The following is a 133,476-nucleotide window of genomic DNA, read 5'->3' as shown; positions in this document are numbered from 1 at the left end:
ACATTCATTTTGTCCCTCTGCATGCCATTGTACATGGAAGGAATCTTCTCATTTCACTCCGCAAGATTTTTCTCTGGCACTATAAATTAGTGTAACACGCCAATTCTCCTTTGAATACCCGTTAAATGTTTGTATGCTTGAATTGTTCTGTAGTGCTGCACTGGATATAAACGTACATTTCCCAGTGTGGTGACTCAAGAGTTCACTGTAGCCAGCAGTTATAATCTGTGTTACTGTTTGAAACCATGTGTTGATGTATTACTTCACTATATTTTATTTTCCTGACTCAGTCCTCGGGATTCCTTTGCCCCTTATGGAACTTTTAATCAGAGTGCAGTTATTAAAATGTACCTCAATGTAGAATGCATCTCGAAGTTGTGATCTGTGCCAAGATGCTGTTTGTATTCCCTTCTTTATTGTTCTCTTTGTTTTTGTATTACAGTTGAAATAGTGACATGAGGGAACAGAATAAGTGTATTACCAACTGACAAGGCTTTTTTTGTTCCAGATGAGGAAAAGATTGCAAATGAAAATGAAGAAAGGCCATTTTTACAGAAGAGTGAACTGGAAGTGGTGCTACAATATGTACAGTCATGGACTCAGAGGTTTGTTGTCATCCAGTAATATTCAGGGTTGAAAAACAAATAAAACAGTCAGAGCTTTAAAAAAAAGTTTTATTTTCCTATAGGCAGTGCATGTGCTGCTTCCGTGAAGCTAAAAACTACGAGAGGTTTGGTGCCATCACTCAAAGTATTGTCCTTATGGCCATAAAACAACTGCGGGACTTAAAAGATGATTTGTCTCTAAAGCTGAAAGCTGATAAGTCTTCTGAAACACCTGAAAAGAAGCAAGGTAATCTTGTTGCTAAACAGTAATTATCCTTAATTGTATGTCTTTTTCATGAGTATAATGTCTGTCATATTTGAACACAGATGTATCAGATGCTGCAGAGAAATCTGAAGATAAAAAAGTAGAAGATAATTCTCTCTTAACTTCAGAGCGGTCCATACCAGTTGTAAATGGTGAAAAGAGTGCAGAGGGTACTACTGATGTAAAGAAAGATCAGGTAGACCAAAATTACTCTGGCTCAGACAAGATACCATCTTCCTGCAACCCTCAATCTAATCCTCAAGAGAAGACTGACACCTCTAGTAAGACTGACAATTTGAAGCCTGTAGTAAATGAAGACCAAAACAAATTAAATGTCCAAGAAAAATGGAGTTTTGAAGAAATAGAAAAACTGCTGAACTTTGTTTCAAAGGTAACTATTATTTATTAAAATAAAATATTGAAATTCCACTTTTTATCCCACACTTCCCTTCTCACTCACTCCTTTGCCCTCAGTCAATCATCCCCCTAATGATTGACTTTAATATTGTTTCTAAAACATTTTGTTGTTGCAGGTGTTTTTGTTAAATTTTCCTCTTTATGTAGTTTACAAGCACAGCTTGCAGGCCAAGCTGGAGGAGGTCAGCACTCAGGAAATGAACTCAATAACAGTTTTCTGCGACCTTCATGACACTGAAATCCCGCTCCATTTATTCCGCAATGTTTGTGTCTTCTGTCGAGCTGGTGGCATGCTTGCCATGACGCAGCTCTTTGAGCAAGTTGAAGGCATGCAGTTGCTTCCAGTATCCATTTCTCATGCTCTGATTGCAATTGTATGCAATTTAAAGTTGTGGCTCAATTTTCGCTCTGTAGTGCAACTGTTTGTTCCTTTGCGTGCAAAAGTCATGCGATATATGTGCAGTCTATCTGACAAGGAGCTGCGGCTGCCTAGTATTCGCACCATGGCAGGTAGGACCTTAATTTACTGCACCCTTAACTTGAATGTGAATAGCTGTTTTGGATATGCATTATATTATTATTGTATGTGCTTTCCAGATTTTATGTGGAGTGCAGTGAAGGATCCAATGGATTCTCCTGTTACATTTGATGTTGATGGCCTCAACTTAGCATTTAAGTATTTCACTAGCCCTACCCTGACCATGCGCCTGTCAGGTATTGCACAAATAAATAGTCATATAACTTTATTTAATGAGGTGTGCAACAACGAAAATATAATTGAGATTGAAAATGTGGGACAGAAATTGTCTGAGTGGTTGATAGAAAATCAAATAATTGCTCATATCTTTGGGCCCAATTTGCATGTGGAAGTAAGTCTGACTATGTGGTTTGTTTGTGTGCTTTCTTCTATTCTTTACTATTAAACTTAATTCTAATTTTCTAGGTGATTAAGCAGAGCCATATGATTTTAACTTTTCTTGCAATGGAATGTCGCATTACGAATGAACACATTGACATTATTTGGCAAGCTGCTCAGTTAAAACATTGTAGCCGTCAAGTACATGATCTTCTACCACCACTCATCAAGCATTTGGAAGTTGGTCCAGTGTTGCACCTGTACTCATTGCTCTGTCGTTTAGAGCCAAAAGAGCACAGTGAACAGGTAAGCATTGTTTTTAAAATATTAAACTGTGTTTTCGTTTGCTTTGCTAATGTGTTTGGTATTCCCTATGTTTCAGAGTCTGTACTTAGCATCTGCCCTTATAAAATTTATTTGGTCCAGTAGCACTGGCACAAACCCACTCCATGGCACATCTCATGTGGGCCACTTACATGGTCATAATCACGGTCATGTCCATGGGCTCCTGTCAACCGATGGTGTAGTTGGTAGTGCAGCTGGACTCCTTGGACTTGGTGGGCTCACAGACCTTAGTAAAGTGCCCATGCCTGGTTTGGATTGCCGTGTTGTGTCATCACCTTTCAGTAGCTGTGACAATAGTGCCAGTATGGAACCCTCAAATTCGGATGATGATCAGGTAGTTAGGTTTATCAGTAGTTTTATTAGACAGACATGTATATTTTGTACCTACGTTAATTTGTTGGTCTAGGGGGAAAGTTCTGCACAGAGTGATGGACACAAAAGTCAAAGTGAAACAAGTGATGGTCCATCACCTTGTAAACAACCACGCAAGCATAGGAAGCATGTGAGACACCGTCACAGCACGGGCAATGGTGAAGATTCTTCTGATGGTAAGTGGGCCTTTTTCTTTTCCATAGCTTAGTCTGATTTTCACCTCATTCAAATGAGTCTCTACGAAGATTTAGTAAACATAACATTTGGAACATGATCTAATATGTACTGTATTATATATTGCAGACAGTCTAAAGATTGAAGATTTGGATGAGGATGAAGAAGAAGAAGAGGAGGAGGAGGATGAGGATCATTCCACTGCTGTGGTTTCTCCCAAAGCAATGTCCCATGCACCAAAGCCTGTTGATCTGTCAGAAAAAACAAAATTAATTGGGAAAAATGATCTTGAGGGGAAAGAATTAAGGGCTGAAATTAGTGATAGGTACAGAGATTATGTTGTCATTAGTCTAAAGTAAGCCATTTTCATCAGTTGCTCATCTCACTTTTTCCTTTCTTTCCAGAACATCAGCAAAAATGGACAAAGATCCTGAAGAATCTACTTTAACCAATAAACTTAACAGAGTAGGAAAATGTAGCGACAATGACATGGATGCTGATGTAGAAGATGAAGTAGTGCCTGGAACCACACATGGAACCAATAAGAGGAAAAGAATAGTTTATCCTGGAAGGAAGCGCCCGCGAAAAGCAATTTCAGGTGATTAACCCCTGTAAAAGAGTGTTCATATATAAACTGTAGACCTTCAGTATTTCATTTAATTTTTAAAAATTTATTATCATGTAGGCAAAACTCGTAATGTTGAAAAGATGAAATCTGACAAAGGCATGGAAGTGATGATGTGCTATGAAGATGAGCTGGATGAAGAGGATGATGAAGAAACTGGCACCGATGCTGATGATGACTGCAGTAATATGAGTACTTCTATGAGAGAGTCTCCTGCAGAAGCTACCACACCTGAAAAGAGTGCAAAAGCACTTGACTTAATAAGGTGATTGAACCACTTTTGAACAGTTCTCAATAGTCTGTGGAATAGGTTGGCAGGAAATACTAAGTGTGGTTTTATTTTGTCATAACATTTTAAATTATCTGTGCATTCCAGACAACACATGGGCCATGACCACCATCCAGACGCTTCTCTGACGCAGGGTGCAGTCATGACTGAGTTAGCAAGCCTTGTAGAGGGAAGTCAATACACATCTCCTCATGAAATCCATGAGTGTCGCCCTTTCATAAAATCATTTCCACAGCGGCTGTAAGTATCATTGATATACTGATGCATGAAATTTGGGAGATTCATCTGCTTCTAACTATGAAATTAATATGAACACTTGAAAACAAGTGTTTATTCCTTTGTTTTCATTATGTATGTTTGACAAACTGGTTTTTGTCTGAGGTGCTGTGTAGCAGAGTAATTGTAGGGTGATGGTTTTGGTTTAGTCTATCTTGAAACAGCTTTCTGCCAGGCAACTGTAACTTATCTGACTGGTGAATTCTATTATGTTTATCAATATAACTTATCACAAACAGGTACTTGTGGCTCACTCACTCCACATGCTTTTAAAGCTTGGACAACCCTCAAAAAGTCAATGTTTGCTTCAAGTTATTTTGATAAACATTGTAGAATTCATGAGTTAAGATAAGATGCAGATGTCTGCTTTCTGCTGTCTTCTACCAGAAATTCAAAACTTGCTTTCTATTAACAAAGTGATGGGCCTCTCTTCTTACTTTGATCATGCTGTCATTTTAAATTGTTGCGAGTGTAATTGGGCTCATGCTTATTGGTGTTGGTGTCCTTGCACCGCAGCCTGGCTGGATGCTTGCCCACCTGGCACTTTTCTGCTAGAAGACTGTAAGTATCTGCAGCAACCTTGAGTGAAGCATACTTTGCATGAATCTGCCCTTACTTTTAGAATCTATCATGTATGTTTCTTCCCTGTAAAGGTTTAGTGATGCACCTAATATAATGACGATGCCTGTATGAAATGTCATGTGTGGTTGGTGTTCTAATAACTGAGTTGGCTAGATTTGCGCTAGATTTGGGAAAATAAAATAACATATGTCTTGAATGACTACTTACAGCTTGTTTTGTATTTTGTGTTTAAAATCCGTGTTTCACTAATTTTCAACTAATAACACCTAATAAAAAATATTACCACTGAACTGCCAATTTCAAGGAGAATTTTTACTGTATCTTTAATGTATTTGTCAGTCTCCTTGTGTTCCAAAATTGTTATAAGTCTAATTTAATAATAATTTTTTAGTGACATGATGGATGATCTGCTTAGCGAACCAGAGGGAAGCTACTCGTCCCGGATGAGCACCAAGTCGGAGAAAAACCTGGCTGACTTCGAAGGGGAAGAATCCAACTGTGATGAAGAGCTGGCTCAACTAGCTGCAAGAGCCCATCAAGTTAGTGTTGTTGTTTCCTTAAACAAGTTTTTTGCTGTGGTATGCATCTTACAAGTTCTGCTAAATCTGATTTGAACAGCTTTCACAGATGGGCATGCAGTGCTTCAATCAACATTCTCCTAAGCTTTGCAACCGATTGGGAATCCGTGAAGGTGCACGAGACCAGCGTCTCCGCTCTCAATTTGATATGGAATGTGTTTGCAAGCCTGGCAGTACTTTGCTGTGGGATCTTCTTCAAGATGATAAAATTGGTCAACTAGGGGAAGGTCTTGCCATTGAGGCAGAGAAAGCCCTCTCCAACCTCTTGTGTTTTAACACTGAAAGGCTAATTCGCATGAAATTCATTGAAGGATGTCTACAGAATATAGCCAATAACTGGTGAGATTCTGAAGAATCTGAAGAATTCTGAAGTATCAAAGATAGAGGAGCCATATCACAAACTGTGCTTTACAATTGTTTTTTTGTAAATTTTTTTTTTAGGTCTGTGGTGGTTTCTCTACGGATGCTACCTAAGTTGTTAACATCCTTTCAACATGTGAGGAACATGGACACACACCAAGTCGCCATGTGGGCTGAACAAGAGCACAGCATGATGGAACATTTCTTTGCCAACCTTGAACACTATACAAATCAGTGCAATAAGGAGGGTCTCTCAGAGTCACTTTATTCGCACCAAGTTCAGATCCAAGTTAGGCTCCAATTCCTCACTTCCCTATTCTCACCTCATGGTTCACCTATGGCATTTAGGTAAATTTTTGGTTAAGTGTCCGATAAATGTACAAATTTACTTGTATTTTCTATGGAGTAATTAACCACTGTTATTTCTTCTGTATTTTCAGGTTAACTGTCAACCAGCTTGATGTTCTCTGGAAATGTTTGGCAACTGATGAACATTGCTCTGATGAGCTCTTTGCATGGCTATTGAGGCAATCAAAAAGTAAAGACTTACATGCTCTAAGCACGGAGTCACTCAAGCATTTGTATTTGCATAAGCTTCCCTCTTTGCCACCAGATACGATAAGTATGACCGCTCTTAGTTTATACCAGCAACTGTGCAACATGGCACGTGTAGCCGCTCAACATTTTGATTCTGAACCAATTGGCATGGAGTACCTGTGGAAGATAGCTCTTCGAGCCAACAACACTGATGTTAGCATGGCTGCCATCCAGTACTTAAATTGTTATTACATGGGAAGACAACTTGAACAAGAATGTGAATTTGTTTCTCAATGCATGGCTCACTTAGTAGCAGCCACAGCTGATTTGGCTACTGCTGAGGAAGCAAGCCTTCTTTGCATTCAAAGAGCTCTGTTGCTTTTAAAGACACATCTCGAGACATTCAGAAAACGGTATGCTTACCATTTGAGGCGCTGGGCTTTGGAAGGCAGAGGAGTTGGCAGTCACGTCCAACTTTTGAGTGGTGAACGCGGCTGTCAGACCATAAAAGTGGTCATACAACCGGCTGGTGTGGCTGAAAAAGTGACATTAGAACTCCTCTCCAGTGATTATATTGCAGATTTACGTGCAGAAGTTGCCAAGTGGTGGGAATCTGTTCAACCATCCCCTGCATTGGGTACATTGTTATCTGAAGGGCCTTTGCGCATGATCACTCAAGGTCAAGAACTAATTACGGACTTTGATGAGAAGACTCTTCAAGAAATGGGCTTCAAGGACATGCAGATGGTCTTCATCTCAATGGGTGCCTCTAGGCCGCAGAAGAAGAGAGATTCTATTGATTCACCATCAGTTCTGCCACCTCCACCTAGGGAATGCTTACCCACATTGTTACTACTTCAACCTCAGTACTTTGAGCACCTCTTCACGCTCATGCAGACATTAAGCAGCATGAAGACGTCTGACAAAGGAGGGAAACAGATTCCTCATACTAAGGCTCAGGTGCTTTCCAGAAGAGTATGGGATATTCTCACTCTGCTTCCAACCAGTCCAACTCTCATGAGAGGTTTTGAGTCATTGGGGGAGCTTGTTGATGATGGGAAGAATGGAGAGTCAGGAGAGCGACCATCACTAGAAACATTGCTTGATCCAAGCAGCCCACAGAAACTCATGTATTCATTGTATATTGTTGAGAGCTTAAGCAGATCCAGTGGTTCCATTTCAAGTGCTAAGAACAACGTGAAACTCAGTGAAGGCGAGAATGAAGCACCTACTTGTGTCAATGGAAAAGGATCTTCGAGTCGCTCCTGGAGTCAGGTGTATGTGAAGCATGGAGGACTTCGTCACCTTTTTGACATCTTTATGTCCGGTGTTCTGCAGCGGTCAGGTGGTGACGGTAGTGAATGGCAGCAGGACTGTCTGGCATGTCTTCTCAAGTTATTGTGCCATCTAGGAATGGCACACCCCGAGGAAAATGAGAGGGAGCGTTCCTTTGAGTCACAATCAGACTCGAAGGAAACAGTGAGAGGCACAAAGAAGCAACGAAGGATGAGGAAGAGCAGTGCAGAAAAGTTAGTAGTGCCCAAACTAAATGATACCATGCTTCAAATGATGAAGGTTGATGTGGTTATGCCACAACTTACCACCATTTTGCACGAGGCATCATTACCAAGAGATCCAAACCATTACAAAACTGGTTTTTGGGGCCGAGCTCAAGTTGTGCATTATGCCATGGCTTTGCTGGTATCTTGGGTTCATTCGGAGGATGGAGCCAGGCAAGCACTCTTTCAACAGCCTTACTTTGCTTCTTGGCTCCAGAGATTGGTCCTGGAGGATCCAGAGCCTGCTGTGAGAAGAGAAGTGTGCACTGCTCTGTACAGACTCTGCCTTGGATCTCCAGGGAGTCACAGTAGCAGTTCATCAGCGCCTACTATCAGTGCTCCAATGCTAGCCCAGCTGTTGCAATTCCTACCGATTGCTGAATGCATGCGCCCACCAAGAATGGAGGTAAATTAATTCACATTGCTTCTGGTACTCATACTACCATGAGGCAACAAAGTTTTAATAATGTGTTTGGTTGGCTCCCTTTTCTTTTTAGAACCATCCAGAAGATGGGAAGGAGCCTTATGGACCAGCTTGCAGGGATTACTTTTGGCTTATGTGCCGCCTTGTGGACAGTCTTCCTGAAGAGTTTGTTCGAGGTTTGTTCAGGGTTATGTATATTGCATGATATAAACAATGTTATAACTACAAGTATTCTAGCTGACATTATTTTGTCTTTGCTGTACATTTCAGAAAGTATTGACGATCCCAATAATTGTATTTTTGGAATTGATGGTCTTGCAAGACAGTTAGTGCTGGCTGTACTTCGAAGAGACTTCCTTGAAACCCGACATAACACAATAGAAGATGATGGCTTGGTTGGTCTTTTGAACCTTGCAACTGTAACATTCAAGCACCGACCTCCTTTGGCTTCCAGCAAGGAAGGACAAGAGTTTTTATCAGAGGTAATACTCAATAGATCAGTATTAACTGCCACTTTCACTAATACCTTCTTTTAATATAAAACAATTTCTTAATATATTTTTTTTTAATTCCTTTTAATTGTTTCAGGTCTTTGAATTTCTCTTTGCCCTACCCAATCCAAAGAAGAGGCACTTTCCGAAATGCAAATCCCAAACTTCACGCTCAGCAGCTTATGACCTTTTAGTTGAGCTTGTTAGGGGCTCTCCAGAAAACTACCATATACTTCATGAGAAACTTCTTGAACAGCACAAACCAGGTACTTTCTTATGAACCTTAATTGTATCATTTTGTGTAATTTTGTCATACTTACAAAATTGTTTCAACTTCTCAATATTAGGTCCTCACTCACCATATCCCTGGGACTATTGGCCCCATGAAGACGGTCGGTCAGACTGTGGCTATGTAGGTCTTACTAATCTTGGAGCAACTTGTTATATGGCTTCATGCATGCAGCATCTCTATATGATGCCCCAAGCTCGTACATCCATCTTGGAAGCCTTGCCAACTAATAGCAAGCATGAGCAAACGCTTCGTGAGCTACAAAGAATGTTTGCGTACTTGTTGGTAAGTTAATTTTAATCTTGTGCAGGCTTTTTCATATAATTATAATGTAAGTTGATTACTATATTAAATTAATCCACAGGAAAGTGAAAGGAAAGCTTACAATCCACGCAGCTTCTGTAAGGTGTATACCATGGACCACCAACCACTTAATACTGGAGAGCAAAAGGATATGGCAGAATTTTTCATTGACCTAGTTTCCAAACTGGAAGAGATGACACCAGAACTTAAAAAATTAGTCAAATCTCTTTTTGGTGGTGTAATCAGCAATAATGTTGTATCTTTGGTAAGTTTTCTTATCATGTAAATGTGACTGTAATTAATATTTTGAGCTTTTATTTGTTATTCTGCTGTGTCTTTTCAAGGATTGTGATCATGTCAGTCGCACTGTTGAGGAGTTCTACACCGTTAGGTGTCAGGTTGCTGATATGCGCAACCTTTATGAATCTCTTGATGAGGTTACTGTGAAAGACACTTTAGAAGGTGACAATATGTACACCTGTTCTCAGTGTGGGAAGAAAGTTCGTGCTGAGAAAAGGTACTGATTTATAAGCCTTGCCAGTAAATTATTATTCTCTGTGGTCGTTGGTCTAATTTTCCTGTATATTTTATCCTCAGGGCGTGCTTTAAGAAACTTCCTCATATTATGTGTTTCAATACCATGAGGTACACATTTAACATGGTTACAATGCTGAAAGAAAAAGTAAACACCCACTTCTCTTTTCCTATGAGATTAGATATGTCTGGCTATGTTGAACAGAAATTAATGCCACACCGCTACCAAGGTAAGGTTTGCCTGAAGTTAAGCATTATGACATGAACTTCTCCAAGTACTTATAATCAAAATGCTTAATACATTTTTTTAAAAATATATTTTAGAAGAAAAAAAGAAAGCCAAGCAGCAGAAAATGGAGCAGGCGCTTGGTGACGGCCAGCAGGCTGAGAACTGTGACCAAACCAATAAGGCTGAAAACTGTGATTCAGAGAATGAAGAATTCAGGGAAAGGTTTGTGATGCCAAATAGCTCTATTGTCAAGATCTCTAAAGGAGCATTTTTTCCTAAAAGCTTTATCCCGTTGTTTTATTTTGTTGTCACAGATATGATTATGATCTCATTGGAGTTACTGTGCACACTGGAACTGCAGATGGCGGCCACTATTACAGTTTCATCAGAGACCGTACAACACCTAACAAGGACAAGTGGTTCTTCTTCAATGATGCAGAAGTGAAGCCATTTGATCCAAACCAACTTGCCTCAGAATGTTTTGGAGGAGAAATGACGGTATGGATAAATTTTGCTTTACCTTCCTTCTCTTAATTTCCTCTTCAATCATTTTCTTTCTTTTCCCGCTTTGTTCTGAAACTTGTTGTGCACTATCCTAAATTATCTTTAAAATTTCAGAGCAAGACCTATGATTCAGTCACAGACAAATTCATGGACTTCAGCTTTGAGAAGACAAACAGTGCATACATGTTATTTTATGAGAGATGTAGTTTGCCTGAGGCGGAGCGTCGTTTCTCCAAAGAAAGTGATGTAGATGCTCCGGAAACATCATCACAAGCCAATCAAAGTCCACCTCCTGCTTCAAATTCTTGTGATGCAATGGCATCATTTGAACTCAACAAAGAACTAGAAGACTGGATATGGCAAGATAACATGCATTTCCTAAGAGATAAAAACATTTTTGAGCACAATTACTTCAAGTACGTTGGTTCTGTTAATGACAAGGCCTCATGTAACTAGACAACTTCCACCGTATTTTACTCAATTGCTCATCTACTTAATGTTGAATTATTTTTTTTTCAGTTTTATGTGGCAGATTTGTGGTTATATCCCTCAAACTCTGATCAGTCTGCAGTCAGATATTACAGAAATGGCAGCCCAACTTTCCACAACCTTTTTCTTAGAAACATTTATACATGCCAAAGAAAAGGTACGACATTTTCTTTTTTTTTTTCTTCTTGTACTTCTTGACTTGTGTCACATGTTTGACTTATGTTTTTTTTTTTTTGTCTCAGCCTACAATGGTGCAGTGGGTAGAACTTTTAACCAAGCAGTTCAATGCATCCCAAGCAGCTTGCGAGTGGTTTTTGGAGCATGTAGCTCATAATGATTGGTGGCCAGTTCAGATTCTCATAAAGTGTCCCAACCAAATGGTTCGTCAAATGTTTCAGAGGCTTAGTATACATGTTATTTCACAGCTTAGGTATGTATGGTTAATATATAGGAAGATATTGTGTTATGTTTCTCTATTATTTAACCAGTGAATCATTTTCTAAATGTATCTCCAGGTCGAGTCATGCTCCTCTGTACTTGAAAATGGATTCTGATGATGATGGGTCTGAAGAAATGGACCCAGACAAAATTGGGTATTTGTCTTGTGTCACTAAATTCATTCGTATGTTGCTGTCGCTAATGGAACATGGTGCCAAGACGCATCTGAAGCACTTGACTGAGTACTTTGCCTTATTTTTGGAGTTCAGTAAAATGGGTGAAGAAGAATGCCAGTTTTTAATATCTGTTCATGCAATTTCTACTATGGTCAATTTTTATCTTGGACAGAAAAGTCATGAATATGTGAGTTCTTCATGTTATTACTGAGTATTATTATTACTATTGCATTTTTAAATTAATCCAGTTTTAACAATAATCAATTATGTTTAATTAATGCTGAGTTCAAATTAATTTTTTCCCCAACTAGGTGGAGGTTGTAAGTGAAGAAGAAGATGATGAGGATGTAACTCCCTTGCCTACCGACAAATATAAACCTGCATCTTTAGAAAAGATGATAACTCTTGTTGCTACACTAGTTGAAAAGTCTCGTGGCTTAGACCGGAATCTGCAGTTGTCAACTCTTGACTTCAATGCTTTTGCTGGAGGAAAAGGATTTCCATTCTTATATCAGCAAATCAAAGATTGTATAAACCTTCAACAAACACGCAATCTTATCCATTCATTATGCCGATGGAATGAACGTCTTGCTCAACACATAGTGGGAATGATCTTCCAAGCCATCATGAAGCATTCAGAGGTATTTTCTTCTTCATTTTTCCATGCTTTGTGATCAACTACATATTCTGTAATTTTTACTTTTGTTTCAGATATGCCAGCCGTTCTTCAAAATTTTAACTTTGTTAGTGGAAACTAATGGCACTCCTACTGGCCTCCCTTGCTTCTCTCAGCTAGTGCTGGCACGCATTTGGGATGTTGCCGAATATTGCCCTCAGGCAACTTTAGAGTGGTTATCTGCACAAGTACCTCGTAACAAACTTGTTCACAATTGGGTCCTTCAAGGATTAGATACTTGGGTGGAACATTTTCTAATTGGGCACAACAACCAACGAGTTCGCTCTGGCAAGTTAACATTTATGTTGATGCTTTTTTTTCTTTGTCCGTGAGCTGAATTTGCCTTTGATTCTAATTCCCTCTAAATTTTACCCTTTAGCCGCTGCATATTTGTTGGCATCATTGGTGCCTAATCAAACATTCCGACAAGGCTTCCGCACGGCTCGCCCCATGCCAAGTCAATACAAAGAGATACTGAATTCCCCTGAAGCTTTGTCGGTACTACATAAAGTATTGGGAGTTCTGTTCCGTCTTCTCAAACCTGCTCGGCACTATGCTGACTGTCAAACCCATGGAACAAACAAATTGACTGCATATTTCACTCTGTTCTCCTATTGTTGTGTTTCAAATGATGAAAAGCTTATGGTAAGTATGGTTTTAATTTGCCAAATTATAGTTACAAAGTCCTAAAAGCTTTTACCATGATGATTGTTACTTTTCCAGCTGCAACCATATTTCATGGATCTGTGGAACCTTTTCCATCCCAAATTATCAGAACCTGCTGTCCCCATTCACCACAACAAACAGGCTTTGTTGCTTTTCTGGCATCATGTTTCTGAAGGTTGCCCTAAAAATGTTGAGTCCATCTTAAACAATGCTTCAATCTTAAAAAATATAGCCTTCAACTATATACTGTAAGTCAACTGAATTTAAAATATAAAATCTGAATTGTGTGCCAAGTTTTATATTACAAGCATACTTATTCTATCTCCAGAGCGGACCATGAGGATCAAGAAGTGGTTCTGTTCAATCGGACCATGTTGCCAGCTTACTATGGCCTATTGAAGCTCTGCTGCCTACAATCTCGCTCTTTCACACGCCAGTTGGCAGCACATCAAAATGTCAACTGGGCGTTAAAGAATATTACCCCTCATCCCACACAATATACCTTGGTATGTAGTGTTTGAAACTTAACACTTCCTTAAATAATATTAAGCAATATGAATTTTTATCTTGTTTTTTAATATGTTTTGATAATCTTCTTAAAAATTATAGGCGGTTGAAGAATTATTCAAATTAATGGAGCTGTTTGTGATGAAGCATTCAGACAGTACAGAGCAAGATATTCATGAAATTAATACATTCCGTAAACATACCATCCAACTCTACTTGCAGGTTAGCATTGCAGCAGTTTTTACACTTTGCATGAGTCAATGTTTCTGTTTTACACATGATAATTGGTTTTCTTCTGATGCAGATTCTAGATGGGCGCTCAATGTGGGCAACATTAATTCAAGCCTATAAGATACTAGTTGAAAATGATGAGGATCGATTAACTATATTACACCACAATAATGGACTTCAGATGTTCTTTGAGGTAGGTTAGCTTTTATGACGCACTCTATGGTGGCTTCTTGAAATGTGCTACAGAATTTAATAACTTTTTCAGGCATTCCACACATTGCATGTGATGTACCATGAGGCGACAGCTTGCCATGTGTCAGGTGATCTTTTGGAATTGATGACGGCTCTTCTTGAACTCCTTAAATGTCTTCAACTGTCTCGAGACCAAAGGGGAGGTCAAGAAATGGAACCACCTAATCCTGTTCAGTTAATTTTAGGTTGTAAAGAGTGGATGGATGTGTTGCGAAAACTTGCTACACTCTTGAACTCTTACAATTCAGATGAAATGCGAAAATTGAGTTTAGGTTTGTTCGTTTGTTTGATAAGTGGGGCTAACTTTTTATTCTATATTCTGTACAATTTCTCACTGGTATCAATCTCTTTGCAGATTTACTTGCTCAAATGGCAATCTTAATTCCTAATGAAGTCACACAAGTTGTAGGTCCACTTCTCCTTCATTGCCACTCAGCAGTGCAAGAAAATCACAATCCTGTCCCAATGGGGCCCTTTTTTCCTCGAAGTGGTGGCAAACAGGCAACGTTAGTAATGAAGGCATCCTCTAGACCAGTGAGGCCAATGGTGCAGATGTCTGTGCCACATAACCAGCTGGAACCGGCAAGGGTAATTTTTAGAAATAACAATATTTCTCCCTATTAGTTTGCTGTGTTAGTTTTGAGTAACATTACTTATTAATTTTAGGGAGTGGACCCGGTCTATGACCAAGCCTTAGAGGACTATTTTGGACCATATCACAATTTTCTTGACACGTTGTGTCGAATAGCTATAGCAACAGGCTATATGACTGATCAACTAGTGGTTCTGAGTGCCATGGTGGGTTTTGAAGCAGTTCCACTGCACTTCACTCGCTTTCCAAAATTGTGGCTGGATATTTTCCATTCTCAGGTAAATTATGTTGCCTGTATGCTAGTTAAGAGTTTTGAGTAATATTATATGGTATAAATCACCTTTTGTTTCCTTTACAGCACATAGATAGAAAATATATTGTAAAGCTTGTCAACTCCAATTACTTTGTCGACTATGTTGAAGCTGTACTTTTAGATGAACGTAGCTCACTCAACATCCCTGTTATCTATAACTTTTTATCTACATATTTTCCCAAGGTATTAGTTATTTAGATATGAAACTGCTGACTTCAAAATTGGTCTTCAGTATATTTAGTTCATTTGTATCTGTTGCTCAGGTTTGCAAGCAAGTGTTGACGGATCAGACACTTCGAGTTCTTCAAAGCATTCCAGGCCAGTTGTCGGAATTGGTGGGCAATATGGATGTTATATCTGATGCAGCTAGATTGAATGGCGACCTTCGTGCATTGTTGCTGGTGCAGCGAGCTGTTCCCCCACAACCAAATGCAAGCACTTCTCAGGCGGTTCCCCTCTCTACAACGCTTTCTCTTTTGCTGAAGAAAATTCTGACTGCAAGGAGCAATCATCTTTCTGATGACAACAGGCCTTCGGGTATGTGTAGTAGCTCTTCGTCAAGGAACCCATTTTAATTCTACTGTTTGAGCTCATATTACATGACCCTTTTTTTTTCTTAACAGATCCTCCACCTAAAAGAAGAAAGATCAGCAGTGGAGAAGAGCCATCTGCAAAATTGGAGGGTTCCCAAAATGATGTTGGTGCAGAATCTGCGCCCGATAAGGAACTAACAACAAGCTGTCAAAATGACTGCAGCAGCAACAGCGACAAAGAGTCCACAGAGCCGGTAGACAAAGGAAAGGCTGTCTCGGGGGACAAACAGATCGCTGGCACCACCGCCAAGGACAGCGACGGCCTTAGCGGCCCTGCAAGCAACGCCGAGGAGAACGGCGGCTCGGGCGGCACTCTCGCCAAAGAGAGCGTCACACCGAGCGACAAAGCGAACGCCGGAGCCACGGACAAGGAGAACGCCGGAGCCGGCCCGAGCGAGAAAGAGAAAGAGAACGAAAACGCAGCAAGAGGAGCCAGCCCTGTCGCGGGCGCCACCGCCAGTAGCCCCGTCGGCCCTTCCGCTGGCTCTACTAGTGGCTCCTCCGTTGGTCTCACAACTGGCTGCAACGTTGCCACGAACGTCAGTAGCTGTGGTCCCAGTTGTAATGCCGGTAACGGTCCTAACGGCTCCTGCAGTGGACCTAACAGCGGTCCTGTCGGTGGTCCATGCAATGGCCTGGAAGGGTTGAAGGACAAGTCACCATTGTTTTGGCTGGATCAACTTGAAAAGACTGTGCGGGATATTCTAGACATGTTGGAAGTAAAAAGTTGAGTCTTGTCTTGTACGAAAGTTGCTGGTCTTTAGAGGCTTCTATGTGTTCTATAATTTAACAAACACCGATAGCTAATACTGGTGTGAAACAAGGAAAGACCTTTAAGTCACTGTGAGTGTTTTGTTTTAATTGTCATTTTCATTACCATTCTAGTTATTGTTGCTCGTTAAATTTGTTTCAATCCTTTGTTCATAATTTGTAACTTGCTGTTCTCATACAAACTATATTTGTGTCTGCTTTGTAAATAGCCCTCTGTAAGAAAGAACACAATGTAAAAAAGGGTCACTAGGAAAGTTGTGATGTAACTGTTAGTTTAGTGCAGTTCAGAGTAAGTGGTTTTCATTTGTTAAAGAGATTTTGTAGAACATAAAGAGTAAATGAGTTTTGATGTTTATGTCTCAAGCCTCAGTTTATATTGTTTCCTTTCAAAGCAATTACTGAGGCTTGGGTACTTTCTTGCTGTGACATATTATCCCATGTTCTTAAAAGAAAACCGCTAGGTGCTTGCATTACTGGAGGATTTCTTAAATGTTCCTCAATGTGTTGTTGGAAAAACTAAGGTGACATTTGTGTGTAATTGAATAACTTGTTATTTGTCTTTACAAGAATCTAACTTCTATATTTTGATGTTGGTTTCTCACATCTATCAAACCAAAGAACTTGGAAAGTGCTAAAACGTTGTTGTTTTTTGTTTTTCTTTCCTGCTGTCAGTCTGAACAAGTGTGCTCACCAGACTTTCCAGGGTCCCATCTTGTATTTGTGGCAGTATTTCTGCCGAGATTCAACTTGTGACAAGTTTACTGAGTTTTTGCTTCAAGCATAGGAAACACCATGCACCTTATTTTTCTCTTTTGTTGTATCTTCGTGTGTGTGTATGTTTATAAAATGAACTCTCTCATTGGGATACTTCTGTACTCATGTTGTGAATTTCTCTTGTGGTGATGCTCAAATGTTGTCATTTCATGAAGTGTTCAAAGATCCAATGAGAAGTGCATTTAGTGCATCTCTAGCATTCATTGACACTCTGTTTCCTTGTCTTGTTGTTGTGTTTTTAATTGTGATCTGAAACATTGATTCTGTTTTAACTTGTAAACGGCAATTTTCATCCCCTTCTGAATCAAGTTTGGCTTTGTGTATTTCTGTCTTAGTTGCCTTATATTTAAAAAGAGAATGGTAGCACTTTCATTAAAAAGGCTTGTGAAATGAGGCTGAAACTGAACCAAGCCTACCTAGTTTGCCTCTCTTGTGGAAATGTTATGATGCATCTTAAGTGTAAGGTAATTTCTGCGTTTACTACAAATTTTACATCTTCATTATGCCTTGAGGGGCTTATCAAATTCATAATTATGATATCTAACTTACCTCTAATATTGTTTGTTCAGTGGACTTAAAGTCAAGTGTTTGTGATTGAATTTAGAGTTTGCTGCAGATTGTGTATACAGCATACCTGGTTTCTATCTATATTTAATTTAATATTGTATATTGGAAAACAAAACATTACCTGGTGTCCTGTATAAACCATCTACAGACCTCTGTGATGAATTTCAAAGTCTATTTTATTGGATTAGTTTTATAAAATTGTGTACATATCATTTAACTTGGGAAAAAACTTGGAATGTTAACTTGTTTGTATTCTTTACGTTTGCATGTATGAATGGCAAGCATAACTTGTTAAACATAGGTAGACCTTCTTTTCTTTGGTGCTTTGTAGTATGTAGGTGGACACATGAACTTTGTCCCACAATTATCTTGTCTCTCAAACTTCTCATATCACAAATCAAGTTAGAGTGAGGGAAGAATTTATTATTTTCAGTGACATAAAGTTGACATGGGGTTTAAATGTGGTTCTTCGTGACGCGAGTGTGTTTCTTGCCACTTTAAACTGAATTGAGTACTAACTTTGGTTTTACTATGGTTTCTTTTTTTTAGTACTTGCCATGGGTTTGCCATGGTTTATCCTTCTTTTAAAATAGTAATTATGGATTTTTGACTGCTTTGGTCCAAGCGCTTGTTTCTCATTACTAATGAGACTGTTGCATCCTGATATGAAGTGTCTACTTGGTGCTGATTCAGATTTCCTTGTCATGGTTTAACTTAATAGGCAACATTTTATCTTTGAATCTTCACCTCGTCATTCATTATCATTCATACATTGTACTTGTACAGCCTTATTCCAATGAAGCAACTTTGGTGGTTTCCAACTTACTTTTAAAACTTGTAATTTCTTGATTTTCAAATTTCACTGTAGATTAGGGGTTGCATCTTACGTGCCAAATCTCAATTACTGTGGAGTCTCAGATTTCAGATGTGCATACATAGGTTGCCGAATAAGTACATTTCTGTAACCTGCATTCAAACTAACTTTGAGCATCCATTTATTGTGATTTCATTAACATTTTTATTTCCTGTGATTCTCTAGTTTCCTATCCAATAGTTTATTCTGAAAAAGGTGAAGCCTTGGCGATAAAAGAAGGACTTCTTACTTAGTTATTTTTCTCTTTGTGTGTCTACCATCTATACTATATGTCTGAAAGTAAATCTAACCTATGACACACTAAAGTTCCCTTCTCTTTATTGATGATTGGCTGATATGTGTGGGTTGTGATGAGGAACATGCCTGTCGATGTTTTGAGGTTCTGAGATTTTGTATGTCAGGCTTCATCTCATATTATGTTTATGTGTATATGTATCACATTAAATTATACTGTTATAAATTATGCTTGGCTTCAATTACGTGTATGTGCCATGGTATCTGAACTATTGGGGCCACACATGTGTGCATTCCAAACTTTTTCTATTATTGTCCTTTTGAATAGTGGTAGTAAATTCTTTTTTTTTTTTGTGTGTTTTGTATGTGTAAATAGATGATTATTCTTAACTGTATTGCATTTCCCCATTTGATATGTCCCTCTGTGATACCCTGCCTAAATCGAAATGGTGGATTGGAATTAATTAGATTTTGTAAAGTAGATTTTGTGTTAATAAACCTCGTTTTACAATTAACGTAACTACATTAAATAGGGAAGGACGCATCTTAGTAGTGTCAGAAAATCAATTATAATAGGTTAATAGTGTCAATTTGCTGTAATGTGTGCATTTAAACTGAAAAGCTATTGTAAATATGATAAAATGGGATCTCAAAGTGTCCCAAATAAAGAAGCTTTTTCTTTAATTTTGTGTTGTAGCTTTTAAAAAAACCTCTCATCCTTTTTGCTTTCGTTTCCCTGGCAACTTCGCGGACTGCACAAACTATTTCCACCGACTGATTGTGAGGCTGCTCCCTTCACTTGATCTTGCCTAAGAAGCTCTCGAATTCCGCTAGGATGGCTTGTGGTCTCCCGGGTGCGAATGATGATTATCTGTAACATGACACCTTTGCCGGCTAGCCAAAGAGGACTAGGAGTGAGAATGAGAAGTGGAATGAGAAGGCCAGAATTTGCCTTTAAGGCCGCGAAATCCCAAACGTCCCTTCTAAATGGAAATCATTACACAATGGATCTTGGGGTCAGACAAGAACCAGAGATTTACCTAGTTTTAATCAACATGCAGAGCCAATACTGCTCAGGAGATTCTAACAACCCATCGGATGCCATTTCTCCTCATCCCCAGTCAGATCTGGCAGAAGTTAATGGGTTGCCTACCTACCAGGAGAGCAAATGGGAGTGCACAACACACCCCAGCATTTGAAGTCATGATATGGGCTGAAATCAAAAGCCAAGGCAAAAGTGGCAAAAACATATATCAAAAAATATTGTTTGTTTGATAAGAATAATTTATTGGCTAGGTAAGTATCACCAAGAAACAAGGTGAGTATTTGTCCCTTCTTTTAGTAAAAACATGGAAATTTTAGTTAAATAATGGAATCCAATCATGCAACAAGCCCAACCCAACGGAATTAATGACTAACATTTGTATTAGTAATTACTGGAAAAATGTTTCAGTAACATAACAAAAGTGTGATGGACACTTGAAAGGAATGCAGTGTATCACATACTGTTACCACAAGTATTTATGATGCATCTTATCTACCATACTACTGAACCAACTCTACATAGCTGAAAAATAACTATCAAGGGAAAGTTCATAGTACAATACCTGCACTCATCACTTTTTATCAGCTCAAATACTGAGAGTCAAGATATCAAGGTTACAAAAATACATTTTCGATCAAAGCTTAAAATAACACTGAAGAGAAAGTCCAAGTACAGGGAAGTATATATCACACACATTGTCAGATCTAGGCAAGAAAATCTCTTTGTCATCCTTGGAAAATTCTCACCTGCAGTATTAGATTCATGACTAGTTAAATGGAATTTTTTTTAACAAAGAAAAGCATGAAAGAAAAAGCCTCCAGATCAATGGTTTGAAAGTTGGCATCAGAATGATACTATGGTAATGAATCAATGTAAACAGTAATTGTGAATTCACTGTCTGCAGTTCCGAGCCACAGCTCCAACAGAAAACCTAAGAATAATTCTTGAGAATAATAATATACAATCTATTTGTAGAATATGGAATGTATGCCACATATACAACCATTCAAAGACAAACAAATAAATTTTCCAGTAAGCTGGAAAACTATTGTGTCTCTAAAGGTCAAGAAAAGACAAAACAAGAAGAAAGGAAAACAGGAATAGACAAATTATCCACAAAAAACATGAACAATTTTCCATGCACAAAAGGTTGAGGTTGACATTTATCTAACATTAATGTGATGCAATAAAGACTAACGTCAACTCCTGTCATTTTCAGTAACTACGCAACAAACAAACTTAAGTCTTTTCTTTCCCCAATAGCTGCCAGTTTTAAAAAGCTACTAATGAAGAGAACAACTAATTCCTCCATTTGCTAATTCAAATTATAATACTTATAAAAATGAGTAAAGTATGACTGACTGACCAATACAGAATAAATAAATAAATGTCTTCAAATCCCTTCAATCTGCCTTTCATAAATCAACTGTCTTCAACAACATTGAAAAAGAAACAAAAAGAAAGCTTAAAATTGATTGCTAACACCTAAATGGGAAAAATATATGAGAACGAACAGTGCAATAAAAGGTTGTCAGTCAACAGCATATTTCCACTGAAAATAATAAATATAAACTTCATATAAGTTATAAAATACCACAAACTTTAGCTTGGAAAGTTCACAAGTAAAAAAGGCACCGTCCTCTATCTCACAGAGACTGTTTGTTCATTCAGATAAAAGTGTTTGCATAAGCTCTTGGAAGCTTCAGCACTACCCATCTTGTCTGAAGAAACGTGGCACATCTGAAATGAGAAAAGATTCCCTTGCATTAAAAGGTGTCCCATTTGTAAATCATCATGACACAGCAGCCTAGAGATGTAAAGAAAGCGCCATCAAATTTAATGTCATGCGAGTCAACAAAAATACAAACCTTCAACTGGTTGTAGCGACAACCTCTGAAAGAGCTCAGTCTATTCTGAAGGCGAGGCCTCTTCCTGCTGCTCTGCGTCTACTGTCTCCGTCACTTCAACAGGATTCTCAACTGCGTCCTCAACAGGATCCTCGATGGGATCCTTGACAGGGCCCTCGATCTCTTCCACGGCCTCCGCCTCAGCTTCTGCCTCCACTTCAACGGGTTGCACAGCAGCCTGGTGGTTGTGGTTGACGCCTCCCAGGACGGGGGCGTCCTCGTCGGCGTCCTGGTCCCTCTCTGGCTTGGGCCTGCAGCCCGTGGCCAAAGCCTCCAGCTCCTCCTGGATCTTGGTGTGGAAGGCTGGGTCCATGCTCTTGATGTGGCCCAGGAGCTGCTCGCGCTCCGCCGGGCTCCACGTCTCGAACCAGTCGCGGAACAGCTTGACACGACACTGGAAAAGGCTGGGCGGCCGGCCGTTCTCGTTGCAGGACAAGGTTTCCACGCCGGCCAGCAGCCCGTTGACATAGCTACCGGGGGCCAGCTTCTGGGCCAGGACGGGCAGGAAGTCGCCGCGCTGCATCTCGCTCCACTCGTGGAACCACTGGACGGTGTAGCGGAGTTGCGCGTCGACGGGCGGGCGGTAGCACTCGTTGGCCGTCATGGTGGCGGCTTAGTTGGGCCTTCCGCGTCGGATATTCGAGGGAAAGCCGACCAAATGGACCAACTCCTAGCCTCGTCTGATCGTCTGTCTGTTGTGTCAACCGCTAGCCGAGCCGGCTCGGCACGGCACGGCGCGCTACTGCGAATAGTGCGACCACCGCCTGGTGGAAACATGGTCACAGTTGTTTCATTATTCGCAGATTTTGTGTTTTCTTTCCTGACACCGCACAGAAGACTTCGGTTCACGGTTAATCTGTCAAACCGCGGCCAAATTTACTCAACCCTCACAAAATAGCGATTGTCAGCGCGGGTTTTCCTGCCGGGCTGCCTCCGTTGAATCTCCGGACCTCGAGACCGCGGGCATGGCATCGACATCGCCGGTGAAAATGGACAAAGTGGTTGACGTTGACTGGAAGTTTGGGGTGACAGCGTCCACGGACCAAGCAGACAAAGTGGGAACGTCTTACCTCCACTTGAAAATCACAGTGGAGGGTGAGGAAAAGGAGTTGAAGAACGTTTACCTTGAAATGTCTCTGTCTCAGTTCTACTCGTTCCTGCACGAACTAGAGAAGGCCAAGGCAAGCCTGGACTTTTTGACGTAGGAATTTGCACCACTAATTATAAATAGTTTTGTCGTCATTGTTATTCTGGTACCCTCATATTGTGGAGGTTTACTCTGTTACTTGTGTGATTGTGTCGGGTAATGTCTATTTTTTGTATTAATTTATAACAAATGTTAGATTTTATACTTAAATGTATTTTTGTTAACTTTTCCATTTGACAAATCACTCTTGACAGTATCTCCAGTTGACATTCTGTGTACCTTTCCATTTGTCGTAAAATGTGTTATAAGTCCCTTTGGATATTGGTTCTACCCTCATGTAAAATTAAAGTGGTGGTACCATTTTATTGAACCGGCTTTGTTTCTTCTCCCCTGGTTCCTTAGGAAATTGAAGCAAGCGTGGCCTTGAGAGAGTAGCACAGAGACTCCCTCTCATCCACAAGCTGATGCTAATCATCACCTCCTCGTTGCAGCTCAAAAGGACGTCTTGGTGACCGGGTGGGGGGAGGGGAACTAGGAACGGTTTAGAATGTTTTATGCATAAGCGGCCAAGTAAGAGAGGAGTCCTTTGGACCGCGCTCATTGGGATCCTGCGCTCCTAGGACCGCGCCGAGAGTGTGGACGCTCGTCGCCGAGGGCCCCTGGCAGCCTGGCAGCCACGTGGAGACGAGAGAGGCGAGCGCCCCGCACCTGGGGTCGGGTCGGCCGGGCCGCGTCACCACCGGCCCGGCCCGATAAATATGCGCATAAGTGCAACATGTATAGATTTTGTCGGGCGGCAGGGAGGGAGGGGGTAGCGGCCGCGTGACGGCACGGCGGCACGGCAGTGACGGGACGGACGGGTGCAGCAGTAGTGGTGGTGCCCTATGCCCGTGCCAGTCTCTCTACGCCCCTCGAAGCGGCTCCGGACTCCCCGGACTGCACTTCGACGGCGACTGCGGCAGGCAGTGGGCCGGCGAGCAGTGGAGTCCGAGCCCCATTCTCCTGGACAGTGGCCATGTTGACGTCCACCACGAACACGGCCGTGGTGGCGGCCGCGGCGGTGGCGGTCGGCATGGTGGCCATGGTCGGCGTCGTCGGCGCCAAGAGGCGGAGGAAGAGGCCCATCAAGCTCACGAAGGACAACATTCAGTCCTTCATGAACCAGATAGATGCAGTAGTGTCCGACTGTGACGGTGAGGCTACAATACGATACAATGTCTGTCGTCACATTGGTAACAGATTTTCATTTTTAATTTGCCCGCTGCTTGGAAGGCGTCATCTGGTCTATTGGGAAGACTGCGGTTCCCAATTCGAGGGAAGCCATGGATTGCCTTAAAGCCGCCGGAAAGAAAGTTCTTTATGCCACCAACAACTCTGTATTAGGACCGTTGGAAAAGTTCAGAAGATTTGGTTACGACGTCAAACCAGCAAGTTTATTATTTTTTTAAAGTTTTTTTTTTTTTAAAGTAACAATTTTGTTGCCACACGCAATTGTCTCATTGACGCCTAATTTCAGAATGAAGTAGTCCACCCGTCCATGGCACTCACGAGCTACTTGAAGAAAATCAACTTCCAGAAAAAGGTGTTTGTCCTGGCCGTGGAGCGCTTCAAGGATGAAATGCGTCGGGGTGGCATCCGCGTACTACCGGACACTAAAGTAAGCAGTATGGACGTCAATCGATCGACACCTTAACATTTATTTTGTTTAACCGCCTTTACATACATTCAGACCGGTACGCTTGTAGAGGAAACCTTGGAAAGTATTTTAGAAAACATTGACCCCGACCCTGATGTTGGTGCCGTCGTGGTGGACTTGGATATTAATTTGAGCTACACGGATCTCAACAAGGCTGCCAACTACCTGCTCAAACCAGACTGCCGTCTTTACGCAGGGGCAACCGACACAGCGGTCACATTCGATGGGGGCAGGGTGGTTGTTGGTACGATCCGCAAAATTGATTGTCTTTTGTCATCAGAGAACACATGCGTTTTGAATGCGTCGTTTTCAGGCCCTGGTCCCTTTTTGCAAATTCTAGAAGATATTACCGGTAAGAAAGCCGAAATGTTTGGCAAGCCCGGACCCTTGATGGTGACACACTTCCTCAAGGATGAACACAACCTTAACTTGCATCGGACGGTGTTTGTGGGCGACACGTAAGTACCTCGGGCGAGGGGGAAAGCACTCGCGTAATAGTCGGGTCACTCTGTCCGTAATAGCACGCGTAATAGTGCGCGTAATAGTAGCGTAATAGATGAAATTCTCAAAATTTGATCTATTTTAGGGGTTTTTTGGTCTGTTTTCCGCTAAATCGCTGTATTTTGAGGCGTAATAGAGCGTTATAGGCGTAATAGTCGGGTCGCAGGTTTTAAGAGTGATTTCCCCCTCGACCTCGGGTATAAATGGATTCCTAAAGTTCCGTATAAAGGCAGTCCCGGACGCAGCTGCGTCCTCAGGGTAGCCCTGGCCAGTTTTGCCGCATAAGTATGCAAAATGTCCCACGATGCACCCGGTAGGGTTGCCAACCTCGCATGTTCATTAGGCAATATCTGGGCTTTCCCTCTCGAGCAGTTGCCTAGCAGGCAGGCTGGTTGCGTTGCCAGCCCCCCACCCTCTCCCACTCCCCCAAACACTGGTGTATCGTGGGATACCTATTTGATTACCAATGTGGTGTGGCAACACTGGTTCTGGCAGTCCCGCCGGCTCCAGTTAGCGGGCATTTCACTCAGAATGTACGGAAAACCAGCATCAAATGACACATTTCTTACAGCCTGGTGCAGGACATGGGCGTCGCAAACACGTGTGGGATGGTGAAGCTGCTGGTCCTCACCGGCATGACGAAGCTGCGTGACTTGAACACGTGCCCGCCGGAGTTGATTCCGGACTACATCATCGACTCGGTCGGCGATTTTGTCGAACTACTCAAGAAGGATTAGCGGTGTGCCGGCGTGCCCCCAGGAGACCGGCAAACAGACAACTGCCCGATACCAAATATCTTTTCCCTACTCCACTCACAGAACAGAAATGTCCAGCTACGCCTGATATTGGAGCCTTATTATTTCATTTCCTATGTGTATTTGATCAAAGTACAAAGAAAATGACATTAAAAAAAATATTGCACCGTGAGCACTCTGCTTGACCTCCTGCCACCTGCACGTGTCGTTGGGATCGATCCCAGTGTCCCAGAGCGGAGCCGAGCGAGCCGACTGCCGGGGCGGCCCCTCCCCTCACCCGCCTGGAGTGACTCGGCGATTCGCAGCGAGTTTGTCTTCCACGGAGACCGGCCCGGCACTCACCCACACGGGAAGGGCGGCGGGGCGCGACGTCGCTCTGTCTCTCTCGCATCCCTCACGAACGGCCCGATGAGGGCGAGAGAGACAAACGACAGCAGCTTAGTGATTTGCGAGACAGTGGTGAACTCAAGCCCGCTCGAGTGGGACCCTTTCCATTCATTCCGAGAACGCTTCCTTCTCCTTCTCGTCCTCGAGACTCCAAGGAGATTACGTGCTGAGTTTCACTTGAAAAATTGCAAATGCCGTACCGCTCTTCAGCGCAGCACGAGGGGTACTTTGGGTTGCCTACTAGCAGCGCGTGCCGGCGGCAGGGGACTGCAAGGGACAGGTGAACGTAGAGTTGCCTACCCCTCATCTCAGAGACACCAGCTGGGAAAGTGCGTGGGTCGGGCGGGCGGCGGTAGGCAACCCTTTCGACGCCGACGACACGTTGCGACACGAGGCTTTTTGCACCGGGCCCGCCAGGCCCGCCAGGGCGCGGCCGGGGCGCGTGAACCCCGTGCAAACGTGCTCTAAAAAAGTAAAAAGCCGCGCGTTATCTGCCTTGTAGTTTGAGCTCGCGACTGGTTTTGGCGCGATGCGCTGGGACGCGGGGCGCCCTCACATCCGACCTCTAGAGTCTGCCGGCGCGTGCGAGGCCGGGCCGGGCCGGGCCGCGGGACGGAGGGGCAGGTTGCTGCGAAAGCGAAATCGATGACCTCCGAGACGCAGCGCAGACCTGCCGCCGGTGCGGTCACGCCGGTCACGGTAGCTGTGGCGTGCTCCCTTGGAGCTCCCTTGGAGGTGCCTCGCTGATAAGGCTGGAGGTGACTGAACCCCGCGGGTGACTCTCTGCCGTCTGAACGGTGCTTTCGCCGCTCTGCCTTTCTCGTAACCCCACGGGGCGCCATGCGTGCGAGGGAGACGGAGCGACGAAGGCACTGTTCGGAATCCAGTCTGCGGGCGAACCCGTTCCCGGCATCCCGGCGCGCCCCCTGATGGCATTCGAGTGGTCGCGGCCGTCCGACCATGTCGCAGCCGTCGCAGCCGTCGCAGCCGCCGCAGCCCGTGCCCGTCACGGAGGCCAACGTCGCCCAGTTCCTGCAGGGCGTCGACGCGTTTGTGTGCGACTGCGATGGTGAGCAGCGACAGCGTGCTCCGCATCACGCAAGGGGGCGAAAAAAATGTAAGTCATGTTTTTACAGGCGTTTTATGGACGCCTCAGGGTCCGATCGAAAACGCCATGGCGGCGCTGAGGGCGCTGCGGGCGTGCGGGAAGAAGGTTTACTTCGTCTCCAACAACTCGACACTCTCGATCTTGGACAAGTTGAAGGCCGAGGGCTTTCCAGTGGAAGAGGTGCGTGTTGTCGTTGCCGGCGAATTTGGCTTCGCGGGCTCCTCGTTGACTGGGCGGCGTACTCTTGCAGGATGAAATCGCCGTCCCCGCCACCGTCATCGCGCGCCACTTGCAGCAGGCGGGCTTCACGAAGAAGGCCTTCGTGTTCGGCGTCGAGTTCTTTAAAAACGTGCTTCGCAGGAGCGGCATCCACGTGGTGCCGGAGGAGAGGGTGCGTACTTGCAAGCGATGAAACCGAATCGGGACTGGGCAAAGGTCGAGAGTTCTTGTTTCAACCTTCCCAGCCACCAATACGAGGTGCACTGAATTCAGTCGGTCATGGGCTGCCAGTCCCAGGGCGATAACCGCCGCGGCCTGGCGGTTGAGTGACCTACAGGGAAGTCCCACTCGAGATATAGAAACATGAGTGAGGCGGGCTGGCCCGCCCTGGCCTTTGGAATTTGCTGCGCCTGCAGACGGCCAGGGTAGGCTGCCCCACCAAACCTCGCGGTTGTACACTGTGGCAAAAAGCTACGGAAAATTCTGTTAATTTTTTTGCCAGGATTCTCCGTAGCCCTCTTATTAGTATTCTCCGTAGGCTCTTACAGTATTCTCCGTAGGGCCGTACAGTATTCTCCGTAGGACCGCACAGTCTTCTCCGTAGGACCTGGACGACTGTATAGTCCTATGGAGAACACCGTAGGGCCCTACGGAGAATACTGTACGGTCCTATGGAGAACACCGTAGGGCCCTACGGAGAATACTGTACGGTCCTACGGAGAATATTGTAAGAGCCTACGGAGAATATTGATAAGGGGGCTACGGAGAATTACCACAAGCTGTTCACAGAATTTTCTGTACCTTTTCGCCACAGTGTATGCAAGTGGAGCACCCTGCACTGCACACCTAGAGCTCTGGGACTCTAGCATTATCTTCGCTCCGAACCACGGCCCAGCCTGCCGCCCATAGAATCCAATATCTAAGCCGTCTGCATCCCGCGTACTCCATGGTAAATGAACTACCATAAGCAACGGTCCCGTCTCTCCAGACAGCGGCACTGGTGGACGAAAACATAAGCCGCTGCGTGGAACAAATCGACCTCGACCCGGAAGTCGGAGCCGTGGTCCTCGACGTGGACGTCAACATCCGCTACATAGACCTGTGCAGCGCCGCCAGCATCCTCAAGAGCAGGCCGCAGTGCTTGTTCCTCGTCGGGGCCACGGACACTCTTTTCCCTCTCCCCAGCGAGAAGATCGCCATGGGTAAGACAACGAAAGAATTAAAAATGCACAAAAAAGGGGGAAAAGCATGCCATGCGACAATAATTGACACCACTCATGAAAATGGGTTGTAAGTTGTAATGATGTGAAAGTAGTACCCATGATGGCCAATCACTCAGTCAGCACTGCGACGAGTGGCGTGCCAAATTACCCGCGGCCCTTCCTGGTGGGCTGACTTCCCCATACTGATAGTACATCGGTAGATAAGCAGGGTTCTGGTTACGGCAGGTGGCCCTCCCCGTGATGGGAAAAAGAGGGCCCCGTGTGCAAAGAAAAGCCATAGAAACACGATCCTTGCACGTTCCAGCTCCGGGCCCTTTCCTGAAGCTGCTGGAAGACATCACGGGCCGCAGGGCCGAGGTGTTCGGCAAGCCGAGCCCCGCCATGGTGACCGACTTCCTCCAGGCCACGCACCGATTCGACTTGAGCCGGACCGTTTTCGTGGGCGACGCGTAAGTAAACCACGTACACACTGGTAATCTGATTTCGCGCAGCGCCCGTTGCACAACAGCGGCGACAGAGTGCGACAGAGACAGAGCGACGAAAACACTGTTTGCAATCAGCAGCCTCGATCGCTCACTGTCGTTTCCCTGCCCTGTCAGGTTGAAGCAGGACATGGGGATGGCCAACGCCTGCGGCATGCAGAAGCTGCTCGTCTTCACGGGCGTCACACGGCCCCGGGACCTCGACTCCTGTCCCGCGGAGCTCCTGCCCGACTTCGTCATGGACTCCATCGCGGCCTTCGCTCGGCTCCTCGAAGCGCACCCTGGAGGCCCGCAAGGCCCGCAAGGCCCGCAAAGAAAAGACTGAGCGCACCAATCGTTACGCATCCCGGCGGCGCGTGCACTCGCTTCAAGAGGAGAGAGAAGACAGACGTGCGAATAAACAGAATAAACAGCTCAGCAGAGAAAAGACAAGTCGCGAGTGTGCTCATGGGCAATAATAAACATTCATACATGACTGCTTCACCGGCTTTGAATACCCTTGTCACATTACTCGCTTTTACGCGAACCGTGCCTCGTGCGGCACTGCCGGGCACTGCCCTAGCCGATTGGAACGATTAGTGACACACCACTGCAAGGAATGTGAGACGATTCACGTGTATGAACGTGACGTCACGCTCCAGAATTCCCATTGACTTGTCACCTCGCTTGTCACTGTCATTCTTGTTTATTTGACTGCTCGCTTAGACCGATTAATTAATTGATGGCATTCCACCCACACCACACTCCCATTCGAAATCGTTTCAACACAAACACTAAAAAAAAAAGAATAAAAAAATTCACGTTTGATTTAGAATTGCAAAGGGAAACACAATGTTGGAACACGTCCGTGACCGTGGTGCTTTTTATCTAGCGACTAGGAGATAAGGTACAGTACAGGGCCAGGCCACCCAGTGTGGGGCCCGCCCAGTGGGGCCGCCGCGCCGCGGACTGACAGACTGACACTTCAGCGCAGACCATGGCGGACGCAGCAGGCGCGGCACCCAGGCGCAAGCCTGTCAAAATCACCAAAGACAATGTCTCGGACTTGATGGCGCAGGTGGACGCCTTCGTGCTGGACTGCGACGGTGAGTACCTAGCTCTAGTGGTGGCCACAGGACGGATTTTACCTATACTAGGTTGTGTTTGTTTTGAAAAGAAATCCAGTCTTATCGTACCGGTGCTCTGGTTTGCCTATCGGCGTTTTGCGCGGGAAGTCCTCTGTGAGGGTGTAGTAGTCATAGGGGGATAATGAATGTGATCCCGTCCGCAGGTGTGATTTGGACGCCGTTGGCGACTGGAATGTATCCGAAAGCTGAAGAAGCCCTGGACCGGTTGAGGGGAGCGGGAAAGAAAGTTATGTTCGTTTCCAACAACTCATTCCACCCGCCGCAAGAAAAGTTTAAGCTGATGGGCTACCCAGTCTCGGAGGTAAGACAAACAGTGTAAAGAAGCATATTTCTGCAGAGCAGCTTCAAATTCTTTAGAAGTATTCGTATTTGCTTCTTTGAACAAGACTTTGCTCTTAAAGAAACTTATTAAATATGGACCTCAGAGTAATTCTCTTGCCCTTCCGGTCTCAGGACGAGGTTGTCGTTCCATCCACAGTCATCGCAAGGTACCTGAAGAAAAGGGGCTTTGAAGGCCAAGCCCTGGTCCTGGCCTCCGAGACGTTCAAGAGGACCCTTCAAGACCAGGGGATCGACGTCGTGCAGAGGGTGAGCAGACGACAAGAGAGAGAAAAGGTGTTTAAATTCAGCGGACGCTTTCGCTATAGCTTGATGAAAAATCGGTTTTATTTTCTAGACGGCGGAGGATCATCCTGAGAAAATTATCGAATTCTTGCGCTTGGTCGGGAAAGATGCGGGGAAAGTGAAGGCCGTGATCGTGGACTTCGATCTGTATCTGACGGGCCTGGACCTGGTCAAGGCCGCCAACTACCTGCGCGAGGACCCCGAGTGCCTCTTTTTCGCTTGCGCCACTGAATGCAACATTCCCGTGGGCGGGAAAATATGCCTAGGTAAGTTACACTTTTATGATTCATGAATCGTCGAGCGTGCTCTGTGGGTCTCGTCGACCACCGAGTGGAGAGTATCTAAAATGACTCCTGGACACGGTCGCAGGCCCGGGGTACTGGACGGAGATCGTTGAGAGGGCGTCCGGGAGGAAGGCCCAGTGGGTGGGCAAGCCTGCCCCGATGATGGTCACCGAGTTCCTCAAGGACGCGCACCAGCTCGACATGGCGAGAAGCATTTTCGTCGGGGACTCGTAAGTATCAAGGCGACAGAACGACACATTTTCCGTCATTATTTTAAGACATTGCTTCCGAAAGAACACGAGAGGAAATAGAAAAACCTTTTGCTTCAGCCTGGAGCAGGACATGGGCATTGCCAACAACTGCGGCATGAAGAAGCTGCTCGTCCTCACGGGGATGACGGCCATCGAGGACCTGGAGACGTGCGACCCGAATCTCATCCCCGACTACTACATCGACTCCGTCGCGGACCTCGGCAGGCTGCTGCCGAAGGCATGACTCGCGAGTGCGCCGAGCACGCGCACCAGAGCAAGGATGGACGCCGATGGGCAAAGCCGGCAAAGCCACAGACCAAAGTGTAAATGTAAAATGTAAAACACCCTTTTCAGTACTGTTTTTGTTTATAATAAAACGAGATCGAGTATCTGTCGGCATTTCCTTTCACTCTGGCGAGTGGTGTCTCCCCGCGGCGGCCTCGACGCCCTCGGACTGCGTGGGGCGCAGCCGGAGGCCTCGGGGGATGGCGCCGGGGTACCAGCCGCGCCGGGGCTGTGGCCGAGGGAAGGGAGCACCATCACTGCCCTGTCTCTCTCTCGCCCCTGCCGAACGCCCCATGAGTGCGAGAGAGACAGGGCGAGGCCCCTCACCTGGTGGTCGGCGGACGGCTCGGGGCACCACAGCCACCCCTGATTGGCGGGCACCAGCTTGGGAGGCGCCGCGCAGTCCGTGTGACCGTACCGGCGGAGCGGCGCGCTCAGGTTCATCTCCAGGTCGACGTCGACGGCGCGCGGGGGCGCCTCGCGCATCCGCCGGAAGTTTGCGGCGATGCTGTGTTTATTTTTTTATCAGTGCAGGCGATCCGAGGATTATATTTTTCCGTAACGCGCGACGAGATTAAGTGATAGGGCGCCGGCGGCGTTTGCGTGACCCGCGAGGGAACACCGCTAACTCCCTTATCTCGCTGCTCCTAGCATTTATTCCCCGAAAGGGGGGCAGTCGGCGACAACTACATAGTATGGACGCACGTGGCGAGTCCACACGCCGATTCCGCGCAAAGCTCGCGCCGCTGTCCCTCTCGCACCCCTACGACACACCCCATCAGTGCGAGAGAGACAGAGTCGCGTGGAGGGCCTTACCTGTCCCCGTCTCTGGCCGCGAAGTCGGGCAGCTTGAATTGCCTGTCGGTGGCGGTGGCGGGGCCGGGCCGCTTGGCCGCCACCAAGTGCGTCTCGCCCACCCACACGCACATCTCGCGCTTGGCGCGCGCGCCGCCCGCCGCCCAGGGCTGGCCCTCCTCGCTGGCGGCCAGCTTGTCGTCAGCCGCGGCCCCGGTGCCCGCCTGGGCAGCCTTCTGGCCGGCCGCGGCCTGTCTTGTTGTGGCCGCCATTTGAACAGCCTTCGGGTCCTTCGGGGGGCGGGCAGTCCCAGTGGAGGCAGTGCCGCCGGTGCCGCCGTCTATGGCCGCATCACCTTCGCGTCGGGTGTGCCTTGAAGTTTCAGCTTCCCCGCGGCTGCTGGATGCTTGGGCGTCGCCGCCGTCAACCCTCGCGCCCGCCACCCCTTGGCCCCGTTCGCCGTCGACCCTCGAACCTGTTGCCAACCCTTGCTCTCGGTCGCCGTCGACCTCTCGGCCGCGTTCACCGTCAACGCCGCGACCCGCCACCCGCTGGCCCAGTCCGCTGCTGTCCCCATGTTGGCCAGCCACCCCTACTCCTCCAGCGGACTCCCTCCTTTGGCCCGCATCTGCAGACGCCGCAGAGGACCACGTCGACGCGCTGCTCACGGGCAGGGCGGCGCACACCGTGGAGGCCAACGCGGCCCGCCGCGTGTCCTTGACGGCGACCTTCGCAGGGGCTGGCCGTTGAACCTCCTTGACGGCGGCGGTGGCAACACTTGCTGGGGCTGGTGGTATAACCTTCTCGTTGGCGGCGGTGGTGGAAGTGGCGTCACCAGACGCGTCCTGGGCAGCGATCCTGGGGGTGGTCACCGCTGGGTGCTGGTCGTCACCGCCGCGGGCCTCAGACAGACCCTCAGTTTGCTGCCGCTGGGACGGCGGTGGCGGCATTGGGGGCATGGGGGCCAGGGGCCGGGCCGCTGAGAAGACCGGCCGGCCGCTCGGGACGCCGTCCTGCGGCAGCAACGGCGAGGCCCTAGAGAAGCACGGCATTTACCTCGCCAGTCGGCGCGCACCGGAAGGCGCCAGCACGCGCTGCAACCCACCCTGCCGTTGTTGTTGTTCTCCTCCAGGATGGTGGCCTGGCTGGGCTCGCGGTGGTGCGCGTGGCGGATGGTGCTCGGCGGCCGCTTCGGCAGCATGCACTTGGAGCACGTGTCCGTGGCCGGCGACACCATCTTGTCGTCGGCGCACACGGGGTGGCTGGTGCGTCGCGGCGTCAGCGACCCCATGGCGGCCGTGGCGGAGGCGGTGGCCGTGGCGGCGCGGACTTTGTCGGCTCGCATCTGCTCCAGGGCCTGGCCGTCGAAGCACACGAGGCGCGCCGACAGCGCCACCGTGCCCACCTGCACGCCCACCTTGCCCGCGTCCAGCACGGCGTACTCGTCGCGGACCACGGCCGCCAGCGGGTGCCGCGGCGCGCACTTGTTGGCCCTGGTGACAGCGGTGGTTTTAAATAGGGGTTGTCTGTTTTGGACCGAATGCCGAACAGCGATCTATGTAGCTGGGCACCCTCCCCTCAAAAAATCCCTTCCCCTGCAACGACGGCCTTTGGGGTGCCACCGTCGCCAGCTGATTAGCTGTACTTTGAGGCTCGAGTTGTTGTTCCGCGGAGGCCAAAGTGGGCGGATGCCGACGGATGCTCCTCGCTTATCTGGCACTCGACCGCATCGATTCGGAAGAAGTTGGGCGAGGCTTTAATTATATTCCCCCGAGCGGGCGGTCGGCGGTCTCGGAGGACTCCTGCCCTTGCCTGGTGAGCAGGGTGGCGAAGGCGTCGGCGACGGGGACGCTGGCCACGCCCACGACGACGGGCAGCGGCGCGGCGGGGTGCTGCTGGTACAGCGTCACGGCCAGCGGTTGCCGCTGCAGGCTGCGCAGCAGGGCCGTGGCGTCCGAGTAGAAGGGCGCGGTCTTGCGCTCGGGGAAGCCCCCGAAGGACACGCTCGCCTTGGGTTGCGCCGCGTCGCCGCCCGCCGCCGTCGCCACGGCCTCCAGCGGCATGTCCAGGAACTGGACGCGCGCGCTCAGCGGCACCCCGACCAGCATGGCCGTGTCGTCCACCAGCAGCACGCGCTCCAGCAGCACCTTGAAGACGAACAGCGGGCACAGCGACTCCATGGCGCTGGAGCCTCTGGAGGCAAAGAAGGACTGTCTCGATGAAATGCCCTCGTTTGGGCTGACGGTCTGAGCAGGACGACCAGACCAGGCGCACTGGCCGCCTCACCTGTCTTTACCTGCCTTTGCTCGCGTCACGAATTCAAGATGGTAATTTGTCCTGCGGCCGTTCAACTTTCCGTTTAAACGGCCGAACGGCGCGGCCGGCAGTGGGTGTAGTGGGGAGGGCAGCCGTCGGGAGAATCGTGTTCATAGTGGAACTGCGTCAAGTACATGGCGGGATTTTGAAAAAGATTGTGGTTAGGCCAGGGGTGGATCCATGTTGTTTTGGCGGCATAACCGCCTTCTAGGAAGCGCCAACAACGAACTGGGCTTCGGTATGAGAGTTTTAGATGTACAAACTCTAGTCCTCAAGTTTAACGACAACGAGTGAACCGCCAATTTATTTCGTAGTTTTGAAGGTAACTAACAATAAATACCCTGTACGTAGAAAAAAGGATAAGACTAATACAAAAATGGGGAGGTGGCACATCTTTCAGTTCTCGTATTTGAATTTCTCTGCGGACAGCGCAAGTTTCCGGATGTTGCTCAGGCAGCCTGCGGACGCCTCCTGGAGGACCTCGTCCGACGATCCGATGGTTTCCAGGAGATACTGCAAGAGGAGGAGAGAGAGAGACGGAGTCACTACAGGGCATCGTCAGACGTCTCTTCAGTGTGCGGTTCTCAGATGGCGTTGTGGTTTCCCTGCTTCGATTTCCCGCGTAACACGCGACACTGTTGGTCCTCACCGAGACGACCCCCGCCTGGTGCATGGTGATGCAGTTGTAGGGGTCGGTGGAGAGCTGGTGCAGGGCCAGCGCCGTGGTGCGGTGCACGGCCTTGTTGTTGGACTCCAGGTAGGTGACGAGGGGCCGCACGGCGTGCAGCGCGCCGAACTGGTGGCAGTTGTTGTTCCAGCTGCAGCAGTTGGCGATGGCCGAGGCCAGGTGCTCGCGGAGCAGCTCGTTCTCCTGGACAGGGAGGGCGGGGGCGTGAGGGAGAGAGAGCACCCGGAGAAGGCGGCGGGGGAAAAAGACAGAGCGAGAAAAAGAAAAGAGCGCTGCTGCTGGAAAAAAACAGGCTGGAGGGAAAGTGGCTGGACGGGGAAGGTGAGCAAAGTGACTCGACGACCCCCCGCTATTTTGAATATTTCAAATGGACGTTTCGGACGCTGCCGCGTTTGTGGAAGTGCGTTATCGCGACCGCCCCGTGACCCCTAAACCATGACGTGGGCAAATGCACGGACAAAAAGGAGGAATTCTTTGTGGTGACGGCGATACGAGTGGGATGGTTCGTTCCAAAGACGCCCTTTTACAAATACCCGAAAATTCGTTTCAGACCGCGATAAAAATTTTAATGAACCTGAAATGTGGAAAAAAGGGGCCACATAAACAAACAAACACAAATGGTTAAAAAAACTTCAAAACAATCAAAAATTTCAAAAAGAGAAAAAGAAAGACAAAAAAAATCCAAGTAGGTTTCTAATTTAAAAAAAAAGGTAGTTGGCTAGACAAAAGTCAAAAGTACCTACCGCCACAGACATTTCTGGGTAGGAGTACTGTGCATGAGTCTGCGGAAAAAAAGTGACCACAAAATTAAACGAGTGCTAAGAAAATTTGAAAGGCTACAAGAGAGAATCACAGAAAAAGTCAAAAGTTGAAATAAAATAAAAATAAGTCTATTGAAGCTTAGTTCTACAGCAAAAGTTAAATTCTTATTATGCGCGTGTAGAAAGCAGAATGACGGAACCGCATGAACCTCCCCTCCCCTCCTTAAGTTTCTAGCTCTGCATAGGATCGTCCACTCCATAAGTGCATTGCACCAGGAAAACCATGCTCGTGACGTCACTAGACAATAAGAGAGCATTGCTTCAAATATTTCTAAATCAATTGAGAAACATCAGTACCTAGATCACGAACACAGTTTTCACGGTGGACACTGCCAAAATTGTGGTCTAATAGTGACAAAAGAAGAGAGACCAGACTCGTGGCAATGCATAGAATCTATAGAAGAAAGCCCCCAAGACAGAAATGCAGTTCATGAAGAGTGAATGGAAACAAATGAAATTAAGGACAGCACGGTACAGAGAAGAGAAGAGCGTGTGGCCAGTTAGAGAGAGAAAGAGAGAGTCCTGAGGCTGGCGTGCCGCGCGGCGTGCCGCAGGTCACCTCGGTGTACTTGTCGTCGCGCTTCTTGACCTCCTTGCCGCCCCTGCGCCGCGCCTTCGACCGCTCCCTGTCCCTCGCGTCGAGCTGCGTGCCACAACACAAGTGTGCAAGGCATGGCCAGGCATTGCGAAGAACCATAGACTGCAGCTGCTGCAGCGCGCCATGCGACGCCGTGCGGCGCCACGCGCTGTACAGTACAGTGCAGGAGCGTCGTCACCGAGTCGTCACCGAGTCGTCACCCCGACCCTGGCTTGGCCTGGCTTGGCCTGGTTTATCACCCCGTGCCGCACTGTGGCGCCACCGCGCACGCGTGCAGCCGAAAGTGGGCACTGAGTCATTGTCACTCTGGTGTGCACTTGGCACCGATTGTGACCGACACCGCCCAATTTCCGTAATATTTTTGAAGGGCATGCCCATTTTCCACTGCAAGAGTGCTGCCAAAACGTGGCAAAACGACGCGCACGGCGTCCGTCGGACGGACCGCCCATGCAAGTTCCAGCTACGTTTTCGATTTCCATGCAATGTTCACTCACAGACAGGTCAAAAGTTAGCCAGTTGAAATAGGAATGACACGTGAAGGTCAAGGTCAAGGTCAGCCCGTCCCGCCGTACCGTGAGCACCAGCTGCGCCAGCATGGGCACCACGCCGTGGTCCGTGATGACGGCCAGGTTCTCCCTGTCCAGGGCGACGCGGGCCAGGGCCGCGCACACGGACGCCAGCACGTTGGTGTGGGGGGACTTGAGCAGCGACACGATCAGCTCCAAGCCCCCCACGAAGCTGCGCACCATTTCGCCAGAGTCCTGCAAAGACAACAAAGGCACGCTCAGATCGGCTTCGGCGGCGGCAACTTGAACCCTTGCAGCGCCGAGCGCGTCATCACCGTGGCGTTGATGATGCACGGGCACAGCGCCCACGCGGCCTCGGCCTGCACCTCGGGGCTGTCGTTCTTCAGCAGCGACCAGATGAGGCGCACGCCGTCCAGCTCCTCGATCTCCAGCATGCACTCCTTGTCCTTGGGAAAAAGAAAAAAAACGTATACATTTACCACCGGTTTGCACCAAATTGCTAACCGTGTTGAGACTCGGATTTCAGTTTCACTCCAGACCAGAACGTCACCTTGGCGCACTCGTTGAGGGCGCGCGCCACGTTCCGCAGCAGGGGCTGGTGCGTGCCGTTGAGGTGCAGCACCAGGGGCTTGATGGCGCCGTGCGCGCGGACCTCGGCGCGGTTGGACGTCACCTAGAAATAAGGGCTTTGGAAGGAAAAAACTTCTGCAGAGGGTGACCCCCGTTCGAGCCGCGAGGAACGCCTGTGAGGTGGGCCCGCCCGTCGAACAGGCGTGTGCTGCGGGCCTGCCTACCCTGGGCCCTGCAGGCGTTCCGGGGGACGAGGGCCCGCCCGTCGAACAGCCGTGCGCTGCGGGCATGCCTGCCCCGAGCCCTCCATTACCATTACCATTAAGGGCTAGACCACACATGATCGTATGCCATTTCGGGCCCGACACATGCTCGCCTGCACTGCAAAACGAGACACCCCAGGCGCTCCGGCTGGGGAACCGCTCGCACCCCACCACTCTAGCATCAACTCTAGCGCTCCGAAACTCCGAAAAGTCTTCATTTTCTTCCCGTCCTGGCTGCACCCCGCGAGTCAGCAGGGCCCCGGGAGACTGACCTTGCAGCACTCGGCGAGCGCGCCCACCACGTTGGTGATGACCTCCTTGTCCTGGTCCTGCAGCAGGCGCGCCATGGCGGGGATGATGCCGAGCGTGTTGAGCTTCTTGACGTTCTCCAGGCTGATGGCGCACTTCCAGATGGCCCCCGTTGCCGCGGCCACCAGGGGCTTGTCGTCCTGCAGGCGCTCGTCCTTCACCAGGTTCACCAGCGGCTCCAGGCCGTTGTGCTCGCGCACGATGTCACGCGTCACGGGGTCCTCGGCGCACTGGGCTCAAAATGATGCACACCGTCGATTTTCAAGCCATCGAAAAGTTTGGAAAAAGAGATCGTGGAATCAGGGAACTTACTTTGAAGATGGCCGAGGCGCAGTGCTTCTGGATTTCGGTGTTGTCATTCCTGAGGTACTCCACCAGGTCTGGGATCATCCCCTCCGTCTGGATCGCCAGCTGGAAGTTGCTCTGCGAGAAAAATGGGAGCAGTGTTGACAGTGTATGGCGCGGCACTAGGTTACGCGTGTCAAAGAGATGGTCACCTCGGTGGCGCACTGCTGCACGGTGCCCATGATGGGGACGATGATGTCGTTGTGGCCGAGGCGCAGTAGCCGCGCCAGCAGCCGTACCACGCCCGTCTTGCGCATGGCCTCCTTGTTCTTCTGCGACGTGGACAGTGCCCACAGCGCGCGCGCCCCCGCCACCACCACCTTCACGGCCTCCGCCTCCTCGGGGGTCATCTCGGCCGTGGGCGTGTCCACGAGGTGTGGGTCTGCGTCGAGCAGGTCCACCTGCACAACCGACCGGAAATAACTTTTCTAGAAATTCTAAAACGTAAATTTCCGCCGCTCACCCCGCGGCCCAGGTTGGCCTGGTGGCGTGAGGGCCCTCACCAGCTTGGGGATGCCCCCGGACTTGCGCACGATCTTGCGGGCCTTCCTGATCTTGCACACGTTGGCGATGGTGCCCGCGGCCAGGATCTGCAGGTCGCGCGCGGGGTCGTCCAGGATCTCCACGAGCTGCTGCACGCCGCCCAGGTCGGTGATGGCGCGCCGGCAGTCGATGTTGAGGGAGATGACCTGCAGCACGGCCAGCGTGCCAAGCTGGAAGCAACGCGCATCCCGCCCAATGAGAGCACGCCCACCGACAGCACCACGTCAATGCCCTTCGCCCGAGTGAACCACCTTGCACTTGAGCTCCTGGGCCTCCAGCAGGTTGACGAGGACCTCCATGCCACCGCAGTCGCGGATGGCCATCTGGTTGATGTCGGAGGCGAGGTCCTGGTCCTTGAGGCAGGCCAGGGCCACCGTGGTCGCCGTCTGGTTGCCCACCTGGAACCCAGCAGTTCTCACTCTTGAGGGTTGACGTCAACGAGGTCACCTGTACAGCCACCGTGGAGAGAGGAGCGCACCTTCATGTACTTGATGAGCTTCTGGATGTGCCAATAGTCCGACGGCACGTCCTGGCCCCTGACCAGCTCCCGCCAGCGGTCGTCTTCGTCCTCCTCCGACTCGTCATCCAGACTGGAGTCCTGGTTCGCCTCGAGCTCCCGGACCATCATGACCCGGGGCCCGAGGTCCCGGTCCAGGTCGGACGCCGTGCCCTCCTCATTGAACTGGTTCGACATGGTGCGGCACTGCTGCGCGGGTTGGGGACTTTAGCGAGAGCGTGCTTGGGTCAGTGCCGCCAGAGCCCTAGAGGCAGTGCAATTGTGTACTCACGTGCCAGAGGTACGACGAGGGTTATGTGCGTAGTGCTCCTTTCAGGAGCCCAGCTTTGCTGCCACTTCTGGAATTGATTGGACTCAGTTATTACTCTGGCTCATGGGAACTGCTGGAAGAGTCGCATCTTGCCGGGGCTGGGGCAACGTACCTTGTAACCTAGATTCTACATGTTATTATTATTGATCAAACCACGCAGCTGTTGCTAGCTGCCTCTCGCTGCTCTCTGCACCCATTCGCTTCTTGTTTTCAGTCAGGTTCAACGTTTCAAACATCATTCACAGCACCGATTGAATTGGGAAAGACATTTGCAACTTGCGGCCTCCAACGACAGACTTAACCGTTGTGCCTTTTCGAGAACAGCAACGAGCTGAGCTTCAAACGAAGGCGCGGCAATAGCAATGGCGGACTGTTAGTGGCAGTTGCACCAATCTCTCCGCACTCAAAATATTCTCCAGTGACCCACGAACGGGGAGACTGAAGATTTTACATGAGATCCATCAACCCTTTGACTTTGCGCATTTATGTCATTTCTGAGTTGTAAAATAAGTTGACGTGCCAACAGTTTTTTTTTTGGCAGTGTTGGCTACTCGATTTACTATTCGCACAGCAGCAGAAGACAGAAGACGCCAACCTAAAATTGTTTTGTTTACATCGAGAGAAGCCACAGAACGTCAGTGTATTTTTACTTTAAATGGACAGAAATGAATTTGATTTCAAAATACAATCATTTGAACTGATGCAACAACCTCAAAGAAACATGGAGAAGTCGACACATCAGACGAAAAGTGGTGAAACTGAAGAAGATCCAGGCGGTGTTGTGTCTTGCTCTAAGTGCAGCTTCGAAGAACGATATGACTACAAAGGGAAGAAGCCTCCGTTCGCCAAATCATATGTGTTTTTAGAGGACGCATATATCATGAAGGACCCATTCTCTCCGCCTGGAAAGGGGCAGTGCCTGATGATTGCAGGAGACTGTTCCATGTGTAATAAAGCGGTGTGCTGCTCTAGCGATTGCAGTCTTTTCTATGTTAAAAGGTTTTGCATTTCTTGTGTTCGTAAAAACTTGGGATACTTCCCCCCTCTTATTATAAATAAAATTAAAAAGGCTTGATCCCAGTGTAGTTGAGTTTGAAATGTATCTATCTCTGATGTCGACTTGTCGTAAGATCTCGAGTCAAAGTCTCGCAGTATTTCAGTATTTATGAAAGTGTAATTTATTTTTATAAGATTTTAAAGTTAAGACGAATGTTCTTGTTCCTTAGTTATAAATAAATTAGGAATATAAGTGAATTAACTGGTTTTATTTACAACCCTTGCTATTAGCTTTAGCTGGTGGAAGTTGGTATTCCCTTCTAGCTCCAGTGCACTGCGAATACTGCTGCAGCAGACGACGCCGTCAGTCGAACAACCACTGCAACATTTCTTCTGGATTATTGGTTCTGCTGATGTAAGTTTCCTAAACACTTCAGCCACCTATGTTCATAAATTTTTATGCTCCGTTCAGTGTAGAGATGTATTGGTGCCATGATATGAGTACAACATGAAGCTTAACCTCAATCAAAGTGTAAAGTTTGAAATAAATCAAAATTTCTCTGTTAGGGGTGCCACTTTGTGACAATTGAAGTTTTGACTGCTTATTTCTATTTTTGCGATTGTTGACCCTTTTAGATATTACAATATATTTGTCATCCATTACCGTTTTGTGTTAAGTCGTATTGACATCTTATCACTTTTTCTTGTTCTTTTCAGTAAGTCATCGCCAGGAGCAGAGTTATGAACGTGTTAAGAAGATTCCACTTCATCAGAAAACCAGAAGTATTCCGCTGCGTGTCATCAGTGTCATCATGCGAGTCTGTTGTGGCAGAGCCGTTGGAGCAGCGGGGTCTCGTAAGGGTCGCGGGAGAAGAGGTTTATGGATTTCTCCAAGGTCTTATGACAAATGACATATCTCATGTCCAGTCAGGCATTTCATCTATGTACAGCATGTTTTTGAATACAAGAGGTCGTGTTATCTATGATACTATAATTTACCAGAGTGCTGAGCCTGGAGTGTTATACATTGAATGTGATAGCTCTGTTACTTCATCACTATCTAAACACCTAAAGGTATATCGTTTGAGAAAAAAAGTCAGCATAGATGTTGAAGATAGCTATAAGGTGTGGTCTGTGTATGAGCCATCAATTAATCAAAACCAACATCCTATAAATTTGGTAGATGACATGAGGGACCATCTCCTAGGGAAAGTTCTTCCTTGTGAAGAGTTAGAACTTAGTAAAAAGGAAAGAAAGGATGGCTTTAGCATTAATTCTATTTCTTCCAAGAATAATGTTCTAATTTTTAGAGATCCTAGGATTTCTGAGCTAGGCTTGCGAGTTGTTTGTCCATCTTCAGAAGATCTCACAAAATCTCTTGGAGTGGGACGAGGTTCTTCTTATCGTTTTCTGAGGTATTGCCTGGGAGTTGGTGAGGGGGTTTTAGACTTGCCTCCTGATCAATGTTTCCCTCTAGAAGCCAATTGTGACTATTTACATGGTGTTAGTTTCCATAAAGGCTGTTATATTGGACAAGAACTAACTGCTAGGGTGTACCACACTGGAGTGGTTCGCAAACGGCTTATGCCTCTTCTCCTTGATGGTTCAATTACTGAGTCCAATGCTTTAAAGCAAGAGGTCTTAAACGAAAACAACAAAGCTGTGGGCAAGGTACGAGGTGTTGAAGGTTTGTCAGCTCTCGGAGTTCTACGTATATCAGAGGTACTCTCTGCAAAAAGCTTAACTTTATGTAGTACTAATGTTAAGACAATGAGACCTAGCTGGTGGCCAAAGCAAGCTCCAAAAGAATTAGAATCCAGAGACAAGCAGTGAATGAAATAATTTGTGCTGTCAAATGTGAAGTTTTGGAATTTATTTATTTCCAAGCCATTAGTGTATTTTGTGTTATACGTTCTTTGTCTTTCATTCTATTTTTATTAAAGATTAGAGAGGAAATTAAATTGAGCAGTTGATTATTTATGGTCCTTAATGATTAAAGCAAAATTTATTGCTTGTTCCACATATATATAAATACACACAAATTTAGCTTTAAGTCACAGAGAAAATTTCTTACGCCGAACCGGTCATAAAATATTCTGATCACAGTAGGTTTTAGATTTTACAATTAACATTCAGCAAACTAAGAAATAAAGGAAATTACCATGGAATAACATGTCATGGGAGAGCAAAACTACAACCTACAGTCTTTAGTTTTGAGCTTCTGTCAACAATCAAAACTGAAAACTCGTATTGGTAATAAAATAACAACTCAAAATAAAAATATTGCCAGCATGCTCTCCACAGAGGCAATGTTACTGTCTCACCGCTTGAGGAATCAAGTTTTGTGCGATTTATTGCCTTAATAAAGAACTGTTTGTAGACCGTATTCAGAGGAACTCTTATGTTGAGACTACCGCCTCAAAGTCTTAATTTAATTAGATAAAAAATTATTAATGATATGACACAAAATATACACTATATTACACAAAGCTGTACACTTTTACGAAATATCACAAGATTTAAGCTAGAAAGAAGATGACCATCTTGGCAACATGAGATGTAGAATGTAGTTCTCTCTTCTTTAGTAAATAAGTTTCTATTATTCACAGAATAAAGTCAAAGGTGTGTTTAAAGCTTGCACATTTCTCTACCGGAATGCATTTAAAAACATGTGCTTGGTAGGCTATCACAGAGTGCCATACATTTCAACCTCACTGGATAGGTAACGTCTCTTATAATAATTTTCATGTTACAGCTATAAGCAACACATTCAATTCTAGAAATTAAAAACTCCGTTTGTTAAGCTCATTCACCTTCCTGCAGGGTGTTTCAAAACATGTTTAGCTCGTTTGAAGGGGAACTAATGCGAAAACGTTTTGTGTGCCTCCTTTTGAAGCACCGCTGCTAAAGTGAATGGATTTGAAACACCCCGCGCTCATCGCACTCCTCGCACTCGCGGTCTCGATCTCTACCCGCCACGCGGAGACCTTTTCCACACGGCGTTATACTTCCGCATGGCATCGGCAAGTTCCTTGAGATCAAAAAGACGTCGGTAAAACGTCTTCCGAACAAGAAAACTAAAAACTAAAACACATTAAAACACGAAACAATCGTGGGTGGGAAGGTCGCTGCCTGCGTGCAGAAATCAACGATGTTCTGTCTGGAGCGGTGGCATGACTCCATGACCCGCGCGCCGCGTGCCGGTGCGAAACCGGGCAGCGCGCCAGGCCAGGAGCGCCTAGCCGGCGCCAGCGTGTCTGCGGCGGTCCGATCGGCAAGGCGGCAAGGCAGGGGAAAGAGGGGAGGGGCATTCCCCGTCGCAGATACTCCACGCGCCAGCGCGCGCGAGGGGCGCAGGGAGTATCTCCGCCGGGTCGCGCCGCGCCGCATGCTTAGCTGCTGGGGTTGGCGGGGTTGGCACCCTCGCCGTACGCGCTGATGATGTCCAGCACGGAGGAGTAGGAGCCTGCCACGACGGACAGCAGCGACACCACCACCAGGATGCCGTTCTTGACGAACAGGTACACGTTCTTGCGGCAGGCGCCGCCGTCCTGCACCCACTCCGTGGCCGTGTCCACCACGGCGGGGATGAAGAGCCCCAGGATGGAGAAGAAGAGGGCCCCGATGAGGGAGATGACGGGGCCCAGCTTGGGCACGGCCAGTGCCGTCACGATGGTGCCCAGCACCATGACGACGCGCATGGTGATCTGCGCCACCTCGTGCAGGGAGGTGCGCAGGTGCGGCAGCAGCTGGTCCCAGACGATGCCGATGGCCACGTACATCTGCAGCGGGTACGTGAAGAGGATGGCCACCGCCAGCAGCAGCTTCACGGCCTGGGCGGGGCTGCAGGCAAGTCGTCATTAGAACAGCCGACGCGGCCTCCGTGCAAGGTCGCGGGGGCGGGTTGGGGTACCCGCCGAGCCGCGCGGCTTTGCGGCAGGAGACCAAAGCATTATCTGTGTTTGCAACAAGTGGCTTTCTGGCTTACATTTCTTCAGCGGGGAGGTTGAGAGTGATGCTGCCCTTGACGTCCTCGCCGTAGCGGAGGTAGCCGAAGAAGCCCATGCCGGCGAACAGCACCACCACGACCACCATGGCGATGGTCAACACGCCGTTCCAGCCGATGAGTCTCTTGGGCTCACGCATCGTGTTCTCCACTGGCAGGACCTGGAAAGCAATTAAAACCGCGATAAAATCCACGCCAACCTTTCCCTTGTTGTGTACCCGACGGCGGCCTTGGTCTGTCTCCTTACCGTGCCGATGCCCTCCATGGCGAAGAGCACGGTGGCGAAGAAGATGGGCAGCCCCTTGAGGCTGGTGCCGTAGCTGCGGGTGGCGGGGTCGTTGACCTGGTCGAACAGGTAGTACAGCGTGATGGAGAAGCCCACCACGATGCACAGGTTGGCCACCATGGAGAAGGGCACCAGGTGCTTCAGCTTGCGGATCATGGACAGCGGGATGAGGATGAGGACGAGCAGGGCGATGTAGATCCGAGTGTAGGACAGCTCGTCGATGTCGGGCTTGCCGGCGTAGTGGTCCACGACCTGCGGGGGCAGGAGGGGGTTGTACAGTGTCATACCAAAGGGTGGCTGTCCTTCTGCCGCCTTCTGCACCTCGCGCGCTGACGAGCGAACCGAACAGCGAACCCGCCAAGAGGCGCTGGCGGTGTGCTTCGCCGCCCCCGCCAGATTCTGCCACCGCCTCACGCGTACTTTCGCTGAGCCTCGTTTCGGAAAGTGATTCTTTGCGCCCGCGCCCCTATCGACAAGCAGAAAAACTTCTTTCCGACTTTTCGATCGACTGGAAAAGTAAAGGCAAGGCGCTGCCACGCCGTAAAAATGAAAATAAAAATACACGCGGCCGTAAAGCCCGACTCGTGATGGCCCCCGTAAAGTTAAAGCAATTTACGTCTGTATTTTTCCCGCGTAAAAAGAACAACAACATGGTGGTCGGTAAAGTGTCTCAGTCCTCGCAGGTACTGGCGGTCCCGGCGGCACTGACTAGGACGGGGCCGCGAACCAAGTACATGGCGTTTCGCTTTCGCAGCGCGACCCGCGCGACCCGCCTCACCTGTTTGATGGACTCGGCCATGAACACGACGTACGCCGTCAGCCCGAAGTAGTAGGTGCAGAACAGCGCCGTCGTCACAAACCGCCTGCAAAATGAAACGTAAAACGGATTTTATTTTTGGCCGAATTCTCGAGGAATCCTCCCCTCCCCCCGGTGGCCCCTGGTGGCATCGGGGCAGGCGAATATTATACGCTTTGGAAGAGGGGAGGGGAGGGGGGGGGGTCTCGCGTTCAGCGGCCGTCTAGCTGAGGCCAGCAAAATCTGAGCCCCTCGGAGATTCCGATCGAGCCTGCCTCGCCAACAAGAACCAAACAAAAACATAAAGCTTAAAAAAATAGTTGAAAAGAAAAATAAGGATTCGGTTGGAGGAATTCATCCAACCACCAACTAATTATTAATCAACGAAATTCCAGACTGACAGGTATGGCGCCCATGTCTGCAGTCCGACGCCGTGCACCGGAAGCTTTCTGGCGGTCCGAGTGGTCCGAGCGAGCACCAGTCCGTCTGCGGCTCGGCTGCCCAAAGAGCCGAAGTTGATATCCGCAGCGGGGATCCGCCAAAAAAGGCTGTCCGTTTCCAACACGATGCGCTGGCCAGCGCGCTGAAAGCCAAAAGCTTAAGGCTTCGACTTGACCTTCTAGGTCATGGCGGCGCTGCGGGCCGCCGAGGACGGGGGTGGATTGTGGATTTGCGCCGTGGGGCTGGGCCGGGCTGTGGCCAAGAATGCCAGTCCGACCAAGTCCGACCGCCACACCGCCGCCAGAGCTGCTGCTGCCAGTGCTGTGCTGCACAGTGGGTCCAATACAGCCACGCAATAATGGACAAACGCGCCGGCCGATGGAAGAAGAGATTCCTCCTGCCGGTCGGCCGTCGAGAACGAAAGCGAAGGCAGCGCGCCCACCGCACAGTGGGCCAGAAGACCGGTGGAGGCGGACAAAACTCTAGACGCGTTTTGAGCTCCAGAGTCGCTAAATGGGCCTCGAACCGAACGTGTGACCCTGCCAATGGATTGCTCTCCGAACGAGGAATCTATTGGTGGGGTAACACGTTCGGTTAGAGCCCCATGTAGCGACTCCGGAGCTCAAAACGCGTCTAGGAGTTTTGTCCGCCTCCACCGGTCTTCTGGCCCACTGTGCACCGACCCTCTCCCTCTGTGCCCTGTCACAGATTGGGGGGGGGGGGGGAGTGCTGTGTATCAACCACCGTTTACGCTGTCCCGCCGAGCGGGGCTGTGCCTCGAGACTGCCTACCCACCGGACTGCGGCATTGACTCGCCGGGGAGGGCCGGGCGGGCGGCGGAGTGTACATACCGCGGGATCCCACGGCGTCCGAGGAGCTCCGTGATTAAAGTTCTTGAAACAAGCACTACGTTTCCTGGCGGCAATACATAACTAAACATTTGTGCTTGGTTCGAGAACTCATCTTTCCGCAGGGGCAAGGATTTTGCGTAGTCTGTTGTGCGGCCCCGCAGGCTGGTTCCGCGCCGCCGCGCCGCCCCCGCCCGGTCGAATAAACAACGCCGCACGCCCCCCGGGCCGTAACGCTGAATCTCGAAAAAGCGGGACGACGATTTAAAGAAGCGCGCAACCAGGCTGCTTCCGTCCTCCCGCCCGAGGGGAGTGGGGTCACCTTCGGCCTCAGCCGGCCCAGCCGGCCTCAGCCCCTCTGCAGACTCTGCAGGCGAGGAAAATCCTGCTCCATCCGGGATTCAGCGGCATGGCCCGCCCCGCCGCCCTCGCCGCGAGTGCGAGTGAGACAACAGACGAACAGGTCACTGAATCCTGAGCCGCCTCGCCGCCAATCCGCCGCCTCGCCGATTCCAACGATTCACACGAATAAAAACAAAAGTTGCAATGCGAGCGCGTGCGCGCGCAACAACACGGACGGGCGTTCCCGGAAAATGAAACGAGACGAACGCGCGGGTGCAAGGCGTGCAAGGTTGCCGGGGGAGGGGAAGGAAGTGGGAGGCAGTGGGGGAAGTGGGAGGCAGTCAAAGGGAGAGGGAGAGAATGGGGGTGGGGCCGCTCCTCGGAATGCAAATGATGGCCACCGCGCGCACCATAATGCTCCCGCGCTATGCGTTAATAGATAGGTAGCCGGCTGGATAGAAAGATAGATAGCGGGCCGCAGGTGAGTGAGAGGGAGAGAGGGAGGGAGCAGGGAGGGGGAAGCGGTCGAGGCCTTGACACTGATCCGTGAACGCAGAGCGACGCAGAGCCACGCGGATTCCCCCTCCCCTCCTCGCCCCTGGCCGCAACACGGTACACCGTCAACACGGCACACGGCACGGGGAAGAGGACGGGGAAGAGGACGGGCAAGGGGGCGACGGCGGCCTGCTGCAGCAAAGCTCCAGGAGCGGCGTGCATTCCAGGCGGCGCCGCCGCTGCTCCAGTCACAGGGACAAACGCCAGGTCAGCGGGCGGGGCGGGGCGGAGGGGAGGGGAGGGTGGTGGCGTTCCGTTCGGCGCTGAGTAGTGTTTTCGCTCTCGCGCGGCGGCCCCACGGCCCCGCGCACTGCCCCGCACCACGGCCCCGCCCCGCTGACAGGGGCAAACTCGGAGCGGAAACATCGCGGCCGGAAAAGTCCCCCGGAGAAGATGTATACCTTTCGCTTCGCCCCTCCGCCAGGACGCGTCGCGTGGAGGGTTACGTTTTGCTCGCGCCCGCCGGGGAGGGGCGGGGAGGGGCGGGAGGCCGCGGTAGGTGGGGGTCGTCGGCAGCCGTCGGCCGACAAGCATACACACTCGGGCGCGTAAGCACGGAGGATCGGAGTCACGTTTGCCGCGACTGATGATTACTCGCCCCGCCCCGGTCAGTCGGCCAGCACCAACAGCTCGCAGGACGCCTGGGGACGCCCGTAGTCCCCGGCGACAGCGCGGCCGGCCACTTCACAGCGGGCTGCCTCCGAGCAGCGCTCGTCTCTCTCGCACCCCTAGGGGCCCAACGGGACGCCCCGCGAGTGCGAGGGAGACAGCGCGACACTGCAGGGATAGGGCATCGGCGCGGCGCCAAGGCACGGCCCCGGGCCCGGCAAGACCCAGGGCCCAGGCAACGCAGGGCGCGTGTTGCATCATCGGCACATCGACGCACACCATCTCTTCGTCACGTGATCCTGAATTGAGCCCAGACCGCGTTAATGCGCGAATGCACCAAGTGGGGCAATCGGTGCTTATTGTGGCACACCGCAAAAAAGAACTCTCGGAAAAAAGCTCGACGAACGTGGCGTCGCAAAAAAGCGGGTATCGCCAGCGGGCTGGCCTGGCATTCCGCAAGACAATCGCAGGCCGAACGGAACTGTGGATGCTGCCGTGGAGGATGCCGCGTCGCGATCGTGGCGGAAGGGACGGAAAGATCGCCAGAGCCACTCAATTCCGAAGCTAATAAAGCCACTGAAGCCACCGGCTTGGAACGCTCGCCGGAAAAGAGACACAAGATGTTGCGAATTGGCGCGACGCGGCGCGACGTTGATAAGGAAAGTCAAGGGCCGCCGGAGTGTTAATTTGAGTGCCGCGGCGAAGTGGTCCCGAAAGACTCCGGGCCGACGGGGCGCGCGCCACTCGACGTTGATGTTCATTGGGTCGTGGGCCTCGTGGACGTCGTGGACGTCGTGGGCGTCGCGGACTCACCTGGCGACGGTGGCGTAGGGCCGCAGCAGGGCCGGCCCGGTGAGGAAGGCGGCCTCGGCCGTGGTGGACATGTCCAGGGCGGGGACGCGCCGCCGGACGCACAGCTTCTGCGCCGACTGCACCAGCAGCTGGACGCAGTGGGTGCACACGATGCCGATGAGGACCGTGCCGATGGCGCCGAACACGAGGCCGCCGTTCTTGAAGGCCAGCGGCATGGCCAGGATGCCGGAGCCCAGGCTGCCCTTGAGCAGGTGCGCCAGCGCGCCCATGTTCCTGCGAGCAGAGCGAGCAGACGGGGTTCATGAGCAGCAGGGCCTCGGGGTGCCTTGGCCATCCTTGGCCAGGCTTGGCCCGGCGCCAGGACGCCAGGCTCCGGCGGACCGGAGGAACAGAGATAACCGGGACCAAACACCGAATTGTAGTTTGAAATGCAGTGGGCCGCCCGCGCCGGCTCGCTGCACGCTGCAAGGCGAGTTCCGTACTTTTCGGCGGAAGGCCACCGCAAAACTGCTTCAAAACCGGATGTGGGCGGCAGGGTCCTTGTCCCATTGTCTTCCCTTCCCACTCACTGCCAAAACCTTTCACACGTGTGGTCGGACGTCAGCGCTGACAGACGGACGGACAGACGAACGGACAGACGGACGTGCCTTGAAGCGTCCTATAACACCATATTTCTCGAGGGGGGAACAGCTTTCCACATTCGTTGTACAAAATTTGACCACATTCCACATTCAGGAGGCAAAAACGCCTGTAAGTAGGCAACATGTGTCGCAAAAAAGCAAGAAATCTTGCACATTCTTGCACATTCACACAATCATTGTACACAAAATTTTACAGTGAGTCACCCCTCCATATTTCTGTTCGGGCCGTTTCCGGATTCGGCTCTACTTACGAGTATTGGTGTGTGGTCTCCCTGTGGGCGAAGGGGTCGTACTCGCCGAAGTCGCCGTCGGGGTTCTTTTCCGCCAAGGTGACCCTGGAACAGAACGCAGAGCGGCATGGGCACGCAGCCACAGGGGGCGAGCTCGCCGGTCGCCGGACCAGCGACCAGCGCACTCGAAAAAAAAAAATGGCATAACCCTGATGAAAACGCAACACCGCACTGTAACTTTCTAATTTGTCGATCATGTTCGCAGAGCGATGCGCGGGGAATTGGGGGCTTACATGGAGGACATGTTGAGCGTGGTCAGCGAGGGCGCCGTGGGCACCGGCCCCGACTCCTTCCTCTTCTTCTCCATGCTGGCGGCGGTACTGCAACAGAGCGAGAGAGAGAGGGACGTTAGGTCACACAGAGTACATTGTACAGTGCGCCTCCAGGGACGCCGCGGCCGTGCCGCGCTGGCGGCATTCCCTTTCGTCGCGTACTCGCCAAAATAGCAGCAACAACAACAAACCAACAGCGAAAAAAAAAACAAAAAAACTGGTACATGATTATTTGACAGTGGACCTTCTCTTTCTCCGTCGCACACTCTGGAATGACAGGAACACTACCACTGGGCCCTGGCTTCGTGGCTCCGCTCTTGCGTGTTCTCGTTTCGGGTGCGGGAACCGGGAAAGGAAAACCCTTTTTCTTTTCCTCCGGCTGAGCGTGCTTTGGGGCAGCGCCGCCGCGGCGAGCATGGCGGCGAGCTCCACGCCGCGGTACCCTCGGCTGTACCCGAGTGCAACCGAGCAGAACGGTCGCCGCTGTGCTGTAACTGATTGGTGGCCGAGGCGGGGCCGACCCGCCGGCCCGTGTGCCGTGTGGTCGGATGACGGTACTTAACGGTCAGCCTTGGAAATATTGAGAAGAAGACTGCTCCTCGCGGGGGCATTCAGCACGACTCCAAGACAGAGTCGCGTTGCTGGCCACAGTTATTTTCGTCGTCGTGGACGGGCACCTTTCCCGCAGCGTTCCATTGTAAAACCAGATTCCTATTCTTGTCCAGAGCGCTGTGGAGTTGTCCACCCCGCAGTGGGACCCCCTCCCCGTCCCCCGGCCTATGCATAATTGTACGGCCGACGCAACTGCTCGCTGGCAATAAAACTCGTCGGGCCGCGGCATCCACGAGGGCATCCAGGCCGCACCGCGCTAATTCCTGTCGGCTTATCAGATTAGTGCACGTCAGAGAGTCGGAGCGCCCCGATGAAAAGGCGCGGGCCGCGCAAAGCGACGCGAGCGACGCAAAGCGCCAAACAGGGCGAGGCTCGACTTGGAGGCGACGCGACAAAGCGCGCGGCCGTGGCGACGCGACATATCTCCATGACGACGCACTTCGGGTAAGGCAGGTCGCGGCCTCACGTGCGTCAACCTTGCTTCCGACCAGCGCCTTCGTCACTCTGTCTCTCTCGCACTCACGTACAAGTGCGAGAGAGAAAGATCGACGGTGTTTACTGCTCGGAATCAAGCTACAGAGGCCCCACCAAACGGTCGCAGGGACAGGGGGAGGAACCCCTTGGCTGGGCTCAACCAAACCGGCAACCATTCAACCAACCCGCTTCCCTGGTAATCTCGGACATGATTCGTTGTGCACGCACATCGTTCCAGGCTGGCGCGACACGCTCCTACCCCCAACAGGGGAACGGCACGCGACGGAAATTTGCATGGAATGAACGTGTCCAATAAATGGCGGGATTATTACGCGTGCATAGCGACTGATGCAGCCAGCCGCCGTGACGCTCCGCGCCCCCTCCCCCTTTCCCTTTTTGCTGCGAGTGTCGCGCCGTGGAGCACCGCGGAGCACGTGCAGGCCTGCCCGCGTCAGCCGCGCTTCGCGGAGTCTCGCTTTTATCACTGAGACTCTGCGAGTGACGGTGGATGACGAGGCGTCCCAGCCCTCGGGTCTCGTGCCAGCGGACTGTCGCTCTGTCTCCGTCACACTCATGGACAGCCCCGGCGCGGGTGCAGTTGGAGCGCAACGCGGGTGAGGCTAGTTTGGGGCGGCAGGCCTGCCGGAGTAGTTAGCGCCCCCGGCCGCGCCGCTCGCCCCGCACCGCAGTGTGGTCGCCCCCTCCCCCTCCCCCTCCCAGTGTCCGCAGTGCACAAGGCGGCACTCACGGGGCGCCGCCGCAATCCCCTTCAACTACCAGCACTCCATCACCAGCTCCGCGCCGCGCCCCGCCGGCCTCGCCAGGGCCCCGCCGCCCCGGCTGGGCCCGCCAAATAATGTGTCATCGGCGTCCCGTCGCGTCCCTCGCCCGGAGAGGTCCCGGAGGGGGTCGCGGCGTCCTCCAGGGAGCGCCGCCGCCGCAGCACACTCAATTTGAAATCGGACATTGTTCGAACCTCGCCAGCACGAGCCGCAGTGCAGCAGGCCGGTGTCGGACAGGCGTGGTTTCGTCGCTCTGTCTCTCTCGCACCCGCACGGGCCTCCTGGGAGGGCCAGAGACAGAGAGAAAGAGTCAGAGCGACGAAACAGCACGGCTCGGACACGGAACCAATGCAGCCACCACATAGAGTCCTATAGTGGGAGAGAAGCGTGAACCCTGTCCTCGTCGGGTGGGGCTCTGCCGAGCGGCGAAATTCTCATACTTTGGCCAAAACGGGAAAAGAGTTGCGCGTAGTTTGTCATACGAACTCAATTTTCCGTTGTGGTCTTGACGCGGGGCAGGGTTTGAATTTAAGCCCAGTAATGTTGGTCGACACTTCTTTGATTCTTCCATGACATGGGCTGTGAAGCGGAAATGTGTTCATTGAAATCCGCCCACATTTCAGGAAATGCAAAAAATATGTCCTAAAATGTTATGACTGCAAGTAATTTACCAATCATCAATAATAGGTCAAGTGGCAAACCTCACTCAAAATGAGACAAGTCGTCGAAATCTATTTAAAGGTATTGTGAAGTTTTAAAAAAATGCATATTTAACTTTTTTTAAAAAAATACTTGAGGCAGAAGTCTTAATTTATAAGCAAATGTTCCTTTCAATTACTTAAACTTATACCCGGAGGAAGGGGACCTACCTCTTTTTGGTGTCTGATTTATGAATGTTTATGTTAACTTTTAGTCGTTTCTCCCAAATTCTCTTCACGTCAAAGGGAAAGGTACCCAGCTTTCATATTCTGATAATTATAAAAGGAATTACAGAAGGAAGAAACCGTAGCTTTTTTTTAAATGTCTGAGTAGTTTTTTTTAGAAAAACAGAAATGAAGACCAAAATGTGTCAAAGTTTCTCTCGAAGTTATAGAAAAATAAGAAACAAGCCTTGTTCAATAGATTTTACAGCCAATACTGGGCTGAAATTTCCAAATGTGGCAACGCTATCTTTTCCTTTAGTCTAAGGTCAAAGCCGGAACCTGAAGGTTGGCCATCTCTACCTTTTTTGAGAACAAACTTTGCTTTTGTTCATATGAATAGCTTACTATTAGAAGAACTCAGCCCAGTAGTTTGAACCCTGAACTCTCATTCGTTTCTAAGTATTAAAGGTTTGCGGAAGTTCTAAATTTTTAGCGTAAACAGTTTAATACTCAAGAATGAGTTGGAGTTGAGAGTTCCAACTGCTGATCTGAATTATCCTATTGGCAAGCTAATTTATTTAGATATGCAAACTCTCTGACAGCACTTCTTATTAAGAAAATTAGACACCATTTTATTTTTAGTAAAGAGATAGATAACTTGACAGAGCTCTTTTTGCCACAGTTTATTTGAACTTTAAAGGGAACATGTTAAGTAGGCTCATTTTTCACCCCTATTAGTTCTGTTATTTCATGAAACTGATGTATTGACCAGGACTTTTCATGGAACAATGCTATATGCTAGTGACAACAGTTTTCTTGAGAAAACTCAATTTCGGTTTGCGGGCAGCCCGCGTCATCGGTCTGGCCACTGTATGAAAACCTACGCGCAACTTTTTTCCCGTTTTGGCCAAAGTATGCGAAATAACAAAGAGCATTTCGAGGGAGGCTGGCGATCAGAGTATGACAAATTCAGTTCATTCACGCTTCTCTCCCACTATAGGACTCTACCACCACACTGTCGAGATCGGCGCGGCACAGTTACACCTGGCGCGGCGGCATGGGACTCGAGTCCCCGCGGCGGCGGCGGCGCGGGCCTGGGCGGCATGGGCCTGAGAAGTGGCACCGCCACGGCACCGCCACGGCACTGCCAGGGTTGTAATCGAAGCCGCCTGCACGCTGTGGGAGGGGGAGGGGTAGGGGGGCACCACGGGGATGCCATTGCCGCCACCGGAGCCTCTCCAAGGAGTGGGAAGGTAGAAAGAGGCGCCCCTCTGTCTGGAAGTGGAAGCTGGAAGCAGCTTTGTCGGAGGCCACGCCATCCCGGCACACCGGCAGGCACACCGGCACCGACTTGGAGGTCACCCGCTCCGCACCGCGCCAGCACACTGATTCCAAGAGTCGTTTTCGTCGCTCTGTCTCCCTCGCATCTGCAGGATACGCCCCATGAGTGCGAGAGAGACAGAGCGACGAGAAGACTCTCGGAATCAGTCTGCAGGCCGCGCCGCACAGAGAGAAGTGCTGGCTGCTCCGGCGCCGCGTCGCGCCGCGTCGCACCGCGTCGCACCGCGTCGCTTTGAAAGCTTTGAAACAGTAGAGGCCGCGGAGCAGCGGCGGCGGCACGCCTTTCCAGGCTGACTCGTTTAAATGCATCCCAACTCGGCATCGCGCGTCGCGGTGCAATTATTGCCAGGCCGCGTCGAGAACGCGCTGGTACGCGTCTTTGCGGACACGGCCGCGACGCGCCCCGCCCCGGAGGGTCCGGCATCCAGCATCAGCGACGCATTCAGTCAGACACTCCACTGGACAGGCACGACTACTCAGGGGGGTGAGGGGAGGGGTCAGCAGTACGGCTCGATGTGCTGCGCGTGGCAAACGTCGCATAGGCCCCGTGATCTGGAAGGACGCACAGTGGGCCAGAAGACCGGTGGAGGCGGCCAAAACTCCAGACGCGTTTTGAGCTCCAGAGTCGCTAAATGGGACTCTAACCGACCGTGTGACCCCACCAATGGATTGCTTTTCGGACGAGGAATCCATTGGTGGGGTCACACGTTCGGTTCGAGGCCTGTTAAGCGACTCTGGAGCTCAAAACGCGTCTAGAGTTTTGGCCGCCTCCGCCGGTCTTCTGGCCCACTGTGGGACGCCTCCAGGTGGCAAGCTGGGGGGCAGGACCAAAAAGCACCGCCTCGCATCCATTTTGACAAGTTTACTGATTTCATTCAAAAGTTTAAAAATTATTTCAAGTGTGCGGATTATGGAGGGGCTCGCTAAATTTTGTGTGCGGGGTCACGATAATTTTCAGCTGCCGTGTTTCGGCCGAGAACCGCTGCACTAGAGACCGCAGGGGGTGGGGGTGGGGGTGGAAATCAAGATCGCGGGGCCCCCGGGACACCGGCCCCGAATCACGGCCCCCATGCAAATGCAACACACCTGTGCTGCGTGCTCTGCGTGCTGTGCGTGCTGTCCCGGCGGAGTGGTCTGCTCGTCGCGGCAGGGCGGCAGGGCGGCAGAACGGCAACGCGACGTACGGCGGCGGAGGTGTCGCGGCCGTCTGTCCGCAGTGTCCGCAGTGTCTGCAGCCACGCTGCGCCGCGATCCACGATACACGCTGCGATCCGCGCTCCGCGCCGCGGGAACCGAGCAGACGACACCGCCGGTCTTTTTCGCGACGACGGCACGCCGGCGAGGAGGGAGACGGGGTGGTGGAAGGGGCAGCCGGGGGGTGGGGGGCGCGATCAGCGCACCGGCATGCACACACACACACACACACACACGCACACACACACACACACACGCACACACGCATGCAGCCCGCGGTAGCCATGACGGCCTTGGTGGCGGCCTAGGCGGGTCGCGGACACCTTCGATGCGCGATGAGCACCAGAGAAGCGGCACTCGTCACCGGCCGGGCGTCGGGCCGTGGCATATCGGCGAGGAAGTCTCCTACCACTTCCGGACACTTCCGGGGTCCATCACGCCCAGCGCTGCCCCGCCACCGACTCACTCTCATCCTCGTTTCGCGGGCCGAGCGAGCGTGCACCTTGCACCGTGCGTTGCAGAGTCAACGAGATGCCGACACCTTGTTGTCACGAAATCACGTCCTGAACCTTGAACGAAAGGAGCCGTAATCCACGGAGATACATCAACGTCCAATATCTCCAATCTATTCCTAGACCTGAGGTGAATCGACACAACAAGTTTGCGCGCCCTTTTAAGCCCGCACTTTCAGCTCCTTGCATTTCAGCCTCAACAACAGTCTCCCCGTTCTCTTCGACGATAACGCTGCCAAAGCCACGGAATTTCGTTTTGGTTGTCGTTTCGGTTCGGCCGAAAGTGCAGCGTGCGGCCGAGAGCGCGGGCCTCTCTGGGGCGGCGCGCAAAGCAAAGCAGCGCAAGGCGGTGGCATCATCGGAGCCGCCAGACAGAGGCAGGCAGAGGCAGGCAGACAGACAGACGTCCAGACATGCGTTAGACAGCAGCGGCCAACAGGACAACAAAGACTCCGTGGAGGCGAAGGCGAAGCGCGAAGGGCCGTGTTAAAGGGCAGATGACCTACTGGCGGCGTGAGAGGGGTGGGGCGGGGGAAAAGAAGGCGAAAACCCACGCAGAGCCGCACAGCGATTCCGAACAGAAGTGCTTTCGCCACTCCGTCTCTCTCGCACCCCGACGGGACAGGGCACCCCGCCGAGAGTGCGAGAGAGACAGAGCGACGGAAGCGAGGTTCGGCCGGTGCCGCACCGCCACTGTGGGAGCAGACCGCGACAGAGGGCGGCGTGACGGCGTGGCGGCTCGAAAGCGGCTCGATATCGGTGCAATCAGCTAATTCGTATTGTTGTAATGGCCTGCCGAGCCGCGCCGTGCCGCTCGCACCGCCACTGCCCGGGACGCAGGACACAGATATCGACTGCCGGCTGGGCCGATGGCTGAGGGCCGATGCCTGATGCGGCGACGGAATTGAAACTGACCCGGTTACACACTCTCAAGTACGTTCGCGCCGAGAGTACCGCGTGAGTGAATGCTCTGGGCGGAGAGCGCAGTCATGCCACGCTGAGGTGTCCGCCGAGCTAATCCACTCCGCGACGCGTCGCGGTGAGAGGTCAGTAGTACCTCTGGTGGCAGTGCGCCCCTTTTCACAACATCGCTTTTGTTCTCTGTTTTTCTTGTTTGGTGTTCTCTTTTTCTTCCAGTGTCCCGGACCTGTTGCATACGCCTCGAGCGACCGGGCTGGACGAGGGCCAATGCCGGCCAGTGGCGGCCCCCGCGGACCCCGCGGCCCCCGCGGCCCCCGCACTCCCGGAAGACGCGTGGTGGCCGCGCCGCTTGAATGGACAACACGTGATAGGTCGGCCCGGTGACGAGCCTCCCAACAGCGTCCCGCGGGCCGCAGCCTCCCGCAGGCTGCAGCGGCCTGGAGCAGGTGGGGGCCGCGGGGGCCGCGGGGGCCCGGCACGGCACAGGCCGGCCGGCGAGCAGAGGACCGCGAGGCCGAGCCTTGACCCGGTGCCGGCCGCGGCCACGCGGCCACGCAACGACGGCGGCACGGCACGGCACGGCACGGCACGGCACGGCACGGCGGCCTCGGCCTTCCAAGTTCAAAGAAAACGCCAAGCGCGCCAATTAGCGCACTTTCTCGCCGAGCGCGTCGTGCCAGTCAAACGTCAATCGCGCCAAACTTTAGTCTCTCTCTCTTTCTCTCTCTCTCTCTCTCTCTCTCTCTCTCTCTCTCTCTCTCTCTCTCTCTCTCTCTCTCTCTCTCTCTCTCTCTCTCTCTCTCTCTCTCTCTCTCCCTCTCCCTCCCCGAGTCTCCGCGGGCCGGATTAGCAGTGTAGTTAATCACCGCCTCCATTAGCGACATTGTTCCGAGCCAAACAGGAACTCGGTGACGGACTGACGGCACGTTGGCGCGGTGGAGCCATTGACTCTTTTGTTGTTCTTGCCGAAACGCCTTCGGCCTCCCTGGCCTCTGTCTGTCTCTCTCGCACCTCGCATCACGCCCTGAGTGTGCGAGAGAGACAGCGCGACCATAGCACTGCCCGGAATCAGCCTGCAGGCAGTGGAGGCGGCACGCCGATGACGCAATGAAGCGGCGTAGTTTTGTTTGGGTACCCCACTTGCCCCCTCCCCCTCCCCCTCCGGCCCTCCATTCCCTTTCCCAACCGACTACTTGTTCTGCGGCGACGACGCGACGGCGCGACCGCAGAGAAACCCTGTGGCCGCTCATTCCCGCTTCCAGAGAGAGGAAATTTGTCGGAATACAAATAATAATTACGACGTATTTATCTGCGTTCGTTTCCGCGCCTGAAGCTGGTTGCGGAAGGGGAGGGGGACGAGGGCTTTGAACGCTTGGTACTTAATATTCCTGCCGTGGAGTTCCAGTGTCCTTGTCCCGGTCACACCAGGCAAGGACCGCCGCCTGTAAACACAGAGAGACGGACAGGCAGACAGACAGACAGACAGACAGACAGGCAGACCACAGAGGCACCAATTTGCTCGCGGAAATGCAGTGAAAGGGGCCCTCGCGAGTCGATGAGTCAGAAACCGTTTCCTTCCCAGAAAAAAAAGGCGAAGTGCGTCGGCGTGTTCACGGTGGTCGCGCACCGTAAGTGTACGCAAAGGCCCTTTATCGGCTAGCGTCCAGAAAAACAACGGCCGATACACTGGGGACCGCGAAAGTTGCCGCGTGGAAAAAAAACCGCTGATATGCAATCCAGTTACGTCAACCATACAGCCAAACAGGAGCACAGCACAAGGCGCCTGCGAACTCCGGGGTAGGCAGCCACGCAGCACACCGGTGCATGCTATGCCGGGTGTTGCCTACGCTGCAGGCGCTAGCCGCACCGTCAAACTTTCGACTGGCAACAGTTATCCTCAGAGTGCAGGGAGACTGACGGGCCGCGGCCGCGGCGTCGCATGGGGGCGAACGCTGACAGAGCCGAGTTGGCTGACCCCAGTCGGGCCGCTCACCGCTCCACCGCCCCGAAGGTGCCCGAAGGTGCCCGAAGGTGCCCGAAGGTGCCCGAAGGTGAGCGAGTCGAACGCAAATTTTCCTGCCGGCGGGGACGCCCCGCCCCAAGTGGCACGCCAGCCGCCAGATCGCTCCGTCTCGCTTGCACCCCTAGGGGACGCCCCGAGTGCGAGAGAGACGGAGCGACGAAGCCCGGAGTCTGGTGGCTGCGGGAGAAAACGCCTCAAACGACTCAAAATCCGGAATCCCTCGACCAGCCGGCCGGCCGGGCCAGCCTCTGGGCCAGCCCACGCGCGTCACGGCCCTGGGCCCTGGGAGCCTTTGTCAGGCGTCCTCCGCCCTCCGTCCGCCGAGCCCTCAAAATTAAAAATAATTGATGCTCATTGCGATTCGGACGGCGGCGTGGCTGCTGCAGCTCGCTGCCAAAGGTGGCGGAGACACCTGTGGAGGCCCCCTTCCCTTCCCTTCCTCGCGCCGTGCAGCCAGGGCCACCGCGGCAGCGCCTCAGCGCCGCAGCCAGCGCAGTCAGCGCAGCCACAGGGCCAGGGGGTCATCGCCTCGCCGGCGTTGCGCGCTGCAGGTTGCGTTGGGGTGTCATCGTGGAACTTGCCGCCGCCGTTGGGTAACGAGGCCCTGGCCCTCTCTCTCTCTCTCTCTCTCTCTCTCTCTCTCTCTCTCTCTCTCTCTCTCTTTCTCTCTCTCTCTCTCTCTCTCTCCCCCCCTGAGTGCGAGAGGGACAGAGCGACGCAGAGGCCCTGGAGCCTCCAGAGCCTCCAGAGGGAGGGGCGCGCGGCGGCAGCCTGCACACTGCAGTGCTGCAAGGCGTATCGGCCAATCGGGCAGGAAGCGGCCGCGGCGCTGCGCGGCGGGCACGGTGGCTACATCGTGTTTCCAGTAAACAAACTGCGCTCAAAAAAAAACAACAACAAAAAACAAAACAAGTAAAGAGTAAAAAAAAAACAAACAATAAAACAAAGGTACAATTTTTTTTTGAAGCAGCTATTGACCTATTGTTTCCATAAAGGCTCATTCACTTGATTCGAAGAAATGGTGTGAATGTGTGCGAACAAGGCCCGCGCCGGCAGCACGCCGCGACAAGGTTACTCTGTCATTGGAGGGGCGGGGCGGAGCGAGGCGGAGCGATGAACCAAGAGAGTGAAAATAATGTGCTTCCAGTGGCGGTGTGGTGCGGTGTGGTGGTCGCGGTACGGCACGGCCAGTGGCGAAATGGCGCTGCGTCTGCCGGCCTGACGGGTCTGACATGCGGTCGCCGGTTGGGCAGCAGACGATTCAGAGTCGTTTTCGTCGCCCTGCCTCTCTCGCACTCATGGGGCGCCCCTTATAAATGTGAGCGAGACAGAGCGACGAAAACGACTCTCGGAATCAGTCTGCAGGTGGTCATCGCATCCGCCTCGCGTGTGCACCGCGCGCAGCCGGCCCCCGAACCGAGTTCGTGTCGCTCTGTCTCTGTCGCACTCGCGGCGCGGGCAGGGGTGCGAGAGAGACAGAGCGGCGGAGCGCTGTTTGGAGGCAGACCACTGGCGCGTCGCTGGCCGACCCGGTTCCGAGCTCACCCAGTGGCCCCAGTGGTCACCGCGACCGTGCCGCGGCCCGCCCTGCAACGCCCTGACCTGAGCCAGCCGCCAGCCCGCCGCCGCACCTAAGGCGAGAAGACGCCGATGCTCAACCAACTCACTGTCGTTAAGCCTTTGTCTATAACTATGACAATTTTTAGCAGATGATACCTTCACACTTGAAACATACTTAAAACTACTATACACATGAAGGTGTCAGCGTGCTTTTACTCTCGAGTCCAGAAACGAAGCGCGTATCCTAGGGGCTGGCTGCCGGGGCGGGCTGGTGCGTGTGGCTGGCTGGCTGGCAATGAGGCGCAGCCTGCGCGGAATTCGACAATCCCTCCACGGTACAGCGCCAGCGGTACCGGGCCTAAACAATGGCACCCCCTCCTCGCTCGCGCCGGCCTGCCACAGCCTGCACGCAACATTGACAATCCCTCCCCGCCTGCCACGGCGCGGAATATCGGGCAACAGTGCCTCCCGATTCGGCCCGGCCCGGGGCACTCGGGCCAGCTCGGGCTCGGCGGCGGGCGGTGCAGGCCACAGCTCGGCACGGCTAGTACCTAAGTACCAACACCGGCCACCTCGCTCGGGTCTATATATTTTGTTTCATACACAATTTTAATTACTATCTTTGGAATGAGCCCGCATACTAGCCCGTACAAGGAAACCGAACGAGTATTGACTGAGAAATTTGAAAGGGAAAAGAAAAAAATTTGAACTCTACACCCCCTCCCCAGTCTTAATGGGGAGGCCTCCTGCTTTACTTCGGTGTTCGGGATGGGAACCGGTGCTATCAGGTACCTGGGGTTAATCCCGTCAGCGACCCAAGCGTTCGCCGGGGGACCCAGTAGGACCCCAAAGCTCAGACAGCTGGGTCGGAGCACCCAGTGTGAAGCTCTTTGAGGGGCGGGACGTAGAGTGAGACGACAGAGAGACAGAGAGAGACTCAGACAGAGAAGAGGTTTGGTGGGAGCTTCTTGTTTTCGTAGGGTTGGTTGTGTACCCCATGGTACCCCCACTGTCCGGCGCTCCCGTACCGAACATACAGCGTTTTAGGCCAGCTTCAAAGGACTTATCATCGCCTCCCCGACGAATCAAGGAGGCACCACCCGCAACCACACATCGGGTGGTCTGGATTGATGGATCAAATACGCCATCGCTCCAGTGCCGAGGCCAACCCGCCGAAGCGGATTGCTTTTTAGACACCCACAGCGGAGTGGCCAGGTGAATGTGACTCTGACCACTACGCTATCACGCTTGTACGTCTGGCAGCGTGTTGGACGACGGGTTTGAGTTGCAGTGGGAGGAAGGCAGTCGAAAAATGTAACGAAATGATGGGATTCGATCCCCGGACCCCGCCACCGGGATCACACGACTTTACGCTCTCGGCCACCACGGCCCATGATGAGGGGACCGGCGTGAGGTGGGTTCTTGACGCAACAGGACTCGACCGACCCGGTCAAAATTTCGCAAGAAGTTGGGGGAGTCGAACCGCCGACCCTAGCATTGGGAACCGACGCCTCTACTCCCTGGACCACCACGTCCCATGCACGGGGTGGGCTCACGTTCACGGGTTTCAACCGCACTGGGTGAGGCAGTAAAATTAAATGGAAATATTTGTTGGGAGTCGAACCTCCGGCATGTGGGTCTGTTGCACACGACTCCGCTCGGATGGCCTCGAACCACCACCCTTAGGATAGTAAGTCGAAAAAACGTATGTGACGCTGGTATTCGAACGCCCGCCTGCGGTAACTCGATCCCACGTCTCTAACCTCTCGGCTATCACAGCAGTTGCGAAACGCGACGGATCATCCCTCGTAAAACGAACAAATTAAAACTTGTATAGTTTTTATTAGTTTTTTAGTAAATTTTGTTAAATTTTAAAAATTGAATTAAATTTGACTAAACTTAAGTATTTTTAATTAATTTTCATTTGCAAAACTAAAATTTGTTAATCTTTGTAAGCTGCTTTGATTAAATCTTAAATTAAATTGAATAATTGCAGCTTACAAAGATTAACAAATTTTAGTTTTGCAAATGAAAATTAATTAAAAATACTTAAGTTTAGTCAAATTTAATTCAATTTTTAAAATTTAACAAAATTTACTAAAAAACTAATAAAAACTATACAAGTTTTAATTTGTTCGTTTTACGAGGGATCTGCTTTCATTAACGTTCGTCGAACCTAACGTTCGTTCGATTCCCACATGCTTATTTTCTCCAACTTTTTTTCAATTCGCGCACGCCGCGCTCTCGGCTAGGTTTTGCCACCTCCTTCCGCGGGTGCAGCAGCTCCAGAGCGCGCGGCTCTCGGGCTCACCCTTGGCCTGGCCTGTGCCGATAACTTGGAATCTCATTATTGGACGCCACCGCGCCGCGCTGCTGACTGGTTGCGCACCGCGCTCTGCCTCTCTCGGACCGCAGAGCCTCGCGCAGAGGGACACCAGTCTGCTCTCCACCCCGTTGACCGAGTGGCTTGGCGGCGCCTGCAAGGGCAGCGGCCGGAACGGGGCAAAAAAAAAAATCTGAAATGGGCGAAATTTTGTTCTGCCTCGTTAGCGACACGGCGGTGGGTTGGAACCCCGAGCCGTGTTATGTCACGAGGTAAGGAGGGGCAGCCGGGGCCAAGGGACAGGACAAGGGGACTTTCGGGTACCCGCCGCAGCGGAGCAGCGGACACCGTTCCGGACGTAATCACTACAAGAGCGTGCGGGCCACATACACATACGCGCGCGCACAGACACACACACACACACACACACTCAACAAAGCCACAAAGTCCACACTTGCACTGTCATGGCGCTGTCGGCGATTCACCGCACCCGTACGTTTGCCCATTGCATCCGATCGACCATGTTTTCGACGTGTCTATTCATCTCGGCGCACGCGAAAAGAGCGTGAAAATAAACGCGGATGACGGCCTCTGCCGTCATCAGAAGTTATGTAACGGCGGAAAAAATAAAGTGTACCAACGGTGCGTTTAGGGTCTGGCACTAAAGCCGTGGCCCCTCTGCGGCACAGCACTGCTAGGAGCATTTTTCCGCCAAGAGCGCTCCTTCCTCCCAAGAGCATGGAGGAGCTGCAACGCCGTCGTCACCAGTGTCGCGGACGCCGCCGTCAGATCGCATCGAAGCAGCGTCTCATTTTCCCGCAACACTATAAGTAACTCCCCTTTCACCATCGCAGTGATTCCGAACCGCGCGCTAACTCGTCGCTCCGGCTGCGGGGCGAGAGAGACAGAGCCACCGTCCCGCTGCAGCTAGGCCAAAGATCGTCAACGGGTGGATCGCGATGGATCGTGCTCACGAACGTCGGTTCGGGTCGGTTCCGAACCAAACCGGAGCGCCGGTTTTGGCCCAAACCGTTGACCAGCTTCGAGTCCCGGCGGCGCTAGAATTTTTTTCGCGATTTTAGAGCTGCAACCGCAACTAACATTTTGCGGCACATATAAATACCGTCGAGATTCTTTTTCAAGAACCTGAAAGGTACCAGAGACCGACAAAAATGCAGGCTTCTGCTGGGATTCGAAGCTGGGCCAGTCGCCGGCCGGGCCCACGCCCGGCAGGGCTGGCTCGGGACCGACCCAGACCGACGTTGGCGAGCACGATCCAACGCGATCCACCCGTTGACGATCTTTGCTTGCGCAAGCCCAGCGCTAGCACACCCTAATGCACCACTCGTCTGCCTCCACTGGAGCAGGTCACTCATGCACTCGCAATTAGTGGGCGTGTGTGTGTGTTTGTGCGTGTATTTGTATCAGTGTGGGTACCAGCGAACAGCGACCACCCGTCTGTTCTACTGGCTGGTTGGTCCCATAATTCTTCCGTCCCTCAAATGGCGGTCGCAGCGAAGACAACAAATTGTTTCCGTCTCTCTCCCTTTCCAGCCCCTTTTTTGTTTTCTGCGGGGCGCCTCGTGCAAGACGGCGCCGCGCTGCCGCCGCGGTCCAGGCCGTCCGGCAAAGCCACGCGCCGCGAACGCCGCTTGTTACGGCACCCAGTGAAGCGCACAGCGGGGCAGCGGGGCAGCGGAGCCCGCCGGAGACTCTTTCTGTTCTCGTCGCTCTGTCTCTCTCGCGCCTACCCGAGACGCCCCAAGAGTGGGAGAGAGACAGAGCGACGAGAACGACTCTCGGAACGAGTGTGCTGGCGCGCAGCCACAGCCACCGCCATTCCCGCGGTCGCGTTTTTAAACACAAAGCGCGGCGCGGTATGGTCAAGGCCTCTCCCGGAGGAAGGAGGGGGGGGGGGGCGCTTAGCCCTGCACCGGGAGACGAACGGCGCAGCGGTGCGTCGCTCGAACGTGCGTCGTCAGAAGAGTCGTACCGTCGCTCTGTCTCTCTCGCACTCATGGGGATCTCCGTCAGGGTGCGAGAGAGACAGAGCGACAGTCCGATGGGCCGGGCCGGGCCGAGAGGGCGGCACGCCACTCGACACGGGCAGAGCGAGGCCGCTGCCTCATCACTCCGTCTCTCTCGCACCCCTACGGTGCTCCCCACGAATGCGAGAGAGACGGAGCGACGAAATCACTGCGAGCGGAATCGGTCGCTGGACGGCAGCTGGACGCATAACCGCTACACTGCGCAAGCTGCGCAATGAGCACGCCGAGGCTGGAGGCGCGCGCCCCCCAAAAGGAACGAGGTCGTTACAGTGTTACAGCACAGCAGCTGGTGGCACTCATTGCGAACAGGAGTGATTTTCTCACGAGATCTGCCATCGAAGCCTGTGGCGCCGCCACTGCGCGCGGTCAGGGTGCCGAAGCATTCACAGGGGGCCGAACCATTCACAGTGTGCCGAACCATTGACAGTGTGCCGAACCGAAAGCCTCCAGGAGGCCCTCCGCGTCCCTCCAGGTGGATTCGAAAAAAAAAAACACTGACTGACACACTGAAAGCCCAGCAGTGCCGGAACGTCGCGACGTCAGAACACGACCGTGCCGTGTCGTGCCGCGTCCGGCGGTCTGGCCATTTTGCTACGATTCAACACGCAAGTCCCACCGCGAAACGCGACAGCGATCACGGACACTGGGCAGATGGCGCCGCGCACTGGGCCGGGATTAGAGGAATATTGGGCCGCCCAGTGGAGTGGACCCCACTGAAGGCGCAAACACTCTCCTGCGACCTCCCTGTCGTTGACATGGCAGCAGGCGGGCTGGCTCCGTACGGCGCTCCCGTCGCTCTGTCCCTCTCGCACTGCTCGCGGGCCGCTCCCCAGGGGTGCGAGTGAGACAGAGCGACGGGGCCGGGATGAAGCACTTGCGCGGAGTGAGACCGCAGGATGGCTGCGGCAGATAACGGCCGAGAGATAGGAAGGTCTTGCACACGCACCTGTACTGGCAGGAAACACTGTCTATGCTCGATGGCCAAATCAGCTGCATGCAGCTGCATGCAGCGCTGTGAAGTGCACTGCGCGGCAGCGAGGCGGTCCATCGAGCCTCATAAGCACACCCACCCAAAATTCGCGGGAGTCAACGTGACACTGCAGTGCAATTGGTGAATTCAGCCGACCTAAAATGGAAAGGCTGTCCTTTTAGAGCAATTCAATAAACGAACTGTCGTGATTCATAACTAAAAATTATTAGTTTCTGGCCAAGTCGGGACGTCCATTTGCCTGAACCAGCCTCATGAAGACCCGTTTTTTTCGAGAAGATATCACACGATCACTGCAATTGAAATCCTCTGCGCCAAAGTGTCTTGAACAGCCGAAGTGTCACTTGGCCCATCGCGCCGGCCTCCGTCCGGATAATTTCCATTTTTGCATACTCTTGGCTGTTCGATTCGGTTCAAAGAGATTCGATAGCGGACTCCCAGTGGAAACTAATTAAAGGCGCCCCGCGGGAAATCGATATCAGTGAGGGGGCGGGCTGGGCGGAAGCGCAGAGTCACTGCGAGGATTCCGATTTTCGTCGGTCGACGCGTGTCGGCGACATTAGGACCTCGAGAGTCCACCTCACTGCCAACTTGCACTCACCTGCCAAAGACTTATCCCAGCGCTCGCTCGCCGACACACTCACACACTGACACTCGCACGCGCGCGGCGGTCGACTGGCGCGCTGCAGGCGGCGCTAACGTCTAAGGCCCGACCGAGTACCTGGTGACTGACTGACAGACTGAGGTGGCGGTAGCAATGCGGTGGCAGTGCCGCCAGATACACCCGCCCCACCATCCGCCTCCATCCACGCCGCGACCGGCGGCGGCCCGGCCCGCACAGTGGGCCAGAAGACCGGTGGAGGCGGCCAAAACTCTAGACGCGTTTTGAGCTCCAGAGTCGCTAAATGGGACTCGAACGAAACGTGTGACCCCACCAATGGATTCCTCGTTCGGAGAGCAATCCATTGGTGGGGTCACACGTGCGGTTCGAGTCCCATTTAGCGACTCTGGAGCTCAAAACGCGCCTGGAGTTTTGGCCACCTCCACCAGTCTTCTGGCCCATTGTGGCCCGGCCCGGCATGGAGTAGCCTCAGCGCGCCCTGCCGGCCCGGCGTGCCCACCATGCCCACCATGCAGATCGAAGGCGGAAACTCGCAAAAACGAGCTTCATTACACCTTAAAAAAAAGTAGATCCACAGCAATTATTCTCTGTAATTGCGGTTTTCCAAGCGTTTTCATGTCGAGAGGGGAATTCCCTCTGGTTGGAATTTCATGAAGCGCCACGCGGCGCCACGCACGCACGATGTGTGCTGCGGTGTTCCCTAATTCAGCAGGACCTGGAGCCCGAGGAGGAAGATCCTCTTTTTTTTTCCTGTTCCGTATTTATGCCAGTGGCAGAATAAAAATAAAATAAATTTTAAGGTGGATCGCCGCGTTGCGCTGCTGCAACAAACTCTGCGTTTTGGCCTCCTGCACTGATTTGAAAGCGCGCGCGCGCCGAGTGTCACTCGTGGCGATGCTCCGCCGGCCTCCACACAGCGCTGCCAGATCGTGATCATGTCGAGCGAGTGAGCAGGTGGCCGACCTCGTGGCTCGTACACACTCAGACACCGAAAGCCGTGCAAGTGAAGCGAGAAAAGGTTTTTCTCGCGTCCGACGAAGACTTAGTCACTTATTTCCGCCTTGGCTGGTGACGCTTGGCCACTAACCGACCGCAGTCGAAACAAAAACAAAACAAACACCCACAGCCGTGGTCACACCCGGAATACATCGTGTTCTCGGAACGCCCGCTCACGGTGAGGCGTTCCCTCCGCGGGCGTTTCCTCCGGGGCGTTCCAGACTGACGTACCGACAGTAAGTCGACCGCTTCCTGGTCAACACGTGCGGATAAGACCGCTTGACTCGTTTACGGTCCTGAGCCGTCGCGGTGGTCGTGACGTGATTTTTTTTTTGTTCTGACAAGTCAAGACTTTTGTTGCGCAAATAACTATTGTGCCATTGTCTTGTCACTACAAAAGGTTCCAATTTCGAAGTATGTTGCGGCGGCCGCTCCGAGCGCAGTGTACTACGGGGCCTGCTGGTAAGTGGCTCCGTTCGGTGCAGCTGTCTCTCTCGCACTCACCGCTGACACGGATTTCTGCCGCGCTCGGACTAATCACTGCCATTGAACGCGCTGACGGACCGTCCTTGTCAATCACATGCAGTCTAGTTCGCCATGTCTCTCTCTCTCTCGCACTCCTAAGGGACGCCTCACGAGAGCGAGGGACAGAGCGACGAAACACGAATCAGCAAGCAGCTCGAGACATTCATGAAAAGAGGCAAGTAGATTTAAGCTCGGATGTGGGCAATTCATTGAGGTGGCGCGAAACCACAGACAAGCGACGACGGCATTTTATTTACGCTGTTTCGACCAAGCCCGGCCGTACACAGGCTGTGACGCACCCCGCCGCGCCCCGCAGAGAACCTCCGGAAGACCGGTCGACTCCCGGATCCGGACCCGGCCGCGCGGCGCGAGGGCGAGGGCTGGTAGAACTTCAGGAGTCTGAAGAACCACCCCGAGGACGACGGAGAGGTGCACTGGTATTCGACGATTGCGAAAACCGGTGGAGAGAGGGAGGGGGGGGGGGTCAGACCACGCCGTGCGTGCCGTCCGGACAGCCTTAATCTGGACTGATAAGATATGCAGCGTGCACCCGCCCTGGTGCACGGCGAGCAAGACAGGCGGGCCTCCCCCGCCGGGGATAGACGCGTCGGGGGTAGACACACTGAGAGGGAGGGAGGTGGTTAGACACCCATCGCGTCGGTGCGTCCGCTGGGACGATGCCGGGGCGCTGGGCTGCGCTGAGTGCGCTGGGCCCTAGTCGACGAGGAAGTGGTATTGTTGCATTGTTCCCACCACCCGCCTGGGGATGGGGACCCAATTTCCCTCCCTCCAGCAACCCACAACCACCCCCAGCCACCACACGCTAACGCGACCACACGACTGATTGGAAGACCCCCTCGCATTGTTCCAGTTTGCTCTCGGTGTCTTGGCGCCGCTTAACGCGACTTGGCGTGGGTGTCCCGCCCGTCGCCCACACCGCAACAACGGCGACAGCAGCGACCGAGGCAGCGACCCCACAGCCGCGTTGCACCGCCGCTGCACCGAGCGCGTCGTCTCCTCCGTCGGCTGAGCCAATCGAAAGGCCAATCCGGACTGCTTCCGATTGCGAGGAAATGTGCGGGGCGCCGTCGGCCGCGGGGCGCACCGGGCCGTCCTGGTCCACGTTGCTAATTTCCTTCACCTTCGGCACGAGGGGGCCCGGCCCGGCCACGTCCTCGCGCCGCTGCTGCACTTCACCTCAGGCAGGCCTATTTCCAGTGCAGGCGACAGGGGTGCAACCGTACGTCTCAACCCTGGGCAAACAATGCCAGTCATTCGTCGCATGGCCACTCGGCTGCATTCAGGGCGGTCGGCTATACGTCACGACAAGTTGACGCCCACACCGTAGACAGCGGCGAGACTACACTGGTCAGAGGCGTCGATCCGCTAATCGGACACCGACGCACCTCCACTCGTTCACACTCGTCTGGGCAACGCGGCGCGGCGTCAGTGTCTCTGTCTCTGTCTAGCGCGAGCAGCGCCTGCAGGCAGACCGGCCCGCGGCGCAGGCCCGCCTAACTGGCTGCGTGGCCGCCGGGCGCTGGCTGCGGCTTGGCTTGCATGCCTTGCAGGAGCAGCGCCCCCCACCTCAACGCGTCGCGGCACGTCCGGGTCGGCCGGGCCGATTGAATTAGGGATGCGATTATCCTGGATCTCGCAGGCGGGGCTCATCATGAGGAGACCGCCGGGCTTCACCTTGAGGGCGGCGTGGGCGGCGGGGCCGCGCTGTAGCGGGGTTGTCGTCGAACAGCGGCGACACCCGCCGACACCTCGGCGGGCACACCGGTAGAATGGGGACCCGTGATTGGCACCCGGGCAGCCGGGCCGAATGGTCGAGACAAAGAGAGGAAGGAGACCGAGAGATGGCACAGAGCAGGCCGGGCGCGTCGGGCTTCCTTTGACGGCGCTCGCTGCAGGAGTGACTCTTTTGAACGGCGGCGCCGACAAGGTCTCAACGTCGCTGTCGCGGACGCGAGTTACCTGGAGCTGCCCCACAACACTGCCACACTGAGAGTCGCTTTCGTCGCTCTGTCTCCCTCGCACTCACGGGGCGTCCCGTACAGGTGCGAGGGAGACGGCGATCGAGACGACTCTCGGCATCAGTCTACTGCGGCGCCGAGGACACGGCCCAGGAGGTCCCTCCCCTAATAAGATGGCCGCCGATGACAAAGTGTCGCGCGGCGGAGGCGGATCCGCTCAGGCGGCAGCGAGGGCGGCAGGCAGCTGCCTCTGCACTTCCCGGACGGAATGTTGTTGCCACTGGCGGAGCTTTGTTTCGTAATTGACTTGATAACTGTTCGCGGACGGGCTTCGCCCGGCTTCGCCGCGGGCCCCTGCTGGTGCACGCCGCGTGGGGTTCAAAGTGTCGCTGGAAGGCTGACCGCCACGAAAAACGACCCTTTCCGCCTGCAGGCTCACTAACTCACGACAATGAGGCAACATTTTCTGAAAATCGTGATAGGTGCAGCTAGTTTGCTTCGTCGGACACTGCTTCTTCCGGCTGGTTGAGATGGCCGTTCGTCGAGAGACTGCGGCGCTGCTTGAACAGTCTTCTTTGCACTTTCCTCCAGGCGCGTGGCGTGTGCGGCGGGCGCGGGCAGGCGGCAGGGATGGGGCCGTCCCGTCCCAGGACCCAGGGGGCCAGGGGGCTGCAGGCAGATTCCACCACAAGTGGGCGGTGCTGGGCCGGGCGGTCTCGGTCCCACTAGTGCCTGCCTGTCTGCCGGGCTGCCTCGCTCTGACTCCCCGGGGAAAGGGATCTGCCAGCGGTAAACGGCCGTGTTCGTGTTCGGAGCTTGCCTGCCGTCGATCCCCCGCGGGCCTCAAGACCGATTCCGAGAGTCTTTTTCGTCGCTCTGTCTCTGTCGCACTCGCGAGGGTGACGTCAGGTGCGAGAGAGACAGCGCGACGAGCATGGCGCTGGTCGTGGAGCTCGGCGTGCAGCCACCCCTAGACACCCACGCGGTGCCACGGGTTGCGCGCGACGGGGCTGGCTGGCGCTGGCGGCTGGCGGGGCGCTGGGCTGGGCTGGGCGGGGTGGCTCGCCCGGCGTCGCGTCCCGACCGGCCCTTCAGTCGACTGGTAGCGCCGGTCCGCGGCCCACCAGCCAACCCCCAGTGCAGGCAGCGGCAGCCGCGCACCGCCAGCCCCGTCGCCGCGTCGCCGCCGCGGAGGCCGTCACAGCGTGGCGAGGGGCGCTCGAGCCGCGCCGCGTCCCGCCGCGTCCCGCCGCGCCCCGCCGCGCCCCGCCGCGCCCCGCCGCGCCCCGCCGCGCCCCGCCGCGCGAACGTGTCCGACACCGTACCCGCCTACCGCGGCTTGGATAACTGAAACTAATCGAATCGTTTTGACGACTCGGGTGGGCGAGGACCAGGCGACACCGGGACACATGAGCTGACCATGGTAAGGCACGCGTGCACGCGTAGCCCGTGGCCGGACCGCGCCGCGTGACCACGGCGGCGTCCGAACTGACGAAACAAAGCGCGACCGTTTCCATCAACAACAACAACAACAACAACAAAAATGAGAGATGCCCTCCTCGATGGAAAGGGATTAGTTATCACTTGGTTATATTCATCACGACAAAAATTTGTCCCAGTTACAAAATTATAGTTGGCAGTGGAAAAACTCAAGGGAAACTGCCCTAAGAAAGCTTACAAACGGAACCAGAAGGCCAAACTTAAATTAGTTTTTACTTGAAAAATTTGGTTTAATCAACTTAATGAGCTACTTGAACCGGCTCTGTGAGAGAGACGGAGCGACGAGACTGGAGTGTGACTGCCGAGCCAATAATCCAATCCCCTCTTTGAAGCCACCCCCGGCAATTCCCCCGAGACTACTCCTTGCGTCGAGGTGCACACCAAATGTAAATACCGGCGCACGCAAATAGTTGCTGCGAGTTTTCGTTTTCGCAACTTTGCGTGCCTTTGAAATATCCGTGCGCGAGCTCCTCGCTTTGCGAGTGTTCGAACTAAATTGTGTGCATTCGACGCAGAGAACTACTCGGACGCACTCAGGTGAAAATCCCTGCGAACAGCGGTGGAAACCACACGGGCCTTTCTATTTCGTGTGTGGCATTCCGTAAATGGAGCGCGTTGCGACGCGTTGTGCAAGAGGGCGGAAATCCCACGTGGAATCAAGTTGTCGCTGACTGTCGTTAACGAGACGCGGCACGTCACTGCGTATCGCTGGCGGTGCAAGCTGAATCGAGGGGGTGGCGTGCGGCCTTGTCGCGCCGTGGGGCCCACCAAGGGCCCACCAAGGGCGCCCACCAAGGGCCCACCAAGGGCCCACCAAGGGCCCACCAAGGGGCCCACCAAGGGCCCACCAAGGGCCGACCAAGGGCCCACCAAGGGCCTACCAAGGGCGCCCACCAAGGGCCCACCAAGGGGCCCACCAAGGGCGCCCACCAAGGGCCGACCAAGGGCCCACCAAGGGCCCACCAAGGGCGCCCACCAAGGGGCCACCAAGGGGCCCACCAAGGGCCCATCAAGGGCCCACCAAGGGCGCCCACCAAGGGCGCCCACCAAGGGCGCCCACCAAGGGCCCACCAAGGGGCCCACCAAGGGGCCCACCAAGGGCCCACCAAGGGGCCCACCAAGGGCCCACCAAGGGCCCACCAAGGGCCCACCCAAGGCCCACGGCTAGCCGCGCTCTGCACGCTCCACGCGCGCTGTGTAATTGCACTGATTTGCTTAGCACCCAGTGCGGCTCCAAAGTGGCGCGGGCAAAACAGCCCCGGCGTCCTAAATTATTAATTAATCAATCCCATCTTTCGCGCTCGCCTCTCGCAGTCGGCGACGGCCGTGGAGAGGGGCGGGGCCTGGCGGGGCCTGGCGGGGCGGCATACACCCAGCGGGGTGTCAACGCCTTCAAGGCCTTCCCGACGGCCAACGGCAGTCAAGTTGTAAAGGGTTCCGTTGTTACGGCCGAAATCTCGGCCCCCTTTCTGACAAGTTCCTTTAGGGCGCTAACCTAGCCTCAGTTCGGGTGAAGCCCTCCCAAGACGGCGACTATTTAGGAAAGGTTAGCGCCCAGTGGGACATGGAAGAATGAAGGAGGGCCAATACTGCGGCTGGAAGGATGACGGGCTTACTGAAAAAGTTATGATCGCAGGCGCGAGCAATCGAGGGTTTTTGCGTTGCCGAGGCGTCGAACTGCAGATCTTAACTATAAGTGCTCATATTCCCACGGGTCAACTGGCTTAATTATATTCTCTTGTCGCGGTCCATGGAATCCTGAAACTTTTTGGCACTTCTTGTTAGTACCAAAACCAAATGGGATGGAAGGGAACGGGACGCCGGGAGTAGGGGAGGGCATTTTGAACAGCCGGCTGGACGTGGCAGGTGTGTTTGGAAGAACTTGCCGCGCCCCAACTGCTTCCTCAGACCCCCCCCCCTCCCCTCTTGCTTTCATTATTACGATTCCTTGACCTTGGGTTTAATTGTGCGTGGCGCGGTGGCACGGCAGCGCGCGGCGGCACGTCACAGTGCGGGCGTCGCGGTGCCACCCCCCCCCCCCCCCCCGGCACTCCGGCCGGCTAGTCGCTCTGTCTCTCTCGCACTCACGCGGCATTCCGTGGGGGTGCGAGAGAGACAGAGTGACGAAAGCACTGGAATCGGCCTGTCCGGCCCGCTAACTAAACCTCACTCTAAATGCCACCATTCGACTATTTCCAGAAACTGCTTTTGGAAAGCAGAGACCGAGGAACAATCAGAGCCTGATTATGCCAAACCAACTGCACTTTACATTGATTTCGGTTTTGCTTTGTGGGTGAGCAGCGGCAGCCTTCGCCATGGAGAGGGCGATTCAGCGCGCGAGTCCTGATCGGTGGGGCAGAAACACAATAAAACTTTATTGGCCGAACGGTGGTGTCGGTGGAATGCCGAGATGCGTGAGGGTTGTTGTTGTTGTTGTAGTTGTTGTTGTTGTTGTTGTTGTTGTTGTTTTTGTTGTTGTTGTTGTTGTTGTAGTTGTTGTAGTTGTTGTTGTTGTTGTTGTTGTTGTTGTTGTTCCGTCGTTGCTGCCGGCTGGACTGGCGCGATGGCGTGGCTGCCCTACGTTGCTGGAGGGGCACTGGAGGGGCGCTGGAGGGGCAGCACAACGACCAGGATCAACCGATCGCCATAGTTTTTCGCTCAATTTCTTTCCCGTTCTACAAACTATGCGCTGGAAAACGAAACAACAGCAGTATGCTGCGTCACATGTTTTTGGTGGTGTTTTTGGTAAGTCCGTACTCGGGCAAGTAGAGTGGTCCCAGGTCCCAGAACCAAACATATTCCGAACCTTCTCTCCGTCATATTTTCTTAAAGTGTGAGGTTACATTTGTAGTAAAAACCTCCGCCGAGCGTCGTTTTTCTCGAACCTTTAATCTGCGCTTAAAAACAGGACGGCGCCTGAAAGTTGGCACATCCTCCTTCCCCCTTTCCCCTTGCTCCCGAGGGTATCCTTTTTAAAGGGGACCCTTTTCCATTGGGCTGCTCATGTATGTGATGAAGGATGGCAACAAACAATTTTCTCTTCCCATGCAGCCACTAATAAAATGCAAAACAAGAGAAAAGAAAACACGACTACGAATCAGGTTACTTAAATAAAAATAAATGCAAGTTACACAAAGGCGATGAGAGACAATTGCTGACTGTCCATGCAAGGAAGCCACCAACTAGTTCTGCGTCCCCTAGTGCCCTGTCATTCGCGGTGGGTGCGTGTGCGCTTGAAATAGTATCTTCCTCTGGCGGGGACAATATTTTCCAGGTGTAGGCACAAGGTCCCCGCCCCGGGGCTCCTGGTTGGTTAGGCCCCTGGTGGGGCAGGGCGGGGCGGGGCGGGGCGGGGCGGGGCGGGGCGGGGCGGGGCGGCCCTGGCCGAGAACGAGGAGCATCAGTGCGGGCCGCGCTGTGCAGCTTGCCAACTCAACAGGGGCCGTGCCACAGGCCGGGCGGGCACACACGCCGCGCCGTGTCTGCGCCTACACACCTTTACGCTTACCCTCTCCCCCGCTGTCGCCCCCGCGCGGCTCGGCGTGACTCTCAAGTGACAAGGTTACCGCGCAAAAGCGGGAGCGTAGCTTAAGCGCGCTCTCTGCCCTCGCCAGCCCTGCCGGCCTTCCCCCGGGCCTGCCGGGCCTGCCGGGCCTGCCCCGCAACAACCTGGTGGGGGTCCGTAACTTACCGAAATTAGATTAGTCCTCACTTGGTGGGCTTGGCTGACGGGACGCGTCTGCCCAAAGGTGGACTGGAGTTGGATTAAGCAGAACCTCTGTTCGGAATGGCGAGACTCGCAATTGGACTCGGGAGTTAACCAGGCAACCACACCGGGTGGGGTCAACGTACCAGTGTTGGTACACAGCTGTGTGATCGCACCGACAAGGGCAATGATGGCGCAAACGAAATGGCTGTGTCTAGCCATATTCTGGCGGCGTTGTCCCGCACGTTAACGACCTCGCCGTTGTTTGCACCAGGTGTATGCACTTGCTGCCCCGTGCCGAGGCCACCGAGGCCACCGCCGTGCTCGTGGGCCGCCGGCCCCTCATCGCGCCCCGCGACCGCGCTCGGCCCTCGGCCCCGGGGACGGCGGGTGTCCCACAGTGGGCCAGATGACCGGTGGAGGCGGACAAAATTCTAGACGCGTTTTGAGCTCCAGAGTCGCTAAACGGGACTCAAATCGAATGTGTGACCCCACCAATGGATTCCTCGTTCGGAGAGCAATGCATTGGCGGGGTCACACGTTCGGTTCGAGGCCCGTTTAGCAACTCTGGAGCTCAAAACGCGTCTAGAGTTTCGTCCGCCTCCACCGGCCTTCTGGCCCACTGTGCGTCCCCGGCGGACGACGCCGCGGTCGGCCATCCAGTGGCTGTCGTCAGGAGATGGCCGAGGTGACACAGCACGGCCATCCGCACGAACAAATCAAATCTCGGTAAAAGCGCTGTGGCTGGCCACGTCCCGCGGGGCCGATCGACACCCGTTCGGACATATGAGGGCTGCCGTGGCTGGGCCCGGTGGGCAGGCAGGGGCAGCCTCCCTCCTCCCGGGCCATCCCGGCAGCCATCCCGACAACCATCCCGGCGGACGTGCTTGTTGGCCACGTTTGCTGCGGGTCAACACGAGAGCACTACCGAGATTCGCATCTCCATCATGGCCTCTCCGTGCCGGGCCGTGCCGGGCCGTGCCGTACCGTGCCGTGCCGTGCCGTGCCGGGCCGTGCCGTGCCGTGCCGTGCCGGGCCGTGCCGGGCCGTGCCGTGCCGGGCCGTGCTGTGCCGTGCCGTGCCGTGCCGGGCCGTGCCGTGCCGTGCCGTGCCGTGCCGTGCCGGGCCGCACCGGCCGCGCGAGGGAGGCCTGCCCGGGCTGCAGCCCGCACTCTCTCTAATAACGGCAAACATGTATCCTTGATGCGGCTGCGTCATGCGATTCGGCTTCACTTTTGCTCCTGGCCGCGAGGAGTCTATCAGCGTGACGATGAGGGGCGTTTCGTCTTTGCTTCACTGAAACTTCTGGTTTCACCGCTCTCACGGCCACGTCGGCAAAGCATGCCTGTGGTGGCGAAGGCCGCCGCGATGGAGGCAAGACTCCCCGCTGTGAGACCCACAGGCTGGGGGCTGGAGTCCGTTTTTGCGGGAGCGCATTGATACTCGAGGGGTTGGAGACGATAGCCAGGGTGGGCGTCTGCTGTGCCCGGCTGTGCCGCTCCGCCGCGGCCGTGGCGAAAAAAAAAGGCTAAGCCGTGGCATGCCGGCCGGGGCGGTCAAACACGCGTCACACAAACCCTGCCCCCACCGCTCCTCGCCTTCACACACACAGTCATGCGCACACACACAAACACACCCTCGCTCACTCCCACGCACGCGGGCCACGAGCGGGCTCGCCTGCACAACACTACACACACACACACACACCCAAGCAAAAAGGGAGTGGGAGGGTGTCAGGCTGGAGGACAAAAGGAGCATAGGTGAAATGGATGTGCCGAGGCGGGCAGCCCTGGTGGGGGGAGGGGTGGTGGGGGGAGCGCTCCGGGGGCGGGGAGGCAAGCCAGCAACCTGTGCCTAATTATCCGCATGTCAAGCGGTGAGGTGTCACCAATAGGCCATCGCCCCGCTTGGCTCCAGCCGCTCCGCCTGCCCCCCGCCTGGCCGACTGGGCGCTAAACTGTCAGCCCCGCCGGCGGCCCTACTTTGGCCCTCGAACCGCAGCAACCGCCCCGCCTTAATGGCGCTGGTCCGCGCCGAGCAGGCCGCCGGCCTGCCGAAAAGACGCGCCGAGGCTCCAGTCCGACGCCCTGGCTGGAGTCCATCGGCGTGGCCAGTGCGGACACGTCGGGACGTCAAGGCGCCACGTCACTAATTCGAACCAAAAATCTCATTCAACGAACGTTAATGAAAGCAGATGATACTCGTTTGGTTTTCTTCTACGGGATAGTATGGGCTCATTCCAAATATAGTATTTAACTGAGTCTTTTGTGCCTTGGCCTGCACCGCCGCGCCGTGCCCGTTGGATTGCGAGCTCCCGGTGCCTCTGGGCTGAATCGGGGAGGGATTGTCAATGTTGCGCGCAGGCCGTCGCGCGCGAGGGGGGGGGGGGGGGGGGCCATTGTCGAATTCCGCGCAGGCTGCGCCTCACCGCCAGACACACCAGCCCGCCCCGGCAGCCAGCCCCTATTATATTGTTAGGATACGCACTTGGTTTTTGGACTCTCGAGTAAAAGCTAGCTGACACCTTTATGTATCTTGTAGTTGTAGTTTTAGGTATGTTTTGAGTAAAGGTATCATCTGCTAAAAACGTACAAAGTGCTGCTTTGGCTCTGCGTGGAAACGGAAACCGAGGCGGTTCGCAACAGCAGGGTGCGACGTCTGCCGGGACGAAAACAGTCCAGCAGTGTGACATCCATAAGTCAGAGCGGCGCAGTTTTGGTAATGAAAGCCGCCCCGTCGCCTGCTTTGTGCTTTGTGCGACGACCTCGAGGCTGAATGGGCCGTGCCGTGCCGTGCCGGTCCCGGCCGTGGCGGAGCAGGGCGAAGCTGGGCGAAGCGACGCGGAGGAATTAGATTATTCGTCGGCCAGACCGCGCGAAAGAGCTTGTTGACCGCGGTTATCCCAAATCCGAGCCCGCCGAGAGTCGTCTACCTCTAGTGAATGAGTGTGTGTGTGTGTGGGGGGGGGGGGAGGAGGAGGAGGAGGGAGGGAAAGCGTGCGTGCGCGTTTGTCTGTGTATGAGTAATGTGTATCAGTGTGCGTTATAGCGTGTGCGTTGTGCCCGTGTGACAGCGACTAATCCTTTGCCACTCGATTAATCGCTGGAACCGCACCGCGTTGCTCAACGCGCGGGAGCCACTTGAAAATGTGTGCCAAACTCATCTTTTTAAAGCGGACCAGCTCAAGCGAATGTCACCGCGTCGCTTGGGATTCACCATGTTTCAACTCATCCGAAAAGAGCTGCAATAAACAAGTGGAAATTTTGCAGAAAGTTCTGGGGAGCAGGGAATTGGTCAAACGAAAAACGTAGAAGAAAGCAGGTCATAAGTTGCTAATAAGGCTCCCCCCTTCCCCTTCCCTTCAGATAAGTTTGAACGCGACAGGGCTTCTTCTTCATCTTTTGCAGGGCGTCATTTGACCGGCCTTTTGTCGGGCCCTTTGTGTGGCAGCCGCCCCGCCCCGCCCCGCCCCGCCCCGCCCCGCCCCGCCCCGCCCCACTCAGCGCAACTCGCCGCCGTATTTACGTGGTGTTGCCGTTTGAATACAAATTGAAACTCGAGGCGGCCGGGCGGGCGCTGGGCCGGGCGTCGGGCTGCCGCTTCCCGCCCGCCCGCACCCTCGCCCGCACCGCACCCCCCCCCCCCTAATGCACTGGCTGAGCCCGGGGCTGTGCTATGGCTGTGCCCTGTGGGGCTCGCGGTCGCCCGCTCCCAGCCGCCCGCAGCGCGGCTCTCTCCCGCTCCGCCGAGGAACCCCCCTCGAGTGCGAGAGAGAGAAGGCTCCCCCCTCCCCTCCTCTACCGCCTGCACCCGCACTCGAGGCGTTCGCCTATGTGGCCGCAATCAAGAAGTGCCTCATAGGGAAATCTAGTTTGGAAGGGAGCGAGAGCGCCGCCCCGCGCCGCCCCGCATCGGCTCTGCCGGCCACAAGCAACTTGAGAGAAGTATGGGCACTGCGGCCACCGCCTGCCGACAGCCGCGGCTTGCCGAGCGGTAGGGGGCGCCCGTGCGTCGGCCGTAACCAGTGACATACGGGTCCAGAAAAACAACAACAATACAGAATCAGTGATTGGTAGAAGAGAAATCCTGTGAATGCGACTGAGGCGGCCGCTGCGCCGTTTCTAGCTTGGCTTCAGCGATGTGCTGGTCATGGCACACTACGCGACCATCACAGTGAACCTCGCCCCGTTTTCTTTGCACAAGAAAAAAAAAGCGGAAAAGAAAGTGCGAAGACTTCCCCCGGGCGTGCCGCTACGCCGCTACGGCTCTGCAGAAGGTCCTCGACGACGCCACAGGGTCCAGTCCTCTGCAGCGGGGCCGAGGAGAATCGGGGAGCTCAGGGGCCATCTGCGGGCTCGTTCCGAACTACCAGTCTCTCTCTCTCTCTCTCTCTCTCTCTCTCTCTCCGCCTCTCTCTCCCGCGGGACGCCTCGTGAGTGCGAGAGAGATAGTGCGGAAGGGACATCGCATCAGTGCGCTGGTAAACTTGGCGAGAGGACGGTGACAAGAAGCTGGACATATGGGGGAGCCACTACTCCTCCGGAGCGAGGCGGACGGAAAAAAAGGGGAGGAGCTCCGCCCGGAAGAGCACCCCGTCGTGGACAATACGAGTACGGTAACAAAACAACAGGAAGCTGGCTGCAGGAACCCAGGCATCGAACCGCTGACGTTCCCTGAGACTCCACTGCAAAGCCGGGGGAATCAGTCCCGTGACTGCTACTTGCTTTCAATTTGGACGAATCATCCGTTGGAAACGCCGACTGGACCCGCGGTCCGGGGTCCCGGCGGTCGCGGCGGGAGTGATTTCGAACGGGCCGTCTCTCTCCCGCTCCTCCGGCTCGCCCCACGGGTGGGAGAGAGACGGAGTAACGAGGAACCAGCCTCCCTGGTGGGCCTCGGCCTCGGAGGCGAGCCTCGGAGACACAGCCGGCGTGGGAGTCGTTCGTTTTTATGTGCGAGAGTCGTGCGGGGCCGTGCGGGGCCGTGCCAGCGTCAGTCTCGTCCTTGCTGCACCGTGCTGCACTGTCAAACTGCATTAGGGTGCATCGCGGGCAGTGGAGCGCACCCGCTGCAGCGCCACGCCACCGTCAAGGCCTTCTCAGCCTTCCCGGTGACGGGGCCCGCGAGGGGGAGGCACGCAGAGCACGCAGAGCCAGCGGACGCAAGGACGAACGCCCGCGAGAGTGGCGCTAGGCCACACGCCGCGCAGCCACGTCGCGAGTCCACGCGGTGGCCTACCCCGCAGGCGGTCCCTTTGCCATTGCCATTGCGGGCTCCGAGGCCGAGGACCACAGGGCCTGCCACAGGGTGGAGCAGGGGCAGTGTCGGAACGGTTGCCAACCTCAGCAACATCCGGGCTTCGACACTGGCAATGTTTGCTCACTTGTGTGGCAACACTGCAGCGGTGGAAGATGCCGCCCTTGGTGAACGGCAGTTTTGGAATTTCCAACCCATTCGCTCTGGCAGGTGCGGGGGCAGGGGTGAGATTGTTGAGGCGCGGACAAAAAAAAAAACAAAAAAAAAACACACACAGCCGCCGGGACGCCGGGCAGTACCCAGCGGGTGTGCCATGAAGAAGGCAAAGGGAGATGAGAGGGTTGTAAGCGGCCAGTCGGCCGTGTCCCTGTGAATTAAGTCCGACTAAGCCCCCCGTGGGGCCTCGCTGGGGCTCGCCTCGCCGGACTGCGCGGCGCAGCCTGATAAGTACGCGCAGCTTTCCGGCCTTTTCGGGCTGAAATTACAGAGGCGGGTCGGAGGGGGGCGAGCGCACCCCGTCGTCGGGAGCAGACCCGGGTTCGCCTTGCCGCGCCTTGCCGCGGCCTGGCCCGCTGCCTCTTCGTCAACCGGCCGACCTCGCTCTCTGCGGACGCCCGGCGGCGCCATAAAAGAGTACACGCACTTCTCGGAATGAGCCAGATCTGGTTTCGGAGGAGCGGTGAGGATGAGCCACATTTCTGCGAAAAGGGGAGCGATGTTGACGTATGTTGTCATGGTGGAGTTCTGGGGACGGCACATGAAATAAATTAATTTGAATGAACGTGAGAGGGAAAGTAGGGTGGTCGGTACTGAGAAACTAAATGAGTTTCACTTTGACAACGCTGAGCTCCGCGACGACTGCTTCGCCGTCGCACGGACAAGGCAAAGGCAGGCTGGGGGGGGGGGGGGGTGCAGCCAGCGCAGCAGGAGGCGTCAAAGGAATCAGAGCCATAGCGGACGCAACAGGCGGCCTGGGATATTGGCAAGCAGTGAAGGGGGCCCTCCCGGCCCGGGGTCCCTTGTCCCATGCTCCATGCTCCGCGAACCTCTCTTGAGAAAAAGAGACAAAAAAGGCCAAAATAGTTCCATCCTCATTTTGTGTCCCTCCGCAACACAGCGAGTGCTAATCCAATGAGAAGCGTGGAAGTGTGGTGTGGGACGGCACGAAGACACGACGCGCCACCCCGCGTCCCGCGTCGCAAGCCGCCTGTCCCAAGTCGGAGCAGTACTCAACTCGCTACACAGTCAGCTTGACAGAGAGCCGCTGAGAGCTTGCTTGACGTCCCACACAAATGATGGATTAATCTTTCAATCATTGGTGTGCGGGAGCGAAACTGAAAGGGGGAGGAGCAGAGGACTCATCCCGGTGAAATTCATTGCCCTTGTAGCCTATACATAATATTAATGAATGGAGGTATTGAAGGGACGAGTTAGGAGAATCCTGCGGCTCGGAGGAGAAGGGAGAGGGGAAAGCGGGGGAAAGCTCCAGCGTTGAAATTGGCCAGGAGTGGATTTAGGCCCCGACTTTCTAGAGAACGTCTGCGTCCCGCCAGTTTTGAGAGTTGATTCTCTGTGAGCGTGGACACCCCTTCCACCGTCTCAGGTCTCATCCCCTTGCAGTGCGACGTCATGTATCTTTGAGGGGTGGGCTGGCTGCAGGCCGGCTCCAGCCCGGGCCTCGGGTCCTTGCTGGCGAGCGCTGGAGAACGCTAACCCGGCCCCGGGGAGGCTCAGCAAAACTTTGAAAACGGCGCCGATTTTCTGGGTCGAACCCGAGGGAGCATGTCTTTTTATTTTCCCCGAGGGCACACCGAACGGCGGATGGCAATTGAAACAAGTGTCTGCTCAGCTTGTCTTGAATATTTCAAACCGCCCTCTAGAGAACACAGTACACGGCTCCTTGGAAGGCCTCCGTCTGTGTTGTCTTGTTTGGAGCCAATGACGAGCACCTGGTGGAGCGAGGCCGGCGAGGCGGCCTGCAGACGAAGGAGACGAAGGATCGCATATCGCTGGAGAGGATTAGGTTGCTGGCCGCGGAGGCGATGGAGTGCCAGTGGCCAGCGGCAAGCCCCCGACCCTTGTTCTCCCGGCGTTGGGTTCGATGTCGCCCCCAGCGAGCCGGCAAGTGCGTGCGTCTGTCGGACGCCATCACAGCAGGGCCGTTATATAAGCGTCGGCAGCGCGGCAATTTCACCGCCATAAGTTTTAGGTATCGGTATCTCTCAAAGGGCGTTTCTGGGAAGGGAGCCAGGCGAGGACGTGTTTTCCTCCCTCCCGCCAAAGTGGGCAATTTGCGCCACGCCCTGCCCCTCGGGGCACGTTGTGGATCCACGATACTGACTCGCGATGCTCGCGGTCGATGTGGTTTTTGTGTGACTTTTACGGCGCCGTGCCATCTCTGCAGCGGGCGAGGCAGTGAGGCAGCGAGGCGGGTGAGGCACCAGGTATCTGGCTGTTTGCCAGCAGCCAAGTTGTCGCTGCCGCTCCACCGAGGCCTTTGAGGGAACATCGCCCCGAGCCCCGCGGCAACAACCCGCTACAGGGGCCGCACCGCGCAGACGTCCAAACTATCGCCATCCTACCTCTCCTTCTTCTTCTTCCTCGCCGCCTCTTCCCACTCACCCCTTTCCAGACGTTGTTCCATGGACAGCCGCGTGTTTAGATGACACCCACTTGGATGTGACGGCATTATTCTGCGCCGAACCGTCGCCAGAGCATGCGATGGAGGGGGCGGTCGTGGGCGGCACCACTCGGCACGCAAAGTGTTTTCGCCCCGAGTGAGTGGAGTGGCTTAAGCTATCGCTTCCGCTGCGAGAGGAACGAAAATAAACAACTGTCTCTCGTCGCATGCTGCTTTGCCGTGCTCAGCTCTCCACACGGCTCTCGAGAGACCGTCGGTCCGAAATTCTACAGACGGCTCTAACAGGGAGAAGAAGTTTTCCTTCGCCCGAAAAGTTTGGTTTAGTTGCGACGCTGGCCGTGCGCGTGCGGGCGAATTCCGTGTTGCGCAGATTTTCGGTACCCGGTGGGGTCCTGCTCTGCTGCTTGTCGATGAAGACACTCTTGACGTTCTGCCGCAGGTCGCCATGGTGGCTCTGGGGGCCGCGAGATGGCTCGGGACCTCCAACGACCCCGCCGGGGTCATCCGGAGCCCCAAGCTGGACGACGCCACGCCGGCGCCGGGCGACAACCCCTACCTGTGGGACCTCATGCACAACATGACCGGCAACATGACCAACTGCACCAACGACTACTGCGTGCCGGACGACGAGTACCTGGACATGATCGAGACGTACGTGTTCCCCACCAAGTACGAGTGGCTGCTCATCGCCATGCACCTGTGCGTCTTCACCGTGGGGCTGGTGGGCAACGCGCTGGTGTGTGCCGCGGTGTACCGCAACCCCGGCATGCGCACCGTCACCAACTACTTCCTGGCCAACCTGGCCGTGGCCGACTTCCTGGTCATCCTGCTGTGCCTGCCGCCCACCGTGCTGTGGGACGTCACGGAGACCTGGTTCATGGGCTGGTTCATGTGCAAGGTGGTGCTGTACTTCCAGGTGAGTGGCGCGTTAAAGGACCGGCGAAACCGACAATGGAGCCTGTGGACGCCCTAAAGGCTGCGGAGGCTGCGGGGCCGCTTAAGGCTGTGAGGCTCCGGGGGCCGCCTGCCCAGCCTTCTGCCGTTCCGGACCGGTCCGGTACTCAATGCACGGAACGGGGGAATAATCGCTGCTCGTGCCACAATTAATGGCGAGCAACGTGCCGAATGGAGTGGGCCGGGCTGTGAAAGGGACGCACTTCCGACCAAGGGCCGCAATGCCGCCCGCCAGTGCCCGCCAATGCCCGCCAATGCCCATTAAAAGGCCCTGCAGCGCGGCGAAGCGGAGCAGCGGAGCCCTAAACAGGCTTGGCTGGCAACAAGTTTCCTCGAGGCTGGTGTCGCGCAGTTTACGCGAAAGAAAAACGGCCGAAAGAGGACTGGCAGGGGCCACTTTGGTTTGTTTGTTGGTCGTTTGTTTGTTCAGGGAGGTCGAATGCTGCGTGCCAAAAGTAGCCCGCTGGAAAACCGCGCTGTGCAACCCCTCGAGCGGGAGTGAAAAATGGGGTCTGACTGCGCGGGAAGCGTGTACACGAAACCTCAATTCTCCCTCTCGACCTGGGAGACAGGGCCAACAGGGGAGTCGCAAGGAGTCCTCCGAGCGAGCAACAGGCCACCCCACCGCCCCAGCCCAGCCATACCGCCGTGCTGTTTGTTGTGGCGCCAGCCGAGCCATTTGGAAGAAACGTTTCGTCGCTCTGCCTCTCTCGCACCGCGACGGAACGCCCCATGAGTGCGAGGGAGACAGAGCGTCGAAACGACTCCTCGGAATGATTGTGCCGGGCACGAAGGCCAGGGCGGCCAAAAATGTCCCATTGCCGAAGCAGGTCCCCCCCGGACTGCCATGGCCCTGGCACCGCTGAGGTGGAAACCGGCGCCACATACGACTGTCTTTGTCTCCGACGCGGTTGCAGAGCCGCCGAGCGACGGGGCGGAGGATGGGAGAGGGAGGGAGAGGGAGGGAGAGGGGACGGAAAGAGAGGGAGCGCGAATCGAACGTGGAATTGAAAGCTGGCTCAAGTGATTTCTAAGTGGGGACGCGGGGTATGAGAGAGAGAGAGATTCCAATTCCAGCACGTGGAGGGGAGGCGGAAGCGGCCAGAACAGCGGTTCTCAACCTTTCTCGGCTCGCGACCCCAAATTTGTAGCCAAAAATTTCCGCGACCCCCAGGAAAAGTTTCGCGACCCCACGGGACCCCTCCTTTAGCATGCCACTGCGTCTGATCCGAGGCGGGCATTTTGCTCCCTCAACGGGCAATTGGTCTTTGGACTTTCCTTTAGCATGCCTCTGTTACGGAGTGCGATTATCAGTCTTAGTTTTGGGGCAGTATTGTCTCAAAGTTGGCCAAAACGCTCAGAAATGTCTTTGAAAAATCATGTTTTGGGTCGATTTTAAGCAGCCACTGCGTCTGATCCGAGCCGGGCATTTTGCTCCCTCAACGGGCAGTTGTTCTTTGGATCTTCCTTTAGCATGCCTCTGTTACGGAATGCGATTATCAGTCTTAGTTTGGGAGCAGTATTGTCTCAAAGTTGACCAAAACAGTCACAACGGTTTTTCAAAGACATTTCTGAGCGTTTCGGCCAACTTTGAGACAACGTTGCTCCCAAACTAAGACTGATAATCACACTCCATAACAAAGGCATGCTAAAGGAAGGTCCAAAGACGAATTGCCCGTTGAAGGAGGACGAAATACCGCCTCGGGTCAGACGCAGTGGCTGCTTTAAATTGGCCCAAAACACGATTTTTCAAAGACATTTCTGACCGTTTTGGTAAACTTTGAGACAATACTGCTCCCAAACTTAGACTGATAATCACACTCCGTAACAAAGGCATGCTAAAGGATGGTTCAAAGACGAATTGCCCGTTGAAGGAGGACGAAATACCGCCTCGGGTCAGACGCAGTGGCTGCTTTAAATTGGCCCAAAACACGATTTTTCAAAGACATTTCTGACCGTTTTGGTAAACTTTGAGACAATACTGCTCCCAAACTTAGACTGATAATCACACTCCGTAACAAAGGCATGCTAAAGGATGGTTCAAAGACCAATTGCCCGTTGAGGGAGCAAAATGCCCGCCTCCGATCAGACGCAGTGGCTGCTTAAAATCGGCCCAAAACACGACCCCAGCTACCTCGCCGCGACCCCTTAAAATTTTTTCGCGACCCCACTTGGGGTCGCGACCCTAAGGTTGGGAACCACTGGGCCTGGACCTGTCGATGCGGGCTGACATGCAGGAGCAGAAGCGTCATTGTAAAATTATCTCTTTCTATGACGCGACGGGCGGACTGTAAGCAGAGGTACTTTCGTTGAGTTCCGGAACTTTCGTACACTCTACAAAAAATGTCCTGTCAACGCCGTTAATTTATTACCAATGTTTGCTGTTATGCAATTCACGGCGTTTGCTGTGAACTAGTTCACGGCGTTTACTGTGATCTCGGTTACAGTGTTCACTGTGATCTGGCCACAGTAAACGCCGTGAATTGGAGCCTGATTTGCAGTACTTCGGTGCTCAGCGGCGTCAAACTCACAGTGTTTACTGGGGACCAGATGACAGTGAACACTGTAACCGAGATCACAGTGAACGCCGTGAACTAGTTCACAGCAAACGCTGTGAATTGACCTACAGTGAAAACTGGTAATAAATTAACGGCATTTACAGGACATTTTTGGTAGAGTGTACCGAAAGCCAAAAATCCCCCACCACTTTGCACGAAAGATCACGAGCTAGCCGTTCCATTGGCGTCATTTGAACTGGGAAGAAATGAAACAAGCGTGACGTGATACTAGCGAAGCATCCGTATCTGGGACAGTGATCCAGTTGGCTGAGGCGGGGCACGATTTGCGGCGCTTCTCCACAACCCCCTGGGCGCCCCTGGGCGTTGGTGCGCGGCGGGGGCGTCGCCGGCAGATGGTGGTGAGTGGGGAGGGTCTCACGGACAAGTGTATTACTCAGGCGAGACTAAACGTCCGGCTGGGGGGTGCCTCTTCTCTCTAACGACCCAAATAACATTCTCGCTCGCTTGACGTCGTTTCCCGTGGTCAACTTTTCGTCAGCCCATCCCTACCGTCAACAAGGATTCGCCAGTCTTCTTCCACTTTCAAAACTTTCGCGAGAAGAACTGTGGGTGGGATTATCGAGGACACTGTATGTAATCATACCAAAGTCGATACAAAATTAAAAATGGATTTATTTTCGGCAGCTTATACTGTTGTCATGCGCAAAAGCCTGGCCGGAGAGGTGTCGTGGGCGAGCGGGCGAATCCGAGAGCGAAAAATGATGGTCCCCCGACCTGTCGAGACTGCGACGTTCTCAAGAACCACGGGACCCGATCCAATCAACGGTAATGACTGTGCCTCCTAACAACATGGCTGGGTCCGTCTGTGAATGGGGCCTTGTCGCGCTGTCTCTCTCGCACCCCTAGGACGCCAAGGAGTGCGAGTGAGCGTGACTGGTGTTGGGAAACTGCGTACAGGGCTGTGTCGTTGGAGTCAGTCCAATGACAAGGATAAATCTGGCGAATAGTGGCGTGATTGGATCAGTGGGACGCGGGGGCTGAGGGGAAAGGGGAACACCAACAGGTTTTACTCCTGCAGATGCCTTTCATCGACGGGTGGTACGGACGGGTCGTTCGAGTCCCCGTCGGGAGAGATCCGGGGCGTCCTTGGAGGTGGCCGCGGGTCGTGCAGCGTGGGGGTCACCGAGTCATCGGGCCAGCGCCTCGGGCCTCGTCGACTCCCTCGCCTCGGCCTCCGTGCGCAAGCATCGCAAACACTGTTAGGCGACCAGGGCTTTACGTCGGGGACCATGGCGTGGCGCCAGAGTTGTAGCCTCTCAAACGGCGCCACACAGAAAACAAAATGCAACCCACTTTCAGCAAAGTCTCACTGATCATTCCCGGTGCTTCTATCGTTATTTCAGCACGACGGAAAACTAATTAATCTCAGTCGATTTCGATTAATCTCATGACGGCGCAACGATAGTCCAAGCATATCGCTGCTCCGGAAGAGACGGGGTATTCCTGCCTGACGCATGTCAAAGGCTGCCGTGCCGTGGTGAGAGTGGCTCGCAACATCCTTTGTGAAATGCAAATGAGATCTACCGGCTTACTCCGCACATCGCAGTCGTCGCTCGGTCTTTCTCGCATTCAGAGAGAGGGTCCGCATATGGTGCAAGTGAGGCAGAGCAAACAACCGCTGCCAATCGGAATCGGTGTAATGCAATCAAAGAACAACGGAGTCATCCCTCCGCCTCCCCGCGCCGTGCGGCGCTGCCGCCCGCAGGCTGATTTTCAGCGCGCCGTCTCTCTCTCGTCACGTGAAGCCCCGCGGAAGTGCGAGAAAGGCAGAAACCACTGTTGGCCATCGTATTGCTCGATACAGAGAAGCTTCGATTCGTAATTAGTGGTAATTAAAGCCCGACCGCGGCTTGCAGTGCGGGCAGCGCGGCGTTGAATATTGGAGGACCTTGCATTGACGGTTGCGGTGCTGCGGCCTTCGGGGAGCGGGCGGACTCTATCGCCATCCCGGCCAGCCAAAGTCTACAAGATCAACGGCGGGCCGATTCATCCCCCCCCCCCCCCCCGGTCTCAGGGGAGGGGTAAGGGGAACAAGGGGGAAAATGTGCCAGCTCTTACTCATGGCCACCCGCGCCAATTAATTCACGAAAGTGGGCATCAATAACCATACAACGTGATGAAGTGAGCCAAACATTCATCACCGCTGCCGCCCTCACACTCTCGCACACATGCACTACATAGCAGAGGGAGAGAGAAGGACGCACTCGCCAGTGGCGCGGCGCAGGGAGACAGCTGAGTTGTCCAAGTACCGACGGCATGTTGTATTTCCACAGTACGGCCTTGCAGGGGAAAAATCATCACTTTCGTCCAGCGGAGCATGGAGGTGACATCGAGAGGTGGGAGGAGTGGCGGTGGGGACGCGGCAAGCGGATCCAGGAGCCTCACGGTGTCCTGGCGCGCGTGGGACCCACCGGCAGGATAGGTCAAACGTCACACCGTGCCCTCACGAAAATCGCCAGACTCTGATACTCCTCCTCCCTCCCTCTGCTCGTTTCGGCAATCGCGCGCCACGCTCTTACGAACACTGCCAAAAGTCACTAATTAAGTTTGGTGGGGGAAATTGGCCGAAAGGCCGACAGGCCCGCACAAAGCCTTCCTCCCCGATGCGCGACCCGCGCAGCGCGCACACTCCTCGCGCGCTCCCGCCAGGCTGCCAGTCGCCGCGTGCTGAGCGCTCTGATTAACTTTGATATTGCGTTTTTGCGCGCGGCCGGGCGGCCGGGGCACGGCAAGGTCCGCCCCACCATAAAATCTGCGAGGGAAAGCTCCTCCTGTGGGGAAACTGCATAAGTTTGAGGCGGCGGGGTTGCGAACGCAGGGAACGGCGCAACGCGGGGGGACGTGGGGCGGCGGGCGGGGCAAGGCGTCAATCTGCGGAAACGCACATTTGCCGCGCCCGCGCAGCGTCTCTCTGTCTCTCTCGCGCCGCGCCGGGACGCCCCATGAGTGCGAGAGAGGCAGAGAGACAAAAGCACTGTTCGGAAGCACCCTGCATGGGATGCCGTGGATGCGCACCGTGACGACGTCCCGCCAACTGGAGTCGTTTGCTTCGTGTCGGCAAGTGGAGAAGGGACAAGTAGACACACCGTCTCGCAGTCACACGAATCTCCGTTGGAGCGAATTGCGACGAAGATTTAACTAACCCAATTTCAGCCAACAGTAAAGAATACGCTTTTAGTTCTTACAAAAGAAGTTCCCCATTTAATTTGAATAGCTTGGCAGTCAGTTTCGTCGTTTGATGCCTAGTCAGATAGGCCACTTCGGTGGCGGTGGAATGGGGACCGCAGTTCGTGACCAGACTCGCGCGCCGCGTCCTTACAGAATGCGACGAGAAATTAATGTCCACCCCGGTAAACATTCGCCTCGCGACGCGCGGGACGAATCGCGCAATGGAATTTATGGAGCGGGGAAACGTGCACTGCACTTTTATGCAAAAAACGACTCAGGCTTGCTACACTCCCGGGTTTTGTGAGCGACGTGTGATAAGTACGCCAAGGGAAGTGCGGTCTGTGTTTTACACAGAAAACCGTATCCACCCATCCTTGAAACAGGGATATTTTGCCTCCTCCTCATCAAGAAAACAAGCGGTACCTGCCGATCCTTGACCTCAGCCTTACTCTGACCAAGACCAACTCCACATTTGTCCTAGCGGAAAGTTTGGGTTTGGGTGAACAAATATGGCGACCCGCAGCTTAGAGGTACCATACTACTGATGACCTGAGCATCGATTTCAACCAAGTAACTTCAAAAGTGGCCGAAAACTGGGGGACGGGCCTCCAGAATGAATACAAGAGGAAAGTGCTTGATTTCACGCCATTTCGACACGAGTTGAGGAAGCAAGGCATCCTCACACAGGCCGTAAGTGCGTCGCAACCAGCGCGGCTCTTCCAAAGTGAGCATATTGCCGGAACGTAGCGCACGCGGCTCGTGGGGCGTTATTTCTCATATGCCCGCAGTTTGCGGCATTTTTGTGTCCTCTTTTGTTGTCTCTCTCTCTCCCTTCTCGAACCACCTTTCTTCTCTGCCTCGAAACGCCGCCAACCTCCCCCACGCTCCTTGCAACCCTTGTGGTGGCGGCGAAGCGCGGCACAGTGATTCCAAACGGTTCTCTGTCTCTCTCGCATTCACGGGGCGTCCCAAACAAGTCCTAGATCGAGAGAGAAAGAGCACTGGAATCAACCCCCTTGCCAACAAGGGGGGATCCACCGAGCAGCAGCCGAAGCGTACGCGCCATGCGCACCGCGCTGAGCTGTGTCTTCATTTATTTCAATATCTGGCGGGGCAAATTGCTGCAGCCGGTCGGCGGGGCTGATAGCAGTGAATGAAGAGCGGGCTGGAAGTTGCCCGCCTCACTGCCTTAACTAAGTCAGAGAGGGGAAACAGAGGGAGAGACGGAGGGAGAGGAGGGAGGAAAGGTTCCCGACCCTTAACTCCCGGGGCCTTCCCCCCATCCCCAACAAACGTAAGTCTGCTAACTGAATTCCGACACTTCTTTCGGAATCCCATCCTCCTCGTCGCAAAGCTGACGCAAACAGTGAGTCCAGTTATCACTCCGACACCCACGCCACCCACCCCCCAGCCGTCGGAAGCACTCCTCGTTCGAGACGCGGCGGATTTGTGAGCAGGTAGTCTGTAATTGGTGGATTACGGATATGCGCCTCCACCTCCATACTGGGCGCTCTTTGCTGAATTCACCCCTCACAAAGTCACTTCCACGTCACACGGCCGCTATGCAGAAAACGCGACGTCAAGAATCCGAAGCGTGAAATTTATACCATTTTTTCCAGTGAATTACTGTAACTTCAACAGCTTTTCCCGTAAACGTCGTAGGCCATGAGGTTTTTTTTCGGTGTAGCCCTATTGATGTGGCGGCAGCGTGTAGGCTCCGGGTAATGGTCTGGCATTGAGGGCTTAACCCCCGCGGCCTGGCGCTGTCACCAGTAAGACAAGCCGCCATTAGGCAAACATGTGCAGGCCTCGGCACGGCCCCGGGCACTAGGGAGATCATTCATTCGGAGGGATAATTCCGCACAGTGTCGCTCATGGGGCGTCCCGTACGAGTGCGAGAGAGACAGGGCGACGAAGCACTGTTCCGAATCAGACCATCGCGAGTGCCGCGGGTCCAGGCCGCGGGTCCGGGTGGCCACTCACAGTGAGGGGTCTGCTATAAACAAAGAGGTAAATAAAATAAGACCAAAGTGCGCTCGAAAGTGAGTCGTTCCACGGGACAATGCGCGGACTGTCACGCTTTCCAGGGAAGAAGTGCTGGCCGCTGCAGATGCCCGCCACGTGTGGAGTAATATTCCCATTGGGCCCCTCGGCAGAGTGTCATCGCTCTTTCTCTCGCGCCCCTGCGCTGACCTACGCTGGCCAAGCGACCAGCCAGTCCTTGTCTTTTTGCCGTGGATGCTGCTCGATGCGGTGTTGTCCACGACAACAGCAAAGCAGTGTAAGCAGTGCAGGTCGGCCGCAAACTACCCCCAACCAACCCTCGCATCGATAATCATGGGTTTTGCTCCACCTGAGCGGCAGCGGGTGCTGCAGGGATAGCTAATAGCCGCCAGACAGACAGACGGACTTACACAGGAGTCGTGGCATGCGCAATGCGGTGCGCCCTGTGGGTAGGCAGTGCATCGGATGCAACTACGCCCCAGTAACAAGGGCGCTGGAGTGTGCATGCACTCATACACTCACACACTCGCCCACTCACAGAGCGATCATAGAGACAGCCAGCATTGTTCTGCTTGCAGACCGTGTCCGTGGCCGTGTCTGTGCTGACGCTCACCTTCATCTCCCTGGAGCGCTGGTACGCCATCTGCTTCCCGCTGCAGTTCCGCTCCACCATCAGCAGGGCCAAGAGGGCCATCATCTTCATCTGGGCGCTGGCACTCCTGTTCGGTGAGTCTCGGACACTTTCTCATTACGGACGGGTAATCGAATTTTTCTCGCTCCCGCTGAATGAGCAGGAGTGCGACGAACAACCCATTAGGTAATTTCATTCTGACGTTTTCCATAATGATAAAACGCCGGCGCCACGAAACGTCTCGCTGTGCGCCGAGAAACTTTGTTATGGGGTCGCCGCGTCGCCGCGTTGCCGGGGAGGTGTGAGCAGCAGGTGTGTGGTGTTGTGGCGGGGTGTGGTCTCGGCCGGTCGCCTGCATACACACATACACTCTCGTGCGCGAAAGCGGCGGCCGGGTCGGGCGTTGGCTTAAACTATGCCGAGCTTTCCTGCCTTACTGCGTCATAAACCTTGGTGTGGCCGTGCGGCGCCGTGCGGGAAGGTTAGCGGTAGCGGCAACAGCGGCAACCGGGGCAGGTCTGACTTACGGCTGAACCAGCCCCAGCGTCCGAGCGGAGCGGGGCCACGCTCCACGCGCGACCTGCATGCGGCCAGCTGCGTGCGTGGACTCCCGACGCGCCTCAGTAGTAAGGGTCCCCCAAAGTCGCGGAGTACTCCCCTCAGCAGTAAGGGTTCCCCAAAGTCGCGGACTGCCCGCCTCAGTAGTAAGGGTCCCCCAAAGTCGCGGACTGCCCGCCTCAGTAGTAAGGGTTCCCCAAAGTCGCGGACTGCCCGCCTCAGTAGTAAGGGTCCCCCAAAGTCGCGGACTGCCCGCCTCAGTAGTAAGGGTTCCCCAAAGTCGCGGACTGTTCACCTCGCCTCAGTAGCAAGGCCCCCCCTAAAGTCGCGGACTGCTCGCCTCGCACCGCGGGGCACGCGGCCAGCAGGGGGCCTTCGGTTTGTGACCGAGCAGGGGCCGAAAGGGGTCGTTAGAGGCGGTGGGCCGTGGGCGCGTGCGAGGGGGAGGGGGAGGGGTAGGAGGTGGGGGAGGGAAGGGGTGTCATTACTTTGTCGGAATTAGTGGCCTCCCGTCGACGATCATCCACAGCGTCCGGGACGCGACCCTTCATTTCCAGGCTCGCTTCCATCAGAATTAACAACAATTGCGATGAAAAAAATAGGATTTCCTAACACCGTATTTTAACCTTTCTATTTTTCATTTTAATTGGAATTTAAATGGTTTTTCCGTTCTTTTTCAGACATTCCCGAGCTGGTAGTGCTGCACACGGAGCAGAAAAAGTTCAACGTGGACTCGGTGCTGCTGACGCAGTGCTGCCCCTCGTGGACGCCGGAGACGGACATGGTGTTCCACTGCGTCAAGAGCCTGTTCCTGTACTTCCTGCCGCTGGGCTTCATGCTCATCGCCTACTGCCAGATCGCCAGGGTGCTGTGGGACGAGAAGTACTTCCCGGAGGAAGGTGAGGTTAGGTTAGGTGAGGTTAGGTGAGATAAGGTTAGGTGGGGTTAGGTTAGGTCACTTCAGCGGACATGCTTCGCCCTGTAAGAAAATGTGAACGTGGTAACACATTGCTCGCGCTCCAGAGAACACTTTTTATTGATCGCAAAAGTTCTCTCTTATCCACGCTGGATTTCTCACAGTTGCAGCGTCGCCCACCAGGTATTAGTTTTTCGCTGCAAGCTGCGACGAGGGCTGGCCTCACATCATATTGCCCCGCAGGCTGCGAGGAGTGCTAGCGGGGCTAGGCTCACAGCATATTGCCCCCATTCCCGTAACGGAAATCACACGCAGCGGCGCATGGCGCTGTTGTCTTTGCCGATCCGTTCCCATTGCCGGCTTATCGGCGAGTGTTTTCCCGCAGCGAGTGAGCACCGCGCCGAAAGCTGAAGAGCAGCCAAAACCCCCCGAGCGCGGCGTTAGCGCCGTGCTCGCTCATCCCCGTGCGGACTTGGGTGCAACGGACTTAGCGAGTTGGCCGGCAGAGCTGGCGGAGCTGGCAGAGCCGACGGAGCGGGCCGGCCTTGCCTGGCAGGCGGTGCCTGGGGCTGGCGGGGTGAGGGGTGGGGGTGGGGGTGGGGTGGCGGCCGGGCGCCAAGTGGACTGCAAGTTTCATATCCCCGCTGCCGCCGCTGCTGTGTGCCGAGGCCAGCCTGGGCCCCGTGCTCGTATATCCAGCGCGACGCGCGGCGTGCGGGCGCTTACTCACTTTCTGAAATACCGTCACCAGAGCCGCTTTAACTCAAACTGACTTACATCTCAGGGCCTCGTTACTCTTCAAGTTTACGAACCGCGTCCCCAAGTGCCGCTTCCGCGGCGAATCCGTCACAGAGACTCACTGAGACTGTTTGTTGTTGCAGCGGCCATGACGGTGGACGCCGTGGGCCGCACCGGCCGCACCGGCCAGACCCTCGGCCACGGCCTCGCCCAGGGCAGACGCAGCGGCTGGCGGGTTCGCACCCGCTCCAGGCGGAAGGCCGCCAAGATGCTGGTCGCCGTCGTGCTGCTGTTCGCCATCTGCTACCTGCCGGTGCACCTGCTCAGCATCTTGCGGTAGGTGCCAGTAGGTGCGCGGCGTGTTCCTCAGCCGGACATCGCCGCAAACTTCGGCCGCCAGAGGGCACCGCGTCAGTGGGTCCCGCCTCAGGGGTAGGCCGCCGTAGCTCAAGCCGCTCACAAACAGGGGCGGGTCGGACGGGTCTCTGCGCAAGCTGACTCGCTCGCTGACTGCACTCGGCTTGCCTCAGCGGTTCCGAGAAAGAACCTCCACCACGCGCCTCCTCCCATGTTTGCGATGAACGTCCTGAACTCTCTCAAAGCAAGCCCAGCTGGGACCCGGAGCCGCGAGAGCTGGCGGGTAGTCGCTGCCAACTTATTGAGGGCGCCTTTGCAGTGTGGCTTGTGAATGGCAGCCAGGTGCTGTAAAGGTGACAAACGCGGCTGCAGCGCCGCCCGCCCCTCGGCCCGCCCCGCCCCTAGCGGACCGCGTCCGAAGCCACGGCGCGCCACCCGCGCCTTCGTGGGTTCCACAGGCTCGCTTCGAACGCAGCCAGCCTGCTCATTTCACGGCGCCACTCCGGGCACCCCCAGCCACCGCCTGGCCGCCCTGCCTGGCCGCCCTGCCTGGCCGCCCTGCCTGGCCGCCCTGCCTGGCCGCCCTGCCTGGCCGCCCTGCCTGGCCGCCCTGCCTGGCCGCCTGGCCGCAGTGGTGCTGAAAATAGCGAGCCACGTCCATTCATTTCGCTTTCGTCGCCTTTCGCCCAAGCTGCTGTCAAATTGGCGGCAAGGCGCGAGGGGCCGGGGCAGGGGGAGGGAAGGAAAGAGAGGGCTGGTCCAGCTGTGCGCGTGCCACTCGCTCGACCCTATTCCGGAGGGACGGTGTCCAGTAAAGGGCTGGTTTCATTCCGAACGGTGCTTTCGTCGCTCTGTCTCTCTCGTACGCCGATGAGGGGTTGCGAGTGAGGCAGAGCGATGAAAGCACCGTTCGGAATCGGACTGCTTAAAGCGGCGACACATCAGCATGTCCAGCAGGGAATGGGCGGCCGGGCCCTGGCCACGCTCGAGCCACGCTCGGCTCGACAGCGACAGGTTTTAGCCTCCCTCGGTCTAATGCGCTGCGTGATATCCCCTCGACGTCCCTCGGGAGCGTGACAGGACGTGGCGGTGCGAGCCAGGCGCCTGTCACCAGTCACCACACGTGGAGGTTTATTGTGGAGTCTCTTCGGCCCGGGCATCATGCCGATCAAAACGGAGACAGAGTTGGTATCTTTCCCTCAATGTGTTCGGGGTCCTTGGGGCTTCTTCGGCAGATCACTCCCTCCGTCTCGCTCTCTCCGCCCGCCACAGGTAGGGCTCTAATGTGAGTGCAGGCCGGGCCGGGCCGGGCCGGGCACACCAAGGCGCAAGGGGGTATTCACTCAGGTATTAGTCGGTCGAAGGGTGTGTAATAGCCCTGTAATAGTTCCTGTAATAGGTAATATCTGTGTAATTGCTGTAATATGGTGTATTACCTATAATGGCCCCGTAATAGGTGTAATAGGAGTGTAATTGATGTGTAATAGGTGGTAATAGTAACACAGAAATCGTTTAAAATGTCAGAAAAGAGCGTTGTTGTGACGGTATTTGTTATGAAATAGCTGTAATTGTTATGTATTAGCTGTAATTGGTGTGTAATACTGTGTAATTTATGTAATGACTGTATTTGATGTAATAGTCAGTAATTGCTTTCATAGCTCTCTAATAGTTCTGTAATCGTCGATTTTCTTCGATATAATCGCCTGTAATTGGTGAAATAGTATTGTAATAGGTCTGTAATAGCCGTAATAGTGAGGTAATACCTGTAATTGACAGATTAGCTAATAGGATGTAATTCATGTAATACTTTTCAAAAGGTATTAGTATGTCGACCACTTTTAGGAGTGAATACCCCCTTGCCAAGGCGCTCCCCGAGGACGCTTTCTCCCTGCCTCTCTTTCTCCAGCCTTTGTGTGCTGCTCCTTCCGAGTCGTGTCCTGTGCCGCGTCCTCGGCAGCGCGGCAGTGTGGCAGCGCCCTCCGCGAGCAACCCCTGGCTCCGTTCCGGTAACGTTTCGCGTGCCCTGCCGTCAGTCAAAGCGCCTCGACGACAACGCCGTGCCGTTCGCGACCCCCGCCGCACCCCCCCCCCCTCTCCTTCGCCCCGACGGCCCGCACGTGGCCCGCGGCACGCGTCGCGTGTGTCGCGTGACCGGGCCAGGCATTCCGTGCGTCGCCGCGTCGCCGTCCCGACCTGACTTTGACAGTCCGCGGAGCGACGGAGCGACGGAGCGACGCGGAGCATGTCTCCGAGAAGTGACGTAACTCAGCTGCTTCCCCCCTACCACCACTCTACGCTCTTACCCCGCTGTAATAGTCCTCCACCCACACCCCCCCCCCCCCCCCCCCCTCCGCCACCTGCCCGCCTCCTCCACCACCCGCACCACCTGTCGGCTGTCCGCACCGACTACCTAGGCGGTCACACACGCAAATTAGCAGCCCGGGGGCAGCCCGGCGGCTAGCCTGATTCCGAGAGTCGGTTCCGTCGCTCTGTCTCTCTCGCACTCGTAGAGCGTCCCGTGGAGGTGCGGGAGAGACAGAGCGAGGGAAGCGACTCTCCGAAGGAGCCTGCTGCTCTCGGACTCCCCGGGCTGGGCGGCTCCTAGGCGCGCCGCACAGTGGGCCAGAAGACCGGTGGAGGCGGCCAAAACTCTAGAGGCGTTTTGAGCTCCAGAGTCGCTGAACAGGACTCGAACCGAACGTGTGACCCCACCAATGGATTCCTCGTTCGGAGAGCAATCCATTGGTGGGGTCACACGTTCCGTTCGAGTCCTGCATAGCGACTCTAGAGCTCAAAACGCGTCTAGAGTTTTGGCCGCCTCCGCCGGTCTTCTGGCCCACTGTGCGCCGCCCCGACGCCCGGCCCGGCCCGGCCCGCCCCCTCGGCGTCGGAATCCCTGAGTGGCACACCCAAAAACAAAAGTCGACGACGGCTTTCCGAGATCGTTTGCGAGATGGAAAACTTAGGACTGGACACAACGGGGAGCGCGCCGACGGTTCCCGTTCACGCCAACACATTCGCTCACTCACACTCAGTCGTCCTCTTTCTTTGCGATGCTTTCCCCGAAAAATAAAAAATTGGAGAGCACCCCTTGCTGAGAGGCTCCCCTCCCGTCACTGCCGAGCCAGATTCGTTCCGTCATTGTTGCGAGGCCGTCGTCGTCCTCAACCTGTGGCTGTACCACGACCTGCGTCGGGCCCGTGCCGCCCGTACCGCCCGAGCCGCGCGGAACGGAAAAGTTGGAGGTGACTGTTTTGCGACCGCCATCACCGCGCTGACCGTCCCCTCGGTGGCGTTCAGAGTGTAGGAGTTCGGCGGCCCTGGCCGAGGCCCCGGCGGCATTCTTGCTGGCGAGCGAGGAAGTTGGCGACGTCCGCCGTGTGACTCGGCGGACTCGGCGACTCGGACAAGAAGTGCCGGCCCATCTCGTGGCAGAGATTAGGCCAGGGGCAGGAAGCTCCCCGCGCGACGAGGCCAGTCAGTGAGCCCAACTTTTTTATTAGACATTTCATTCCCGCTAAGAGGCACCCCTCGTCCCCGCCGGCCGCCCCCACAGTCCGCGCGGTCCGAGCGCGCCGCCACAGCGCCCTTTGTGCCATCGATTTGTCTGCAGCTGGCTCCCCGGGCACGCCGCCACCGACCGCCACCGCAGATGCTCCCCTATCATCACTGTAAATCCAGAGAGAGATCCAGCCGGCGATACTCGGAAGTAACCCACCGCATCACGGAGAACCCTCCGCGACCTGCAAACAAAACGCGTGTTTATACATTTATAGATGCTAATCGGATAAAGTCTGTAAGCACGGTAAATTTAATACGCAGTTTTTAATCGTCTGTTTTTAAACGCGTTTGTTGTGAGTCACATCTCTTTTCAGCATTTTTTTTTTCGCAATAATAAGAGTAAAAGCAACTGAAATTGAATTTTTTCCTCGTTCCATCCCCTTTACGGGAATCAACGGTCGCTGAGGGTCCTCTGGGCAGGCCTGGGCGGGGCGCGGGGCGCGGATCGGGGAGGCGGGGCTCGTTTCACGTCCAGTCAATCTACGTGCAAATGAAGGCAATGCGAGGCAATGCGAGGCAGTGCCCCGGCCGGCGTCGCCGTGTCGCCGCCCCGCTGCAGGTGAAAGCGCAGCGGCAAGGCAGACGCAACCCTGCTGTGCGCGCATGGGTTGTTAGGTTAGGTTAGGTAATTTACTAGCCAGGGGAAGGCCTTCGGCCTCGATGCTGAGCTGGATTCTGCTGGAGATGGAAATGCATTTTCATCAGTAGTAAATTTGGATGTGTTTATTTTGAAAACGAGCCTCTTTTCTTTTCGGGGGGGGGGGGGGGGGGGGTGATAGCCAGGAAGTATGCTTTTGCGCGAAGGATTGTGATTCCGCAATGGTTGGTTTCTCCTTGAATCGACGGAAGGCTATTTAATAATCTAAAACTAAATGTTCCAACCAATTCTAACCTAACCTAACGGGCTCGTGACAGATCTTACTCTACCCGTGACAGATCTTACCCTACTCTCGACAGATCTTATTCTCAAACTAAATGGTCCAACCAATCCTAACCTAACCTAACGGGCTCGTGACAGATCTTACTCTACTCGTGACAGATCTTACCCTACTCTCGACCGATCTTATTCTCAAACTAAATGTTCCAACCAATCCTAACCTAACCTAACGGGCACGTGACAGATCTTACTCTACCCGTGACAGGATCTTACCCTACTCTCGACAGATCTTATTCTCAAACTAAATGGTCCAACCAATCCTAACCTAACCTAACGGGCTCGTGACAGATCTTTCTCTACTCGTGACAGATCTTTCCCTACTCTCGACCGATCTTATTCTCAAACTAAATGGCAGCTTGGCGTACGACTATGGAGCTTGGACTATTGAGCTTGGACTATTGAGCTTGGACTATAGAATATGGACTATGGAGCTTAGACTATGGAGCTTGGACTATGGAGCTTGGACTATAGAGCTTGGACTATAGAGCTTGGACTATGGAGCTTGGACTATGTATACGCATATGAATATAGTAAAAATAAACAGAGGAAGATACCTCTTGTAAACTAAAGGTATCGGGGGGGGGGATCGGACAAATGAGCTATTCAAAATCCCAAACAGGGTGCTTCGCTTCGCTCAGCAAACACAGGAGAGTATCAACAGACTACACTTCGAACGCGGCGGACTCCAGCGGTTGATCCGAGTCCCTGCGTTCTGATCTGAAAACGTGCCTTTGAACAGCTGGCCCGCTGCGCGACGTCCCCTTTGGTCCCAGCTCTGTTAAAAAATAAGGTTGAAGCAAATCGACTGAAACGATCACGATTAGTTATCGCCGTTTATTGACTAAGAAGTCATGTGGTACTGACAGTGGTACTTGACAGTGGTCAAAACGATGCTACCCGGTCAGCAACCAAATTTTTGTTGGTACGACCAAACTTCCTACTCTTTAGAGTTTGGCTGTCGCTGCGAGCGCAGTGCAGTGGCGGCGTCGAGTGCATCGCGATGGGGCGAGCGAGCAATGGGACGGCCATTGGCGGTGCTGGAGTCCTCGCTGGAGTAAAAAGGTGGAGAGGGGCATTAGGCAGGCGAGCACGTCATCCAAGACTCGTTACACGCACTCACGAGGCAGAGAGAGGGAGAGCGAGGAGGGAGAGAGAGAGAGAGAGAGAGAGAGAGAGAGAGAGAGAGAGAGAGAGAGAGAGAGAGAGAGAGAGAGAGAGAGAGAAACTCTTATCGCGGTGGATGACCTTCGGCGCGCCCTTTTAGAGCGCACTGAAAGAAACCCTACTCGAAGATGGGCGTCCGATGTTCTTGTGCCGCGTTTGCGTTAATCTTGCGATGTTCCCACCCAGCCGGCCCATGGTGTGGCGGTGCGAGAGAGACGGGCGTTAGCGGCGAGGCCTTTCGGAGAGGATTGGGCGAGCTGGAGCAGGCTGGAGATGCGCGCGAGTGGAGGAAGATCGGGGTCAAGGAGTCAGCACTCCGTTTCAGCTTGAGCGATTTGCAGTGCATTCAAACGACGCATAGTTCGCACCATTTTCGCCAACTAGAATGGCCGTTGAAAGCGCACGTACGCCCCCCATCCCCCGATGAAAAACATCAAGTTAACTAAGTGCTGCCGAAAAATTTTCACCTTGAAGGCAAACTTTTGAAGGCCGTGCGCGCTTCGTGCGCTCGTAGTGGCTCGGTGCGCTCCTTTCTGGTAGGTCCTGTGACGGGGTTGGGGAAGGGAGGGGGAGGGGGAGGGGGAGGGGGAGGGGGAGGGGGAGGGGAGGGGGAGGGGGAGGGGAGGGGGAGGGGGAGGGGGAGGGGGAGGGGGGAGGGGAGGGGGAGGGGGAGGGGAGGAGGGTGCCGTCGGCCGCGCCGGCAGGCAGCACAGGTGGCTCGAAATATGACGAGTCACCAAACTTTGGGAGCAAGGCCCGTCTCGATTCGCTGCGGGGCCGTTGCCACTCGGGTAGCACGGCACGGCACGGCACGGCACGGCGCACAGGCCAGAAAGGGCTGTTCGCCGGAATCGAGCATTTCACACTGTGGTGGCTGTGCGGGGCGACGCGCGTTTTGACTTGCCACTGTTTGGCCGGGAAGTACCTCCTCGCGTATCTGCACTGTCCTTTGACAAATTTCACTGCCGGCTCATCTGGACTGTTGGACGTCGAGGGCCGATGAGCAGGGTGGGGTGGGGCGGGGTGTATGTATTTCACACGAAATACATTAAAACTAAAATTTCGGTCGAGACATTTTTTGAGGGTCAGTTTTCCGAGAGCGGAGCTAGGCTGGTGACGGATAGAGCGGACAGACTGACGTAGTACGCGATGGGTAAGGAGAGCGAAAGGTGGATAGAGGGATAGATGTGCCCGCGTGATACCGGCACGCATAGAGAGGCCCAGCCTGGGCCCGCCTCGCCCCATGCTTGGAGGGCTCCGACAAAGTCAATTTCCAGCGAGGCGCCGCGATTGTAAGTGATACGCCGGGGTGGAGCTGGAGCTGGAGCTTGCCATGCTGTGCGTGTGCCCCGCGGGCCCGCGTCGCCCTCGCCGCCCGCGCCGCCCGCGCCCCGAAGGACGTCCGAACAAATTCCGTCCTTCGCATATGTGTGTGTGTCTCTCTCTCTCTCTTTGTGTGCGTGTGTGTGTGTGAGTGACCCAGCCGCCCCTCCCCCCCCCCCAAGAGTGTGTAAAAGGAGGGGAATATTTTTCAATTCGGTTGGTGCATGAAAAGTTGGAGGAAAATGGCCAAAGCCGTTTCAAAGCCACAACAGAATTTAAAACCCCTCGGAAGCCGTGAGAGAATCTCCAGGGATGCCAACTTCACGTGCGGCCGACCGGCCACCGCGCCGCACACTCTAAGTCTCTAAGCCAAAGTCGCTCACACTTGAGCCAATTTGTTGTGCTTCATCCCCCTGGAGCCCCTCCCGGAGTCGGCGCCGTTGGCCGTGGTTGACCGTGGTTGGCCACGGCCGGCGCGGCGTTTTCACACGGCCCCGCGTAGTTTCCAGGGTCCTGCGGGGATCCGGCCAGGGGGTAGGGGGAGGGGGAATGGAGTCAGGAGTGGCACGAGTAATCCGCGGCCCTCTCGCACAGTGCGCGCTGCGCGCCACGCGACGCCACGCGACGCCTGCAGCGGAAAAGGGACACCTGGCAATGCGGCGGAGCGGCGGAGCCGAATGCGGAACAAAAAGAATCCCCTCTCTCTTCCTCTCGCTCTGCCTCTCGCTCTCTCCGCGGCCCGAGGGTGCCCGAGGGCGCGCCGCGCGCCGCGCGCCACCGCCGCCGTGTTTGAACGCGCGCTGCGGGCGCTGCGGGAGGACTGGGACTGGGACTCCACTGCGGGCTGCGGGGCGCTGGGGGGCGCTGGGGGCTGCCAGACGCCAGGCCGCCAAGACAAAGTCGCCCTTCACGGCCTGCATTGCGGTGGATCCGGCCTGGCGCGGCTCGGCGCGGCTGCTGAGTGCAGCTTCATCACGACATCCAGACCGGAGTGCTGCGCTGCCCGCCGGGCCGTGCCGGATCCGGTGCGGCCGGTGCGGCCCATCCCCGCGCCCCGGTGCGGCCCGGCACGGCGGAGGCGTTTTTACTGGCGGAATAGAATCATCAGGCCTGTGGTTTATGGCTGGGCGGGGCGGGGCGCGGCGGGGTGTTTGGCGGCGGGGATTGGCCGCATCCCCTTTCCGCCCCGACGGCCCCAAGGGCCTCACCCTCACCCCGCTTCCTGCGCCGCGCGGACAATGCTCGCCCCACCACCATTAGCACCCTTCTCATCAACTCTTTCATCCTTCCCCCACCACCGACTCCCGGCGCTCCTCCGTCCCCCGGCCGCAACCTACCGCACACGGCGGCCTGGTCTAATGTAAGGGTTACGTGCAAGGGCCAGGCCGCCGCCACGCCGCCACGCCGTCAGGCAGCCGATTCAGAGGCCATCAACATAAAGGGCGGGACCGGCGGCCTTGGTTCGGGGCCCCACGGGGCACCAAGGGCTGTAAGCAACCCTCAGAGCATCCTGAGTACATGAACCCTTGCCCGGCGCCGAGTGAGCGAGCAAAAGGGAGCGGTCATGGTTGCGAGCGCCTGCGAGGTAGGCAACACATCGCGCTCCACGCACGGGAGGCTGCCGCGTTGCCTACCTGCCAGGCCGCCTGCGAGGTAGGCAACACATCGCGCTCCACGCACGGGAGGCTGCCGCGTTGCCTACCTGCCAGGCCGCCTGCGAGGTAGGCAACACATCGCGCTCCACGCACGGGAGGCTGCCGCGTTGCCTACCTGCCAGGCCGCCTGCGAGGTAGGCAACACATCGCGCTCCACGCACGGGAGGCTGCTGCGTTGCCTACCTGCCAGGCCGCCTGCGAGGTAGGCAACACATCGCGCTCCACGCACGGGAGGCTGCCGCGTTGCCTACCTGCCAGGCCGCCTGCGAGGTAGGCAACACATCGCGCTCCACGCACGGGAGGCTGCCGCGTTGCCTACCTGCCAGGCCGCCTGCGAGGTAGGCAACACATCGCGCTCCACGCACGGGAGGCTGCCGCGTTGCCTACCTGCCAGGCCGCCTGCGAGGTAGGCAACACATCGCGCTCCACGCACGGGAGGCTGCCGCGTTGCCTACCTGCCAGGCCGCCTGCGAGGTAGGCAACACATCGCGCTCCACGCACGGGAGGCTGCCGCGTTGCCTACCTGCCAGGCCGCCTGCGAGGTAGGCAACACATCGCGCTCCACGCACGGGAGGCTGCCGCGTTGCCTACCTGCCAGGCCGCCTGCGAGGTAGGCAACACATCGCGCTCCACGCACGGGAGGGGCAGGGTCGACATGAGCCCCGTCCCGATTGAGCCCCGATGACCTGAGCCCCGGCAGAGCCCCGGCCGAGCCCGACTCGAGCCCCGACTCGAGCCCCGACTGAGCCCCGATGGCCAGAGCCCCGACCTGAGCCCGTTTTGAGCCCCGACCTGAGCCCCGTTTGAGCCCCATTTGAGCCCCGCGCCAAAAAAGTTGCAATATGACGCAAAATCTTCACTAAAAAGTTCAAAAATGGAATTGTTTGGCGTGTGGCTTAAGTGGGGCTCAAATGGGGCTCAGGTCGGGGCTCAAACCGGGCTCAGGTAGGGGCTCTGGCCATCGGGGCTCAGTCGGGGCTCGAGTCGGGGCTCAAGTCGGGCTCAAACGGGGCTCTGGTCGGGGCTCAGGTCGTCGGGGCTCAATCGGGATGGGGCTCATGTCGACCCTGCCACGGGAGGCTGCCGCGTTGCCTACCTGCCAGGCCGCCTGCGAGGTAGGCAACACATCGCGCTCCACGCACGGGAGGCTGCCGCGTTGCCTACCTGCCAGGCGCTCTGCGGCTACGCTCCGCTGCGCCCATCTTAGAAAGGTGTGCCTTGTTGTTGCAGGTACACCATGGAGATGCAGTCCAACGAGTGGACGGTGGCGTTCTCGCTGCTCTCGCACTGGCTGTGCTACGCCAACAGCGCGCTCAACCCGCTCATCTACAACTTCATGAGTGGTGAGGCCGCACCGGCTTTCGTCCCTATCTGCCTCACTCCAACTCGTACGCGGTGCCCCGTGAGACGTAAACCGTTCTCTGTCTTCCTGTTTCGCAGAGAAGTTTCGGAAAGAGTTCCACCGCACGTTCAGCTGCCGCCTGTGGAAGGGCAGGGGCGCTATGCAGGCCCACGCGCCCAACACGCGGCCCAGCACGCGCTCCGTCATCGTGCACCTCGGCAGGCACTCCAACGTCGAGACCGTGCCCATGCTCATCGTGACCCCGGCCCGCCACGCCAACGGCGCCCACGGCGCCAACGGCATCCTGGAGGAGGAGGACTGCACCAACGTGTAGCCAGGCCAACACAGCGTGCAGTCGTCTCCAGCCGGACCAAGCCAAAGACTTTTTTCTCGATATCCAACGCGTCAAGTACAGCCTTCTCGAATGAAAGTTTATTTTTCTTCATGCCCTCGTGGATCAATTTACTTGCTGTAAGGATGGGGATCCCAGCGAATTGGATCTCATACACACATAGTGTTACTGTACATAATTGTTTGGAAGCCATTTTGATATGTCAAACGCAATGGTGGAAGACTACTGGTGGAGCGTAGGCTATGCAGTTGTAAAATTAGGATTGTACAGTATTATAGTGTAAAAATCTTATTTTCATTTGAAAAATTTCTTGACGAGGCGGGCCTGCGAGCACACAGAAAAAATGTGTTGCAATGTTATTTTTTTACTTTTTAAGGTTGTGAGTGTCACAGCGACAAAATCTCTTATTTCATAAAATCCTTCCTGGAAGTCTTAAAAGTATGAAAGTTGCTAATTTCTGCTTCAGCCACTTCATGTCGCCTCATGTGACACAACGTGGAAACGTATGCATTTTTCAAGTTGTAAAAAAATTGATCTAATGAACTTGCCTTTATGAGTTTCCATAGTGTCTGTGTGGGAGTTAAGAGAGACCACCTCTTAGATTATTTTCACGTGTGAGTTGAATGTGTTTTTAAACTACCCTCATGGGGTACATTTGACTAAAATGACGAATGACTTCGAACAGGTTGTGAACGAACAAAAGTGCGCAAGCGGAAACTTTGTAAATTATTTCTAAGTTTGGTATGAAACGGTTCGAAGCAAATCAGCCAGGTCTATGGCTAACATTCAGCTCAGAGTAAACGAGAAAGCTGAATGGCACCAGACGGAAGCAGGTCTGCCAATCTGCCGCTTGGTTTCTGTTTTAATAAACCAATCGTTTTTTCAGTGAAAAAGAAAAGTGTGTTCGTTCATTATCTCCATCGCCAGCAGTTGAGGCACCTGTTCTCCGCATGAAAAAACAATACCCCACACTGTTGAAATTACGGAAATGTGCTATGTGCTTAACGAAAACCACGATACCGCCCTTGATTGAACTGGTGTTAATTTACCCGCCAATCTTGGCGGTGTGGAGGCGTCGTCGTTCGGTCGTCAGTTTGTTCTATTTTGCTGCCTGGTGGCGGTGCAGGCGGTGCAGGCCGTGTCCTCGGTCACCGCCACGCCGCGCCACGCCTCGCCACGCCGCCGTGATCCGCAGTGATTACTCACACGCAGTGTAACGGCCACACCAATCAATCACGCCTCCCTGCCGTCGCTCCGTCTCTCTCCCACTCATTGGCAGTCCCACAAGGGTGCGAGAGAGACGGAGTGACGAGGCTATTCTCACCCGGCTGTTAGTTAGAATTTAAATTTTACAGAGTACACCCTCTCTCGGTCGGAAACCCTTAAATCCGCCCCGCTGCTGAGCCGTCGGGTGCCCCTGTCGTGAGATCCGAACAGGTATGACGACGCAAGCCACATTAGCGAAAGTACTGGTGCTTTTGTATAACGAATAACGAGGTCATTTGTTGCCTTCTTCTGGGAAAAGGGGAGTGGAAAGATGGCTGGAGTCCGAGGGCAAAAAAATCCCGGAGATAACGAATGCTGTTGTCGGCGAGCGCGGGCGCACTAACTGCTTTTGTTGCTGTTTGTACACTGTGAGGCCATGAAATTTCATCCGTTTCTAATATCGGCTGCAATTCGCTATGCGAAACTGTTGATGGCAACCAATGGCAACAAACTTAGCGAGAACCGGGAAAATCTTTGAACAGAGTCGGCCCCACACGAACCAAATGCACACGCAGGCTATGTGCTCAGCACGGAATTGTGCTCAATATTTACACGTAAATACGGCACGGCTGGTTGTACTACATGCAAATGGCATGCGTGGCTGTGTAAAGACAGTCGAGTGCGAGGGGCTTGACAAAAGAGGTTCCGCCTGGGACGGACTCGCTGGCCCAGATACACCCGCTGCTCCTGCGGCGGAGACGTGGACGTGGATTCGACGCTTGGAGGGGGCTTCACTTATCGATAGCCCAGTAGCGCGACGCGTGGCGTGGCGTGGGGCGGCGGGGCGGGGCGGGGCGGGCGGGGCCACGCGAGACCGGCGCGGCGACGCGACATCAGTGGACGCGCGGCCCCGCGAGCGGCAAGCGGCCAGCAGCACGTGTGTGACTGTGTGCCCGTGTGACTGCTGTGTGACTGAGAGACGGAGTGACTGTGTGACAAGCGAGGCGACCGGCCGGCTGGCCTGCACCGCTGCCTTACACAGGTAAGTCACTCACGACAAATTTTCAGTTTTTCTTCATTTTGCTCACTCCAGTTAGTTCCAAAATTTACTGTAATTTTACCCAAAACCACGCAGGAATCTTTTTTGAAAAAAAAAATAATTTATTAGTAGGGCTGGGTTTTAATAGCAGCTGCTGGCAGGCATTTTGACAATCGTGACTAGCTGAGTGACTGCGTGTGTGACAGACAGTCACTCTGAGCAGCGAGTCGTCATCACGCCGAGGCATGCCGGAGTTCACGGCGGAGCCATGTCTGCGTCGCGCTGCCGCGCATGCCTGGCAGATCCGAGCCGCGAGTCGCGGAGACTCTCCAGCCAGTGTCGCTCTGTCTCTCTCGCTCCGCCGCGGAACGCACCGCGAGTGCGAGGGGGACAGGGGGCGCTGTTCGGCACCAGCCTGCAGGCCGGGCGCCGCGCCGCGCCGACGCCGTGCATATTCAAGGGCTTTACCGGCAGGAATAATTGTAAGGGCGCCGCCAAGGTCTCGGGGCCGCCACACTCGCGGACTACATACCACATGGCTTGCCGCCCCGCCCCGCCCCGCCCGGCCCGGCACACCGTGCGCGCCAGGGAAGTTGGAATCTAGTAGTTGAGGCTGGGTGTGGAGCTGGTAGTGTCACTTGGCCCCGGCGAGACGCACTCCGATACAGTGGTCCGTCCCCAAGGCCGCGGCACGACGTGCTGCTAGCGGCCCGGCCCCTAGCTAGCAAGTGGTCCCGCCGAAAACCGCCCGCGAGAGTTTCGCCGGGCCCCGCGAGTGCCCGCGAGAGTTTCGCCGGGCCCCGCGAGTGCCCGCGAGAGTTTCGCCGGGCCCCGCGAGTGCCCGCGAGAGTTTCGCCGGGCCCCGCGAGTGCCCGCGAGAGTTTCGCCGGGCCCCGCGAGTGCCCGCGGGAGTTTCGCCGGGCCCCGCGAGTGCCCGCGAGAGTTTCGCCGGGCCCCGCGAGTGCCCGCGAGAGTTTCGCCGGGCCCCGCGAGTGCCCGCGAGAGTTTCGCCGGGCCCCGCGAGTGCCCGCGGGAGTTTCGCCGGGCCCCGCGAGTGCCCGCGAGAGTTTCGCCGGGCCCCGCGAGTGCCCGCGAGAGTTTCGCCGGGCCCCGCGAGTGCCCACGGGAGTTTCGCCGGGCCCCGCTATTGCCCCCGAGAGTTTCGCGCACCCGCGGCCTGGGCCAGTCCGAGCCTGAACCGGAAGTGTCCGAGTCGGACTCAAAGTCGCACCAGTCGGGGGTGCGGCGCGGCCGAGGTGCCGCAGGGGCCGCAGGGCCGCGGGGACGCTGGGCCGCCCCACCCTGTCCCCGTTTCATAGCGACCGCTGCCTTCTTCCTGCTTGCTTAATATCATCACCCTGGCGTGCACGCTCCAGTGACCAGGCGCCACCCCCACCACCCCTGCCACCCCCACCACCCCCGCCAGGCCCGGACCGCGGCGTGGTCCCCGGTGTCCCCGCGGTGCCCCGCGGCCAGAAGTGCCACAAGATTATTGCGCTGGAGAGGGCGCCTTTGATCGGGGGACTGATTTCCAGGGCTTCTCTCTTCCTCCCTCGCACCCGTACGGGACGCCCCAAGAGTGCGAGAGAGACATAGACACGGAGACGCAAGCGGCGCAAACGTGTCACCGGAGTCCGGGGAGGGCCACTGGAAGCTAATAGTCAATCTATCTCTGAGATGAGAGCGAAGATGCGGCGGCCAAGCTGCGCGTTTGCTTGATTAACTCTTTGGAGTCCGTTTACGAGATTCCTCTCAACGCGGAAAGCAGTCCTAAGTCCTAACTACCGCCAGCGGAGCGGGGCGGGGCGCGGCCACCTTCCGCTGTAGTGGACGATGTTCCCGCTGTGCTGCCCCACGGGGGCCACGGGGGCCCCACGGGGGGCGCTGGTCGCCCCCTTTTGGAATTACCTCCCCGGGCTTTTTCTTTGTCTCACCGCACCCGTCGCCCCTCTTCCTTGGTGTCCCTGCCACGCCACTGCTTAACCAACTTCCTGATTAGGTCCACGCGTAAGGCGGCGGCGCTAAGGCCGCAAGCCGGCAGAGCAGCAGCGCGGTGCTAATGACTCGTTTTTTCTCCACTTTTAACGCCCCTGCCTGGTCCTGTCCGGCCCTGCAGACTGCTTCCGAGACTCGGTTCCGTCGCGCTGACTCTCTCGCACTCATTGCCCTCCCGTATGGGTGCGAGAGAGACAGATAGAGAGACGGAGGCATTCTACCGCCTGGTCTCTGGCTCGGTGCGGGGCGGTGCGGGGTGGCCTGGCCGGGGTGGCTCTGTTGCAGCGGGCCGCACAAAAGACTCTGACTGGGTGAAAGGACCGAAAGCACACTGGAATCGGAACTGGGTACGGCAGGCCGGCAGGCCGCTGGACCTGGACACCGGAGGGGAACACTGGAGAAAGACTCTATTTGTATTTCACTGCGCGGTGACGGACTCCAGAGATGCGATCTCTCGGCGAAGGGGTTCTGGCGGCTGTGCTGTAGGTAGGATTGTCCGCCCCTGCAGATTGCAGCCGATTGCAGCTCTAGCCATCCTCCAGCTTCCAACACGATTTTTTTGAAACCCGCGGCACGCCCTTGGTCACAGTAGCGGGACTCTGTTGGCAGTCATTCGACTGTATCCGACGGCCTCGACCCACGCAACGCTACGCCGCCACGCCCAGAGCGAACCTACTCTGGAAAAGTGTAAACCTAGTGGGAGTTTGGAGTTGAAAACATTAATTGGACCAAACCTTTTCCGTTCTTTCTCTCTTTTCATTTTACTTCCGCGTGAGACGGCATGCTGATGAAGGGCGAAATAAGCCGGCCGGCCTGTAAATGAGCCTCGCGGAAGTGGCATTCATTCTCACTCCGTTTCGGACGAGACGATGAGATTCTCGGCGCCAGAGGGGCCGTCCCAGAGCCTGCATTCTCGCGCCCTCGAAAATACAGTGTTGCAGTCTTGCCCTGTGGGTCCCTCCTCACCTCTGATCGGACATCGGGCACCGGGTCAACTCGCCGCTCGTGCCACTGCCAGGACAACACGCGCACAGTGGGCCAGAAGACCGGTGGAGGCAGCCAAGACTCTAGACGCGTTTCGAGCTCGAGAGTCGCTCAACAGGACTCTAACCAAACGTGTGACCCCACCAATGGATTCCTCGTTCGGAGAGCAATCCATTGGTGGGGTCACACGTTCGGTTTGACTCCAATTTAGCGACTCTGGAGCTCAAAATGCGTCTCGAGTTTTGACCGCCTCCACCGGTCTTCTGGCCCACTGTGACGCGTCCGGTGGCACCGGGTACGGAGTGGCGGCCTCGGCGGCCACGCGGTCAAGGGCGCTCTGAATATGTGGCAGTGTGGCAGCGATATGCAGCAGCGCACCGCCGGCAGGCAGCCTCCGAACACGTCGCGCTCTCTCGCTCGCTCTCACGGGGCGTCCCGTAGTGCACGGTAACAACGGAACCTGGTTTTCCCAGGAAGCCTATGGTGAAGACATAAGCGATTTCCAGAGAGTTCCTGGGAAAATCAGGTTCCGCAGGAAACACTGACGCGTTTCGCCCTCTTACAGTACAATACCTGTTCCTGCCTCATTTGGCTAGCGGCGGATCGGATTTGCATCGGTTTGGCGGCCACGCCCGGTCCTACGGTGCAGCGGCACTGTCTTTGTCTCTCTCGCACTCGTGGAGCACGCTCCGTACGAGTGCGAGAGAGAGGTGTGGAATCAGGCGGCAGTGGCCATCTCCGCTTTCGATCAATTCTTTCCGAACACTACCGGCCCAGCGCCATCATTTTCTCTTTCTTTATTGTTTGACAGCGTGGAGCCATTTTTCATTTTTTTCGTCAACTCGTTCATTGTGCATGCTTCCCGCTCTTGAGCCCTTGACAGCGCTCGCGCCGCTCTCGGGTGGGGCACTGATTCCCAGTGTGCTCTGTCTCTGTCGCCCTCTTGGGGAGTGCTCGGCGTGCCGTAGGGGTGGGAGAGAGACAGGGCGACAGTACCGGCGCCATTGGGTCGGAAATTAGGCTCTTCGGACTTCCGAGCCTTTCGTCGTTCGACCGCGATGATGGCCGTGGCGACGGCGGCCCGCGAGAGAGTTGGCGACAGAGATGGAAGAGCGCCTGTCGGCTGGGAAAAGAGTTCCAGGTTGGAGCCATGGCTCGCGCAGGTGGAGGGCCGGCAAACCGATGGCCCCAGATGGGCCGCAGCCCCACCTAAGCCGGATGCCGGGCCGAAGTTGGCGCTCCTGAACCAAACCCCTACGAATTTTGTTTACGGCTCCGACTGGTGTGCCGGTTGACGAGGGCCGACCTCTCTGCCGGTCCTCCTCGCCGTGTTGCATCACGGGGCCTTGGTGGAGGCCTTGACGGCGGCGGCCGGCCCGTCCAGCAGCACGCCGCGTTCGGAGTCCACATCGACGTGCTACACTGGGAATACTAAAGTGCCCACCTTTCTAAAGATTGAAATCATGCACGCTCCATTGTTTTTGGCTCACGTTGGAACACCGGCAGGCAACGCGGTTTGCACTTTGGCTACCCAGGCCACACCGAGCCGGACGCACATGAAAAAGGCACGCCCGCCGTCCGTTGACATGGAATGCATGGCGTATTACCCCAGGGCGGCGTGCCGACACGTTAAAAATGGACGGTCCCTGGCGTGGCGCGGCGTGGCGCGGCCACAACGAGACACGGGACACGCCGCGGACACGCCTCGTTTGTTTGTGCGAGCCGCAATCAAGCACCTGTACTACTACACTGTGGTGTGCTCCAGTGAGCCGGGCCGTTTGAGCAGACGCTATGGACGCGGCGGGAAGTCTTTGCCGTGTGTGTGTTGGTGTGTGTACACACGTGTGGTGTGTGCGCGCGCTTGCGAGTGGCGTGACATCACGCATCGGTATGTGGTTTGGCCGGCGAATTCGCGTCGGCCTTTCCCGGCCACTTTGTTGCAGTAAAAAGCATTTCAAAGGGCTTTTCTGGTGGGAAAAAAAAATTGAAAGACATAGTAGTCCCCTGTTGCAATGGTCGCTTTATTCATTGATTTTATCACAAATCAAATCTGTATCCCCACCCCCTTTTTTTGCGCGCCCCAGAGGAAGTAGAACGGATAGCCGAAATAATGCAGCCACAATGTGTGCGCAGCCCACTTTCTGACAGCGCTCTTGGATCATAAATTGCACACCCTCCCCCGCCCCCTTTCCCCGCGATGGTCCAATGACCGCTGGCACCCTTCAATTGGCGGGGAGGGGGGGGGGGGGGTCAAAACGGAGTAGTGAGTCCACGGTGAGCAGCGCTGCCTATGCCTGTTCCGCGCCGGCCGTTCCGTTAACGCGAACGTGCGCGGCTCTTGGCGAACTTGGCACAAACAACCTTGAAACAGCAGGCAGCATGCTGCACCACCCGATTTCATGCAACAGCAATAACCATTCTTTTCCTCTTTCCCCGCGCTCCTGGGAAGGCGAGAGTGTGGCATGGCAGCACGGACGAGACCCATCTCGCGGCCACCCGGTAAGGTTCGCGCCGCGCCACGCCGCGGACTGCCTCGTGGCCGCACTCGCCGCACACTCCACAGTGCGCCACTGCTTGCCCGGCCGCGGTCTGCCGACGTCGTCGTCCTTTTGGCCGCTTTGTTGCTGAAATTCCTGCTGAAAAATTACGTTCGGGCTGGTGGCGCGGGAAAGCGCGGGAAAATGGAGGAGAGGGGGAAGGCGGTCGGAAGGTGCAGCGCGACGAGTGGGCCTGCCTGCCTGGCTGCCTGGCTGACTGCCTGGCTGGCTGGCTGCCTGCCTGCCTGCCTGCCTGGGTCGCGGCGCGGCCACGGCGGGCCCTGATATTTCTTGTGGCTCAAGGAGGACGAGACTAACTCTATTCCGTTGAACGGAAATAAGACTGGCAGCACCGAGCCGCCGAGCCGCCAACCTCGCCACAGAGCGACAGGGGCGGGCGGGGCGGGGGCGGGGTGGGCCTCGGATCAGCAGACTGACTCCGAGAGGCTGTTTCGTCGCTTCCTCTCACACACCTTCACGGGGCGCCCCATGAGAGCGAGAGAGACAGAGCGACAAAAACCACTCTCGGAATCAGTCTATGCTCGCTCCGTCTCGCTCTGCCTGCAGGCCTGCAGCCGCCTGCTTCCGTATTGTCACTCTGTCTCTCTCGCACCGTTAGGGAACGCCCCATGAGTGTGAGAGAGACAGAGACGAGAGCGATGGTCGGGCGTCGGGCGCATCGAGCGGCAGGCCAGCCTCGCTCACAGTGTGCCAGTGTGCCACACGCCGCTTGAGACGTTCGGCACACGGCCCGCCCGGCCATCGAGCCCAGCCTAGCCGCCCGGCCGCCCGGCCCTCGCAATCACGGCGTCGCATCCTCGCTCTCTCTCTCCCTCCCACCGATAGGCGACGCCCCAGGTGCGAGAGAGACAGCGCGACGACAGCGCTGGGGGAACGCACCTCGTTTGGATTGCAGCGTGTGTGTGTGTGAGAGAGAGAGAGAGAGAGAGAGAGAGAGAGAGAGGGGGGGGCTTTGAATGCAGGAAGCTGCACTCCCAGGATAAGAACAGAGAGTGCCTCTAGCCGTCGCCACGCCAAGCAGTGCCCATCGCACGCACCTACACACACCGGCAGCGACAGGGGGATGGGAATTTCAGAGAGGTACATTACGCTTTGTCCTCAGTGCAGCAAGCAAAGCAAGGCCTCACGACGCGTTTGGTGTACGCGTGTTCCACGCAGAGTACAATTTACACCGCGCTCCCTGCGTAGTCGCGGACACCTCAACCTCAGCGACCGCAGCCGTTGCCGCTCGAGGCTTTGCTTCATTCCACGCGTAACTACTTCCTCCCTGCCCACTGTTAGTTCGCCAACTTGTGTGCTGTGTTCGCAGTTTCCAGACCTTTCAGTGGATAACACCTTAAGCTCACGTACGGCAAGCAGTCAGCCATTACAGTTGTTAGCCCCCCACCCCGTCCTCCCCCTGGTCAGTGCGACGCCGCGACACGCGTTAGGCCGTCCGCACAAGCGGAAAATGTCCTATCTTCGTTTTGCACTCTACACAGCGGTCCGTTTTTAATCATCAGATGTTGTCCTCCGACTCGCCACGCCACGCCGAAGAGGCGGCGCACGAGGTCGATGACTTCGATCCCAAACACGCCGCTCTGTCTCTCTCGCACCCCTACGGGACGCCTGGTGAGTGCGAGAGAGACAGAGCGACGAGGCTTTTTTCGGAATCAGCCTGCAGCTGTGGCGGCGTCTGATCGCTTTCATGTCGGCAGCCGTTCCAACGCAGTGTGGCCAATAGTGCGCGAAGTTAAGTGGACGCCGCGCCACGCCGTGCCACGCCTTGCCATGACAGGCCGGTGCCGCGCGCTGTCGGGCAGTGTCCTGTCAGCAGACCCCGCGTTTTAGAGGGCGGTACTAGGGTCGCATACGTCCGCATTCGTTCGTCACATGACGAAAATCTTGATCGAAGACTGCACCCATGACTCGTGCCCGGTGTCAAGAAAAGGGAACGGCTCACATAGACAATCATCGTCAACTACCAGCACCACGAGTGCAGGATTAAAATCCATTAATTTTTTTTTCTGCCAAGGAAACGTGAATGACAGTGTACCCGTGGCCGGGGCGCTGGGAGGTCATGCCGGGGTCACTCGCGAGCGCGCGGCGGGTGGCCCAGCCCAGCCCGGCTAGCCTGGCTCAGCCGGGAGTGCTTCCGCCCGATATTGCAGGGTTTAACCTTTCCCGCGTTTTCGCCCACAACGCTCCCCGCCTACAGGCAGCTACGGGCCAGCTACAGGCCAGCTAGTACAGGCCTCCCCCTCCCCTCGCGGCTTACCGCTGTCTCTCTCTCTCATTACGGATGGCACGACAAAGACCAAAGCGAGCGGCGCGCTCACACGACGTACAAGCACGCCCCATAGACTGCCGCCTCGCCCCTCGGCCACAAGGAAGACCCAGCCAGCCACGCCAGGCTGCTCCCGAGCAATGTGTCGGCGCGTCGCTTCTCTCTCGCACCCTTACGGCGACTCCCCTGCAGAGCGAGAGAGACGGAGCGATGAAAGGGGAACCAGGCCCCACGCGCCACGGGCCGTAACACTGTAACAGTGTCGATTAATTCCTCCACGTTACTCCAACTTTATGATTAGGCTGCCATGCTTCGGGTCGTCCTCCCCGCTCCGTCGCTCTTTTCACCACATCGCTGCCGTTGGCCGCCTCGCCTAGCCTCGCCGAGGGTGGTCGAGGGCGACGGTGCTGCCGTGCCCAGGGGCCGAGGGCATTGCGCGTTGCGGACGGTCAGGCACGTATCGGAGATAAGACACCAGACTCATTCCGGAGGGGAGGTCCCTCCCTCTCTCTCGCTCTCAGCGTGCCCAGGCGTGCCGCGCGGGTGCGAGAGAGACAGACGGCGGCCCCGCTCGAAAGCCGCCTGCAGGCTGTCATGGGGAAGGTGGCGGCGGCGGCGCGTCCGTCAAGCACCCACCCATTTTACCCCGCGCCCGCGGGTGCTTATTTTTCTTATCTCTCCCATTCTTCTTTCTATCTCTCTCTCTCTCTCTCTCTCTCTCTCTCTCTCTCTCTCTCTCTCTCTCTCTCTCTCTCTCTCTCTCTCTCTCTCTCTTCAAAACTCGTCGCGTCACATGTGGCGCGCGAGAGAGTGCGAGAGAGCATCGCGTGACGTGAGGGGCCGTGATGGAGGCGGCGATTCATCGGCTACACAATCGCGGGGCGGGGTGGGGGCGGAGGGGCGGGGCCGCTCGAGCGGCGTGGAACGAAGAGCAACGCAGAGCCGAAGAAAGGGCGCAAAGTGGCTGCCTTGCCTAGGGCTGCCTAGGCTGGCGGTGAAAGGGTGAAAGGCGGTGAGTTTAGGGAGTGCAATTCCGCCCCGGCAAGCCGGCCGCGTCGGGGGAGACTAGACGCGGCAAAATACGGCCGCGCAACGAGTAGGGTCCGGAAACACGCTATACTTTCAACAAACAAAAAAATCACAAGAAAAGAAAAATTTGTTTCAACACTTTTTTTGACCTGACCGAGACGTAACCAGATTTTTTCACATTCGGGGTGAAGGGCTGTCGCAGAATGATACGCGGGGGCATCGTGACGACTTTTAGTTGTCCCAGAAGTTGTCGCCTGCCGACGACCGACCGGGTGCGCCTGGTTAGAATCGAGGAGGGGTGCATGGAGATGGGAGGGGTGGGTTGAAATGCAAATGCAGCGGTGTCGCCAGGTTCCTTTGCCTGTACACTGCTGTACACTGTGCCGTGCCGCCGCGATCTCTAGGCGCACCCCCAAAGAGACGAGTCTCCCCTCGATGGAGCAGTGTTGGCGTCCAGCGCCTTCCCCGCGCGTTCTGTTGTGGTCCTGCTGTGCTGTGCCTGTTCTAGCTGTTCTAGGGCTCTGCGCATATTCCTCCTCCACTGTGAATGGCCCTACTCCATGCTCCATGCTCCCACTCCCACTACCCACCCTTCCCTCCCCCTTCATGTTTTGAGCGTATAATTTCTCATACCGTCCGTCGCCGTGCAGACACGTGCAGACTGTGCAGACGACCTCTCCCCCTCCCCACCCCCTCCCCCTCACTTCCTCCCCTAGCACGTTGAAAAGCTACACATATTTTTCTCAGCTGGATATATCGTAAACTATGTTTAGTTCAGTGTAGTCTGGGATTGTCTCGGGTACGTCTTGTTGACTCTATTGTGATCGCGTGTTTTGGAAGCTGAATCAATGCGAAATAGACGAGAGCGCGGTGTTTGGATTGTTTGTCTGTGAGCATCCGACTCACCACCCTCGACGATAAACATATTGTTGTTGTGAATGTGTCGAAATTCCGTTGGAACCATTCTGCTCATGAAATTAGTTAAATGTGTGTGCAGTATCTCATTAGTGTAGACTTACTCGAAGAGACGAACTAGTTGCATTTACACAGGAAGCGGTGAAGCACTGTTGGGCAGTATAACCTGCCGGAACCGGCGAAAGGCAAATTTGACTCTGTTCTGTCTGCTACCCTGCCATCTCGTTGTATTCCAGTCATTTTGAGTGACTCTGCATCTAGATTTTTCATTTAGAGTGCTCGTTTTGAGTGTGGCGGAAGATAGAGCTGTTTTGTTTCCATGTTTCGACTTCTTAATCGTTGTGAGCTTTGCATGTCTGTAACGTCTAGTTTGTTCATAGTTCACGTACCTAACAATACTTTGTTTTGCTTTTTCAGAATCCAACATGACGTACGACGACTTGGTTAACCAGTTGGGGGAGTTTGGTCGCTACCAGAAGAGGATCTACATTCTCCTATGTTTGCCTGCAATATCCTGTGCATTTCACAAACTTGCTTGGGTTTTTCTCGGCCCAAAAGCAGATCATAGGTTTGTCCCATTTTCACTTTCCTCCTTGATTGTATAGCAAAGCAAAGTTGATTGATGTTTTCACTTTTCATTATCCAGATGTCAGCTACCATTTGAATCACCAAATGCAACATACAGACTTGCACCAGACATTTGGAATATGTCTATACCATGGGACTACAAGTTTGGAAATTTCTCTTCTTGTGAAAGATTTGATGCTACTTTTTCGGATGAATATTTTCAAAATGGCCAGCTACCCACAGAAAAAGTAGCATGCTCTAACTGGATCTATGATCATTCCAAATATCAAAGCAGTGCAGTTATGGAAGTAAGTAATTTAAATGACACTGTTGTTATTTTTAGTTTTGAATTTATCTTACTATCTCCTTCTCTTCTCTGCAGTGGAATCTTGTATGTAATAGTGCATGGCTTAGAGCAACTGCAGATTCTCTTTTCATGATAGGCGTCCTCTTGGGATCTATCATTTTTGGAGCTCTTTCTGATAGGTAAAATATCTTCCTTTATAATTTATTTTTGGCGTCTTGCACCCGCACTTTTACATTTGTATCTGTCTAGATATGGTCGGCGGCCTATATTCTTTACATCTTTAGTTCTTCAAGTGGTTGGAGGTACCTTAGCTGCTATTGCACCTGAATTCATTTCATTTGTTATTGCTCGAATGTTAGTTGGGGCTACAACTTCAGGAGTGTTTCTTGTTGCCTATGTCATTGGTAAGATTCAATTTTAATTTACAAGTTTTCTAAAAGTCTTTCCATAACATAAATCAATGATATATATATATATTTTTCTTTTGCATCTTTGAATTCTCCTTGTAGCACTAGAAATGGTTGGATCCAAAAAGCGTCTCATAGCTGGAACAGTGTGCCAAATGTTCTTCTCATTTGGCTACATGTTGACTGCTCTTGTGGCATACCTAATCACAGATTGGCGACATCTTCAAATTGCCCTGACTTTACCTGGTTTGGCATTTATGTGCTATTGGTGGTGAGCACTTATCAATAATTACATTCAGACATTATTTGACACCAGATTTTCAATTGCTTTTGCTTTTGTTTCTTCTTCTATTTAAGGTTTATCCCTGAATCTGCTCGTTGGCTGCTCACCAAAAATCGCAATGAAGAAGCTATTGAGATCCTCCTAAAAGTTGCCAAAGAAAACAAAGTTTCCATTACAGCTGAAAGAATACAGGAACTCTTAGATCAAGATGATGATGCCATAGAAACTGGCAAGGAAATGACTACCATGGAATCAGGCACCCCACTGATGAACAAAGAAACTGTTCAAAATGGAGTTGAGCACAATGTTGAGGAGGGTAAAGATCCCCAAGAAACTAAGATACTGGCAAATGGGGTTGGTGATGCTGAAAAAAAGTCTGAGGAGACATCGAGCCCTTCTGTTCTGGACCTATTCCGCTACCCTAATCTCAGAAAAAAATCTCTGAACATATTTTTCAGCTGGTACGTCAAATCAAAGTCACTTTTCTGTAATGCTTTTCTTTTCCTCTTTAGCAATCTATTCTTTAAAAAAAATGTATTTTTCCCCCTTTTTTTAAGGTTTGTTAATAGTGCTACATACTATGGACTCTCTTGGAACACATCAAACCTTGGAGGCAATGATTATTTAAATTTCCTTGTGTCTGGTGTGGTTGAAATTCCTGGTTACATAATGCTCCTCTTACTGTTGAATCGCTGGGGCCGTAAAGGCACATTGTGTTTAGCCCTGATTGTTGCTGGTGTAGCTCTTCTTCTAACATTATTAGTACCAGCTAGTAAGTGGCTTGTGATTTTTGATATTTGACTTGACCAAAGAAAGGATAGTGCTGAACCTCCTCCTTTAACTCACTATTTTTCTGCAGACACTGATTGGTTAGTTATCACTTTGGCTATGATTGGAAAAATGACTATAACTGCTTCATATGGGACACTCTACATATTTACTGCAGAACAGTTCCCAACTGTTATTCGAAATGTTGGACTAGGAGCAGCATCTACATCAGCTCGAGTTGGAGGAGTGCTGGCACCATATTTTAACTTGCTGGTGAGTTAGCTTAAATGTAGTTTCAGACTTAATGTACCTGATTGACAGTTATGATGATAATTACTTTGGTTTTGCAGGCTGACTACTGGCGTCCTTTACCTCTACTCATTTTTGGATCTCTCGCTCTAATATCGGGTTGCTTGGCTTTACTGCTCCCAGAAACTCTGAATAAGAAGCTACCTGAGACAATAGCAGATGGAGAGCAATTTGGAAAGTAAGAGAAAAAAAAAGTATTCATACAGTACATCATTTGGAGGATTGCCAAAGCTATCTGTTCACTTTAAACAACTTTCTATCTTATCTTACAGGAAAGTGAAGAGCCCAAAGCATTCACCTTCTGCTGAAGCCAATGACAGTTAACTTAGTGGCTGTCTTCTTAGAAGTCTCAAGTTCAAACATTGAGCAAGCTGATGATTTTTATGTTGTTGTTGTTTTAGTAGTAAGCTTTCAATATCTCATTTGAGATTCCGTGAGTGGTAGTGCCGTATTTGAACCAAAAATCTGTGAACAGTCATTGTGCACCTGACAAACTTAGTGTTCAAATTGGACTAATGTACTGTAAGGAAGAACATTTGAACTTAAGACTAAATGACAATATACTTGTATGTTTTATACATTGACAATATTGGTTTGACATTGGCTGCATTTAAATGTGTATGTCTAAATAGATTTTCTACAACTTGTGCCTTGTGGCATGAACCAAACTAAATTAGTTTACTAGAATCTGTTGAATATGAGCCAAATCAGTATGACTTGCACAAAGTAGTCCAGCTACTATACCAAAGAAACCTGATAGATTAATTTCAGTACAACTTTTAAAATTTTAAATAATGTGGAATACTATTTATTTATTCTAAGCATGAACTTAAGTGTTTTGTATTAAAGCTTTTATGCTTTTCTGAGCAGCTAAGAATGAAATGAGTGACTGCTCTTCCATATATTCTCTGTACTTTTGTTACATTTTTGTATGCTCTCAAACTCTTTATTTTTAACTTGTAGTAAATATTATTGATATTTTAATATACATACATCTCTCCAGTGTATTAAGCCAAGAGAAAGAAAAATGTATTGATGCATGACTTTTTTAAAAAGGGACTTTTTACTTAAATTGTAAACATTTTGCTAAGCTATTTTGAAAAACGATCTCTCTTTCAATGTGTTAGACAAAATATTGACATTATGAACCATATTTGTAATCAAACTGACAACTAGAAACTAAGTTGTGCATCGCCATGACCTCAAGTAATTAAACTGTTTCAATTGCAACCAAGTGGGCCTGCTTTTATGTTTCCTCGTGTACTCTCTCTGCTCCCTAGCCCGGAGAGCATTGCTTTAATGGGAAATTGGTTGGTTTCACAGTTAACATCAACTTGTACATACAAATTTTATTTTTATATCAATGAAGAGAATCATATGCACAGATGTGCCTTAACTCTGAAGTATGAATTAAGATACTTTTTTCTTCTTTGCAATCCTATTTTCATCATCATTAGCCTCTTCTAAAATTTTAGGCACAATTGAAATAAGTTCTTCAGTTCCAGGCTTATAATCATTATCTGCCCAGTAATCTTTCAATTTTCTCACAACCAGTGCCATTTTTTTAGCTGCAAAAGGAAAGTTTAAAAATAATCCCATCTGATCTATGTACACAACAACCACCAAACAAGTACCTACTTTGAGTGACATGGTCCTTTAAATCATTCCCCGTAACAGGCAGCCTTGGCATGGTCCATTCCTTCATTTCCTCAGCCAACTTATGTCGGCCATTATATCTTAGAGTTTCAACGCACCATTGTTGAACATCAGACAGTTTGAACTTAGTGTGCAGCATCAGCTTTTGAAATGGTCTGGAAAACAAAACAAACTCAAACGTTGCCACCCTCAGGTAACAAATGTGCTGCATTCAATTAATTACTTACAACAATGGCTTCTCACTCAATTCTTCCCCTCTATTAGCTACAATAAAGTACGCTAATTCTCTTTCAAAAACAGACAATTTCAGACGGGAATTGAGAGTTATTGCCTGTTAAGGAAAATAAAACCAGTTTAGATCCTGGCAACATAGTAAAATGACACAACATTCTTGAGAAAATTTACCTCAGACATATTATTCAAAACTGCTGCCAAATAAGAGACAGGGTTCAACTGGAAGTCTTTTGTTCTATCTATTACATAATGTAATTCATCCATATTGTGTTCTTTGGGGAGACCTGTCAAGTCAAGATAATACAGTGAAGACAGTATCTTGGTTTGTAAATAAAAACTGCACATAAGAGGTCATTGATGACAGTTCCAACAAACCTATGTAAGGGGCTATGCCAATTTCTAACATCTTGCACAATATAAGAGGGCCTGAGTTTCCAGAAATAATGAGTCGAAGCTCACTCCAGATCCTTTCTCCTGCTATTTTATTTAACCCTTCAAGATTAGAACTTATTACATTAATGGTTTCCGCATCATAATCATGTGGGTCACTTGCTATCCGTCCAAAAAATCTAAACCAAGAAGGGCAAAAACAACAATATTAAGCAATTTCCACTACTGAAATGAGAGGTAATTTAATTTGACGAACATCATTATTCATTACCTAAAGTACCGAAGTATCCTCAGATAGTCTTCCCTAATCCTGTCCTCCGCATTTCCAACAAATAAAACTCTTTTATTCATAAGATCTTCATAACCATTAAAATAGTCATACACAGTGCCATCCAACCCTAAAAGGAAAAGGATTTGGTTACAAACCAGCCATGTGACAATACTGCAAAAAGTTACAAAATTAAAATTTTCTTACCTAGAAACATAGAATTGATGGTAAGGTCACGGCGATTAGCATCAAGGAGCCAGTCCTCTGTAAACACGACCTTCGCATGCCTGCCATCAGTTTCAACATCTATCCGTAGAGTTGTTACCTTGAACGGTAATTAATGTCATGAAATATATTTGAATTAGGTCAAACCAAAAGGCAGCAGCATTTTCATACAATTCAATAGCACTCACTTCAAAATTTTCCTTGTCATTTATTCGAGGAGTTATAGTACCATGACTTTCACCTCTCTGGTTGATCATGCGTACCTCTTCTTTTGTAAACATTTCTCTCATCTGATCTGGAGTGGCTACAGTTGCAAAGTCGAGGTCCTTGGGTGCCTTGCCCATCAGCAAATCTCTACACAAAAACAGAAAACAAAATTTATTTCTGTAAACAGCAATAACTAACAGTCAATGTAATTTAACAACTGCCCTTACCTTACTGCGCCACCAGCAATACGTATTTCATAGTTGTACTTCTCAAACATACTAACCAGAGATTTCAGCTCTGGTGTAAACAGAGCCTTAAACTCTGGACTGTCCAACTTCATGATGATAGGATCGATTCTAGGTTTAGATGATGACTTATGACAACTCAATACATGCGATCCTAAGCAACCTAATCGACTGCTGCGCACCTTTGGAGCATGAAAAGAAATTAAGATCTATTCAATTTTGAGTCAATGGTTCAATTAAGAAAGAAAATTTTGAAATATATAAAATGGATAAGACAGAAACTGATGTTTAAAATCAGTTAATTGCTGGAAATATCCCAACAACTTTGCGAAATGAATAGATGGCATCCTAACCTCACCCATGTGTTGTCTAAGATAATGATGCAACAAATGAGACTTACAGAAATAGATGTAGAAAGGCCAGAAAATAATTTAATCATGAGTTTTCGGGAAAAGCACAGCATGCCCACTGACAGCCCTTGTAAAAGAAATAATCAGTAAAAGTAAAACATGAATGCAAAATAACAGCCCTCGCTCAAGCAGTGCAGTAGCCAAGTTCTATTGTTTGGATGGAGTATCAACACAAACAGACTAAATTTAAATCTATCATAACATTTCTCGCAATGTGACCACCGCTTTTAAAACAATGCATTTTGCAATAAATATTATGTAATATTCTATGAAAGTAAAGAGCTGTAGGCGCGTTTCACGGCGTTTCAGGTGAGTCGCCGCTGCTAGCTACTGTTGTCCAGCCTGGTACCGCGCCACGCATTTCCATTCAAACGGGATATCAGGGACTGCAGCAGGGGCCGAAGTATATGCGCCTTTGTGTTTACAGTGGTTTATATTTACGCATACCCGGGAAAAGAGCGGCTCTGGAGCAATTGAGCAAGTTTCGTCACCTCCAGTTCAACTTTATTTTTGGGTTTGAGGTGAGCCATAGTTGTTGTAGAGTTGCAGTGCGGCCGCAACACTCGACCGGCATGCTCAGCTGCCGCTTTTCAGGGACAAGGGGCAGAAGCGTTTCATGGAATCAGACGGTTTAAAAATAATGTGCTGTTTTATTTAATCCATAGAAGAGCCAGTGATCCTGCATGACATTGCTTAGAAGCTGGGAGCACCGTATTCGGCGGCGGGAGTGATGATGCGGGCGGGTGCGGGGGCGGGGGCGGCGTAGACGGGGGCGGGGGCTAGGAGCGGGGCAGGGGGAGGAGGGGCGTAGACGGGGGCGGGAGCGGGGGCGGCGTACACCGGGGCGGGGGCCAGAAGAGGAGCTGGAGGCGGCGGCGCGTAGACGGGCGCGGGGGCGGGGGCGGCGTACACCGGGGCGGGGGCCAGAGCCGGGGGCGGGGGAGGCGGCGCGTAGACGGGGGCGGGTGCGGGCGCGGCGTAGACTGGTGCAGGTGCGAGAACCGGGGCCGGCGCTGGAGCGGTGTAGACCGGAGCCGGGGCGGGGGCGGCGTAGGCGGGGGCGGGGGCGGGTGCCGGTGCAGCGAACACGGGCGCCGGGGCGGGGGCGGCCGGAGCGAGCACGGGGGCGGGAGCCGCTTCGACGGCGGGGGCGGCGTACTGTGGCTTTGCACCCACGGCGGCCACCAGCAGGACGCACGCGAGCACCACCTGGGGCGAAAGGGACAATGGCTCATTCAATTTCTGTTAAGATAGTCAGGGCAAACTGTGAAGAAAAATAGGCGGTATTTGAACCCGAGACTCTTGGACTCAGAGAGGAACTTACCTGGGAAACCATGTTGTCGTCTGCTCTGCTCAGTGGATGGCTGAGAATGATGCTCTGCTCGGAGGCTGCCTGGCTTTTAAGGAGAACGGGCAGCTCCGTGATGAAATGGCCGTGCAGTGGGGCGGTGCAGTGGGGTGGCAGCCGCGACGGCCAAATCTACCAAGCCAAATCAGCACCTGTATCTCCAACCCCATCTGTGGCCCTGGAATCTGAGCCGCTACACGTGCCGGCGAACGGGCACCAAACGGGTGCGAACGCAACGAGCCGCACTCGGTACTGGGCCATGCCCGCATGCCCGCTGCAAGTGTGTGGCTGCGGGCCGGTCCGGCGAGGATTCGGTTTGCACAGTCGGCGCTGAAATTCAGTAGTGTGATCCGGGCATTAGGCAGAGGTTTCGGCCTGTTCTCATGGTAATGTTATCTTATTAAAAAAGGGTGGTAATATTCCATTCCTAAGAACTTTTTGAGGAAAAAATCAGTACTATGAGAACCAACTAAATTTAAATGTATTAGATTTATTTTAGCTGCATGGCTGGCGTTGGCACTGTTGTTTGTTACCCCTGTTCTCAGTTTCACCCTTTCCCACCCCACCTCGCTGCCTGGCCTGCCGGGGCCTTCACTGCGAATTTTGGAACCTCCGGCCAATCAGGTCTTGAGGTCCCTCCAACACAGCATCCCGGTCAAAAATTGTTAAATATTTTTCGCACATAAAATTCCCCACACGGCAAAAATCTGTTTTCCCACGGACTCCCGCCCGGAAACCGCCTTTGTCTTGACTGCTACCTCGGAATACCAGGAACCGTGTTTGCCGTCGATGTTTTTCACAGTGAACATCCCGGCGACTATTTTTACTGCGCTGCATTCTGACGTAAATTGAAAAGCGAGTTTGGCGGGACTGTAAGCCGGATTGATGCTGCCGATAAGGGCCCTGTCTGCACGGGCAGCACGAAGGTCGCGACCGTGGTCGGCCTGGAACCGGACAGGAAGCCAGACGACCGCAAGAACCGCCGGGGAGGTGGAGGCTGCGCACCGCGGCACCGCCACTCCGCCCCGGAGTGAGAAATAAACCTCTGCCCCCTGGCGCACTCGTGCGCACTCGTGTCGCCGGGTGTACACCACGACTCTCCATTTTTATGACGCCACGTTTCCGACTCTCCGAAGGCATGGCCATTATTTGTTTGACGTTAATTCTGAACTAAATTAAAATTGGCACACAGTATTGTGACGGGTTGTGTATGAGTGCGTAGGCTCTGTCCTCGCAATCTATGGTGGTGTGAAAATGAGGAAAGCACGAATAGCTTCAGTGGAATCCAAGAAGTTTATTTAACGCTGGCAGGTATCAGAGCTGCAACACTGCAAGAGGGCCGGGCCGTCGCGGTTGTGTCTCGGGCAGTCCCGGGTGTCTAGGGCCTGCTGCTGACGCTGGAGCGGCGGCGGCCGGCGGGCGCGGGGTGGAACACGTAAGCCCGCTGCACGGGGTCGTAGTGGTAGATGGGCTCGGGGAAGGGGGCGGGCTCGTCGGCGACGCCGGCTTGGAGTCCTTGCAGTCCCTGCGGGTTGGCGGCGACCTCGGGGGTCACCACGGCCAGGACCAGGACCACCAGGAACAGCATCGCCGCGGACCTCTGCGGAGCAAGGGGGACGCAGTCAGTGGAGTGGAAGCGGAGGATGCATTTCACGGCGCGGTCCGGACTGCGGTTTGCGCCGGCATGGAGATTTTTCGCCTCGATGGCGGCTGCCGCCAGCATCGCTGAAACGGGCGATCGATTCGGTGAATCTGGCGCGGAGTCGAGAATCGAATTAAACGTCTCCCATCCGCCGAGGCTGCGGCCACGTTCGAGATTGCGGCGGAAGAATCCGCTGGGCAGGGATTACTCTTGAATGGAAAGGGGTTACCGTTACCGTTGTCTAAGTAGTAACACTTTACATAAAAACAGTAAATTTTGTGTTCGCTCTAACTTAGCCGTCAGAGCCACAACACGGCGCGGCGAAAGGAGGAAGGCAGACGCGGTGACTCGCCACGGGATTACGAGACGCAGGAAAAGAAATAACGTTTTGGACGCGTTGCTGTGGTGACGAACGAGAGCACCTACGCGTTGCATTTTAGAAATCAGAACCCTCGTGGAGAAGCTCACCATGATTACGACTGGGGGACGACGGGGACGTCGGGCACGCACTCGGCGCTCGCTCTGCGGCTGCACTGGCGAGCCACCGCACTGGGTTGCACTTACACGGGTTGCAGCACGCAGCCACGCAGCACGCGTGGGCGGAGAGGGGCGGCGGCTACAGGGTGGCCTGACGGGCAACCTTCGCCGCCCCGGCCGCCCCGGCGATGTAACCGCGGTGGCCAAGGCATGGCCAAGGCATGGCCAAGGTGAGGCAACGGCGGGCAACGCCACGCCGGGACAGAGCCAGATCATCCACAACCACAAAGCCACCATCGCGACGCAGGCTGTTGGGGGCCTTTTCGGCAGAAATGCTGCTTGTTTTTCTAAATGACGTGCACTTGATGGGGTGGCACATTTAAGGAGAAACAACAGTTTGCTCTAGGTAAACCAATTTTCAATCAATATAATGGGAAGTGATCAAGACCAGAGAGAGCAATCTCAAGTCAGCACAGTCAGACAAGTCGGCCCAAACCACCGTCTATGTTTTGAATAGCTTTGCAGCAAGACTGCTGTCAAACCAGAGCATGAAATCGCACTCCGTAACAAAAGCATGCTAAAGAATGCGAAAATGTTAGAGCGCTACGAGAGCAACTGGTGGGAACGCGGTGGTCCAGTGAAAGTCGGGCAGCGGGCGGGGGGAGGGGGTGGGGGCTGTTGCCGGTCATGCACATGCGTGAAGTGGGGCGTGGCTGCAATAACAACAAAAACATTCACTCGTTACTGAGCACTGACCACATGCCGGATCGATACCAAACAAGGTTTTAAAAGGTTTCTGTACAATTTAATTCTTTTTAATGCGAGATGAGTCGCAAGAAAAAGGCAAGGGCTGGCAGGCGCAGTCCGTTGGTGGCCATCTTGCGTCAAGTCTTCAGATCTCTATGGTCCTTTTCACCTCCGAAGGACTTGATCGCCTGTGGCGTAGGCCGGCCCGGCACACTCATGTGCGCAGAGTCAGCTGGATTGCCTACCCACCACTTCACAGGCGCTCGGAATAAAAATTAGTAGTTGATCAATGACGATAGTTCATCCAACAGGAGAAAACGTGCCCATGTTATTTCTGCGAATCACAGTGGCAACGTGTCCTGCTAAAAATGAAGGCACAAACGCGAGTGACAACATGGCGACTAACCTGGCGGCGACCAAAGCAGCTAACCCGCCGTCAGGCCCCGGACACCGTGCTCGTGCTCCATCCTCTGGATTGCAACCCTCCCCGCTGAACACACAGGGAGTCTGTGATCCTCTCTTCTCTCCTCTACCCAGCGAGTGCGAATGTTTTCGGGGCCCTGAAGCGCCTGCAAAGTGACGGATAGGCAAACCGCGTCTGCTCCACGCGGACGTGCGTGGCGGGACGGCCTATCCTGCAGTCCGCAGGCGTCAGGACGCCTGCCGATAATCGTCCTGCTGCACCGCATTCCTGTTGACGCTTTTCAGATATGAGGCACAGTTTTCTGGCGCGAGACGCGCCCCGCGTTGCGGCGCTGCCGGGCGCTGCCCTGCGGCCGGGACGGCTGGGACGGCCGGGGCAAAGTGGCGCAAGCGCGAAACTGGGCCAGGCCGGCGGCGTGCCCTCCGGAGGGCTGGCCGCTAGCGCAAGCTTGCCCCTCCGGCCACTCCCACGCACGTATAAAAGCAGATGCAGCCTCCGGCAATGTCACACTTCGACCCCACGGTCCAGCTCATCCACACTAAGCACACCCACAGCAATGGAGAGAATGGTGAGTACCGCACGTCATCGCTCCGTCTCTCTCGCACTCATGGCGCGGCCCGTGAGGTGTGACGGAGACAGAGCGACTGCGGAGTGGCGCACGGCCTTCTAGTGTGCTGCCCAGACGCTGACGCAGCCCTGCCTTTTTCAGACTCTGTTGGCGCTCGTCTTGGCCGCCGCCGCCCACGCCGCCCCCCAGTACCCCGCCCCGGCCCCGGTCCCCATCGCCGTCCCCGTGGACCCCGTCTTCTCGGCGCCGCCCGTGCAGCCCGTGTTCGCCGGCGGCTCCTTCAGCCCCGCGCCCTACCCGGCGGCGGCACCGGTCCCGGCGGGCGACCCCAGCGTCATCCCCATCTCCGTCGTCGGCGGGGAGTCCTTCAACGCCCCCGCTAGCCCCACCTTCTCCGTCGCCCCGGTGCCAGCGCCCGTGGCCGCTCCGTCCTTCTCCTCCGCGCCCAGCGTCCAGTTCTCCGTGAACCCCGTCCCCGCCCCCGTGCCCTACACGCCGCCGCCAGCAGTGTCCTTCGCCTCCGCCCCCACCGTGGCCGCCGCCCCGTCCGTGCCCTACACGCCCGCGCCAGCAGTGTCCTTCGCATCCGCCCCTACAGTGTCCTACCCAGCGCCAGTGGCTGCCGCCCCCTCCGTGCCCTACACGCCCGCACCAGCAGTGTCCTTCGCCTCCGCTCCCACCGTGGCCGCCGCCCCGTCTGTGCCCTACACGCCCGCCCCTGCAGTGTCCTTCGCATCCGCCCCTACAGTGTCCTACCCGGCACCAGTGTCCTTCGCCGCCGCCCCCACCGTGCAGTACTCGTCCGCTCCCATCGTGCAGTACTCCTCCGCCCCCACCTTCTCCGCCGCCCCCGTCGTCCCCGTCGTCGAGGACCCGTCGGCGTCCTTCAGCGCCGCCCCCGTAGTGCAGACCTTCTCCGCCGCCCCCGTGCTGCCCCCCGCCCAGTTCACCAGCTTCCAGAGCACGGCCTCGTTCGCCCCCTCCGTCGGCTTCAGTGGTTCCAGCAGCTCCAGCGACTTCGGAGCCGGTTTGGGCCCCGGTTACGTGGGGGGCCCGCCGGCCAGCGAGTACGGCGTCCCGCGGTCGTGACCGTTGTGACGGCCTCCGTCACGCATCGCACCACTAGTCATCTCCACCACCCATCACATCCCGTCCCGTATCTATTGTACATCATGTTCATTTTTCTTGTTAATAAACTTTAAGTAAGTTACCTAATGTGCCGCGCTTCTTGTGACCAAAAGATTGATCCCAAACTCACATTTTGTAAGAACAAATAACTGCCATCACTTCATACTGGACCAAAGAAAGTCACAGAATGCATGACATTTTTCAAACAACCAACAAAAAGGACAAAAGAAAAAAATTGAGCAGTTTGGGGGTCAGCACTTTATTTTTCACACTTCATCGGGCAGGTCAGTGCTTCTTGTGGCAGTTCAGGGAACGGCTTTAACTTTGGTGACATGTTTCGCGCTCAGAAAGTGGTTACCCCGTATTCACGGGGGCGCAGGGTAAATTTTTCACAACTCAGAAGTTGGGGACTCCGTAAACGGGAGCGGGGGCCGCAGCGATGGGAGCGGGGGCGGCGGCGATGGGGGCAGGGGCGGCGGCGATGGCGGGAGCGGCGTAGGACACAGCGGGGGCGGCGGCGATGGCGGGGGCGGCGTAGGACACAGCGGGGGCGGCAGCGATGGCGGGGGCGGCGTAGGAAACAGCAGGGGCGGCGGCGAAGGCGGGAGCCGCGTAGGACACCGCGGGGGCGGCGGCGATGGCAGGGGCCGCGTAGGATACTGCGGGGGCGGCGGCGATGGCGGGGGCGGCGTAGGAAACAGCAGGGGCGGCGGCGAAGGCGGGAGCCGCGTAGGACACGGCGGGGGCGGCGGCGATGGCGGGGGCCGCGTAGGACACTGCGGGGGCGGCGGCGATGGCCGCAGGTGCGAAGGCAGGCACGCCAGCCGCGGGGTACGGGCCCTGGGGCCTAGCCTGGGTCAGGGCGGCCAACACCACGACGAGGAACGCGACCTGTGGAAAACGGGACTGGTTAAAAACCATAACCGGTGTTCAACTATCCAAAGCATCAGCGCAGATTCCTGAAGTCTTACAGAGGAGTTCATCTTGCTGAGGGTGGTTTGTTGGATGTTACTGCCCGATGAAGCTGCTGGTCCCGAACTGTGGTCTCCAGCTTCCAGCGCCAAGTGTTTTATACTCGCCGCGTCGCTGCCTGATGCATCTAGTCCTACCCCCGGATCGATCCACACACTGTGGTCTGTGGGCCGATTAAGAGTTGAGGAGCATAACACGATGGCTGTCGAGGCTGAACTTAAAGTATGTTCAAATGCACCTAACCTAACCTAGCCTACAGGCCTAGCACTGCCGGGAACATAAATTCGCGGAAACTGGCCCAAAAAGTCGTGTTTTGGGCCGACTTTAAGCAGCCACTGCGTCCGATCCGAGGCGGGCCTTCGTATTTTCTCAACGGGCATTTCGTCTTTGCACCTTCCTTTAGCATGCCTTTGTTACGAAGCGCGATTATCCGCCTTAGTTTGGGAGCAGTATTGGCTCAAAATTGATCAAAACGGTCAAAACTGCCTTTGAAAAATCGTGTTTTGGGCTGACTTTAAGCAGCCTTTGCGTCCGATCCGAGGTGGGCCTTCGCACTTTCTCAACGGGCATTTCGTCTTTGGACCTTCCTTTAGCATGCCTTTGTTACGGAGTGCGATTATGTACCTTAGTTTGGGAGCAGTATTGGCTCAAAGTTGATCAAAACCGACTTTAAAGGCATTTTTGACCGTTTTGGTCAACTTTGAGCCAACACTGCTCCCAAACTAAGGCTGATAATCGCACTCCGTAACAAAGGCATGCTAAAACAAGGTCCAAAGACCAAATGCCCGTTGAGGGAGAACAAAATACCGCCTTGGATCAGACGCAGTGGCTGCTTAAAGTCGGCCCAAAACACGATTTTTCAAAGGCATTTTTGACCGTTTTGATCAACTTTGAGCCAATACTGCTCCCTAACTAAGGCGGATAATCGCACTCCATAACAAAGGCAACCTATGGCCTAGGCACAGACCGACTTCGCGCTGGTGGTCGCCGGTCCTGGGTTTCCGTGCATTATTGGTTCATTCACTTTTCTCCTCACGCACTAATTCAACAGAGTGCCTTGCGGTTTCCTGTGTCGGCAAGCCTTTCTCGGTGTGCGTGGATCTGCCGCTTCCGAAACTCAATGACGCCACGGTCCGCAGATCAATCAAAACACTGTGGTCTGCGGCCCATTAAGGAACCAGGCGCTTGGTATAAAACGACGGCAGTGGAAGTCGATGGTCACATTTGGGTCGGCGCAGCAGCTTCATCAGGCAGTTCACCTCTCACAGCACCACCACCAACACCATGAACTCCTCCGTAAGCATCCCATCCAGACTTTGTACAAACTAATCTGGTTATTGAGCTCCAATCCTCGTGTACATGCAAACTGCTCTCATTGCCACAGGTCGCCTTCCTCGTGGTGGTGTTGGCCGCCCTGACCCAGGCCAGGCCCCAGGGCCCGTACCCGGCGGCTGGCGTGCCTGCCTTCGCACCTGCGGCCATCGCCGCCGCC

General features: G+C 54.2%; 12 protein-coding genes across 22 annotated transcripts in view; 8 read left to right on the top strand and 4 right to left on the bottom strand.

Moving 5' to 3' along the window:
• The window catches only part of LOC117644085 (ubiquitin carboxyl-terminal hydrolase puf), a 20,281-nt gene extending 830 nt beyond the window's left edge, over positions 1 to 19,451 (top strand). Inside the window, exons 2-44 of one of the 6 annotated variants that reach the window (XM_034383277.1) lie at positions 509 to 605; positions 689 to 852; positions 933 to 1,261; positions 1,404 to 1,797; positions 1,885 to 2,156; positions 2,231 to 2,449; positions 2,526 to 2,822; positions 2,895 to 3,036; positions 3,164 to 3,359; positions 3,439 to 3,632; positions 3,720 to 3,924; positions 4,036 to 4,188; positions 4,741 to 4,785; positions 5,222 to 5,345; positions 5,425 to 5,723; positions 5,826 to 6,092; positions 6,185 to 8,246; positions 8,338 to 8,440; positions 8,535 to 8,746; positions 8,853 to 9,021; positions 9,103 to 9,329; positions 9,409 to 9,612; positions 9,692 to 9,864; positions 9,945 to 10,111; positions 10,206 to 10,332; positions 10,425 to 10,608; positions 10,729 to 11,030; positions 11,134 to 11,260; positions 11,346 to 11,533; positions 11,619 to 11,904; positions 12,029 to 12,358; positions 12,429 to 12,681; positions 12,773 to 13,038; positions 13,117 to 13,307; positions 13,388 to 13,565; positions 13,669 to 13,788; positions 13,871 to 13,990; positions 14,063 to 14,321; positions 14,405 to 14,637; positions 14,716 to 14,919; positions 15,000 to 15,137; positions 15,218 to 15,491; positions 15,578 to 19,451. In XM_034383277.1, the coding sequence (XP_034239168.1) occupies positions 509 to 605; positions 689 to 852; positions 933 to 1,261; positions 1,404 to 1,797; positions 1,885 to 2,156; positions 2,231 to 2,449; positions 2,526 to 2,822; positions 2,895 to 3,036; positions 3,164 to 3,359; positions 3,439 to 3,632; positions 3,720 to 3,924; positions 4,036 to 4,188; positions 4,741 to 4,785; positions 5,222 to 5,345; positions 5,425 to 5,723; positions 5,826 to 6,092; positions 6,185 to 8,246; positions 8,338 to 8,440; positions 8,535 to 8,746; positions 8,853 to 9,021; positions 9,103 to 9,329; positions 9,409 to 9,612; positions 9,692 to 9,864; positions 9,945 to 10,111; positions 10,206 to 10,332; positions 10,425 to 10,608; positions 10,729 to 11,030; positions 11,134 to 11,260; positions 11,346 to 11,533; positions 11,619 to 11,904; positions 12,029 to 12,358; positions 12,429 to 12,681; positions 12,773 to 13,038; positions 13,117 to 13,307; positions 13,388 to 13,565; positions 13,669 to 13,788; positions 13,871 to 13,990; positions 14,063 to 14,321; positions 14,405 to 14,637; positions 14,716 to 14,919; positions 15,000 to 15,137; positions 15,218 to 15,491; positions 15,578 to 16,278 (11,195 nt within the window). In that variant the 3' untranslated portion in view covers positions 16,279 to 19,451. Of the gene's footprint in view, positions 1 to 508; positions 606 to 688; positions 853 to 932; positions 1,262 to 1,403; positions 1,798 to 1,884; positions 2,157 to 2,230; positions 2,450 to 2,525; positions 2,823 to 2,894; positions 3,037 to 3,163; positions 3,360 to 3,438; positions 3,633 to 3,719; positions 3,925 to 4,035; positions 4,189 to 4,740; positions 4,786 to 5,197; positions 5,346 to 5,424; positions 5,724 to 5,825; positions 6,093 to 6,184; positions 8,247 to 8,337; positions 8,441 to 8,534; positions 8,747 to 8,852; positions 9,022 to 9,102; positions 9,330 to 9,408; positions 9,613 to 9,691; positions 9,865 to 9,944; positions 10,112 to 10,205; positions 10,333 to 10,424; positions 10,609 to 10,728; positions 11,031 to 11,133; positions 11,261 to 11,345; positions 11,534 to 11,618; positions 11,905 to 12,028; positions 12,359 to 12,428; positions 12,682 to 12,772; positions 13,039 to 13,116; positions 13,308 to 13,387; positions 13,566 to 13,668; positions 13,789 to 13,870; positions 13,991 to 14,062; positions 14,322 to 14,404; positions 14,638 to 14,715; positions 14,920 to 14,999; positions 15,138 to 15,217; positions 15,492 to 15,577 lie in introns of all 6 variants that reach the window. The other 5 variants (XM_034383276.1, XM_034383275.1, XM_034383280.1 and 2 more) reach the window with 5 other exon arrangements.
• Positions 19,452 to 20,030: 579 nt separating this feature from the next.
• On the bottom strand, positions 20,031 to 22,451 carry LOC117644087 (uncharacterized protein C14orf119 homolog). The gene is made up of 2 exons (XM_034383281.1): positions 21,681 to 22,451; positions 20,031 to 21,552 (listed from the first exon to the last, which is right to left on the bottom strand). Exon 1 carries the CDS (start codon positions 22,321 to 22,323, stop codon positions 21,721 to 21,723), a length of 603 nt encoding a protein of 200 aa, XP_034239172.1. The 5' UTR covers positions 22,324 to 22,451; the 3' UTR covers positions 20,031 to 21,552; positions 21,681 to 21,720.
• Positions 22,452 to 23,730: 1,279 nt separating this feature from the next.
• On the top strand, positions 23,731 to 25,990 carry LOC117643717 (glycerol-3-phosphate phosphatase-like). Its single transcript, XM_034382777.1, has 6 exons — positions 23,731 to 24,059; positions 24,139 to 24,293; positions 24,383 to 24,523; positions 24,596 to 24,806; positions 24,876 to 25,020; positions 25,635 to 25,990. Exons 1-6 carry the CDS (start codon positions 23,882 to 23,884, stop codon positions 25,798 to 25,800), a joined length of 996 nt encoding a protein of 331 aa, XP_034238668.1. The 5' UTR covers positions 23,731 to 23,881; the 3' UTR covers positions 25,801 to 25,990.
• A 1,141-nt stretch (positions 25,991 to 27,131) lies between these two features.
• Positions 27,132 to 29,716, top strand: LOC117643718 (4-nitrophenylphosphatase-like). The gene is made up of 6 exons (XM_034382778.1): positions 27,132 to 27,274; positions 27,342 to 27,493; positions 27,564 to 27,704; positions 28,521 to 28,734; positions 29,060 to 29,204; positions 29,355 to 29,716. The coding sequence occupies exons 1-6, from the start codon at positions 27,166 to 27,168 to the stop codon at positions 29,560 to 29,562; spliced, it is 969 nt and encodes a 322-aa protein (XP_034238669.1). The 5' UTR covers positions 27,132 to 27,165; the 3' UTR covers positions 29,563 to 29,716.
• A 447-nt stretch (positions 29,717 to 30,163) lies between these two features.
• On the top strand, positions 30,164 to 31,914 carry LOC117643719 (pyridoxal phosphate phosphatase-like). Its single transcript, XM_034382779.1, has 6 exons — positions 30,164 to 30,322; positions 30,508 to 30,665; positions 30,818 to 30,952; positions 31,041 to 31,254; positions 31,358 to 31,502; positions 31,602 to 31,914. Exons 1-6 carry the CDS (start codon positions 30,214 to 30,216, stop codon positions 31,765 to 31,767), a joined length of 927 nt encoding a protein of 308 aa, XP_034238670.1. The 5' UTR covers positions 30,164 to 30,213; the 3' UTR covers positions 31,768 to 31,914.
• A 3,276-nt stretch (positions 31,915 to 35,190) lies between these two features.
• On the bottom strand, positions 35,191 to 40,756 carry LOC117643404 (armadillo repeat-containing protein gudu). Its single transcript, XM_034382274.1, has 14 exons — positions 40,523 to 40,756; positions 40,372 to 40,438; positions 40,062 to 40,286; positions 39,835 to 39,981; positions 39,544 to 39,753; positions 39,193 to 39,441; positions 39,008 to 39,118; positions 38,659 to 38,925; positions 38,104 to 38,226; positions 37,868 to 37,999; positions 37,599 to 37,787; positions 36,351 to 36,389; positions 35,569 to 35,790; positions 35,191 to 35,432 (listed from the first exon to the last, which is right to left on the bottom strand). The coding sequence occupies exons 3-14, from the start codon at positions 40,275 to 40,277 to the stop codon at positions 35,316 to 35,318; spliced, it is 2,022 nt and encodes a 673-aa protein (XP_034238165.1). The 5' UTR covers positions 40,278 to 40,286; positions 40,372 to 40,438; positions 40,523 to 40,756; the 3' UTR covers positions 35,191 to 35,315.
• Positions 40,757 to 40,824: 68 nt separating this feature from the next.
• On the top strand, positions 40,825 to 41,664 carry LOC117643408 (cysteine-rich DPF motif domain-containing protein 1). Its single transcript, XM_034382280.1, has one exon. It carries the CDS (start codon positions 41,066 to 41,068, stop codon positions 41,483 to 41,485), a length of 420 nt encoding a protein of 139 aa, XP_034238171.1. The 5' UTR covers positions 40,825 to 41,065; the 3' UTR covers positions 41,486 to 41,664.
• Position 41,665: 1 nt separating this feature from the next.
• On the top strand, positions 41,666 to 43,367 carry LOC117643407 (putative transferase CAF17 homolog, mitochondrial). Its single transcript, XM_034382278.1, has 2 exons — positions 41,666 to 41,821; positions 42,124 to 43,367. The coding sequence occupies exon 2, from the start codon at positions 42,148 to 42,150 to the stop codon at positions 43,237 to 43,239; it is 1,092 nt and encodes a 363-aa protein (XP_034238169.1). The 5' UTR covers positions 41,666 to 41,821; positions 42,124 to 42,147; the 3' UTR covers positions 43,240 to 43,367.
• On the bottom strand, positions 43,267 to 67,681 carry LOC117643406 (proton-coupled amino acid transporter-like protein CG1139). Of its 3 annotated transcripts, XM_034382277.1 has the most exons (9): positions 67,548 to 67,681; positions 51,267 to 51,353; positions 50,995 to 51,078; positions 50,309 to 50,375; positions 50,103 to 50,152; positions 46,477 to 46,561; positions 45,660 to 45,950; positions 45,395 to 45,573; positions 43,267 to 45,249 (listed from the first exon to the last, which is right to left on the bottom strand). In XM_034382277.1, the coding sequence occupies exons 2-9, from the start codon at positions 51,338 to 51,340 to the stop codon at positions 44,799 to 44,801; spliced, it is 1,281 nt and encodes a 426-aa protein (XP_034238168.1). In that variant the 5' UTR covers positions 51,341 to 51,353; positions 67,548 to 67,681; the 3' UTR covers positions 43,267 to 44,798. The 3 variants fall into 3 exon arrangements, with proteins under 3 accessions (XP_034238168.1, XP_034238166.1, XP_034238167.1); XM_034382275.1 differs by having other exon boundaries at positions 50,103 to 50,375; XM_034382276.1 differs by lacking the exon at positions 67,548 to 67,681 and adding an exon at positions 56,464 to 56,615 and having other exon boundaries at positions 50,103 to 50,375.
• A 4,730-nt stretch (positions 67,682 to 72,411) lies between these two features.
• Positions 72,412 to 106,486, top strand: LOC117643454 (orexin receptor type 1-like). Its single transcript, XM_034382371.1, has 7 exons — positions 72,412 to 72,491; positions 84,611 to 85,087; positions 93,455 to 93,602; positions 94,746 to 94,979; positions 95,863 to 96,055; positions 105,947 to 106,059; positions 106,157 to 106,486. Exons 1-7 carry the CDS (start codon positions 72,489 to 72,491, stop codon positions 106,390 to 106,392), a joined length of 1,404 nt encoding a protein of 467 aa, XP_034238262.1. The 5' UTR covers positions 72,412 to 72,488; the 3' UTR covers positions 106,393 to 106,486.
• Positions 106,487 to 108,519: 2,033 nt separating this feature from the next.
• On the top strand, positions 108,520 to 122,277 carry LOC117643571 (organic cation transporter protein). Of its 4 annotated transcripts, none has more exons than XM_034382528.1 (11): positions 108,520 to 108,658; positions 118,820 to 118,970; positions 119,049 to 119,277; positions 119,352 to 119,455; positions 119,526 to 119,680; positions 119,786 to 119,954; positions 120,041 to 120,427; positions 120,524 to 120,738; positions 120,826 to 121,007; positions 121,085 to 121,221; positions 121,316 to 122,277. In XM_034382528.1, the coding sequence occupies exons 2-11, from the start codon at positions 118,828 to 118,830 to the stop codon at positions 121,365 to 121,367; spliced, it is 1,773 nt and encodes a 590-aa protein (XP_034238419.1). In that variant the 5' UTR covers positions 108,520 to 108,658; positions 118,820 to 118,827; the 3' UTR covers positions 121,368 to 122,277. The 4 variants fall into 4 exon arrangements, with proteins under 4 accessions (XP_034238419.1, XP_034238416.1, XP_034238418.1 ...); XM_034382525.1 differs by lacking the exon at positions 108,520 to 108,658 and adding an exon at positions 118,145 to 118,286; XM_034382527.1 differs by lacking the exon at positions 108,520 to 108,658 and adding an exon at positions 118,328 to 118,474.
• Positions 122,278 to 122,375: 98 nt separating this feature from the next.
• On the bottom strand, positions 122,376 to 124,843 carry LOC117643572 (CCA tRNA nucleotidyltransferase 1, mitochondrial). Its single transcript, XM_034382530.1, has 10 exons — positions 124,669 to 124,843; positions 124,251 to 124,450; positions 124,005 to 124,170; positions 123,799 to 123,916; positions 123,595 to 123,721; positions 123,309 to 123,502; positions 123,105 to 123,217; positions 122,927 to 123,030; positions 122,682 to 122,854; positions 122,376 to 122,611 (listed from the first exon to the last, which is right to left on the bottom strand). Exons 1-10 carry the CDS (start codon positions 124,729 to 124,731, stop codon positions 122,454 to 122,456), a joined length of 1,416 nt encoding a protein of 471 aa, XP_034238421.1. The 5' UTR covers positions 124,732 to 124,843; the 3' UTR covers positions 122,376 to 122,453.
• Between the last annotated feature and the right edge of the window lie 8,633 nt (positions 124,844 to 133,476).

Source organism: Thrips palmi, unplaced genomic scaffold, assembly GCF_012932325.1.
Source record: "Thrips palmi isolate BJ-2018 unplaced genomic scaffold, TpBJ-2018v1 HiC_scaffold_17, whole genome shotgun sequence".
Taxonomy (NCBI): domain Eukaryota; kingdom Metazoa; phylum Arthropoda; class Insecta; order Thysanoptera; family Thripidae; genus Thrips; species Thrips palmi.
Note: the sequence above shows the minus strand (reverse complement) of the source record. Positions and strands in the feature narration are given on the sequence as shown.

What these genes read in the sequence shown, in the direction of transcription:
- LOC117644087 (XM_034383281.1), bottom strand. Translation starts at nt 22,323, where the DNA reads ATGACGGCCAACGAGTGCTACCGCCCGCCCGTCGACGCGCAACTCCGC.
- LOC117643717 (XM_034382777.1), top strand. Translation starts at nt 23,882, where the DNA reads ATGTTGACGTCCACCACGAACACGGCCGTGGTGGCGGCCGCGGCGGTG. An exon ending in AGTAGTGTCCGACTGTGACG is followed by an intron (nt 24,060 to 24,138) that starts GTGAGGCTACAA and finishes GCTGCTTGGAAG; the next exon opens with GCGTCATCTGGTCTATTGGG. An exon ending in ACGGTGTTTGTGGGCGACAC is followed by an intron (nt 25,021 to 25,634) that starts GTAAGTACCTCG and finishes CATTTCTTACAG; the next exon opens with CCTGGTGCAGGACATGGGCG.
- LOC117643718 (XM_034382778.1), top strand. Translation starts at nt 27,166, where the DNA reads ATGTCGCAGCCGTCGCAGCCGTCGCAGCCGCCGCAGCCCGTGCCCGTC. An exon ending in AGGGCTTTCCAGTGGAAGAG is followed by an intron (nt 27,494 to 27,563) that starts GTGCGTGTTGTC and finishes GTACTCTTGCAG; the next exon opens with GATGAAATCGCCGTCCCCGC. An exon ending in CAGCGAGAAGATCGCCATGG is followed by an intron (nt 28,735 to 29,059) that starts GTAAGACAACGA and finishes TGCACGTTCCAG; the next exon opens with CTCCGGGCCCTTTCCTGAAG.
- LOC117643719 (XM_034382779.1), top strand. Translation starts at nt 30,214, where the DNA reads ATGGCGGACGCAGCAGGCGCGGCACCCAGGCGCAAGCCTGTCAAAATC. An exon ending in CTTCGTGCTGGACTGCGACG is followed by an intron (nt 30,323 to 30,507) that starts GTGAGTACCTAG and finishes TCCCGTCCGCAG; the next exon opens with GTGTGATTTGGACGCCGTTG. An exon ending in TGGGCTACCCAGTCTCGGAG is followed by an intron (nt 30,666 to 30,817) that starts GTAAGACAAACA and finishes TTCCGGTCTCAG; the next exon opens with GACGAGGTTGTCGTTCCATC.
- LOC117643404 (XM_034382274.1), bottom strand. Translation starts at nt 40,277, where the DNA reads ATGTCGAACCAGTTCAATGAGGAGGGCACGGCGTCCGACCTGGACCGG. An exon ending in TGCAGCAGTGCGCCACCGAG is followed by an intron (nt 39,119 to 39,192) that starts GTGACCATCTCT and finishes TTTTTCTCGCAG; the next exon opens with AGCAACTTCCAGCTGGCGAT. An exon ending in ACCAGGCGGGGGTCGTCTCG is followed by an intron (nt 35,433 to 35,568) that starts GTGAGGACCAAC and finishes CTCCTCTTGCAG; the next exon opens with TATCTCCTGGAAACCATCGG.
- LOC117643408 (XM_034382280.1), top strand. Translation starts at nt 41,066, where the DNA reads ATGGACAGAAATGAATTTGATTTCAAAATACAATCATTTGAACTGATG.
- LOC117643407 (XM_034382278.1), top strand. Translation starts at nt 42,148, where the DNA reads ATGAACGTGTTAAGAAGATTCCACTTCATCAGAAAACCAGAAGTATTC.
- LOC117643406 (XM_034382275.1), bottom strand. Translation starts at nt 51,340, where the DNA reads ATGGAGAAGAAGAGGAAGGAGTCGGGGCCGGTGCCCACGGCGCCCTCG. An exon ending in GAGACCACACACCAATACTC is followed by an intron (nt 50,376 to 50,994) that starts GTAAGTAGAGCC and finishes CTCTGCTCGCAG; the next exon opens with GAACATGGGCGCGCTGGCGC. An exon ending in CCATGGAGGGCATCGGCACG is followed by an intron (nt 45,574 to 45,659) that starts GTAAGGAGACAG and finishes ATTGCTTTCCAG; the next exon opens with GTCCTGCCAGTGGAGAACAC.
- LOC117643454 (XM_034382371.1), top strand. An exon ending in GGCGCTGGCACTCCTGTTCG is followed by an intron (nt 93,603 to 94,745) that starts GTGAGTCTCGGA and finishes GTTCTTTTTCAG; the next exon opens with ACATTCCCGAGCTGGTAGTG. An exon ending in CATCTACAACTTCATGAGTG is followed by an intron (nt 106,060 to 106,156) that starts GTGAGGCCGCAC and finishes CCTGTTTCGCAG; the next exon opens with AGAAGTTTCGGAAAGAGTTC.
- LOC117643571 (XM_034382528.1), top strand. Translation starts at nt 118,828, where the DNA reads ATGACGTACGACGACTTGGTTAACCAGTTGGGGGAGTTTGGTCGCTAC. An exon ending in CTGAACATATTTTTCAGCTG is followed by an intron (nt 120,428 to 120,523) that starts GTACGTCAAATC and finishes CCTTTTTTTAAG; the next exon opens with GTTTGTTAATAGTGCTACAT. An exon ending in CACCATATTTTAACTTGCTG is followed by an intron (nt 121,008 to 121,084) that starts GTGAGTTAGCTT and finishes TTGGTTTTGCAG; the next exon opens with GCTGACTACTGGCGTCCTTT.
- LOC117643572 (XM_034382530.1), bottom strand. Translation starts at nt 124,731, where the DNA reads ATGCTGTGCTTTTCCCGAAAACTCATGATTAAATTATTTTCTGGCCTT. An exon ending in GCCTTTCTACATCTATTTCT is followed by an intron (nt 124,451 to 124,668) that starts GTAAGTCTCATT and finishes CATGCTCCAAAG; the next exon opens with GTGCGCAGCAGTCGATTAGG. An exon ending in TTGAGTGAGAAGCCATTGTT is followed by an intron (nt 122,855 to 122,926) that starts GTAAGTAATTAA and finishes TTTGTTTTCCAG; the next exon opens with ACCATTTCAAAAGCTGATGC.